Source organism: Lissotriton helveticus, chromosome 5_1 (assembly GCF_964261635.1).
Source record: "Lissotriton helveticus chromosome 5_1, aLisHel1.1, whole genome shotgun sequence".
Classification (NCBI taxonomy): domain Eukaryota; kingdom Metazoa; phylum Chordata; class Amphibia; order Caudata; family Salamandridae; genus Lissotriton; species Lissotriton helveticus.
In genome coordinates, this window is record NC_136065.1 from 527,442,396 (window position 1) to 527,586,574 (window position 144,179).

Here is a 144,179-nt window from a genome sequence, read left to right on the forward strand (position 1 = left end):
AAATGGATTGGAAGTTGGAGTTACAAAAGGCTGTTTGGGCGAATAAAGTGACCACTCTCGATGCCACGGTTTGTCTCCTTTTGTCATAATGAGAGGTAGGAAACCTAGATGTAAGTTCATCCCAGCTTGGCTTTTGGATGGTATGGTGGAATAGTGGTCAGCAGCTGCAGTTAAGACAGATTGGAAGCGGTGCATAACAACAGCAAGGTCTATTATGATAGAAGTCATGGTATGAAGGATGTGGAGGTGAAGGTGGGTAATTGGGTTTGAGTAAGGAAACCTGGTAAGATTCCTAAGGGTGAGAGTCAGTTTGGGGCACCACAGGAAGTTGTGGAGATGTTGTGCAATGTGGTGAAACTTAAGGATGGTCAATAGTATTGCCTTGGATTCTGGAAAAAAGTTGGTTGTTATACGTGGAGATGTTTTGCATGATAATGGAGTGAAGGACACTGAGTGGGTGGAAGATTTCTTTGATCGGAGTGCTGTTCAATCCATTTTGCCTTCTGACCTTTTTCAAGGTAAGGAGGTTGTTGAGGAGAGAGTGGTGGGGAGCCAAGGTACCTTGGAGGAGGTGCAATCCAGAATGAATCAAGAGGCGCAGCCCGGAATGGTTTACCCGGTTGTGGTGGATGAGTGTGTAGGTGATGCAGGATAAAGGAAAAGGGTTCTGCCGGGATGGTTGAAGGTATATGTAATTCTCATGTTTTCAGTTTTTTAGGTTCTGTTTATTTTTCTTAGTTGTTTTTTTTCCCTTTGCATTGTAAGGGGAGGGGAATTTGTTATGTATTTTACTTTGCTTTGTATTCGATGTGGAGCATGGTAGAGTGCGAGGCATGGAATGCTTTCATGTGTTTCAGACTGTGTGATGGTGAAATCTGCCATCGCTGAAGGGAGGGGGTTGCAGGATTTGCACATCTGTCGATCACTGGTGTACAGCTTGACCCCTGTACCGTATTGGTGCTGCTAGGGTATGATAAAGAGGTGCAATGCAGCATTAGATGGCTGGTTGCTATTGGCTTGCTACTAGCGAGGCGCCGGGTGGCCATGTGATGGGTTTGGGGACCGCTTCCGCAGCTGACGGAATGGCATACAGATAGACATGGTCTACTGCACCACACAGTCATACACTTACCGTGAGCTCCTTCCATCTCGCAGTTGACCCAGGGATATGTGGGATCCTTTCTGGATTTTTTTGACTGGGACCTAGGAGGAGGAAATGGAGAAGGTGGCTGAATAGGAATGATAGATGGGCCTGATTGTGTAGACACCCTTGGTATGGCATGCTTCCAGTCTCCCTTCTGAATAGAATGGCTTGAGTTGTCACTGCCCCTTCTCGCACAAATTATCTTGCTAAAGTGTAAATTGGCTCCTGGAGACAAAGTGGAGGAGGGCTGAGGCATAATGTAACAACTAACCTGGTTCTGTGACTCTGTGTAGATATGAGGTTATGATAGAAGGATTACCCACCTGACTGTCAATATAGCTTTTGTTGTCTGTCATAATAGTAATATATTACTGTAATTGTAGTAATACCAATATCTATATGTTATATTGCAATATATGCTTAATGACAAAATAATAAATACAGATTTTTTTAAATCATCTAATTGTTTTGCATTATTGCCTTGTTACATTATAAAACTAATTGTTTATAGTATCCCGGTTGTAACATTGTGAGCTGGTTGGTCAGTCAGAATGCTCCCTTTGAAGGCTATATCCAATGTAATAAACCCACTCGGGAGACATGAACATATTCATATTCAAAAGGTACACAAAAACTGTTTCATTTGATATTAGGGGTGACGATTGATCGCAGGCATAAAGTAAGAAAGAAAAACCATGCATAACTGACCATAATTTATACAAACATGTGGTCAGTGACCCACCATTAAAGTATGTTTTTATTCTTTAACTAGCAGCCCGTCCTGACGTTGTCTGGGAGCAACAGGCTTCCCCGACCCCCGCCCGACCCAACATTGTCCAGCAGCCCGGCCCCCGCCCGGCCCGTCCCCCACCTGCCCTGACCCCCGCCTGCCCTGACCCCCGCCTGCCCCGACCCCCACCTGCCCCGACATGGGTCCCCTCTGCCCGACATAGGTCCCCTTACCTCAGCCGCCGCTCCTCCCGCTTGTCCGCTGCTCGCACCACCGCTTGCCTGTCCGCTGCTCCTCACATCAGCGCTCCTCTCCTGCGCCATGTCCGCTGCTCCCTCACCTCAGCCGCCGCTCCTCCAGCCTGTCCGCTGCTCGCACCGCCGCTGGCCTGTCCGCTGCTCCTCACGTCACTGCTCCTCCCTCACGCCATGTCCGCCGCTCCTCGTCGCGCTCCTTGGCGCCGCTCCTCCCCGCGCTCCTGACATGAGCACGCACGTCGCGGCCGGCGCTACTTCGGAGGGACTACTTTTTTTTTTATGTCAATTTTTTAAATAACGTTTTTTTAAAACATTTATATAGCCTATAACCATCTACACACCCTGACGATTCCAACGGTGTATCGGGTGTGTGGATTGGCGCTGTGGTTCCCGAGTTTACCTGCCTCAAAGGCTGAAAGTTCTTCCTTTATCATAGTTGTTGGACTTGGCCCTTCTGGCAGGTTCACCCCTAGACTTTTTGCTTTTAATGGTGACCTGGTGATGGTGATTTTTGGGTTCTGCGCACTTTCACTGTGTCCCAGTGGAAAGTGCGTGCGCACTTTGAGTGCATGTGGTGAGGTAGGCCTGCCCTCCAATAGGAATGCATGGGGAATGTATGTGTCCCTGGTCCCTGATGCGTGGGGTGTACAGGCTTGAGTCTGGTATGTGCGGACTCGTGGGATTGAATGCTGCGAAATGATGTATGCGGCATGAATGTGTCTAGTGTGGAAGTGCCACTTCTAGACATGGCTGTACGTGTGCTGTGAAGGTGCTGGCGTGTGATTGGCTGGAGCTGGCTGGGATGCCAGGCTCCATGAGTCATGATGGGTCTGCCCGGTGGTGAGTGTGGAGATTAGCATTCTGATGGCTGGGGAGGGGTGAACCTGTGTCCTGAATGGGTCTGGGCTTTCCCCACACAATGCTGGCTCCGCCCCTATGGTGCATCTAATGACCCTAGCCCTGCCAGTGAATAGAGTGAGGGGATGGGCCATCAAGGGTGCTCCAAGATCAGCTGCGACTGGTCTCCCCCCACCCTGCACCTACAAACAAAGGATTTCATAGTATAAAAATGGGGCTGGGTCCCCACACAAACTGTTCTGTTCCTGGATCCTGCCTAAGGGGGCTGCTGCTGTTGCTGGGGCCAGGAGGACGGCCACTTGGATTGTCTCCCTGCCTGGAGACCCAGTGAGCTGGCTCTGGGCCCAGCCTTGCCCCCCTGCTTGCTTAAAGGAACTTCTGTGCTGGTCCCTGGACTTTTGGGACCTGGTAGCGCTTTTGTTTTCCTTGTGGTGCTTGAGAGCGCTTGATCCTGCCCTCCAGCGCTTGGGCGCGCTGTCTTTGTCCTTGGTGCTTGAGAGCGCCTCCCTGGTGCTTCGCCGGTGCCCACCCAGCGTTTGACCAGTTTTTGCCGATCTTAAAGTCTCCTGGCAGGTGCCCATCCTGCCAGGGACATTGCCGGCCTAATATCGAGTGCCCACCTCGATTTATTGTCATTTTAAAGGAGCCGGAGCCCACCGGCATTTGCCCCGTAAATATCGCAAAATCGTTCCTGCCGGTGCCTGACCAGGAAGTCATGCGGGCCAGGGGCGGGCCTCCGGGACGACCGGAACCGGAAGTAGGAGGGCGGAGCCTACCCCGCCTCCCACGGAAGAGCCGCGGCTGTTCTGAGCACCGGAGCAGGCAGGAGCCTACCCTGCGCCCCGGTGCACTCGCCCTGAGAAGGAAGGAGGAAGAGTCCTGCTGCCGGCGCCTTCCACGGGGCTCCCAGGAGTGAGGGAGAGCCCCGTGGTAACCGGCCTAGAGAAGCCCCGCAGCTGCCGGTGAGGAGGAGGACGCCGCCTTTGCGAAGAGCAGCACCAGAAGACAGCCGGTGAGTGACCGGGAGGGAGCACGCTGAGAGGCAGAACCCTCGAGGTCTCCGAGGCACTTTCCCCCCTTGAGTTCCCCAGAGGGAGGGGCCCCACCCACGCCGCAGTTGCTGCCAGAGCCTGTCGAGGCTCCACGATCCAAGGCGGCATTTGTTTGTTGGAGCCACGAGGCTCCGGGGGCAGTTTCCTTTCCCTGTTGAGTGGCCCCAGTTGGCAGAGGGCCGCTCCAGCATCTCCGGGAGCAGTTGTTTCTCTTGAGTCCCCAGAGGGGGGACTCCACAGAAGGCTCCAGGCGCTATTTGTTTCACGAGCCCCGAGAGGCTCAAAAGCGCCACAGTTGTTCAGGAGCCCAGAGAGGCTCAAGGGGCATTTATTGATTTCGAGTCCCCAGAGGGGGGACTCCAACGTTGGTGCCACATTTGCTCGAGCCCAGAGAGGCTCAGGGGGACAGTGTAATTGTTCAGAGCCTGCGAGGCTCTCACGTTGGCCCATTTTTGTCACACAGCTGCCCAGCACTTTGTGGGCAGCTGCCACGTTTAGGCCCCTGACTTTGGGACACAGGGCATCCTAGCCTTAGAGAGGCCAGTTGGCCTAGGGACAGTCACAGGTTGTGGCTAATGTGATTTTGGCGCAATTGTGTTCTTTGATACACCTCTGAATGTTTTTAGGCATCATGTGTTTTCCTTCCCTGCACCTCTGAATGTGTTGTTGATGCGTCATGTTCCTTGTTCCTTACACCTCTGAATGTATGTTATGCATCATGTGTTATGTGCTTATACCCCTACAGGTATTGTGATACTTAGGTGGTTGTTCTCCTAGTACAGGTGGTACTAGTGAGGTCCTGGTTACCAGTGGTTACTAGTTGTGTGCTAATTTTTTGCTACAGTGATTTTCTATGCTATGTTCTAAAAGTGTTACTTCTAAAAGTGCTGATTCCTGACAGTGGTCCAGGTGGCCCTGTCTTGTACATATCCCCTGCAAATTCTGCCCGTGCCTGTTGGCACATTGTAAAGTGTGTGTTTTTATCTAATGTGTTTTGGTGTAATACAAAGGCTATTTTTATATATAACCTTGTGTGGAGTTTCCTTTGTGGTGGGCGTTGGGTGTTGTTGCTGGGGTGCGTGCGCAAATACTTAACTCACATCGCCTCCAAGTTTAGCCTTGCTGCTCGTGCCACGTTACCTAGAGGGTGAGCAGGGGTTATCTTGGCGTGTAACTCCCTTGCCCTGACTTAGGAGTGGTGGTCTCTGACTGACTTTGGCGCAAGCCCTGGCCAGCCAAAGATCCAATTTCTAACAATAGTAGTATAGATCATTATAACAATCACATTGTGTAAGAAACTGGGGGCCCTGCTCACAAAGGTAAACCTACACCTGTCTAAGTTTGCCTTTGTGAATACCAAAAAGTATTAAACTTACACAAAAGTGTTAACTTACCTTTGTGAATAGGGCCCTGGGTTGATTGTTGAAGGGGAGATGATCCGCTTTTAAAGCAACAGTCAAAGTTCCTGTCATGGTGAACCAAACAAAGTAAATAAATTAACCATTTCTTAACACTTTGGTAACTTAGCACAAAAGCACTCAGGCTTAACTTAGAATCAATGTGTACAGTATTTAGGCAGCACATAAACAGTAATAAAGTAAAAACACAACACAAGAAAAATCCCACATCAATTTTAAAAAATAGAGTAAAGTTTAATACATTTTTGATACCAAACAGCAAAAATCCAATCCCTAGAACTGAAGTTATGAATTTATAACTTTAAGGTAAAACTAGCTCCCTGAAAAGATCAAAGCACCAAAGCAAACATCTAGTCGTGTGAGACCAGGCCAAAGTAAAATAATACGGCCAGCATCGATGGGGTGCGAATCGGACACAAAAAGTGGATTGGGCCCAATCAGTGCTTACCTTCAGACTTAGCCTACATTTTTAAGAAAATATTCTGAGACGGTAAAGTTCAGAGGGGAAAGGCTGCAGGCGTTGTAAGCCAATGCAAAAAGTCCTGGTGAAGATTTTTAAGTTTGGAGATGGTCACCTTTTTGGAAGTCAAAAATCTCCAGTGGGACGAGGCAGTAAGCTGTAGCCGGTGAGAGTTCCACAGGTCAGATACCCCTTTAGTGAAGGACTATTGAACAGGATTTGCTGCTACTGAGAACAAAGTAGTGGGAGCTGCCAAGCATTCAGGCCAACCGGCTATGAACCTTGATCAGACAGACAAGCAGGTTGGGCCAGGTCTTTCCTTAATTCTCAGAGCAGTTTTTTAGCAAAAATATTTCTGTTCCAATTTTGGGATTTTGGCTATCTGGGCACCTTTAGAACCACCACCAAGGGTCTGAGACTGGGGATTCACCACTTGGGAGGATGTGACTCACTCAGGCTGGGTCCAGGTGCAGGTTCAAGTTGGAGGGCACCTTTACTGTCCCTAAGGATCTGAACAGTAGGCCAGCAAACTAGCCCTTGGAGTCACTCTGCTAGTCCAGGGTGCAGGTGATGAAGCATGGCTCAAGCAGGAAGGCAGTTCTCTGAGTGTTAAAGAAAGGATCTAGACAGCAAAGCATTTTTTCCAGGTGAAATACAGCAGTCTTGTAGAGTACACAGCAGGCCACAGCAGAAGGCAGATCTCTGAGAGTCCTTCTGCATGTCCATAAAGTAAACGGAAGAGTGGGTCTTTTTATACATTTCTAGAGGCTTCCATTTGATTCTGTGAAATTTTCTGACCCTGTGCCCTGGCTCCAAGCTAGCTGCATGAATAATACATGCGCGACAATTCATTCTGTTAAGGCAGAGCACAGCCTTTTCAAATGTAATTAGGGCTATGCCCAGCTCCTCCCCCAATCCTGCCAGTTGATGGTCAATCTAGGCCCACCTAATCCCTCTATTGTGTGGCTGTCCGGGTGGAATAAACAAGGTCCAGCAGCTAACTAGACCCTGTGATGTGACCCAAGATAACCAGTTTAGGGCACAAAAATGCAAATTTTCTAAAAGTGGACTTTTCAAAATTGTAACTTAAAATTCAAATTTACCATTAAAGAGAATGTTTTATTATTTTTTTCTCAGACTCAAAACAAGAAATTCTTACCTGTTTCTAATCAAAAGTTAGCACTTATTAAATGCAATAATGCAACCCAATATTATCCTAGGGGAGAGGTAGGACTCACAGTCGTAAAAAACACATTTAAGAGTTTTTCACTAACAGGACATTTAAAACTTGAAAATACATGTCCAACCTTTTAATTACACTGCATCCTGGTCTACAGGGTGCATAGGGCCGGCATTAGGGGTGACATATGCAATAAAAGGAGAGTTTAAGGCTTTGTAAGGGGGTTATATTGCCAATTCGAATTTGCAGTTTAAAACTGCATGTAGGCTGCAATCGCAGGCATGAGATATATTTTAAGGGGCTGCTTAAGTGGGTGGCACAATAGGTGCCGCATGCCCACTATTCGTATGTAATTTACATGCTCTGGGTATATGACAAACCACTGTACAATGGACCTATCAGCAAATAAATATATCAATTAAATGTAAGCCAATTTTTCCAAGTTTAAAGGAAAGAACACACGCTCTTTAGCACTGGTTAACAGTTGTAAAGTGCACAGAGTCCAAAGACCAACAGAAAATAATTCAGCACAAAGAAAGGGTGAAGACAACAAGTTTGGGGGTTACCCTGCAGAGAGGGCCATATCCAGCACGTTTATTTGCCATTTCAAATTGACAAAATTCGTTCATTAGTACACTATTTTTACAGCACATTGAGAGAATATATAATATTAAAATGTAATCTCATATTTTAATCAGACCTATGAACTCTCTCATTCCGCATACAGACACACACACGAAAAAGTGGCCCCTAGGATGACGATAATCCAAAACAGTAAGGAATTACATGTCATCATGACTTAAACATAACGTTGGTCTTAACAAATTGGCCAACACTAAAATATGGTTCAAGCGTTTCAGTGGTTATATAATAAATCAACCACCTTCGCCAGAAATTAAAATTATACAATCCTGAAGTCGAAGACAATACCCTTATGCAGCCTGTCATCATTGCTCACATAAAAAAAGAAACAGCTGGCCTCCAGACATACTGTCGCTGTTATCATACACTCATGTCAGCTGTACCTTTTGGGAACCAACCACACTCTAATTATTTTCTGCCAGTTGTACACTAGGAACCTTCATGTTTTTTGCTGGTTGGTCCCACAAACAGTCCCCATCTATGCTCCCTATGAAGAGCACTTCGGCCCGGCGTCCTCTCTGTTCACTGCTGAGGGAAATATGAAAGGGTGCAAACTTACTGAAAAAAAAATGTATTGGTGTTTGTAGAAAATATTCTGGGTGTGCTCCTCTGCCCCAGAGTAAAGATGATAAACTGTTTTACATCGAAAATGCTTAAACGAATGTAGATGCTGAACTTCTATATGTGTTGCCCCCACACAAAAAAGAAAATCAGCAAAATGTTGTACATGTGTTCAATGACTGCGAATATGCAAATTCCGTGTTCTCGCTCCATTTTTAGCCAAAATAGTGCTTTTCTCCATCCTAAAGTCTCGAATACGCCGATTCTGGAAAGACTGAAGTGGAATTTTAAAGCCTAAATGCATCTAAGTTACACGTAGAGGGGGTTGCAAACACGTATGAAATGGGCTCAATGGGAATAGAAACAATATGTGAGGAGACATTCTCTTCGTCTAATTTTTAATACAAGGTTTCCTGTCTACTCTAGTTTCATTTCATACCAGGGGAGGAGTTCACAATAATAAAAACATCCTCGACTTTCTGAAACCTTCTGCGTTTGTGGGAAGTATGTTTGTGCCTCTATACTTCTTTGCGTGGTTTGCGTTTATGCAGCAAAGGAAAATATGCACTTTCCATTTGACAAGTTCTCCTACATGAAAGCCTTTGAAAAAGACGGAATCACAATGTACTAAAAAATAAATTGCACCATAAGAATGAGTGGTGTCAGATTTCACTTTCAACTATACTTTTTGCCTATTAGTTGAATTATTCATACTTTATTTCTAAATTTAAAAGAGATTGAAAGACAATGGATTGTGCAGAAACAGAGCTATTGTCATAGGGGATATTTTTGCATTGTAAGGGGTAATATTTGATATAATTCATTGAAAAATCCTCAAAAGCGCAAGAGGATATGTAAATCGCTTACGGTAAGGGTAATCTTTCACGAAATTAGGTGTATGCTTCAGGGCGCTTACCAGCCTTTAAAGTAGACTATTTGATCTAAGAAACGTAATAGCTAAGGCTTTCATGACAGCTACCAGCATTATCAACCACCGTGTAGATGAGTCAAAAATAGAGAGTTACAATACCAAAGAAAGCTGATGGTGTTTTTTTTATACACACACACATATATTTTTTTTTCTATCTATCTATCTATCTATCTATCTATCTATCTATCTATCTATCTATCTATCTATCTATCTATCTATCTATCTATCTATCTATCTATCTATCTATCTATCTATCTATCTATCTATCTACCTCACGCAAGGAAGAAACTGTGTTGAATCACAAGAAAGAACCAGCATTCCACAATGTTTGACCCACAAACAGCTTTCATCAGGTGGCTGACGTATTTTGACCTACTGTACTTTAACACAGATTGGCAGGTAGAAACCTGTCAGCCAGCTGATTTAAATTCTTTGCAGGTTAAATATCAAGCAGTTCTGGCTCTCTCTTGTTTTGGATTCAACACAGTTTCCTTGTGCCGTTGCCAGTAGGTAGTCATAGTTAGGACCATGTTTCCATAGGAAAACCGTTTGCCTATCACTTTGCCACCGTTTGACGACTCTTCATGAAACTTTCATAAAAATGTGTGCTGGGGATTCTTGCTGTGAGTGGAAAGTTTTGGGAGGATATATCAAGTAGGGTCTGGGGTGGTCACAAAAGTGTGTTTCCCAGGTTAATTCCCATAGGAGTTTTGTAAATGATTACAGCTGAACCGCTGGACGAAATTACGCCGAATTTGGCAGAAAGGTAGATTTGGTTCCTAGATCACGCTTTCTTCTTTTTAGGTGTAAATCCATTCAGTAGTTTACAAGAAATTTAGGGAAATCCAAATTTGTTTAGAACGTTCACAAGGCCTTTGTGAATAATAACAAGCTCATGCAGAGATCTTCAGAGCTCTGATTCGCTTCCAACACTTCAACCAAGAAGTGCTGGCAGCCATCTTGGTAATCGTATTTGGCCAAGTCCCAAAAAAAAGTTAAAAAAAAAAAAGGAGGCAGGGTTGGAAAGCCCTGACCACCAAGCCTTGATCTTGGGATTTTCAAAATTTGTGGAAAAAATTACAATAAAAAACAAGCTTGTTTTCAAAAGTGCCACCAGATGGCCCAGGACCTGGGGCCATTTTGTTAAATAAAACAAGGGAGGCACATGGGGCTCAATTCTTGAGGCTCTTTGAGCCCCTGTGACCACCACCTCCCCGGGGCTCAATAATGAATGTGAAGGAGGGCCGCATGGACCCCCCTCCACAGGTTCAAATAAGCTCCAGGGACCAACACCTCTCTGGGGCTTTAATTAATTAAAGGAGTGGGGCTGCATGGACACCCATTCTAGATTGTTCCAGGCCCTTGGGACCACCACCTCCCTGGGGAAAACTGAACAATAGTGTGGGAGACCGCATGGTCCCCCACGCCCTCGGGGACCACTATCCCCTGGGGCCAAAATAATATTTTAAGTGGAAGGGGGTCAAGCAGCCCTCCTCCCGTACAATATACAGCCCACGAACCACCACCTCTCTCTGGGGCCAGCCCTTGAACAACAAAGCATGGGGGGCACATGACCCCCTCCTAGATCAATATATGGCCAAGGAGACCGCTCCTACTATGTCCGAGGGTGCCCCCCCGGGACATAGCTGTTTGCTTTTGCTTGGCTGGATGTGACAACTCAGGCCAAGCAAGAGCAAATCTCTGGCTCCAGCAGTGGGGAGCTCTCAAAGTGCTCCGGCTTGCTTAAAGTGGAGGTAACATCGCTTTCCCTGTCCGTTATAATGCAGTCAGGGAAAGAGATAAAATGTTTGCTCTCACACACAGGGATCTGCATGTTTAGCAGCTCCTTGTGTGTAAGAGCAATGCCAGCTCCCTTGGGAGACAGGAAGACGGCTGGGAGAACAGGGGCCGTGAGGCTCTCCTCGCGGTCCTCAAGATGCACACTGGTTGCACTGTGTAGGCTCCAGGGCACCTAGGGAGTACTGACTGGACCCTGAGGCTTGTGATCCCCAGGGCTGAACATGGCCCAGGGAGGGGGTCCGTGCAGTCCCTCTCCCCCATTAACTTGTGGTTGAGCTCTGGGGGATGGGGTCCCCAGGGCCGTTCTTTGCTTGATGTTCATTTCACAAAAATTAAACCATACACATTTAAAGATACTATGTGCCCCCATTGAAGTTCCTCTTCTATAAAGGGCATATGATTATAACTCCTGGACTTGGTGAATGTAAAGCAAGTGCGTTTTCTTGGCAACTCCATATTAAACAACAATCTGAAATGCTTTGTGGAGGTAAATGCATCACTGATCTATTGGAGTGCAATATGTATGTGACTGTGACAAGTGGGTTCTTTTTTGGCCTGTCCTGGTGAGAGCAGAGCCCATGGTTCTCCCTTCAAATGACTACAAGTATGGAAATGCGCAAATCACTTCAAAGCCTTGCCCCATTGGCCCTGCCCATCTTATTAGTATGCAAAAGTCTTCCTGCCTTTTGCCAGGATGATGGACAGCTTCCCGAGCGACCCCCCAACGCATTTCCCAATGATTTTGGTGAGGAGTTCTTGATGCATAGTAATATGAGGACATCTCCACTAAACAGAGAAGCACTTACTTCATACAGTTAAGAGGAAAGATCCGTGTTTGGTGGAGAGTTACCTCCTTTTACTCTTGTCATCTTCCCTACAGGTAGATTCATGTTATTACAGATTTCTGGATAAAGACGCACGAGGAACAATCACATTGTCAAAAAGCACACAAGTCACAATAACATTTCCTTGTGCTCCATTACACAGCTGTAGTGCGGAATACATACTGAACATTTACCCAAGGAGGTAGCACTTAGTAAATAACCAAAACAAAGGTAGATATTTTGTACAAAAATGTGAACTCACTTTGGATGAAGGGGCGGGTGCAGTTGCGTTGCGTTCCAGTCACTTACACAGCTTGAGACATATCCACACAGGCCCTTAGACACTCACTCAAAGATTGTGGGACTCACACACCCATTGACAGGTCAACTCAGATACTGATATACCCACTCATAGACCTACTCAGACACTCTCACACACTCATAGCCCCACTCAGACACTCATGCACCCACTTACAGAGACACTCAGAAACTCTCACATCAACTCACAAACCCACTCATGCACCACTCTCAGAATCACTCAAGCATTTTCACAGACACTCACAGACCCATTAAGAGACTCATGCACCCACTCAGACACATAAACCCATTCACAGACCCACTCAGACACTGTGCACCCACTTATAGACCCACTCATTGTCTCGCACACCCACACACAGACCAAATCAGAGTCTCATGCACCCACTCATGGACCCACACAGACACTCATGCACTCACTCACAGACTGAGTCACACACACATGGAGGCACTTGCAAACCCACTCAGACACTCTCAAATCCACTCATAGACCCACTCAGACACTCATGTACCCTCTCTGAACCCGACTCAGACACCTATCCACATATTCACAAACCCACACAGACACCTACCCACCTACTCACAAACCCAGTGAGACACTTATGCAGCCTCTCTCAGGACCACTCAGAGAGTCACACACCCATTGAAATACTCACACAGTCACTCACACCCATTGAGACACTCATGCACTCACTCACGTAGTCACTCTCAAAGGTTAAAGGTTGCTGTTTGGAAATACAATGTACAAAACTTTGAAATTCACTTAAACAACCAAAGGTTACAGGGCTGTTATAGTTAGGAAATAGAATCTAAAAAAAGTAGAAATTTCCTGAAAAAACAAAGGTTGCACAAATGTTATAGTTAGGAAATAGCTAGAAATTCACTGAAAAAACAAACATTGCGGGGACGTTAGAGTTAGGCTGCGACTGCACTCGTACAAGCCCATAGAAATTATCCAACCATAGTTACGTGACCTAACTATAATTTATGGCCCCCAAATGTACTGCTTATGACCGCACATATTACATCACTCATGACATGGTCAGTGACATCACTGATGATATCTCAAATGGCATCACTGATGATGTCATCTACAGAACCACACATACACCAACTCAAACTCCTGTATAACCTCTTATATACCCATCACCACTCCCACACAGCCCCTCACATACCAATTCACAAAGTCATAGCAGTACTCACACAACCAATCACTCATCCATAGAGCCACTCACACATCCACCCACTCATGTAGCCACTCACACACCCACTAATTCACCTATACAGCCACTCATGCACCCACTAACTCACCAATATACCCATTCACACATCCAGTCATACAGCTATACAGCCACTTACACATCCACTCATACACCCTTTAAGCCATACACACTCAATCACCCATACAGAAACTCACACAGCTGCTTACCCACCCATGTAGCTACTTACACACTCATTCACTTACCCATACAGCCACTGACACAGCCACTCACCCATACAATGAACCCACTCACATACCCACAGAATGCCTTACGTACCAATTCACACATCCATACCACCACATACATACTAACTCACTCACATTTATGGCCAATCACATCAACATTCACGCTCTAATACAGTCACTCACCCCCACTCACCTACCTATACACACATTCAAACAGCTACTCACTCACCCATACAACCAGTCATATACCCACTCCCTCACTCACACAATCACTCACACAGCCACTCAGTCACCCATACAGCCACTCTCACACCCTTTCACATACCTATGCAGCCACTCTCACACCCTTTCACATACCTATGCAGCCACTCACACAGCCACTAATTCACCCATACATCCACTCACACACCCCCTCACTTTCCTATACAACACCTCACACACCAATTTGCATACCCATACAGCCACTCAGACATCGCCTCACACACTGATAAAGACCGTCACACAGCCACTCAGATGAGATGTGAAAGAATCAGTATGGCTAATTACTAGTGCAGAAAGAACAATTATTTAATTAATGCTGTAGCTTAGTATATATCTTTAAGTCTCAGAAACGTTTATGAAACACACTCACCTGATGATGTCATGAGTAATCCAAGGCAAAGTTTGTGAAGCAGTTCTAAGCAAAGCTGCAAAAACACTCCACAATGCTACGCTGAGTTACGTGAGCATGCAGAGTTGCTTGTTCCGCATGCTCGTGCATGCTCACGCATGCTCACAGGATGTTTTTATGTTCGGCAATGCACATTGCGTGTTGGGGGGAAATATCGCATGAACTTCACCACGTGGTCGCAGCCATCTTGTTTTCCTACTCTTTGCATTGTTCTGAGGCCTGTTTCTGATCCCTCTCTAATCTTTTCAATCCTTTGTTTTTTACACTGTTTTTCTTATCTTTTTTAATTCATTTTCTATCCCTCTCTATATTTTGTATTTTATTTCTACTTTTACTGCATTTTTTAACTTTTTTCTACTGTTTTATATTACTTGCCTTTTTACTCTCCTACTTCTTCTCCTAACTTTATTTTTTACTCCTACATTTTTTTCTGCCCCTACCCACCCAGAACCATGGCTAAGGGTACTGCCAACAACAGTAAGGGGAAGGGGAAGGTGTCTGCACCCAAAAGCTGCCTTCCTTGAGGCAGACGGCACCCAAAAGGGATGCATCCCCGGGCCTTTTTACTGAGGCGAAGATGGCCACCCTTGGTTTTTTTTGTTCAGCACCACCTCCCTTAGCATTGTCAGCAGGCCCAGCTCCAGTTACGCTACCTAGGAGCGTCATCTCTGGTAGTCAAGGGTATGCCGGGCAGTGTTTCACTGCACTGCGTTCCTGTGCACCCTTAACCAGCTGACCCACCGGTGGTAAGACATCTCAGACCGGGAGCCAGACCTCCTGGACCTGCTAGGTGTTGAGGTTGCTGGGCTTGGTGAGTAGATATGTATAGTAGCATTGTGTGTTCTGTTCTGTGTTACTCTTATTGCAACTTTTTCTCCCCAAATAGCAAGAATGCTGCTGATTACATGCAGGTAAGTTATGTTTAAAAATCTTCTGTGAATGTTATTCTCCTGGACACTAGACAAGTGCTAGCTGCTACTAATCTTACTTGTTTGCAGCTTTGTGCTCGCTTGGGCTGATTATGTAAGAGAGCTTAGAGAACTTAAGTCAGGTAATGCTAGAGAGACTTTAGTCCTTTCCTATGTCCTCCTGTTACTAAGATAGTGGTGGATTGATAGGCAGTTGCTTCAGTTCCTTAGTATTCGTTGGAATTTTTTTAGCGGTATCCTCCGTCACTTCACGTGCTGCTATTGACTCCAGTCTGTCGTATAACCTTTTGTAGTTTGTTAGTGAGTGAGTAATATAGCAACTAAGGCATCAGCAGCATATCAGCAGCCGCCAAACGACAATTTGGTAGTGCAAATCTATGCATGCATCCATCTATGCATTTTTGAGGACTAAAAGAAATGGAAATGCAGACTTAGTGAACAAATGGCCCATCTAAGGGCATTGATTTATTGATGATTTCGAATGAGATTGAAACTTAGAAGAAGCAAATTTATTTTTAGCAATTCATTTCCAATATCTTTAGAATAGGTGGACTAGGTCAGGTGGTACTTAGGTTTAGGATTCTGGAATCAGAATGGAACACTGGATTAGTTTATAAATATAACTAGACGGTCCGCGAATCCTGCGATACTGCTAGTCAATCAGATTAGATAAGTCAATTTTATTGTAATTGTTGTTTCCAAAAATGTTTTTTTTGCGCTTTTAAAAAACATTTTTTATTTGTTTCACACCAATCATCAATGTTTGTCTGCTAGTCAATCAGATTAGATAAGTCAACTTAATTGTAATTGTTGTTTCCAAAAATGTTTTTTTAGCGCTTTTAAAAAAAATATTTTATTTGTTTCACACCAATCATCAATGTTTGTCTCTTTATTTATTATATCTTACATGTTCAGCACCCAGGGGCAAGAAGACGGAGGTCTGAGGCGGGAGCTGGAGAAGATGCCTCCCAGGGCCAGGACCGCTCCTCTACCGAGGGCACTGCTGCTGGCCCCAGTAAGTCCTCTTGTTGATAATATTAATAATTATATTTCCCTAACTTTTACTGCACCTTATTTTTTCCAAACTATCATTTCCGTTTCCTAATTCTACTTTTTACCAAATCTTCTTTGATCTATCTGTTTCTAAATTCTTGTTATCCCTGCCTCTAACTGCCTCTACTCCGACTCTGTACTACTACTATTAGTCTGTCTATAGCTAAGCTTGTCAACAGGGGTGGGTAGGCCAGTAGCAGGGGTGGGTGGTGGTAAGTTATACCTATATTCCTTACTTATTGACAATAGTAACACACTCGCTGCAAGGGTGTACATTGTATTTTGAGAGAGACTAAGTTGTGGGAATAACATTTGAAGAAGAACACACCCTTTACTTAGCATTAGAGCAATAGCATTAGCAGCGGGAGTTAAGTAACTAATGGCCTCTTCTCTCTGACTTCAAGTCAGCTGGTAACATTATATGGAGAAGACTTAGAGTGAGACAACCTTGCTGGATGGGTTGAACGAAAAGGGAAAGGCAGATGGAAGGAGGAAAAACAGGTAAGATATACAATATGACTGGCAGAGAAGGATGCGTGGGATTCATAGGTGGCTGTTACGAATCAGATGCAGGGGTAGTTGAAGGATGGGTACAAGGTGAAAGAAAAGATGCATGCCAGGGTGGGTGAAACTGTATGGGGATAGGAAGAATCCTCCGGGTGTTTCATGGGTCAAACTCAAAGGCAAGCAAGGAAGGAATGTTGCATGGGTGGTGGTTTTAAAAAAATTACAAATGTAGTTGGTGAAACTAAGGATTCTTGAAAGATTAAGAAGAATCATAGACATGTTTACTTTGAATGGATGGATCCCTGGATGGATTCAATCATCATAGCATAAGTGAAGACTGTCACTGGACGAAGAGTTTTTGAAGAAAATGTAAAAGAAAAATGTAAAAGTAAAATAAACCTCCCAGAGTGGCAAAGCCAAGGAGAATATTAGAAGATTAGAATTGAAAAAATATTAGGCTAGAAGAGCAATGCAATGATTGATAAATGGAATCATCGCTGGGAAGAGAAACAACAGGACTGTTTTGTTTTTATGCACGGTTTTTGATTCAAGGTTGTATTTTCAGAATATTCCCTTAACTCACAGTAGTTTGCAAGCACAGCATATATATTGTGTATGTATGTTACCATGCACCTCCATCCGTCTCTGAGGCCCACTCCCTACCTATGTCGTTTATTCTCCCTACCTGTGGCCTATCAGCTGCATGTTTACAAAATCAATCAAACTCGCCTCATGTTTCGTCCCATATATAATCAATGATCATTTGGATCAGATATCATCTACCTTGTTGAAGTAGTCAGGGTGAAAGTGAAATTGAGCAGTTGCCCTTGATGTAACAGAGTATGGCCACATATAATAGAAAAAGAAGATGATTGTGTAATTGTAGGTTACGGCTTCCCCACCTGCAGACAGTGGTAAATAAAAAATAACGTGAGTCTGCGACCCAAGTATGTTTGTCTAGAGTGCATTCTGACTAAGCTGGCATGCCGGCTACAACAAGGTTAATTTAGCTAAACAAGAGAGAGAAGAAGACTGGTGTACTCCATAGTGCCTAGTAATAGCAATGCCTGAAACTCCCACAAATGTTAGAGGCCGAGGAAGTGGGAGGATACCACAAATGTTATGTACTGTGCTTGCTAGTGCTACTGTGCCACTATGTGTAGAATTAATTTTGTTTTACTATTTTGCTAGGAGTATTGGTTACAATAGTCTTTTTTTTCTTGATATAGCTACTCTTTCCCAACCAAAAAAAGCAAAACTAGACAGGAAGGAGTAGACAGCCATGTTCCGGCGCCAGAAGCTGGAGGTCATCTGCAAGGAATATCGGTGGCTAGTGGTTCTGGCAGATGAGGAGAAGAGGGCAACAGCTGAAGCCTCCTCCAATGCCTCGGTCCCCAGCCAGGCCCCCCACGTGGTTGGGAAAAAGTTGGGGTTCATATTTTTTTATTATTATGGACAATTGACTGGACATTGGTTAGACCCTTTCTTCATCTTTGGACATTGGTTGGGGTTAGGTAGAGAGGTGGGTCAGGTGTTGTGGGATTTTTTACATTAGTTTATTTTGTTAGGGAAATAAATTATATTTATACTTAAACTTTATATACGATGTAAATGTTTTGGGGGAGGTTACTCTATTACTTAACAGGTTTCCTTTGCAGCAGCCAGTTTTTGATTTAAAAAATCTGCTGATAGTGTAACACATGAACAGATAGATGCAGTACCCTCACTTTTAAGTGACTTGTCCTAGTAGTAGTGTCAGTCTCTCCTCCCAGTCTATAAAGTCTGCAACTGGACTCAGAAGGTTGTGTGTGTGTGTAAATTAATTAATTAATTTTCATATTATTAATTATGCCTCCCCCAAACTTCTTCTCTTACCTATGATTGATGTTTATTTACACATAGGCAAAACAATGGCTGCATGGTGATGATGGTTTGGTTTCCCAAGATGCCATAGTGATGGTGTTAGTAGCAATAGAAACTGGCTGAAGCATTTATAATAAAAGAAAATGAGACAGTCAGTCACCTGAGGGAGACTCAGGAAGGAGTAATAGAATGAAGTACAGTATACAAGAAGACTGCCAAAGAAGAAACCATGATTAGCAATGCTAAAGTAAAATAAAACATAATGGTGGCGGGGATAGCCTAGCATAAGTTACAAACTGTAGTTGACTCGGCCTATGAAGTGGACAAGCGTAAACTTTTGTGCTGTAAGAATGGTGAATCGATGCCAACAAAATTAATTATGATGGATTATGTTCTGGAAAACAAATTGACTTGCAAATACTGAGCATGGGTGGACAAGCAAAAAAAGATCCTCACCCTGCCTTGAGTGTGTGTTGCTTTCACCACAACCGCCCCTGCAAGTGTGTGATCCATTATTTGTTTAAATTAATTTAATTTAGTCACACCTCAATATAAATCACACAGCCCGGTGAAGAGGGTTATGGTTTCATGAATGGTTGAAAGGGGTATTTAAGGGAAAGGTTTGAGAAAGACAAACACTACACATGGACGACATACAATCTTGGCAAACAACCATCCTATTCATCTGTTAAGGGAGAAAAAGGAAATGCATGTATGATGATGACTTGATGGTTAATGATAAGAAGTACTAACTAGACTAGTAGACAGTACAGGGCAGCAGTATATTATTCATTATTATTCTGATGCAACTGCCTAGCCTGTCTGCCCTCAGAGAGACCCAAAATATGTTCTTTTATACTGGCTTTCTTTTAAAGCTAGCAAAGAAAATCAAAAAGTAGCTCTAGGGATCAATTATAAGCCAAGAGCAAATATAATAAACAACACACTGTCGTAATGATTGAATAGAAAAAATTAATCAAATGAATTAAAAGATGATGAATGATACTAAGTTACTGTATGTTTGGTCAAATTGGAGAGTTGCATCTCGGCATTTCTCTTGGTTCTCCCTTCCATGGATGCTCTGTCCATCAATCTTGGGTGCCACTGCCTGCCTGGTGGATGCAGATTGGTAAGGTAATTGTGAGTTGTTTTTCCCAGTATAGCAGCACAGGGTAAAGGCCGACCTGTCAGTGTAGATGGAAAACAAAAGGGATATTGAAAAATCAAGGAGAAAAAATGCACAAATTACGGAGGAGTGCAACAAGAACACTTTCAGTGGTGGCATGGCTAAATCACCATGTCTACTCTGTTTCCAGTATTAACCTACAACAACAACAGGGCAGAGCAGGCCCACTGTGCCCACCCAACCTCCACTTAACTTGGAGTTTGAGCCAGACCAAGCACACTTATACAGCAACATAGCATTTTCTAAATTATGTAACTAAATCAATGCATCGCTGTCAGTCATACCACACGACTCCACCACTACACAGGTCTGCTGTGGTGGTTGTCTTTTAGGCCACTTCATGAAATGCCCCGAGTTATTTCATCAATCATCTCCTACAGACTGACTGTGATGAATTTGGTATGGTCATCATCAGCATGGTGTCCAACTCAGTCTATAGTGTACCTAGTGAGTCCGGGTTCCATATTCAAAAATGCAATGTATCGGCCTGTAGTCAAAAGTACAATTTTGTTATTAAACAACAAGAAGGTAAACATTGACTTGAGTAACTTTAACTGTGTAAGTTAAATACTAGTACACTTCATGCACAACAACAACAACACAAACACCAATCACTCATAGTCAGCGTCCAATGCATGGCATGCCATCCATCATTCCCTGTTGTTCTTAAGGGGCAGTCCTTCTCAGCTCAGAAAGGAGGATAACTATAGTCATGTTCTTTGGAGGGACTTGACGAGGAAGGCACACATTTCTTGTATTATTCTGTATCCAATGTCTGGCTTGAGGGAAATGGTTTTAGGGTGGGGCAGGACTCGGAAGAGTGGACCTACTTCTTTAATAAATGCACACAGTTGTAACTCCATTACGGCAATAAAAAGAGTACGACGGTGGTGATGGATTTGTTGTGATTCGAACCAGAAAGACAGAGACACACTGTTGTGTGTCGATTTAGATTCAGTTTGAATTTTCGGATGTATGCCCTTATATAGGTACAATTCACATTACCAGCTGAGTATTTTAGCCTGTGTTATTTATATATGTATTTTATTAATATATAGTCATAGCTACAGACCATGCTATTTCAGTGCTACTCTTTAGAAACGAAGCACTCACGATTGACTACGTCAAACGGTTATCTATTGTGTTCCACAATACTGAGATTGTTCCGACTCCAAGGGAAACAAAGTTGTCATGTTCATGCGTTTGTCAGAAACTAATCCTTTCTTTTTCATTTGAGAAGTTTCTAGTGACCTCTGAGTTAGCTGGCACACACAAGTAATTAATTTTAATGTACTGTACAGATCTGTCAGTATATATTATACATTCAAACTGGTCTAGAGGTAGAATTTCAGTAGGCAGAGGACATTTGTGTTCATATTGCAGGAATGCTTGTGTTTTCAAGTAAGGATCACAAACATACTCAACACCAGTTGCAGCAAGAGAACTAACCCATTGTATCCATCTTGGATGTAAAGCTTTTGCATTCGGAATGCTAGCTTTTGTAACTGCCTCTAAGGTATATACAGGAGTTACGACCATAATGATTTTCCCCTGTGCTAGGGCTCTTTCTTGCAAGTAGGCAGTCGAACCGTGGACCAAACCATGGTTTGCCATGGCAAGTAAAGGCATATTTATACCTTGAAGGTGTTTAGAAATGCCAGTATTGAAGTAAGAGTTGGGCATAAGAACGTCGTGAATGAACCCCTTAGGAATCAGGTTCATGCAAAATAAATGAGTTCATGGAGAAATCAATATCAAAGAAAGGGGAAATCCTAAAGGCTTACGCGTCTGATTTTCCAAGAACTCGTTGTGACGTAGCTGAACGGATGTAGGTGGCCATGCCTGTAGTTGGTTAGCATGAGCAATGTCTAAATAAGGGCTGGATTTCTTTGCCTAAATAAGGGCAATGTGAATTGCACCTATATAAGAGCATACATCGGGAAATTCATACGGAATTTAAATCGACACACAACACCCACTCCACTTTAGTATGAAGGATGTTACTGAATTCTAAACATGTTAAACATATCTAAAATATAGTTTCGCATGATCTCCTAAAACATGTCCAAAAACATATTTATAAAAAATACATTTAAAGGTGTTGCTGTACGCATTAAAGCAATGCTTCATTCTAAGCATATGTAGACGTTTGAATGCTACATGAATACATCATAAACATAGATACATGATGAAATGACTCATAAATACAGAAGAAAAAAGGCCAAAACCATATAATTTCAGATTATATTATCATTTTGTTGAGGACAAGGTCATATATTGACTCTGGAAGTATTCAAAGAATTCTTGTTCTCTATGAATAGTTCTTCTATAAGCAGATTACTTAATCATAGGAAAAAGTTCCAAAGTCAGCCCCTTGTTTTTGGAAAAATGAAGGTCAAATTCAAAGTCTCTCAGAACACTTTGTGCCAAAATCAATAGTCAGTATTAGGGCTTGGAAGACTAACCGCATATAGATGAGAAGCATCGACTTCAGCATTGGTCGCATCAGCAATGTTTGCATCGGATGTTACCTGCGTGCCTGTTGTTTCCTCTTGTACCTCAGCAGTAGCAATTTGCGTCTGTGAGATCTCAATGAATGCTGTCATCAGGATTGGTAGCCGCTGGGGACAACACAGAGCATGGGCCATTACCGGGTCCAGCAGAGTATCGATATCCGTAGGACTGACTGATGGGAGTGTTAGACAGATGTCTAGCATGCATTCTTCACCGCAAAGCAGGCAGCATTGAACAGGTGAGATGCAATCTTGCCAGATTGGTCTGAATACCATAAATCATGTGGTAATAAATTCTCGTAGATGAGGTAAACCTAAAATTTGAACGATGCGCTCACAACACTTCATCTCTAATAGAGCTCTCTCTATAGTGCTTGGAGTGAGTTGGCTTACCATATCGTAGCAGTAGGAAAAAAAATAGGCTCCCTGCAACAAGTCAAAAAAGTAGTGGCAGTCCGCAGAACACAGAGTGCACGAAGTTGGTAAATATTCAGAGGACTGCTTAAAAAGGTGCTAACAGTCCTGAACACACAGTCGTATTTATATGTACAATACCGCTCATATCAGACATGTTTAAGATATATTCCAACATTTCTGCAAAATGTATAGGGCAATTTGTATTCAAAAGGGCATGTATCTCGACAGAAGTACTTGCAACTTGTAGATTATAGATTTCTTTGGCCGAGGTCAGTGGCACAGTTTGTTGTAAAATAATGGCTTTCATTCTGCTTAGAGTATCAATTTGTATAGAAGAGATGTTCATTGAAGGCATAACGGCGACTCACTGGCTGTCTTGATATGTGGAAACAATACTTGCATACAGCAAGTGACCCTGGATGAAACAGTCACTAAATATGGGATACCTGGCAACATGCCACAGCAGCTGTGCTCATTCAACATGAGGTCAATTCCATTCGAAAGTACTAAAAAAATTGGATTAATCACTGCAGCTGGTGAGTCTTGCAGGTGACAGGATACGTTTGTAGTGAAACTATCGCATACCCGTGTAAATGAATACCTTGACAAAGGAGAGAACCGCTTAGTGTATTTTCACAGTTAGAACCGCTAAGAAACACTTCATGCCCCCACTCCTACATCTGTGTGTGTATGGTAATTCCCAGGATGTCTTAATGTATTCTTTACCCAACCTTTCATATTTGCCTGCTAGTATAGGTTTTAGGCAATACTGAAAAAGGAAAATTGTAACAGGGAGAGTAATTTTACCATGTATGATCCACTCAGTAGCTGATTTTTATGCCACTGTGAATGCTAATTTTTCCAGTTTTTCAATACTAAGCACCCTATAGCCTGCTCCCCTTTGTGCAACTTTGATCTGCTTATCAGTGAGATTGAATTCTGAAAACCTTGACGTAGTGTTGATTAAACGCCCAGACACATAACCTGCATGCATGTTTTGTAGCGTCCAGCCTAATAGCATGATAGAACGTGATTGAGACTGACCATATTGCAACATGACCAAGTCTTGTTCCATGATGTCTATGGCAGAAGATACAATGCTGTCCAATGAATATATCCTGGACGACAGAGTTGTTAACCAATTGTCTACCACAGAGAGAAAATTCTCTAAATTAATACGATCAATTTCTTGTATTCGTTCTGCAGTCTCTGCTTGCTTAATCTTCCATACTTCATTATAAGCAGTGTACACACCGGCATATATGAAAAGTTTTTGATGGGGTTTTCTTGGTCCTAGCAACAATTACCCACGGTCTGCGCCATCTTTAAGAAAAGATAAGTGTTGTTTTACATGCTCAAGTGTAGATTTCTGTAGCCAATCAAGGCATAGTTTCCCTACACTGTATGCTGTTAGTACCCCAGGATGCTGTCTTTGAACATATCTTGGGTCTGGCATATTGATAGTGAAGCCCTGTGTTTTGTTCAGGAATCGATCTTGACAGTTGTTTGTCTCTGTGGGCCAGAGCAACAATTTTTTCCATTCTGGATCTGATCTGTTGTCGTGCAAAATATTATGTACGTCGTCCTCCCCCAGTGTAATGCTATTACTTGTAGGTATAGGTATGGTTAGTGTGTTCATGTCTTTGATCTTGGCTAACCCAAGGCAAGGAGTTTGTTGGACAGTGTCATTCAAAAACATAATTTGCTCAGGGATGATACAGGCTCTAATCAAATCTTCTACCCCCTGCACTTGTCAATCTTTCGTACCCCAGACAGTTTTTGTCTCAATGCTGTCTTTTCAAAAGTAGAAACCCTGTCTAGACAGTTGGGCAAGAAAGGATGCAGAATAAATCTGTTTTGTATTGGTTAACATATTTTCCGTTCCTGTCTTGTTCACACTTTTAATATGAAATGATTCAGCATTGTATACATTGAACCCTGAAAAATATATAAATTTTATTGCAAAACTTATTGAACTACCCTTTGGAGGTGTAGGACAATGTTCCAATAGGTTATACATATATAGATTTCTAGGCATTGCAGATTTGTTCAAGAAATGATGACCATAATGGTTATAACAATACATTTGTTCATAGTCTGATGAACCCTCTAAATAGTCATGATTTTTTAATACTGCCGACATTTCTAGACCAGACATCATGTTATTAACAGTCTTGAAGTCCCAATCATCAGAAAAGGTACTAGAAATAATAAAGTCACTTAATGAAATCTTAAATAAGTGTGGAATATTCAAAAGCTCAGACGGGCCAAAAATGTCATATTCAGTTCTGTCCCAAACTATACCATCCGGTGTAGGAGCGGTTGTGATGTTCACTGCTGACAAGTCTCCTCATTGATGATGGGATGATTTGTATGGCTGGAGAAGTAAGTTCACTTTTTTACTTGCTGTGTCCATTTGAATATATCTCCCATTTATCTGGTTATAACTCTGGTAATAACCAGAGTTATTACCAGAGCTTACCAAAGTAGAAAGAAGAATATTCCCAAAACAATCCATGGTGAAACCAGATAAGTCTTTTTCAGGTGATGAAAAAAGTCTGTTGCTTGTTCTTTGAAAGTTCTTTGTGCTGAAATAATTTCAGGTTCGCTGGGAACCTCAGAAAACGTATCAAAGTTAATGGAATAGCCAGAGGCAGTCTGTCAATGGTTTGAATTGCATCCGGAATTGTTGAAATTGCTGGAACCACTTGATCACTTGTTACTTCATTGTAGACATGTGTTTCAGGATGAACTGTTATTTGGGTTTCAAGAGGAAAAATATCCATAGCTTTATTGCATAGTCCTTCTTTTCTCACTGTAGAATATTCAAAGGTGATGAGTCTCTCAGTTTGAACCTCTTGGATTGTAGCAGCGGAGTGTGTCTGCTACATTGTCAGAGTCCACTTGGCCTACTGCTTAGTATCAGCCACATAGTGAGGTTTGATCAGGTTGATGGACACAAATCTTTTCTCCTTTTTAACAGCAGAGGGTCGGCAGTAAAACTGTGTTGATCCGTGGGTTGCTAGGACAGGTACTGGTTGTCTGTAAGAAGGCCCAAATTCCTTCTTGTCCCCGATTTTTTCTCTGACTAGATCACCAAGTTTTGGAATCCAGACAAGCCTTGCTGGGAAGTTGGCTGCCAGGCGTTTGTCTTCACTTGAAAGTTCATATGCTAGAAAAAGGATGCTAAGATGGGCAATTCTTGATTTATTTTAATTTAATTTATGACCCTCAGAGGCAAAGCCCAGTATAATGGTGTTCACCCTGTTCAAGTGCCTGTTCAGGTCATCGTCTGTAAGATAAATATCTTCAACATATGACAACGCCTCATCGTCATCATAAGTTTGTAGTAACTCTGTTACTCTTGCTGAGAATAACCCAGGACTATTTTTGAATCCTTGAGGGAGACGACAAAATTGACCATGGATACCCATTATTGTGAAAGCGGTCAAATACGGAATTTCGGGTGCAACATTTTGACAAAAGAAACCATTTGAAATGTCTAATGTGGTTTTATATTTTTTACGCACAATGGTATTCATTAATACTGTACTGTGTGCATTTTGCACCGCAAACGTTTTACATAAAGAGTTTAGGTGTCTGTAATCCAAAACTAGTCAATATATATTGTCTGGTTTAGAAACAGGAAACAAAGGATTTTTGTAATAATTTTTATATTGAAAAAGAACAGACATCAGCAAGAAATGGGTTAAGGATATCCACAATGTAAACAGGAGAGGAACCTCAAAGGGAGGGGGGTCGTGAGCAGCATTCCGGGGTGGTACACAAATCTCGCCCCAGTAGCGATTCCAAGGGCCCCAGACTAGCGACCATTTCCTGGTGCACCCCCTTGCAAGATACACTGTTTTTTACCTAAACATGCACCAATCTAAATTGCTTTCCCAAGCTTCCGGGGTAGGTGGTTGAATTGCCCCCCACAATTGAGCAATATTTCTTTTGGCTAGAATAAACCCTAAAGTGGCCCATTGCGTCTGAGAGGTGTTCAGGTCTGTGGGCTCCCATATGTTCAAGAGGCACCTCCTTGCCTCAGGGCAAAGGGAGACATGCAGTACTTTGCTGATTATGTCATGCACTTTGAGCCAATAAGTGTTAGTATGTGTACACTCCCAGATGATGTGTATGAATGTGCCAGTGAGACCACATTGCTGTTTGCATAAACCTGTGTCCGCCAAACCCATGCTCACCAGTCGAGGCCCTGTAATATAAATCCTGGGCAAGATCTTAAGCTGGACTAATCTCAAGCATGCTGGAAATGCCACCACTCTGGGGGATGACACCGCTGTCTGCCAATCTGCATCATCCAGTTCTGTCCCATCATGCACCCACCTGTCCCTCAATGCCCAGAGCGGGTCTGCCATGTGGTTAATTAGTTTTTTATAAATTAACGAGATTGTCTTTTCAGAGAGGGGGCCATCCAGAACTCTGTCCTCCAATGGAGAGGCCTCTGGGGGGTCAGTACCCCTGGGAAGTGAGGACTGAAGTGAGTGTCGAACCTGGTCATGACAAAAATATTCCGCATCTGCCAGCTCATATTCCTTCTGTAGTTCCCCAAAGGACTTACCCCCCTCCCCCACACATCCCTGATGGTAGAAATTCCAATAAGGTCACATCTGTCAAATCCCTTTGTCTTCCAGAGATTGCCAAGTTTCCGGGAAACCCAAAGTGGAGTGGCTAGGTGATTGGTGTTGGAACTAACATTGACTAGTTTTAGAAAAGTGGCTTTCTCTGAACAGTTGTATAGAATTGAACAGTGTAATCATTGAGGGTTTCATATATATATGTGGTTGATTGTTAATGTGAACTACGCTAGTGTGTGGTATAAGGTCATTTTTGCACATCATTTCATTTTTTTTTTTTGAGTAGCAAACATCAGACTAGGCAGGGGGCTGAATACATAAGGGATAAAAGGACAAACAGTTACATTTACATTTTACAAGAAACGAAAGTCCCTGGGTCCATGGAGGGAAGCCCGGAATTTAGATCAAGATCTCTGGAAGAATAGAAGGCAAAAAAATTAAGCCAGCAATTTGCCCATTAGGAACATTTTGGCATCCTTTTTGAAGCGAGCCAGAGATGGGATTCTTCTAATGGCGGGCAGGAGTGATTTCCATATTCTCAGTGCGGCCCCAAAGAAGGCCCGATTATAAGTTTTCTTTTTCCGAAAGCATGCATGTTGGAGCAAGAGGTCTCTGGTGGATCGGAAGTTTCTGGTTCCTCCGGATATCACGAGTTTCTGGGCAAGATATGCAGGGGAGTTTGAGTATAATGCCTTGTGTGTGATACATGCCAATTTGAGTTGGATTCTGGCCTGTAGAGGAAGTGAGTTCAGAGCTTTCAGATGTGGTGGAATATGGTTGAATTTCCTTGAGCCTGTTAGTAGTCTGGAGGCCGCATTGAGGCAGGCTTTTAAAGGTGCCAATGTGATCTTGGGTAGACCAGAGAGGGTTAGATTAGTCATATTTGAGTCTAGAAATGACTAGTGATAGGCTAAGGCTGTGATTTTGTCAGACCAGAACGTGGAGTATTCCTCAGAATTCCTCAGAATATATTAGTGACTTGGGGTTTTCCTTCGCTGTTTTTGCCAGTTTGTTTGATTGGTGTTTGACCAGTTCGAAGAGTTTTCGGGGTCTGTTCTTGGCGTTTCCCAGCTCAGACCTAAAGAATTTTTTTTTGCGTTAAGAATGCTCCAGTTGTAGACATTTCTGGCCTGGCTGAGAAGTTTTGAATGTGCGGCTGAGGGGTGTTGTCTCCAGATTCTTTTGGACTCTGGAGGGATTTCCTCTCACTGTTGAGGGACCCATTGAACTAGGGGTTTCTGTCTTTGATTTGGGTTCTTTTTAATTTTATAGGGGCAAGGTCATCAAGAATGTTATTTATAGTCACAGAGTAATGATCGTTAAGGTCACTGGCCATTGTGATATGGAGAGGGGAAGGTCAAACTTGCAATGAGCTGCCAATTCCCTGGGATCAAGGTTCTTGGTGTCTCTAATCCATCGTTTAGGGATCATCTGCTGCAGTGCCCTTGTCTTGTGGGTACCAGGTAATAGGAAGGTGATAGCGTGGTGGTCCGAACAGCCACAATGGTCTATAGCGACAAGCTTGACTGTAGATTCCTTAGTGATGATCCAGTCTAGTGTGGCACCTTTTAAGTGTGTCTGGCGTGAGCAGGCTTGGGTTAGGGCGTGGTCGGCCAGGAAATATTTCATGGCGTTGACATGAGGATCCTTGTGGTCATTCCAATTCAGGTTGAAGTCACCCAGGAAAATGTCTTTAGAGTTGGAGGAAACCTTGGCTGTGATGATTTCCATTAGGTGGTCGGTGAAGGCGTCATTTGTGCCTGGGGAGTGGTAAAAGATGTGCAGATTGCATAGTTGGGTGGTATTGCTGCATATAGAAAGTGTAAGGCATTCACAGGAGTCTGTGGTATCGGCCAGTAGTTCCGTGACGAGGACGTTAGAGCAGTGAATGCAGGCAATGCCTCCCCCTTTTTTACTAGATTGCCTGTCCAGCCTTGCAATGTTGTAGTTGGGAAGGTCTAGGAGGTTCAGGAATGGAGATGAGGATTTGTTGAGCCACAATTCAGTCAGGATTGCTAAGTCAAAGTTTAGGCTCAGTATGAGGTCTGCGATATCGGCGGCATGCTTAACTGCTGACTGGCAATTAATTAGGAGGCCAGACAGAGGGGGGTCGGAAGGAGTGTCGTGTGAAGGAGCGGACAGGGGTATTGGTGCTAGGTTGCTGGTAACCACACTTCTGTTTCGGAGGGTAGCTGATCTATTGGCTTTGTTTGCAATCGTGCAGATATCATGTCCGACATTCGCGTGCAGTGGACTGGGTGTTACTGGGGCAGAGTTGTGGGAAGGGAGGATGGCTAGAGTTTCCTCTTCAGTAAGGTTTAGCGGACTGGGAGTGACAAGGGTAGAGTTGTAGGAGAGGAATAGAGTGAGAATTTCTTCCTCAGAAAGGTGGCATGGTTCTTGCGAAGGCAAAGGTGTCTCATGGATAGCGGTAGTGGGTGAGTGGGGGGGTTCTGTAATAGGGAGGGGGGTGGTGTTCAATGAAGGCTTGAACTTAGAGAAGGAGCGTTCAGTTCATAATGCATAGTTTCTACACCTAAAAGAGTTGGGTGTGTGATGGCAGGAATGATGTCTTTTTTACTCCTGAGCTATTTTGTACTTACTGTCAGGCCTCTATTGTCGTAGTAATTTACAGACCAATAGATGGGAAAACAAAGTTTGAATGATGTCATCAATGTTTTCATCAGTGATGTCATTTGAGATGCTATCAGGGATGTCATAGAACATGTCATGAGTGATGTCATATCTGAGGGCATAAGCAGTGCATGGCGCGGAGCAAGTTATAGTTAGCACTGTTAAGTGTTAACAAGAGCTGGGGAATTTCTGTGTTTTTAGTTCAAAATGTTAAAGTTGTCTTTGACAAACTCACCTCACTATAAAGTAACTTTAACATTATTTTTACAGTGAATTTCTAAGGTTTAAAATAATAAACCCAGATCTTTTATCACACCTAACTATAATATTACTTTAACCTTTGTTTTTGTCAGTGGATTTCAACTTTTTTTTAAACACAAACCAATCTTTTTATCACACGTAACAATAACTTTACTTAACCTTTGGCCTTTTCAGTGAATTTCTAAGGGTTTTTTCAAACAAGAGTATATTTTTTTATCACACCTAATTATAACATTACTCTAAACTTATGTATAGTTTTTTAATGTAAATGAATTTTATTTTCAATGTATATATATATTGTAGGATGACCCAAGAATATATCCTATTTGTGTACCTCATTTTGAAATGGAATGGCTTTGTATTGTTACATAACTGGAAAGGGTGCACTGGATGCAAAATCTGTGCAATATGAGTATAATAGGCTGTAATTGGACAATATTTCAGTTGAAGTTGCCCAGCTCCTCAGTTTTTTGTTACTGTTACATTCAGATATCTTCCCAGCAACTTGATTAATAAATTAATGGCCAATTGTAAGGATTTTGTATTTGCAAAATGAGGTCATTGTGAATCAGAAAAAGAGAGTGATCATTTATTTCAATAATGTATGCTATTAGTTTTGACCATTTAATTAACTTCTCTACTAACATCCCTCTACAATATGATGAGCACACACAGTGTGTGTGGGAAGGGACTCTCCACTGACACACCATCCCTGGACAACAGGTGTTCATAGTAGGGTGTGTGGAGAGTCTGGCCTCTCTGCTGATACCTGTCTCTGCGTGACAGAAGTGTGTAGTAGGGTGTGGATAAGGATTGATATTTCTGCTCAGACCTCTGTTTTGGATAATGTGTGTGCATATTAGGGTGTGGAGATGGACAGTTCTCTCCTTTCAGACCTCTCTCTCAGATCATGGGTGTTCATAGTAGAGTGTGGGAAGGGACTGGCATCCCCTTCCTCTGTCTCAGATGACTGGTGTACATAGTATGGTATGGAGAGGGACTGGCCTCTCTTTTCAGACCCCATTTGCAGATTACAGGTCAGCATGGTACGTTGTGGGAAGGGAATGGCCTTTCCTTTCAGACCTCTCTCTCAGATAATTAGCGTGTGTAGTAGTTCGAGGGGCAGGACTGACCTCTTCTTTCAGACTCCTCTCTCAGGAGAGAGGTGTCAGTAGTAGTGTGTGGGGAGGAACTGGCCTCTCCTTTTCGACCCTTGCTCAGTTCGCAGGTGTGAGTAGTAGTGTGTGGGGAGGAAATTACCTCTCCTTTCAGACCTCACTCTCAGATGACTGGTGTGCATAATAGTTTGGTGGGAGGGATTGACCTCTCCTTTCAGACCTTTCTTTCAGGTGACTGGTTTGCATGGTAGTGTGCGTGGATGGACTCACCTCTCCTTTCAGACCTCTATCTCAGATTACAGGTATGCATAGTAGGGAGTGGGCAGGGACTTACGTCTCCTTTCAGATCCCTCTGTCAGATGATGGGTGTGCATAGAAGGAGGGACTGACCTGTCCTTTCGCACCTCTCCCTCACATGATGTCTATGCATAGTAGGGTGTGGAAAGGGACTGCCTCTACTTTCAGACCCCTCTCTCAGATAACTGATGTGCATAGTAGGGTGCATGGAGGTACTGGCCTCTCCTTTCAAACCCTGCTCCCAGATGACCGGGGTGCATAGAAGGGTGTGTGGTTGGGCTGACTTCTCTGTTGAGTCTCCTCTCTTGAATCATGGGTATACATAGTAGGGTGTGGGTAGGGACTGGCCTGTCTGCTGAGACCTCTCTCATGGATGATGGGCGTGTGCAGTACGGTGTGGAGAGAGACTAGCCTCTCTGCTGACACCTCTTTGTTGGTAAATGGCTTTGCATAGTAGGGTGTGAGGGGCAGTGGTGTGATGAATCTTGAGGGGTCCCCCTGCATAATAGGGTCTGTGTGGGCTAATGTTATGCTACTGCTCAAGCCACCTGCAGTCACACTGGCACCTTGTTAAGTGAACTGCTCTGCTTTCAAGGTTATGCCCATCCTTCTTCACTAGACCACCCTAGAGGTCAGGGGATACCGCACCACTGGGGCTGCAGTGGCTATTGTTCACTGGTGGGGAGGGTCTGGTCTTCCTGCTGAGACCTCTTACTCAAATGACAGGTGTGTGTAGTAGGGTGTCTAGAGGGACTAGGGTCTCTGCTGACACACCTCTCTTGGATGATGGGTGTGCATAGTAGGGTATATGCAGGTACTGTCATCTTCGCTGAGACCTCTCTCCTGGGTGACAGAAGTACATAGTAGGATGGGTGGAGGGACTAACCTCTCTGCTGACACCCCTCTTTTGAATAACATTTGTGCATAGTAGGGTGTGGGGAGGAACTAGCCTCTCTGCTAAAACTTTTCCCTCAGATAACAGGTGTGCAAATTAGGGTGTATGGAGGGACGGGCCTCTCTGCAGCAACCCCTCTCTTGGACGATGTGTGTGCATTGTAGGATGTGGGAAGAGCCTTAACTGTACTCATAATTCTTCCTCAGCTGATGGGCGTAAACAGTAGACTCTGATAAACACCATCTCTACTAAGAATCCTTTGTACAGTAGCAGGTGTGCATACCGGAGCGTATTTAAAAATCACCGACTTCCGTCCTATTTTTCACAATCCTGCAACAGTCTTGCAAGATTGCAGCATAAAAAAAAAAAGAATTAACCTTCTACTCATCAACGTACTTATGTCTTACACACTTCCTCTCAATACCAAAGGCCACGATAAGCATTTCTACCAATAGAATCTATTGAGAAATTAACAACTCCATTTTACTATTCGCGATCTTAAAAGATTATAATTTTTTTTTTTTAAAACAATCTACATTTATTTTCATCACAGCAGTTTTGCCTTTGATACCTCCTCCCAAATCTAGGGGGACTGAATGCATTTCTCCTGCCCCTATATGTAGATATTTTACTTCATTTCCAGAACACCTGCAATTTTTCACATTACACAGTAATGGCGGCCATTTCATTTCTAAAACTCCGACAGCCAGCCAATCAGAGTGCTAACTGTCACAAGACTTGTGAGAGCCTTCATGCTCCTGTGAGAGTGTTAAGGCTCACTGGAAAAGCCGGCCTTTCAACCAATCAGAGGGCTCTATTTTTTATTTGAGCTCTCGTGGGATGCTCGCAAGACTCTTGCGTGCCCAACTGTCCAAATATCTATATTTTTTCCCCTTACTATCTCAAAAACAGCTGAATGGATTTACACCAAATATCAACAACCATTTGCAATGCAATCAGTCTCGCCTTTCACCATGCAGCACATTAATGTACATTACTGCAAAGTAACCTAGTTATGGACTGTGTGGCAGTGATCATGGGACTGGCAGTAGATTTGTCAACAGACAATTGAACATGGTATTTGAGCTCTTAGAAGGTGTTTGAAGAGAAATGCATTAAATTAATAATACGTTTTAATTAAATGTGTAAAAATATAGAGCCTACAAAAAAGTCTGTGTAAGTTTGTGAAAATAAAAATGCATATTTTCAAGTTACTAGCGCCATCCGAGTCTCAGCCCACAGTTCCCAAGCATGGGCTCAACGGAAAAGCATATACCAATACTGGCATACACAGGCAATGGCTTTAAAAAGATTATGCACATCTAAAGGACACAAATCAAACAAAGCAAAGTATTTTACTAAATGCAACACACAAGCAGCTGTTATCACCACAACACCAACCATGCGGCAACATGTGATGTGTGACAGATCCACCACTCCGGACTTTGTAGCCAACATTGCTGCACGTTGCATTCAGGGAACATTGAGTACAGGCGCAACATCCTAGCATGCAATGTGCCGTTACTAAAATCCTAAAAGTATTGTATTGTAATTGCAGGTATATAGCGCTTACTACCCCTGAACGAGGCGTTGAAGCGCTTTTTCTGCGAGTAGCACACTGCTCCATAAACCATAGAGGATTAGTGTTGAATTAGTATATTGAAACATGCAAGTAAATTTTAAGTGGTGGATCGGTTAGTCAGTTATTTGGATTCGGAAGGATAGCAGAAGGATAGAAGAGGAAGAAAAAGGTTTGTATGTTTATAGCGCTTGTTACCCCTGATGGGGTGTTAAAGCATGCTATTCCGGAAACCCATAAAGGATTAGTGGTGAATTAGTATGGTAAAATATGAAAGTAATTTGAGTGGTGGCTTTTGGTCAGTTATTTGGAGTGAGAGGGATAGTGGAGGGATAGAAGGGGAAGAAAGGTTTGCATTCATTTAGCACTTGTTACCCCTGATGGGTGTTGAAGCGCTTTTCTGGCGAGTAGCACACTACTCCGGAACCCACATAGGATTAGTGTTGAAAATTGGTATAGTGAAATATGAACTAATTTGATTGGTGGATAGGTTATTTAGTTATTTAGATAGAGAGGGTAGGTGGGGATAGAAGACTGAAAGAGGTTTTTATTGTTAGCAGGCTCTTCCAGAACCCATAAAGATTAGTGTTGAATTAATATGGTGAAACATGGAAGTCATTTGAGTGGTGGATATGTTAGTCAGTTTTTCGGATTGAGAACGGTTGGGGAGGGTTAGAAAAGAGAAAAAGGTTTCTATTTATATAGCGCTTGTAACCCTGATGGGGTGTTTAAACGCTTTATTGGCGAGGAGTCGCATGCTACTCTGGAACCCATAAAGGATTAGTGCTGAATTAGTGGAATATGGAATTTGAGAAGTGAACATGTTAGTCTGTATTTTGATTGGAAAGGATAGTGGAGGGATAGAAGAGTGAAGGATTTGGATTTTTTTTATTATTATTATTTGTTTTAGGTCATAGCAGTAGGAGGAGGCTTTTGGATGAGTAACAGGGGTTTTGGAGGGGCAGTATCATGGGGAAGAGTTTAGAAATGTTTGTTTTGGGGGATCAGTATAGTAAAAGAGGTATCAGATGATGCAAGGAGGGGCAGAGTAGGAGAGAGTCTAGAAAGGGTTATTTTGGGGATCATAGTAGTGGTATGGGGTTTGGGATAAATGAGAGAGTAGATGTAGAGGATATATTGATAGATGTATAGGGTGAGAGATAGGGTAGTGCATTGGAAAGAGTAGTAGAAAGAAGTTTGAGATTATAAAAAAGGGGATTGTGGGTGGGCGGAGAGCCACAAGAAGGTAGGGTCAGGGTGGACGCAATCAGAAAAAACACTGTACAAGAACATGACAGCCATGAGCTGAGCGGTCGGTTGCCAAGGCCGGTAGCACTCCTGCTCTGCCTTCATACAGTATGCAGAAATCTGTACGCAGGGCTTTAGTTAGCTTTTCAATAGCTTTCCTATAGCTTTTTTTATAAAGTTATAAGTTCCATATCTTTGAAAATGTTACTTGGGATGTGTGTAGAAACTTCGACAGGCCTCCAACGCTGTTTTTCGCTGCCCTGGAATTGAGATGGGGCCGGGGGATTGCCTCTCGCGGTCTTCTTCAAGGCGGTCTTTTCTGAAGTGTATCCGGGAGATTTACAGGCAGATACAGCACAGGGAGAGCGGCCGCTGCGTCCACTGCCACTGCGTCCACGCTGGAGAGGAAAGCTGAAGCCGAGGGGACGAGGAGGGCTACAGGAGAAGAATCCACCGCAGAGAGGAGCGGATTGAGCCAGACGGTGTCAAAGCAGTTGACAGAGAACGGCGAGGATCGGGAAGACTGTGAGGTATTGGGGTCCCGGGAAAACAGGGATGAGGGTAACAGGGAGATCCTTAAATCTGGTAAGCCCTCTCCACCTTATTGTCTGAGACAAACAAGCCGGAAGGGGGACTGCCTAGCTATTAATCTAGTGCAGCCTAATATAAATACACAGGAGAACAAGTTTAAAGAAAAGGGTAGAATTCCTAAAACCCCTAAAAACAAGTTAGTAAAAAAAGGCAGGAAACGTGGGGCAGCACGAGAGCCTGAGGTACAGGATACTAGAGTAGGGAAACCCTGCAAAGACACCAACAAGGCACCCTTAGATTATAAGGAAGCATCAGTTAAAAGGCTAGAGGGCAGTATTGAATAGAGCTCTACTCCCTATCGGGAATACAAAGGAAAGGGTGCTAAAACTACTAGAAAGAGGAGCTCCCCTGAGAACGCTAAAGTGAGTTACCCCCTCGTTGAGATTGTATTTTAAAGTCTTTCCACGAGTTTTAGATGTGGTAAAGCAGGGAGAAGTTCTCAGGGAAAACTCTGGGCAGGCAGGGTCAGTAAGACAGCCTCCCTTTCACTTGGTCATGGATTCAGGAAAATCCCTCGCCCTTGCCCTCACTCACCTCCAGCTTTACCCCTGTGCTCACACTGGTTGCATCCCCAAACCCCAACAAATTAGCTTAGCAACCAGCCAAGCAATCCAATCCGCCAAAATATTCTGAAATCTTAGAAGCTCCAGAGGATAGCGCAGCTATGAGCTCAGGGGCGCCAGTGAAGCACACTGGGGGAGTTAATTCTGTGGTAGAGGATACAGGAGATGTTGGTAGCGAGAATCAGAAAGATAAGAACAACATGGAAATGGGGGGAATCCCGGAGGAAGAATCCCCTTTGGGGGGCTTGTTAGAGATGCTATTTCTCACAATGGCATCTGACATCAAAAAAGGGTTTGCAATCTCAGAGTCAAACAAAGGTGAGATTAGACTTTTCTGTGAATCACTTGAGAAAAAACTTGACTTTCTAAGCTCAAGGACGGAGGTTTTAGAGAATTCTGTGGAAGAGCTTAAAGAAGATCTGGGAGCATTCAAAGCGGATACCTCTACACTCAAAAAGGATGAGGTTGCTCTCCACGACAGATTAGAATCATTGAAGAATAATTCTAGACGTAATAACTTGCGCCTCTTAAATGTACCCGAAGGTAAAGAGGGTGAGGATCTTAAATCTTTCATTGTGTCCCTCATCAAAGATGCAGTTTAGATCGAGGAATAGGAAGAAGATCTGAAGAGGGACATACAAAGAATACAATGAGACCCCTTCAGGAGACACCCCAGCTTAACAAAACAGAGGAAAATATTAATTAATTTCTTGACCTTTTCCTTAAAAGAGAGATGCTAACAGCTGCCCTTAAACAGAAATCACTGAAACCAAGAGACTTTGCCTTTGAGATCAGGTGGGATCTCTCACATGTTACTTTGGATCGACAATGGGAGTTGGGGAAAAACATGGAGGACTTCAAGAAATTAGGGGCTGTTGTCCAACTTAAATTCCCAGCGCAACTGAAAATCATGTTTAACAACAAAATGTATAATGTGAGAATGGTGCAGGAAGCGGCTGAGCTCCTGGAAATCTAAAATATTTTTTTTCTTCTTCCTTTAAAAAAAAATAAAATAAAAAATAAAAACATAAGATTTTTCATACCAACAAGAGTTTGGGACACAGAAACCCGGTTGTGATAAGAAACTTTATAAGTTTTTATACATAGCATATACTAGGATACACTAAGCTCTACTAGGAAAAAATATGCTGACTAAGGCCTTAAATGGGACAAATCTATATACACAGCACTAGCAATAGTAAAAGGCAAGAGTGGGGCAGAGTAGGGCCTACCGGCAGGCAGAATCTACACCTGTCCAGGTAAATGGGGGTAGGGTTCTCCAGGAAGGAGTGGGAGGGGACCAAGGGTGGGGTAGGGGTAGCACGGATAGGGGAGCAGAGGGGTAAATAAGAGAAATAAAAGGAAAATCTCATTTGTCTTCCGACTTAGTTGCTTTTTATTCGCCATTGGTTTTTGTTTGGTGTCGATATTCTGTAGGTTGGTGTAGTGTCAATGTTCAGCTTTTTAATCCTCCATGAGAACGTTACAATGTTTATCTTGGAACGTCAATGGCCTCCGAGTTAAAAATGGGAGGGAATTTTTTTTTTAAATATCTGAAAGATTCACCAGCACAAAGAATCATCTTGCAAGAAACACATCTCCTGAGAGAAGAAATTAGTGTGATTTGTAGGAAGCTCAGGTGGGTGGAACATTGTGTTTGCTCCTGTCAAACTGCCAATGTTAGGGGTGTTGCTATTTTAATAAAAAACAAGCGAATGATGGCCTCCTGAATGTTATGTATTATATCAAAATGGGGAGAAGGAAGAGTCTGTGATCTATTCAGCTTCCTTAATCTTAATATCAAAAAATCATCGGGGAAAGGGATCCCTTGTCCTGAGTAACCAGGGTTTGTTTACTATTCGTTTAAGATAAAAAAACCCTCATTCACGTACCAAGGCTCGAATGGCGGTGTATCTTGGTTCTCCGCCTTATTATTAGCAATGTGACAGCATCATCATCGGGTTGGATCGTATGCTTCCTCCACCCGGAGGTGAACCACTGGTTAGTACAATAGTGATTAGTGATGAAAATGTACGTGAGAAGTACTTAATAAAAGGCTTGAATGACCAGACAAGACAAACTTTTATTAGGTCTGGAAAACAGGCTTGGTTAAAATGTGGGCGTGTGTAGGAAGTTAAGTTATGAGGCTTCCGCACTGTATAATGTCCATAAAAAGGTTTCAGCCACAAACTGCCCTGAGGGGGTCAAGTTGGCTTTCTTCAGGACCTAGAATCAATAGTGAAAAAAATATAAGGTTAACCCTCTATTTTGGAGTAAATCTCGGGGTTATTGCCCCTGATTATGAGAAGGTCTGTAAGTACCTGTAGGTAGCAAAAAGGGGGGGACAGGACAAACAATACAAACATATACAGATAGCGTCAATTGCGCGATATCATGTTTGGATTCTGTTTTCGTGCTTCAGTCACAGAAAAAATATAAAGAAACTAAAAAATGGCAATTCTTTGTTACAAATGACAAAATTTACTCGTTCCCATTAGGCAAAGGTTCTCTCATTGTTCATAAGCTATATGTTCATATTCTGATGGCCTAGCATAAAGGTTGTATGGTAGCCAGCCTCTGTTCAATAAGCGTTGCACAAAATCTGTGTGTGTGGAATAAAAATTGAGAATATGCCTCCTGTTTATAGTGCCTAGTCAGAGCCTTTGTAGTGAAATATGGTTTCCTTAGTGTATGGAATATCTGCATTGCCTGTTCATTATGAGTTAAAATCCTTTTCGTGCATGTTTCGCGGATAGTATTGCTGCTGGATATCGAGGATTAAAGTCTGCCCCGAGTTACGGTTTGTTGACCGTCGCGGGCGCTATGTATCTTCTAAAGAGGTGGCTTTGGTAGCTGGCATAATGTCGCCTGTTAGTGAGAGGGAGGTGTGCCATATTTATATAATTTGCAAACTACAACGATGGCCACTAAGTTAAATGTTTACCCCACCGGTGGTGCTTTACATTAGGAGTGGTGATGGACGGAGCATCTGAATCAATCAACTACTCACACCCAGTCAAAAGATCTGGGTTTAATCCATCACCGTTCTTAAGCCCACTCTGCCACCCCAGTTCAGACATGGCTATATGCAAATCAGTCTGACCCTGTGCCTCATGGGAACAGTCCAGCCCGAACTGCCAAGACATGCCTTCCCTGGACCGGAAACAAGCTTCCGAGGACCAGTTTCTGGCATTCCAGCCATCTTCAGCCCGGCTTGCATGAATCCAGTGGCAAAGTGAGCAAGGGACTCACGTCTGAGCATACCCACCACACTTATGGTGGCCAAAAGCGGTACAAAAGGGGGTGGTGATGGACAGAGCATCTGAATCAATCAAATACTCACACCCAGTCAAAGGATCTGGGTTTAATCCATCACCGTTCTTTAGCCCACTCTGCCACCCCAGTTCAGACATGGCTATATGCAAATCAGTCTGACCCTGTGCCTCATGGGAACAGTCCAGCCCGAACTGCCAAGCCATGCCTTCCCTGGACCGGAAACAAGCTTCCGAGGACCAGTTTCTGGCATTCCAGCCGTCTTCAGCACGGCTTGCATGAATCCAGTGGCAAAGTGAGCAAGGGACTCACGTCTGAGCATACCCTGCCACACTTATGGCGGCCAAAAGCGGTACAAAAGGGGGTGGTGATGGACAGAGCATCTGAATCAATCAAATACTCACACCCAGTCAAAAGATCTGGGTTTGATTACATTAGGAGTGGCATGGTGTATATTAAAGGTTGCCAACTCATGATCCATATAATAGTCTTGGATTTAAAAAAACATACAGTTTCTCCCCGCTATCGGCCCTCAGACGCATACCTTATTCGTGTTCATTTAAAACCTCCTCGGGAGTGCTGAGAAGGCGGTGCCTAATGGAAAATGACATACACACATTCGCGTTATATTTGGCATTGCTAATACGTTACGGCTTTGTGGAGACTTGTCTTGGCAGCGTTAGTTCTACCTCTTGCGCAGGTGATACACGACTTGTGCTTGCTCTGCCTCCCAGGACCCGGAAATAGGGGATGGATTGTTTCCTGTCTCTTTATGGAAAAGTGAATGATAAGGGAAAAAAGACTATGTCTATCGCTGCAAATAAAAATGAACCCGTTTTTTATAAAAGGGCAGAAGGTATAATTTTTTATATATTGCCAGCCATCCGCTGTGATTTCATGGTAAATTTAACGAGTATCCAATATTTTTAAGACGGTGTTGATTTGTGTAGATTTGAACAGCTGGCTCAGGCACAATTTCTAAGGGTATCACCAGGGGTCTAAATAGGTGTGAGGATTACTGGCTGGTCACTCAACACAGTGGAAAGTAACATGGTTATTAGGATGAAGATCTTTTCTTCCTCCGCATGGATAAAGTTGACATTAGCTTTCAGTATTGATGGGCTATGTTCTTTAGAAAGTTTCCCAAAGTCTGGGAACAATGGGGTCTCATAATTGTGAGGTTTATGAACTCCTTGGGTTTTAGCAGCGTCTGAGGACAATGGAGTCTCAGCATTGTGACGTTTTTGAATTCCTTGTGGTTCTTGGCAGTGCCTGCTCAGCGATTCAGGCTGAGCCACGGAATGTTATCATTGAGCCCACTGACATTTGTGTGTAAGCGGTGCACCCATCTTTGTTCCTTCTCAAATAGGACTTTCTCTGCGTTGTAGTTCTTTGTGGGTAGAGTTTCCAGGATGACCCATCTCAAGTCATTGACTGTATGTTTACTCTCTATGTAATGTTTACTCATTTTTGTTGTATTTCGTTGGCACGTGATGTTACTCCTGTGTTCTACCATTCTCAACAGTCTTCGGTTTTCAGTAACCAGTAGAGAGCGCGACCACCCTCTCATTGACAACGAGAGGTCAGCTACAGGAAGGATGTTGGTTTGCTATTGGTAGGCGGGTGACAAAGAGGAGGGGTGCTGTCCTAAAGGCCTGCTTCTATTAATTGAGTAACAGTGGCGACCTCCTTATCTGGGGTTAGAGGCAAATGAGGAAAACAAAAAAACTAAGTTCTGACTTCATTCAACTCCAAGCTCAAAAAATATGCCAAAAAACAAGATACAAATGCTTGCGCTGAGTTACACTGTGAAAAGGACACAATGGGGGAGGGAAAGGAAAACACAGAAACCAAGAACTAAAGAAAATGATACAACAAATGCAGGGTACCACCTTGAGACTTTAAGGATCTCATGTTAAGCAATGGATAAGCTGCCATGCAAGAAGCAAGCCCTCAGAACCACCATCAACATACCATAGCCAATTTATACAAACTTGTTTTCACATAGGCACGAAATTGAAAAATAATTTGATTCATCTGCCCCCAGATTCTAACAACATCATGAAATCTACCTCCCCAATTATATTATGTCGTTTCTAAATTGGTGTGACATGTCCAGCCGGACAGAGGTCTGATATTTACTTTTTAGTAATAGCAACAATTTCATCAACAATTTACAAGGTGGGGCACAAGTCTGTACCCTACTTTAGCAAACACGAAAAGTACAGTTGGACAGCGTGAAACACAAAGGGCGGACTGACACTGCATGAATTTATCAGCAATTTTGCTTTAACTTGAAGCGATTGGTTGTATTGCCAGATATTGGCTTGACGCTTCACATTGGACCCCGATTCTGGCAAATGAGGCTTGTATCGTTTAGGCATTTATTAAATGTCCTGATGATGATCCCCATAACAATGTAGTGAGATCGAAACGCCATCGACTTTAATTGTGCACCTTATACATTTATGAACCTTGTGTCAATTAATATGTAAAGGTGTATGATTTTTTCTGTTCTACTATTGAAATTGTGAAAATGACAGAACCGTAAGCTTTTGCCTAAAAGCCCTTTGTGTTTCACGCTCTTGAACTGTACTTTTTGTGTTTGCTAAAGTAGGGTACAGGCTTGTGCCCCACCTTGTAAATTGTTGATGAAATTGTTGCTATTACTAAAAAGTAAATAGCAGACCTCTGTCTGGCTGGACATTTCACACCAATATAGAAACTACTGTGTCTATATTTATTGAATTTTATTCCTTTGCTTGTAAGGGGCCACTGTTGTTTAAAAATAATCTATTCCCAAGGTCCCTTGCTGACTTGATTGAGTGCCCTTGTTATTTTCAAATATATGTTAATTAATTAATAATCACAGCATGAACTCTCACTCTAGCTACACATATTTAATGTTTAGCACAACACCCCTGTAGCAAGAGGCCCATCAGAACTCAACTCGTGTCAGTCAAATTGTTATATCTAAGGTTTTTACCTTACATCTTCCCTGTTTCTCTGCCTCTGCTGTTCAGCAGTGAGTGGAATGTTACTGTGATTGTGATGTCATTGAATGTTTGGTATGCTGTGAGTCGACTGTCAGTTGGATCCCTGGGCTGAGCAGCAGAGAGGATGCTCCTAGTGAGGCTTTGATTACAAATATACTGGAAAACCTATCTAACCATCTAAGAAGAATAAACTTTTCATCTGTAACCTATCCAAGTCTTCTGGAATTCCTTACCGGGATGTGACATAAATTTGGCGATGAGGTGGAATTAAAACTACGCGTGAGGACTTTCTTCAAGCTTTTTAAAGGTACTTTTATTCATGATTTTACTCAAAAGAACCTACTTAAGGATTTTACGCCCTCCCGCCCCACCAGTGTCCATATTTCACCGGACAGCCCATGGACAAGGCGTAGATTTCCTGTTACCTGCTTCTTTCTGCCTAAGTCCTACTGCTTGCTTCAAACAAGATATATGCTTCCTGCTACCTGCTTCTTTCTATCTAAATCCTGATGCCATTGACAGAGTATTGGTTTCCTGATTTCTACAACCTACTGCGGTTTCCTCATACCTGACTCCTTCTACCTTTAACATATACTGCCATTTACTGGACTTGTGTTTTACTGCCTATGTCAGCTCGTATGCTTTCAGCTCACACATAGTCCCTGCTACCTTTACCAAGGCGTATTTTTACTGCTTCTGATTACAACCTCTACTGGTCAGGAATCAAATCTTTAACAGTATATGCAGTAAATACTGGTGCGTTTTTACAGCATTTCAGCAACTTTCATGTTTTATTTTGTGCAACATTGCTGAGAACGGAATTTTGCTGGGCTGTGTTACTGTAAGCTTTGCCTTTTACATTTCTTAGCTGCGCCATAAATTTTGATTAAACCGTTGTCTACTTACAAAGTCCGTTGGTGGCAGTGCAAGCTCTGTCCTCTCATCACGCTGCGCCCTGCTGCTTCCATGATGTGCTGCCAAGACGTGCCTGCAGCCACCCAGCATTGCGTCCCCTACGTGACTCCATCTTGTGTTTGGCATGTGCGCAGTAGTTATGCGCAGTCTCCAGTTTGCCAACTACGTGCTTTGAATGTGATTAGCGCGCTCTTCTTCAAGTACCAGCAACGTCATGATTCAGCGCGCTCTTCTTCAAGTAACCAGCAACGCCATGATCAGACTAAGTTTCCCAACCTTTTAATTCCAATTGGTATGAGTGTTTTCCGTTACAGCAGACAGACTTTGGAGTTCACTACTTCTACTCCTACAAGCCTAAATTTTATTAAATTTACAAAAGTCACTCTTCAGTCCATCTTCGGTAGCTTAAGAAGTGAACATAACCAGCAGCTTTACTCTAAGTTTGTGAGTATCTCCTGCGCGGTGACGCGCACATCTTCTTAAAAAAACCTACGACCTTCAGTTTGGTCTTTGGAGGTACCTCACGGGGCAATTTTTTACATTGTCTACATTCCTCTTGCCCTCGAACTAGAGACGCTTTGCTGTTTTCTTTTCTTTCTGCATCGTGGTCTTCACTCTGCATTAAGTAATCCAGAGTTCTTCTTGCTATTTCATGTGCAGGCTACCACTTCCGACCACGTTTCTTTGAATAATTCATTTGGTCCTGCTTCTTATCCATGGACTGATTCTTTGGTTCATCCAGCTTCCTAATGACCACGGTGACTACTTTCTTTGTTTTAATTCATTATTTTGAAACTTACTTCAACTCCTCATTTATTTCTGTATCTAATACTGTGTTACTTATTTTACTGCCATATTGCCTGAATACCTACTGATTTTTTCTATGTCACCATGCTTATTGTTACTTATTTTTCTGTTTTAGTTTATTTTGAATGTACCTTTACTCATATTTCTTTACATGCTACTGCATTAGTTATGTATTTTTGCTTGCCATGCATGTTTTCTTATGTTTTGTTGTCTGTATTTTGATGTGGAGTATTTCTCCTTTTACTCGGTTCCTTACATGATTTTTACAGTGCCCTTATTATATTGTGCGCAGGTTCTGTATGTGGTCTAACTTGAGCTGTGAATGGATTTTCTTTGCTGTGTAGTTCAGTTCACACATATCGCACTTTTCCTGGAGCAATTTTTTTTCTTGTACCTCTGATGTTTTCATGATGATACTTACAGTGCATTTTCCATTTAGTGCGCAGGTTTTCATACATGGTCTAACTTGAGGCGTGACTGAATTTCTTTGCAGTGTAGTTCAGTTTACCCAGATCGTATTTTCCTGCAGTTTCTTATGTGGTCTAATTTGAGGCATGACTGAACTTCTTTACCCAGATCGCATTTTCCTGGAGCAATTTTTGTTCCTCTGATTCTTTACATGAGTACTTGATATTTACTGTTTAATTGTCATATTGTACACAGGTTTACTTATGTGGTCTAATCTAAGGTGTTACTGAATTTTCCTTGCTGTCTAGTTCAGTTTCCCAGATCGCACTTTCCCTGCAATTTTTTCACTTGTGGTCTAATTTTTAGGTGTGACTGTACTCTTATCTTCGGTGTGCTACAGTTTACGCAGATTGCAGACCTTTTCTACATGTCTTCCTTTTTGGTTGATGCGTTAGGTGTACGTCACCTGTTTACTTTCTTTACTTTCATTTCTTCCTTGTTTCCTTCTTCATGTTGCTGTGTTCAGTGGTTCCATACTTCTCGCTAGCCTGGCCAGTTGGTGTAGTTGCGGTGGTCACACTCGTGCACTACTTCTTGTTAGTCTTCGTGGTATTATTACCTCTTGCTTATGTAATTTTCTCAGTTTGCTTTTCCGTTCTTTTCCTTTTTTCCTTCCTTTTGATACTTCTTACTTCAATTTTTTCTCTGCTAAGGAAGGAGATGTGTGTCTTTTCGACTTTTTGGTATTACTTTCATGATGTATTATTTGTTATTCTGTTCTCATTATGTGCATTTGCAATCTTTCTACTGCAATTTGTATTGATTATACTGTGATGTTATTGCAATGTTGCTATTTACATTTGCTTTCTACTGCAATTTTTAATGATTGTACTGTGATGTTATTGCAATGTTGCTATTTACATTTGCTTTCTCTTTGTTCATTTTATAAAGAGAGAAGGTGTGTTATATCTAAGGTTTTTACCTTACATCTTCCCTGTTTCTCTGCCTCTGCTGTTCAGCCAGTGTGAGTGGAATGTTACTGTGAATGTGATGTCATTGGAATGTTTGGTATGCTGTGAGTGGACTGTCAGTAGGATCCCTGGGCTGAGCAGCAGAGAGGATGCTCCTGGTGAGGCTTTGATTACATATATACTGGAAAACCTATCTAATCATCTAAGAAGAATAAACTTATCATCTGTAACCTTTCCAAGTCTTCTGGAATTCCTTACCAGGATGTAACACAAATGACAGCTGACACTGGTAAGGTTGGGGAGGAAGGGGGCTCAAGACCCCATAAACCAAACAGAGGAAACCCTCTACACACTCAACATTCAAATAGCTCAGGATTGAAGTTCACAAGAGCGCCTCAACCCTCATATTGTGCATCTCTATGAGAATGACACACTCCCTCCAAACCACTCACCCACATCTATCTGGTTCAGGAAAGGAAAGGCCCTCTCGAGAACCTTAGCTTGTTGACTCAACTGCAGGCCAACATCTGCACCACAAGAGAAAGTAGCTGGCAAACCGAGAGCTCTACCAATGCCACATTTCATATCCTGAGACAGAGGGGTTCGATGGGACACCACCAGAGGAAGAAGGGTTAGGCAGTGACCTACAGGGTACTGGCAATCCTGCTTAGCAATCTGCAATGATGATCCATGGCACAAAACGTGGTTCACAAAAAATGAGGAGCTAAACACACAGCATTACTGCTTTTAGAGGGAACAAGGCTCATGCACGAGCTCCATAACTAGACTGAAGGACAGTAGGGTATGCCACAAGCTGAATAACCAGACATAGCCAGGCTCACAAATGACAGTACCCTGACCCAGGGTGCAAAACCTTATTCACAGCGACCTGGTGCCAGCTGAATTACCAAGCTCATAAAACAGGGTCACTGCCCATGATGCATTACCAGGCAAAGAAGTGGGCTCCCAGTCTTGCTGCATATTCAGGCTCAGTAAAAGCAGGGCCCTGGTCAAATGTGCATAACATGGGGTCACATATAACCAGTCCTTAATCCATTCTGTGTTACCAAAAATGTATATATTAGTGTTTGGCCTATCCATGTCACATGCTAGTGCTTAGCTGCATAGAACACAGATTCAATCCATGCTACATACACAGGATGTGGGGCACTGATCTGTGTCAGACTCCTGAGCTCACACTCATAAGGGGTCACTGGTCTATGCTTCACACGATGGCTTCACCCACAGAGCTGGCCTGTGCTACGTACTAACATTCAGGGAAACAAAAGGACAATAAACAATGCCACATTTTTTGTTCAGGGTCACAGATACAGCCCTCATACTAGGGACTAGTGAAGTTACAGCAAGCCAGCATGACAATACGAAAGTTTAATGTTTGCTTTCATACACATTTCTTGTAATATAAAATCAGTATTTGGGCCACCGCCCTGACGAGTCCCAACAACACTACTAGCACGGACGCTGGGTATATACCAATATTTAAATGGCACAGCACATATAATGTATCTATAACATCCCAAAGGTACTGGCCACAGGAAAATCTGCTCTGACCAGTGAGGCCTCTACTTTGGGTTACACAGAGCAAGAGACCGTAGGAGTTAGTGATAAAAAAGGGGCAAGTAAAATACTTTTATAGCAAGCTGCGGGCTATGGAGTCTAGTATCTGCGGTGAGCGCCCCCCTTTGTCTCCTGCACGTAATACCATGGGTGGTGGGGCGTCAGGTTAGGAGTGGATCCCCCATGACTCCTCTACCTCTGTGCAGAGGGTGTGGGGTGTATGTGACATAGCTGTAAATATGAATAAAGTGGTGATTTTTGCCTGGGATTCTTAGTGACATTGTAGACAACACTGGCTTCTGGATCTTTCATTCTACACGTCATAAATGACAAGTTATAATTAACTTATGGCTGCTGAGTTTTATGAATGAGATGTGCAGCAGCCAGAGGGTGAGGGAATCCCCTCTGTGAATAAATCACATCTGCTTTGAGAGAAGCAACCTCTGCCATGCCTAAAAGGAGAAAAGACACAATATCTTTGTAGGAACCAATCTTCCTCCACCCCAAAGCCGCTAGAGCTCATGTTCTGAGGACACTAGTGTCCCTACTACAGAAACTGTGAAACTACAAGTCCCAGCATGCAGAATGTTGCTGGCTAAAGCGCACAAATGTTCCACACAAGCCTTTGGAGGCACTTTATATCTCTTCCTTTGTTTCCAGTGTGCTCAAGCGGCCTCTGCCACGGTTGCTCCCTTTTCCCTGAAGCCCTCAGAGGAAGCACCCTCAAACAGACCCTTCCTGCCCGAAGGAAGACTGTTCTATCAACCGCAAGGGTCTCCAGCGCCTGGAGACTCGTACTGGTGAGTAGTGGCGCTTTACAAGACATGTTATTCATTGACTTCACCATCTGTGTGCCGCTGCATACTTGCAGTGCAGTGCTGGCTGCTGCAGCGCCAGGAAGCAGCTGCTTCTGTTGAAAGTGCTACAGAAAACAAATCACCCATAAAGAAACAGCACCTCCGGCTCAGAGTTCAAACAGTCCTTAGATAAGCACTGGGTTCATACCTCAGTAAGCTGCAGAGTTCAAACAATTGTCCCTTAGGACTTCAGATAACACAACCACCATTCTCAGCAACACAAGCTGTGACCCACTGAGCTAGCTACATGCTATACAAGTCCCTGAACTGCGTGTTATTAGTGTGCTTTGCAGCGCTCACACTACCCCTCCAGCATTGTCCGTCCAGCAGTGCCTTGTGCTGAATTTCGGAAGAGATCTAGAACTATTATGAAAGCGAATGTAAACTTCTGAAGTCACATCACATACACATGGCAGAGACACCTCATCATCACAAAACCACTGGGGAGGGTGGCAAGAAGGCATTGGACTGCGGGAGGGGGGCACGGGAAGAAAGTAGTCTGTGCTATGAAGGGGCCAGTAGCCATCGAAAGATACAAATTACTGACATGGCTGTCATGGGGAGGGACTAACAAGCTTGAAAACAAACGGAAGGCAGCATTTATAACCTAAGCCAATGAAGAAGATGGGCCAGAGAGTGGGCAGAGCATCCACAAAATGTTCACACTATAGTGTATACTGCATGCCTCACTAAGTGATGGCAGTGCATTCGCGCTGCTACGCTAGGCGCGACCTAAAAAGCAAAGTCTGCTGACTAAGATCTAGATTCTTGCCAAATTCTGTGTAATTTCATTCAGCAGTTTTTGCTGTAGCCTTGTCTAAAGAAGTCTATTGAAAATGCATGGGGATTTCGTGTTTTGTGACTCCTGTTTTTCTCACCCCCACTTGACAGATCACCCCACTGCAGTTGCCACTATGTAGTCAGGTTTGCTCTTCCATACGCAGAGCAGTTTTTGGTTTGTTAATAAAATTGGCCCATTTGATGAATTTCTCCAGAACAATTAAAAAAAAAAATTAATCCACCTCAGCTCCTTCCTGGAAATCTTCGGGGTGATCCATCAAGCGAGGGTGGGTGAGGAAAAAGGGGGAAACCAAAATGCTAAATCCCCTTGGAATTTCCATAGACACCTTAAGACAAGGCAACTGTATATCTGGATGGTTCAGTCTGTGAGAGGATCAGGAGACTCTTTTGGTAGTGTCAACTTAAAAATCAAGCATTCTGTTTCGCCCAGTTAACTTAATTTCCCTGGGACATCTCACTCCTGTGTGAGTCAACCTTCTGCGGGAGCGAGTAAATGATTGACGGTTAGCAATGTGAGAAAACATTTGCAGAATTTAGGGACCTAGACCCTTGACCTGATATTAAAAAAGAAAAACAGTATAAGGGAGCAGGGTAGGCATTCCCTGAACCCCTAGGCCCCATGGGAAGCACCCAAAGGGACCGACCTGGGGCCAAAAAGAAAAGAAATAACAAAAAAATATCAGTGATCCTTTGGTACTCCTGTCTAATCGAAAAACCAAAACAAAACGGAGGGCGGACTATGTTTAATATGTTTGCCCCAGGGGAGTCTACACCACAACCTGTATTCATGAAGGGTATGGGGGCTGCGTGGCGCCCTCCATGAGCATCTAGAGGCCACAGGGAGCTTGCCACCATTAAATAGAGAGGGGGCCATGTGACACCTCTTCCCGAGCCTCCAAGCTTGGGAAGAGGAGAAGCCCCGGCCTGGGCTAAACTTTAAGAAAAAGGGGAAGGGAGCTAAGTGGCCCCTTCCCCAAGCCTGAAAAGACCTCAGTTATCCCACCCTAGAGTCAAAATGTAAAGACATTGGGTGGGGGGGATGCAAGGCCCTTTCCCAAGCCATGAAAGTCCCTAGGGATCCCAATCCCCCGGGCTGGCTCAGTAGGTATGTCCCAGGGAGCCCACCCGCAGGACATAGAGGTCTCCTTGCCAGCAGTGGTGCGGGTAAGAAAACTTGGGCTTGCTCTCACTTGGCAGGAGCATTTTTGAATTTCACGCCAAGTAGGATCAAACATCGAGTCTATTCCAAGCAGACGGGAGCTTTAAAAAAGCTCATGCCTGCTGGTATTGGACTTTTGATCTGTTTCCCCGCCCGCACTAAAGCAATTTATTTAATTAAAAGGGACCACAGAGCCCCCTCTCTGAGCCATTAATCGCCCCAGGGACCTTATCCCCCAGGGCTGGTTAAGTAGCTATGTCCCAGCGAGTCCTCCTGGGACATAGAGGTTTCCCTGCCCACAGGGAAATCTGAGTGTGCTCTCAGTTGGCAGGAGCATTGTGAAATTTCCTACCAAAAATGAGCAAACACCAGGTCGGCTACCAGTAGGCAGGAGGTTTGAAAATGCTGCTATGGCTGAGAGGGGACTTTTGATATGTTTAGTCTAAAGCGAGATTTGGTGGTATGGGTGATAGGATATAGGCGCCAATAGGTGGTTTCACTCAATATTTGTAGGATAAGGTTCAAAGGGGTGACGGTGCTGAAGGGTTAGGGAGAACCACCCGCCTCCCTGGGTTTTTGTGGCAAAAGCAACAAGACACAATAATTGGTACACCCCATCACATGTAAATCAATCGAAACGATAGTTTTAGATGTTATTCACAAATAAAACACTAAAGCATTCAGTCAATTTTCTCCTCCTTTAATCAGTCTTCAAGTTTTCAGTAAGTAAAACGTTCCCAAGCCAATACGTGTTTCGTCGCCTCAGTAAGTTTGTACATGCGACTTTGTTCACAGCTGAACGGTTTTACTGTATCGCAGTCTGATAACAAAGCACAAAAAACATATGTCTGTATCATTCTCAATTCTAGAAATCTGCATGACCACACAGACTGCTGTAACTCGTACATGTGCCCTTAAAACAGCCCATTTATACATACTTTCAATGCGGCGATAATTCAGGCTACATTACTCCTGAGGCGTGGAGTGAACGCCAAATTATCAAATATACTCAGCTGGGCAATTATGGTTTAATTTGGTTGCTCTGTATATCTAAAAGGTGAAAACAAAACAAAACAAAACCGACATGGCTCATAAGCGAGGTCTCACTCAAAATACCCCCTATTCAATGGCATAACACCACAAAACCGCGCCCCAACGCGGCATGACCAAAGCTTAACTCTGCAGTTCTTACTTGAGAAAAAGAGCTGCCGTTCTGCGTAGGAGAAAATCGGCTGAAAGCTTTAGTGTTTTAAGTGTGAATAACATCTAACACTTTTTATATGTTTCCCTGCCTGCTCTGACAGGAAACAGATCTAAATATTGCTCCCGCCTGGTAGGAGCAGTATTAGGAGGTGCTTTCTGCGGGCAGGAACAATGCCAGCTTCCGCAAAAAAACCGATGTATTTAGGCCCAGCTCTCAGTACTGGGGTGAATGTATGACATTGTTCTTGTTGGACTTGGCCATTTTTGCAGGGTCATCCCTGAACTTTTTGCCTTCCTCTTGTACTTTGTCTGTTCTTTTTTTGTTGGTTTTATGACTCTGGGCACTTCACCACTGCTGCTGATCAGTGCTAAAGTGCATATGTTCTCCCTATTATAAATTAAGGTATGAATTTGTGATTCCATGATTGGCTGGTTTAGTTTACCTGTCACACCCTAGTACAGTGCACCAGGGGTGCCTAGGGCTTGTAAACCAAATGCTGCTGGTGAGTTTGCAGCACTGGTGGTGCCACCCACAGAAGCAGTCTGTAAAAATGTGTCTAAGGCCTGCCATTGCATAGCCTGTGTGCAGTCTGGTACTGCCATGTTGACTGAGCACGTGCACCCACTTGCTAGTCCCTAAACCTTCCCTTTTCTTCATATCAGACACCCCTATGGTAGGTCCGAGGGAAGGGTGCATTGTAAGTATTAGGTAGGACAAGCCCTGGTGTGTGTGGCATGTCCTAATAGTGGATTACAGCCATTTTTGTTTTTCACTATTGCAAGGCTATCTGTTCTCAATAGGCCAGAATGGGCAGTTAGATTATTACATCTTATAATCCTAATTGACTCAGGGAACATGGTAGAAATTCGAGTTAGTATGCCTGAGCTCAGAATGATAAAATACAAAGTAGGTATTTTCTTGTCTAACTATCCAAGCCTGTCTCTGCTAGGTTGTGTATTCCTTGTCTGCAGTTTGAGTGACAGGGGCTGGGGATGCCGGGAGACAGGGTGAGTCAGTTCAGTGGTGAATAGAGAGATCTGCATCTATATTGAATAGGGGAGTTGCACCTGGGACCTGAATAATCTGTTCCTTCACTCCACAATGCTGGCTCTACCCCCTGTGGTCCATCTGATGTCTCTGTCCTGCACTGTGAAAGGAGAGAAGGAGTCATGCCAACAGAGTGCTCAAGGGCTTTGCCTTCCCTCTACAATGCTGGCTCCACCTCCTGTGGGGTGCCTGATGTTTCTGTCCTGTACAGTGAAAGGAAAGAAGGAGTCATGTAAACAGAGTGCTCCAGGACTGCCCTCAGAGGACAAATGATTTTGGGTTATAAGTATTGGGACCCTGATCCCAAGAATTTAGATCACTTTGGACAAACAAGAAGAAACCTTTTCTGAGGAGCGGAACCTGAAGAAACTGAGGAGAGACTATCCCTAAGCTGAAGTGCTGCTTGAGGGATTGGCCTGCAGTGGTTGCCTGACTGCCAAAGAAAGGAGAAAGGAATTTGTGTGCACTTTATTCAATTTGTAAATGATCTCCAAGGGTTTGAGAGAAGAGCTTGGCCTCCTACTGAAGTCTCAGGGACAACGGACTTCAACCCCCAGCTCCCTAGGAGTTTGTTAGAAGTGTCTGCTGCTGTTTTGGACCTTCTGAGGGACTGCGTGTTACAAGGAACTGGAAGCGCGACTCACGGAGACGTGTGTCGCCATCCCAGCTGCTTCCGTCACATCTCTGAACAAGGGTGTCGCCGCTGTAGCTGACGCATTGCACCGCATCACAAGAAAAGTCTCACAACATCGAAGAAGCATGTCGCTGTCGCAGCCTCTGCCGTCTCATTTCTGAACAAGGATGTCGCCGCTGTAGCTGACGCATTGCACCGCAGGATCACCTCACATCCACGGAGAAGCGTGCCACCGCCGGAGTCGCTGTTGTCGCATCTCTGAACAAGGGTGTTGCTGTTGCAGCTCTTGCATAAAGGGAAGCATCTTGCATCGAGGGAGAAGAGAGTCGCCGTCAAAGCCGCTGTCGACGCATCTCTGAACAAGAGTGTCGCCGCAGCAGCTGACGCATTGAGTCGAGACATCTCACAACATCAGAGAAGCTCGCCGCATCAAGAAGACAATGTCTTTATTTCTTTATTTCTTTGCACTAAAATTTCTACGCATCACCATCTTTGCAACACTTTTGTTGCCCTGCGTGTAACATCTAAATGTACATTGACTCGCATTGTGTCGCATTTTAGGATCTAAAGAGAACTAAGCTAAAACTACCATTTTAAGTACAGTATTGTGGATTTTTGTTATTTGTGGCCTTGTGGTAAATCTATATAAAGAATTCTTATTTTTGATATAAAACTTGTGTTGTGTCCCTCTGTAATGTTGTCACTGGATCACTGTATGTGTTCACAAATGCTTTACATACTGCCTCTGAGATAAGCCTGTCTGCTCGTGCCAAGCTACCAAAGGTGTGAGCAGGGGTTATTTTAGGAGTGTACCATTACCCTGACTTGAGGCAAGGGTCCCTATGTGTCACAAGTACCTACCTGTGCCAACTAGAGACCCCCAAATCCAACAGTTCTGCATTCTGTCCATCAATTGTTCTTTTTGCATTTGTCACCCCGAGTGGGACGGGTATGCCCAGACGTGGATCCTGTGTTCTCTATGCCACTGGAGTCAAGCTATCCTGGCTGATGAGGGCTGAAAGCCCTAAACCAGTCCTAGGATGCTACTTTCCAGCCCAGGGTGGGCCTGGCCTGGCAGTTCAGGCTGGACTGTTCCCAATGGGTGCAGGGTCAAGAGTGATTTGCATATGGCTGGGTCCAAACTGAAATTGGATGGTGAGCAAAAAAGCGATGGATTTTGGCCCAGATCTCTGTACTGGGGTGAATGAATGACATTGTTCTGCATTCTGTCTATCAATTGTTATTTTTGCATTTGTCACCCCGAGTGAGACGGGTATGCCTAGATGTGGGTCTCGTTCTCACCATGCCACTGGAGTCAAGCTATCCTGGCTGATGAAGGCTGTAAGCCGAAACCGGTCCTAGGATGCTTGTTTCCAGTCCAGGGAGGACCTGGCCAAGAAGTTCAGGCTCGACTGTTCCTATCGGGTGCAGGTTCAAGAATGATTTCCATATGGCTGGGTCTAAACTGGAATGGCATGGTGAGCAAAAAACAATGGATTTAGGCCCAGATCTCTGTACTGGGGTGAATGTATGGCATTGTTCTGCATTCTGTCCATTGTTCTTTTTGCCGCTCCTGCTGTAGGCAGGGACTCAGCTGCGACCGCAGGTTCATTGTGGCTCCCTCTGCAGCCCCCATTGAGAGTACGGTGGGAACCCAGGGTAGACACCCACCCTTTAGAAATGCAGACCTCAGGGATGGGATCCCTGGGGCTGATAAGGGCTTGAGGACGGGCACGGCACTGCCCCTCCTCCTAAAAAATGCATGGCACTAAGGGGATTAGGGCCCCAAGACATAAAGAAGCTTAAATAAGTGAGCACAGGGAATGGAGTCCACAAGGCTGATAATGGCTCGGGTAGGTGGGCTGTGCAGTCCTACTTGCCTTTATTTTTAGAAATTGCCCCAGGGGACAGGGTCCCTAGGGCTTAAAGATGCTCAGGAAGGGTGGCCATAAGGCCCCCTCTGTTTTTGTAGATATATGTGTGGCCCTGGGTAATGGAGTTTTAAAGGCCTAAAGAGGCTTGGCAGGGGTCAGCAATGCTCCCCTTCCCTTTATTTAAATAACTGGACCTGACGGATGGGGTTCTTGGGGCTGATAGCTGCTTCACTTCATTTTTGGAAAAGGCCTTGGGTTCCCCAGGACCTAACAAGGCTCCAGAGGGAGGCCACACGCCCCCTCGTGTTCATTTAAAAAGCAAAAGACCCCGGGTGATGGGGTCCCCAGGACCTTACAGGGATCGGGGGTGCCGCCCCCTCTACTTTTAACATAGATGTATAGCTCCGGAGGATGGGGTCCCCAGGTCTAGAGAGGCTCAAGGAGGGGAGTCACACAGGCCCCCCGGCTTTAAAAAAGGCCCCGGTTTATGGGGTCCCCAGGACCAGGTCCTATGGCAAACCCCCTGGTGTGCACTGCTAAAAGCCATGTGCAGTAGGGGTTGGCTGCCTTTTGGGGGAATGGCCACAGGGCCTGGCCACAGGCCAGGCCTTGTGGCTAACCCCTACCATACACAATTGAAGGCACTATGAAGTGTGAGGTTGGCTGCCTTTATGAGAGTTGCTATAGGGCCTGTCTGCAGGCCAGGCTTTGTGGCCAACCCCATTCTGAACACCGCTGGAGGCTGTGCGCAGCGTGGGATTGGCTGCATGTGGGCAGCTGGCTACAGTGATGTCATCAATGGAGTCATTTGAGATGTCCTCAATGAAGTCATAAATGATGTCATAGAACATGGCATGAGTGATGTAATATGTGAGGTTGTAAGCAGTGCATGAGGTGCTCTGTCCCCCGCCGCTTTTAGTCACATTGTGGCCCTGGGGTGTGCTAGCCGGGGCCTTTTAGGGGTGAGGATGGGTCCTCAACATCCTCCTCCATATAATTTTATTTTTTGGCCTCAGGGAGGGCTCTCCAGGGCCTCATGAGGCAAGGGGGAGGGCCCGTTGCCCCTCTTCCCATTTAATAAAGATTCAGGCACAGGGACAGGCTTCGCAGGGCCTTTTGAGTCTTAGGGAGGGGGGCCAAGAGGACCTCCTCCCTATTTTATAAACTTTCGACCCAAGGGTGAGTTTCCAGGCCTTATGAGGCTTGGGGAAGAGGGCCATGCAGACTCCTTCCACATTTAATGAAGTTTTGGTCTTGGGGTTGGCTCTCCGGGGGCCTTAAGAGGCTCGAGGAGGGGGACCATGCAGCCTCCTCTCAACCATAAACACAGCCCTGATGGGCTCCCTAGGGCATAATGTAAATAAATACAGCCCAGCCCCAATTATTTTTTCTCAATTTCATGAGAATCTAATTTTTGCTAAATTTTTTGTCCCAGTGGGTTTCTTCTGGTTACCACCCATGCGGCCATGGGGTTCAGGGTGCCCCTACTCTACCCCATATATATCTTTATTTTTAGAACTTCAGGACAGGGGAAAAAGTCCCAGAATTGTGTAATGACTGCCTGAAACATTATTCTCATCTTGCTACAATCCAATCAGAGCGCTCGCTGTTCATGGAGTCTGACTCCTATAGGAGCAATATGGCCCAAGGGAAATAAAGCTAGCTGGGCCAATCAGAAGGCTCGATTTCTATACTTGCACTACCGCAAGGGTCTTTGAGTCTCTTGCGAGCCCACTTGCCCCAAAATATCTCAATTTGTTTACCCTAATGTCTCAAAAACTGCTGCACGGATTTATATCTAATCACAAACAGCACCATCTACAAACCTAGATCTAGCTTCCTACTTTATTGTTGAAATCTTTTCAGCAGTTTTTGCTGCTGCTTTTCTTTGGGACTCTCCTTTTTCCTTTTCCTCCGCTTGGTGAATCACCTCCTAACTTTCCGGTTAAGAGCTTAGGTGGACAAACATCTTTTTGGGAAGGTTTTGCGAGATACATATAACGGGGCCAAAGTTACTAGCAAATCAAGAAAATCTCTTTCTATGGAAAAGCAGAGCTAACAATAACTGCCTAGTGGCAACTGCCACTATAAATTTAGGAACAGAGTAGAGCCCATCAATATCACAGATCTTATACCAACTATAAAATTCATATTATGAAAAAATACATTAGCAAAGGAGGCACATTTTGAAAAAATGCTGGATAAAAATGCAAATGAATTCGGCCATTAATGGCATAGTATATACAATAATATATGATAACCCTAATGAGCATATGCTCACACAGAAAAAGGTTACAGGGAAGTTATAATTAGGAAATTACATTTAAAACCATAAAAAATTCACTAAAAAGGCCAAAGGTTACAGGGACTTTATAGTTAGGAAATAGCATTAAAAAAACATTGCAATTCTCAGAAAAAAAAAGTTACAGGAATGTTATATTTAGGCTCAGATATCACCCATACAAAAAACAGTACAATTGAGCAGTTATAGTTACCTGAGCTAACTATAATTTACACACCACAATGCACTGCTTATGGCCTCACAAATTACATCACTCATGACATGGTAAGTGAAGTCACTGATGACATCTCAAATGACATCACTGATGTCATTTGAGAAGTATTCTCTTTTGGTACACGTCAGCTTGCCGCCTCCAGTAGGAGCTGGCATTGCCCCTGCAGGTAGGTAGCATCCAGAAAGGCTGCTCCCTGTGTGGAGGCGAAATCCTTTCATCTGTTTTCCTGCCCGCATGACAACAGATAAAAAGTCCACCCTCAGTGAGCAGGAGCAGTTTTCCTGTTCCCGCCGACTGGGAGCGGACTTACCGTTTGCTCTTGCTTGGCAGGAGTTGGCAATGCTCCTGCCAAATGAGAGCAAATGGCCATGTCAAGGGTGAGGGCACCCTGAGACATAGGTAGGTGGCCTTGGGGGTTGGCGGTACCCAGGGCCATTAATGCTCCCTACTTTGTTCTTGTAGGGACTCCCCAGGGAGGTGGTAGTCCCTGGGGCTAAATATGGCCCTGGAGAGTGGCAATGTGCTGCCCCCCTTTATTTTGATTTCTGGTGTCAGGGAAGTGGTGGTCCCCGGGGCCCTGAAGGGCCAATGAGGGGGGTTTACACTGCCCCCACCAATTAACTAATAAAGTCCGGGGAGATGGTGGTTCCTGGGACTTTGAAAAGCCACAGGAGGGGGCCACACGGCTTCCCTACAATTTATAATTAAAGCCCTGGGTAGGTGCTAGACCTCATTGATATTAAGAACCGGCAGGAGAGGGGCCATACATTCCTTTTCCAATTAATAATTGAAGCCACAGGGAGGTGGTCTTGCTGGGCTCTTAAGAGCCTCCAGTAGGGGGTCCGTGTGCACACACTCCTATTTTCAAGAATGCCCCTGGAACTGGCCCACCAGGGGGCTAAAGTGTAAACAAGCATGCAAGATTGTGCTTGTAAATAAAAACATATTGCTGTGAATTCACAAATATTCATGATTTCATTGCAAATGTTTTTTAAAAAATACTTTTTTGCCCAGGTGGGAACCCCAGCACCAGCTATAGAGAGATAGGGTATTCCTAACATGCATTCTGTTCTTAATTTTTATGTTGTTTTTATGGAACTCAGCTGAGACTGAGTCCCAAAATGGCTACCAACACTTCTTGGTAGGAGTGTTGGCAGCCAATTGGATCTCAGCACGAGATTGTCAATATTTGCGGCAGCGTCACAACCCTACATATACAAATTGGGATTTTCTCAAAAATATCCAAAACTGCTGAAAGGATTTACACCAAATAAGACAAAGGGCTCTTTCTGGACCAAGAGTTACCTCTTGCGAAATTTGGTATATTTCCATCCAGCGGTTCGGGCTGTAGTTGTTCCTTAAATCTCTTTCAAAACGCACATTTTTTACCCCACTTTTTCTCCCCCCCTTGATGGACCCCCTTGATTGCCACCCCAGTTCAGGCCTGGCTGGGTCTGAATTGAAGTGGCAGGGTGTGCTAAAGATCGATGATGGATTAAGCCTAGATCTGTTACTGGGGGTGAGTGTCTGAAAAGTCTCAGTGCTCCATCCATCATCTCTTTGTGTTTGCTTTGTTCACCCTAAGTTTGCAGGGTATGCCCAGACGTGGGTCTCTTGCTCACTTTGCCACTGGATTCAAGCTACCCTGTCTGATGAGGGGTGTTACCCCAAAACCAGTCCCAGGATGCTTGTTTCCGATCAAGGGAAGACCTGGCTTGACTGTTCGGGCTGGACTGTTCCCATGAGGAACAGGGTCAAGACTGATTTGCATGTGACTAGGTCTGAACTGAGGTGCCAAAGTGAGCTAAAGAATGATGAAGGACTAAACCCAGATCTGTGACTGGAGGTGAGTGTCTGAAACGTTTCACAATAAGACTTTTTATTTTTGAAAATGTTATGTATATTCATCAACAGGTGCCGAAGATATAGGCAAGACAAAGAATGCTTTTCCTATAGGAAACTAGGCCCTAACTGTAACTACCTACTAGCGACCTCCAGTAGGTAATATATATATAACTAAACCATAGAAATTCAAGTTATACTTTTACTTATCTTAAGACACTATAACGTGCTCTAAGGTAACTATAACTCGCTCTCTTGCCATACACTGCTACTTACCCACATATTAAATCATTATGACATCTACTAGGACGTCATTCATAATATAACTGTAACATTTGCACTAAAATTAGTGATGATAAAACTGTGCATGGAAGGGCACGAATTATTATTACCTTAGAGCAAGAGTTATAGTGTCTGAGATAACTATAACTATAACTGTTGAATCTGTTTTGTGTGGATAAATCTAACCCTTACAATAAGATCTCTCTGACCTTGTATTCAATTAATTTATAAGGTTTAAAAAAAAATATTTTCTAACTATGTCCCTGTAACCTTTATATTTTTCAGTGTATATATATCTATATATACATATATAGTCACTGAACAAAAACAAAGGTTCACAGCGACTTTATAGTTAGAGAATGGAATAAAAAAACTTAAAAATTCACTAAAAAAACATAGGTTACAGAAACATTGTAGCTAGGCTCAGGCTTCACTCATACAAAATCAGACAAATTCAGCAGTTATAGTTAGCTGAGCTAACTATAACTCATGCCCCCATAATGGAATGCTTAGGACCTCACATATTACATCACTCATGACATAGCCAGTGAAATCACTGAAGACATAGCTGATGACATCTCAAGTGACATCACTGATGACATTATCCACTGACTATGAATGTTTTGAAAAAATGTTATGAGTGTTAAATATATATACCAAGGTGTACTGATGAATCAGTGGGTGTATGAGTGTCTGTATGGATGATTCAGAGGGTGCGTGACTGACAGCATTTGTGAGTGATTAAGTGTCTCAGTGAATGTATGGGTCAGTGACTATGTTGTGTGAATGACTGTATCAGTCTGTCTAAGTGGCTGCATGGGTTGGTGAGTGAGCTTGTGAGTGGCTGTATGGTTGATTGATTGATTCTCTGAGAACCTGAATGGGTGTATGAGTGTCTGTGTTGGTGGGTGAGGGGGTAAGTGACTGTCTGCATTGATGGGTGAGTGGGTGAGTCAGTGGCTGAATGGGTTAGTGAGTGTACCTGTGAATGGCTGTATGCATGACTGAGTGTGTGTGTATAGCTGTGTTGCTGAATGAATGGATATGGTTGTGGTATGTGGGTGAGTAACAGCATATGTTAAAGGCAATATAAGTGAGTATTGGAGTATATGAGTGACTACATGAGTGAGTACTTGTGAGAGTGGCTGTACAGGTGAGTGTGAGCTTGTTTCAGTGATTGAATAGGTATGTAGGTATATGTTAGCATCTGTATGAATAAGTGAGTGGGTGTGTGTATATCTGTACAGGTGAGTAAGTGGCAATGTGATTGTCTCTATGGGTGAATGAGTAGGTGTGTGAGTTGTTCTATGGGTGACTGACAGTGTGTGAGTGGCTGTATGGGTGTATGAGCCGATATATCAGTGACTGTATTAGTGAGTGAGTTGGTGTATGAGTGGCTGTATGGGTGACTGAGTGGATATGTGTGAAGACCTATGAATCAGTGAATAGGTTTGTTAGCACTTGTATGAGTGTGTCAATGGTTTTGAGAATGGTATTGTGGAAGTTGGAGTGGGTGTATAAAAGGTTATATTGGGATGTGAGTAGGTGCGTCAGAAATTCTATGGATGATGTCATCAGTGATGAAATTTAAGATGTCATGAGTGATGTCACTGGCCATGTCATGAGTGATGTAAGATCATAAGCAGTGCACAGCGAGGCACGAGTTATAGTTAACTCACCTATCTGAGCATAACTATAACGTCTCTGTGACCTTTGTTTTTTCAGGGAATTTGCAGTTTTTTTTTAAGTGCATTTCCTAACTATAATGTCACTGTAACCTTTGTTTTTTCCATTGAATTTCTAATGTTTTTTACATGCTAATTACTAACTATAATGCCCCGGTAACCTTAGTTTTTGTCAGTGAATTTCAGTTTTTTTAACCAGTAGTTACGTTTGCAGAGAGGTTGAGAATGAGGGCTGGGCCTGACCAGCTCTCAGAAATCATGCAGTGTAGGACTTACAGGAGTTACCAGGAGGATCTCTTGGCCTCCAAGGTCTCTCAGGAGTAAAATGGACTTCATCCCACAACCAGTAGTGCACCACGAGCTGCGTTTGCAGAGTGGTAGAGAAAGGGGGTGAGGCCTCCGAAAAAAAAACACCTAGCAGTCCTTCTGTGTTGGCCCTTAAGGACCCTCAACATAGAAGGGGGCTTATCTCCAGTAGGTCCCTTCCACCACTCTGCAAATGTGCCTCCTGGCACACTGGAAGTAGGGGGGTCAAGTCCCCTTGGCTATTGAGGGTCCTTGGGGGGCAACTACCCCTCCTGTTGCCTTCAGCAAGTACCACGCAGCACGTTTGCTAAGAGGTTTTCGGTGGCCATGCCTCCTTTCTCCACCACTCTGCAAAAACACCTCCTGGCACACTACTAGTTGGGGAATTATGTCCCCTTGGCTCTTGAGGGACCTTGGGGCCCAACTAAACCTCCTGTTTCCTCCAGTAAGACCCACAGGTAGATTGTTGAGAGGTTTTAAAAGGCCACATCCCCTTTCTCCACCACTCTGCAGATGAGCCTCCTGGCACACTACTCATTGGCGAAAGAAGTCCACTTTAGTCCTGAGGCCTTCAGGAGGCAAGGGAACCGCATCCTCCCACCAGCAGTGCTCTGAGAGGCAAGTTTGCAGAGTGGTGGGTGAAGGGGGCGTGGTCTCTGATCACTTCTCAGCAATCCCACTGTGTGGAGCTTACTGGAGGTAACAGGAAGTCTTGTTGGCTCTTATGGACCCTCAGCAGCGTAGGGGACTTCATCCCCCTACCAGGAGCGAGCCAGAAGGTGCATTTGCAAAGTATGGAGAAAGGGGGAGGGGCCTCCAGTGAGTTGCCAGATTTTCTTTTTTTTTAGTTATAGGGGCCACACAGCCCCCCATCCCTGGACCATTTTGGGCCCATCCCCCCGAAGCCTGACCTTTTTTAATTTTTTTATAAAAAATGGGAGGGGGGTCGCGTGGAATGCTACCTGACTGATTGTGGCCCTGGGACCCCATCCTCCTGGGCCTGGCCTTTATTTTTTTTTTAACAATTCAAAGGGTGGGGAGCCACGTGGGCCCCCTCCTGGGCCATTTTCAACCCAAGGAGCTTTATCCTCCAGAGCTTGCCACTTTTTTTCTGTGTTTTCATTCTGCGGGAACGCGTCCTGACTGGGATAACGTTCGGGAGCTCCAAATGAACATATGGCAAAGAGCCCCACACTGGATTGTAACGAAATAAGGAGAAGTTACGGATATGTATGTCTACCCCTTGAGAAACTGCATTTCACACCTCCAGAAAGGTTTGAGATTTGTGGAGTATTAGGAAAGATTTAAGATAGATGCCTTGTCGACCATAAAGTCTCCGAGAAATTTTTAACGATTACAAAAAGGAGTCAAACGGTTTCAACTACACTACCAGGCACTAAAATGTTTTGAAACTGCAGGAAAGAACTATTTCATCCTGAAGTAGGTGGCTCTTATTATTGGGATTCCACGGAAGCGAGTTGATGCAATATTTTACACTAAATCTAAAAGGCAATGAGTGATACAGTTGATATCAAGGAATTTTGGATACTCTGTCCTCCGGATTATGACCAAGACAAAAGTATTTAGTCTACTGTATTCTCGTGGTTTTTATATGTATATGTGTTTGTGTATCTTTTAAAAATAGTATTTTCCAGCTGTGTTTCTAAAGAGATGTGTGATTTTTCACTGAATTTTTCTTAATGCTGACTTAATTTCTTGACTATGCACCTTGAGGATTATTTTTTTTTTACTATATGCAAATTCGTTTTTTGTTATAGTTTGTTTTTAAATAATTCTTACAATTTAGTAAAAAAACGTTGTATTCAGTACACACATTGTGCCTTTTTATAAATAAAAAAAGAAGTGTACAGTCATGGGATCCTTCCTTGATTTCGCCCGGGAAATATATGGTATATTGTGAGTAGAATGGAATTGGGTGTGAGATCTAATGAGACATATCTAAAGGGAGCTTTTTATATGGCTTGATAGTCTACTTTACATAAGGAACAGGTACATGCGTAGACAGTTAAGGCATACATTCGGAGATCCTGATTCTCGTAATTCTCTTGAGACCAAATCCAAGATGCAGACCTCAGGCTGAGGGGATCTTGTGCTAATTATGCACGCGTTTTATACTGTTAAAACCAACAAGAATAGGTTCTATTTGCAGGCTCACTGTCACTATCTGATTCTTCCGCAACAGCATTTTGAGCACTATTATGCTTTTACCATACTTGCTACACCATCCAGAACCCATAATTCAGCTTTTTACGTAATTTGCGGATTAAAAATAAATGGTTAGTGAATCCAAGTTACGGAAAAAAGTGAAAGACTTGGTGCTGCGAGGCGGTAGACGTCTTGGAAAAGATAAGTAGCCACTTTTCGGCTGATATACTGGCACTAATGAGATCACATCTTTCCCCAGACACTATTAATATATGTTAAAATGAGAAAACTGCGAAATAATTCTAACAAGGAACGCGCAATATGCTGCATATTTTGCCTTTTTTCTTCCTAAATGTATTCAACTCTGCAGCATAATTGTGTCCCCCGCTGTCCCATAATTCGTAACCATCGCCTAAAAAACAGAGTGCGAAATTAAATATCACTGTATATTATTTTCAGAAGATTTTTATGTTCAAGAACGAGTGTGTGTTCTATTTATTACACATCAGCCATGCTGCCATTAGAACTCGCTGGGGAACTGTACTTGCCACGTTGGGGTGGGGGGGGGGGGGAGGCTAGGGGGGAGGCTTTTCACAGTAGAAGAGTTTATCACCTTTACTATTACCCACCAACCCATCCGACAGTATGTCCATAAATCAGCTTCTACATCATCCTGCCTTTACTCTCTGTTTCAGGCGCGCAGGTCACCTCTAGTTCAGTTAATGAATTCTGTTTATTAGGTTTACTGCTTTGATTATGACTCCGTGAACCACAACTGATGATAATGATTATTTTGTTCTGGCCCCTGTATAAACACAAGAAGTGCTTGCACATAACGAAATTGGGAAAAAGCAGAACCTACGTTTCTTGAATTTCAAACCACAGGTCGGAATGAGTACCGTCTGCCTTCATCTACCACATAAATCAGCCTGGTAAATGTAAATTTATTTTTGAACCATGTAAGGCACTCTTTTCCTCTTATCCTGCTGGGGAGCTAAAATAAATATTATTGAATTGCTATTAGCAAAAGTGGACACAGTAGTTTTTAGTGTTTTCTCCATAAAAGTCTCACATACGTGTGCATGCAGAAGCTTGTTAAGGTGATAAGTCATACGCATTTATTATGCTATTTACCATGACATCAATAACTGAATCCATCTGCATTTTTTCTACCATACTTTCCACAGTGCACTTCATTTGCTTATATATTTTTTTAATATGAATTGTATAGTTGGTATATGATCTGTCAGATTGATGGACTCTGCTCTAAGCGTAAATTAATCACACATACTTTCCTTTCCCTTCTCTTTCTAAAACAATTGGGAAATGCGTTTACAAATGTTTTTGAAAACTAATGTAAGGCATTATATAGAGTTTGACGGACAGTGTACTTCGTCAGAAATGTGACCAACAACCTGTCCTCCTAATTGCAAGTGCCATAGGATCCAATTCACTTAATTTGGCTGTTTAGTGCATCATTGAGTTTGAAATGTATGGGGATTTATATGGTGCTAACCTATGTACAAAGCCATAATGCATTGTACAATGGGGGGGTAATTGAGAAGAGTACAGAAGAGTGAGGTGTGAGGTGTGAGAGCTAGTAGTAATGGTGCACATTTTTTTTTTAGTCTGCCCGTTATTTAAAAAAAAAATTAGGGCCTGATTATAATGACGGGGTGACCGCCACCGACAGGCTGTAGGTGGCGGTCCCCCGCCATCGGAGACATGTTTCCAACCTGCCAAATTACAATGGCTGGCGGGTGATGGCGGTCTACCGCCAAGCATTTGACTGGCTCCTTAAGCCTGGCAGTGCTGTGGAAGGGCTTGTGGTCTCTAACATGTGGCGGTGCCTGCCAGGCATCGCCGTAGGGATTACAATGCTCTTTCGTCCGGCCTTTTCATGGTCGGTTAAGGTTGGCGAAAAGGGACTTTGGGGGCCCAAAGGGGCCCCACTACCTCCTGGCTCCTTAACTTTGGGTGTTGTGGGCACCTCTGGTGCCCCCCAATATATCCCGGTACAAAAGGGGGTGGTGATATATGTCCCTGCACCAGGGGTAGGCACCACATGGTGCCTTCCACGTAGTGCAGGGAAATGTTTGGTGTGTCTCTTTTGGTTTGCAGCGGGTGCTGCAGAGCGTAGCACCCGCCACAATACAAAAGATGGCCAATGCGACTGCCATGGTGGTGGTTGCATCGTAATTTGCCCTGTGGGACCACTGCCTTGTAGTCGGGTGGTCCCACATACGATATGATGGTGGACAGACTGAAGTCCGTCCGTCATCATAATGACCCCCAATATTTTTACAGCTTTTAAACCCATTGCAATAAGAAACCCTTAATAAATGTGACACAGTGGTCATTTTAGTACAGTAAATGGCATTTCAGTAAGTACACAATCATTTTTAGAGAGGTGAGTAGAGAAATTGCACAATGTTGTATTAACAGGACTTTATTCTATTAGTGCATGCCTCGCCCTAGTGGCAGTCCCCTGCTCAAGTAGACAGTAGAAATTGTCGGGCCTCTTCCGGGCGCCTGATTCAAAATATGGGTCTTCTTGGCCCATAGTTCATACATGTTCTGGGGTGATTCTCTGGATCTCTGGTCCGAGTTCCCATTTTGGGTAAGTATGATTTCAATAGATGCCACATTTCTCTGGGCCTTGAGACTGGAGCAACAACTCTGCATACATGTTCAGTTGTTCATTACAATATAAGAAGTCAGGGAGTCAGTGTTTAAACGTATGGGCTTTTCCCCACCTTCTTGCTACCAGCCTCTTTCCCAGTAGTAGACCTATGGCCACAAATTTCGTGTGTGGTGACTCTATATCTTTGGCATAGCCCAACAAAGCCGCATGGGGTTCTAATCTTATTCCTTGGTTCACCATGGTGGATAGTATTGGGGTATTCTGTCAAAATATCGAATTGGAAATGTCGACTTACACTAATATTGAGTTTTAAATACAGTGACACAGAAATATCAACAGTAAGAATATTGTGGTCATGAATATTGGCTTTATTGTAAGAAATATCGCTTTGAAAATATAAAAGCCACTAATATCGTTTGCAAAAATATAGGTGTTTAAAATATCGATTTTTGAATCAGTGTTATGTATTTTAGTATATATTTTAAATGTATGTGATGTATTTTTTTGTATAAGGATTGTTTTTTTTAATGTATGTGTTAAAGTTTTAGTAGTTATACATTTTATTTTAATTAAATTCTGCGTTTTTTTGTTCCATAGTGGGTTGTGAGTTTACAGGGGAATAGGGTGGGACGTAATTACACTATAATACATATATGATTTTTTTTAAATTATTAATATTTATTTAATTGAGATTTTATAATGTTAACTATGTTTTTATTTTTTGGGGGTAATTTTAGGTGGAGGTTTTGGGGGTCATAGGGATAAAGGGTGGGAAGTCATTTCTTTGTAATTAATTAATAATTAGTTCTTAATTAATTAAGTGACAATTAATTATGATAATTGTGTAAAATTAATTTTAGGTGCAGGTTTTGGTGTTAAGAGGGGTAAAGTGTGGAAAGTAACTTGTTTTTAATTAATTAATCATTAGCTGTTAATTAATATTAATTAATTAATTGACAATTACATATGGAAATTGTGTAATTAATTGTAATTGTGGGTTGTGGGGTTTTTAGGGGTACAGGGTAGGAAGTAATTTATTTTTAATTAATAAATAATTAGTTGATAATTAACAATCATTTATTAATTGATAATTAATTGAGGTAGTTGTTTAATTATTTTTTTGTGTTTGGGTTTTGGGTTTATAGGGGTGAAGGGTGGGGAGTAAATTAATTGTATTTACTTTATAATTAGTTGGTATATACTATTAGTTATTGCATTTTTTAAATTTTTACCCCTCCGCTATCCATCACTTTTCCTACTTTTGCACTCACGGGAATGGGAATAGTAATTTTTTCCCCTTCGCTATCCAAAACTTTCCCTACTGTTACACTCATTGGAGTAGGAATAGTAATTTTTACCCCTACGCTATCCAACCCATTTCCTACTGTTGCACTGACTGGAGTCGTAAATTTAAGTTTAAAGATTTTTAAATAGTTTAATATTTTTAATTTATAATAGAATGTTTTTAATAGATTTTATGGTATTGATATATGTATATATATATATATATATATATATTACCTACTCGCGGTCGCCAGTAGGTAGTTATAGTTAGGACCTAGTTTCCATAGGAAATCCGCAACATTCTATTGGGAATAACTTTGGCGCCGGTGAATGAATCTTCGTTAATTTCTCAAAGAAAATGGCCCGCTCCTTCCCTGAAAGTTTTGTGGTGATTTGTCAAGTGGGGGCTGAGAAAAAAGGGGGATCCCAAAACGTGTTTTCCCCATGTTATTTTCCATAGGACGATTAGACACGGCTACAGGCCGAACGGCTGAACGGAATTACAAGAAATTTGGCAAAATGTTAGAGTATGATTTGCAGATCGCCCTTTTGTTTAAATGGTGTAAATCCCTCCAGTAGTTGTTGAGAAAATCAAATTTGAAAAAATTGATAAATCTATAAGTGCGCACCGTGTGCGCACCCGTGTGCGCTAGCGGAATTCTGATTTGCTGTTATCCGTCTGTCAACATTCAAATCGGTGGAAACCAGGAAGTGTTGGCCGCCATTTTGTCAGTGCGAGGCAGCAAAGAGGGCAAAATAAAAGTGAAGAACATGAAAAGGGGGCAGGGTAGAGAGTCCCTGACCCCCTAGGCTTTCTCAGGGGGTCCCTGTAGGACCCCAAAGGCCCCAAATTATTATTATTATTTTTTTGAAATTGCGAGGTGAGCGCATGGTGCTCGCACCTCCCGAGGCAAAACAGAGTGAAAATTAAAAGTGGAGAACGTGAAAAGGGGGTAGGGTAGAGTCTCCCTGACCCTTTAGACCTTCTCAGGGGGTCCCTAAAGGACCACGAAGGGCAAAAAACATTTCTTTTTTAAATTGCGAGGTGTGCACACGGTGCTCGCACCCTTTAGCCACCATTTTGTGTATGAGACAGAAGACAGTGAAAAACAGAAGTCGAGAATGTGAAAAGAGGCAGGGTAGAGTCTCCCTGACCCCCTAGGCCTTTTCAGGGGGTCCCTAAGGGACTAAAAGTCGCAAGGTGTGCGCACGGTGGGTGCACGTCGACAAAAAAACCCCCAAAAAATACAGTTAAATAAAAAGTTTGAGTGTTTAGATGTTGGGTGGCTCTAAAAAGAGCCATTGTGTTCATTGAGTGTTTTTTGTACCTACAAGTAAGTACCAATGCAGAGTCTAAAAGGAAGACTCTGTTCCCATCATCTGTGAAATGTACACCATCTCTCCTATAGATGCCTTGCATGTTGTAACGCAAGTTGTTGTGGTATATAGAACCCATACCATAGTCTCTGAGGAAAGCAGAAACAGACTTTTTCACATGTTTTCTTGCTTTCTCAATCTGCAGACAATATTGGTTGGGCCAGTTCCATTTTTGCCTTTGGCATATATTAGAATATACCAAGGCAGTTTGCGGAAAAAGTGACATCAATTGCCCAAAGGTGTCCTTCAAAAGCATTTCCAGACCTACCCCAGTCAAAGTGCCTAGGTCATTTCCACCACAGTGCACAATTATGAGGTCAGGGCGTGGGAGATGCAAAAAGGATTTTACCAATGGCATCAATTGGTGACATCTCAATCCTCTCTGGCCAATCCACATAATATCCACATTTGGTAAATCAAGGTTGAGAAAGCATTTTTTTTCTGCATACCTTTCACTCCAGAAAATATAGCTATGTCCTACAATCCATACTCTAAGCATCTTGAAGGCAGATTTGGTTGTACTCAGATGGGCTCTGGAGATGAAATGGCAGTTTGAAAAATAGGTGTTTAGAAAAAAATTTGGTTGAGATTCAGTGCACTTGAAAAACATGAAATGATTGGTGGTTTCTGATAATTTAACATTGAAAATGAGGAAGCATACTACTGGTTTTTAAAAGGAATAATACTATTGGTTTAGAAAAAGTAGTTGAAAAGAACATTGCACAGAATAAGCTGGAATATTGAGAAGTCAAACACACTTGCTGCTTTGGTTTGCAAGATTGAGAGATGAACTTTTCACCTTTTGAGTTCAGTTAGGTGTTGTATGGAGAGTTACCATGGTAACAGGCAGAGAGAGCAGCGGGGGAAGGTTGATAGTGTTGAAATGTACAACCAATCAAAATGGGAGTTTGGTTTTGAATTTGTGTGGGAAGAAATTTAATTGGTTATGTACATGGATATGTGTAAACAACAAGAGGGAATCAGGGCCATTTTGTGGTTGCAGTGTCTGAGGTACATTTCAGAGATTCTGCTTAAGAAAATCTGGTGTGTGATTGACACTGTTCTAAATCTTCAAAAGCATTTTTAAAGGTGAGTTATTAATTTGTAAGGGGATATATGTTGTGCACTGGTAAAATGTTTGGTTTTAAACTTATTGTCCAGGATCACACTGAGTGCCTGTGTAAATTAAAGAATTATATTTGCACCGTTTTCTATAATCTCCCCTGTCTCTCCTCACAGTCTACCTCTCTCTGCTTATACTGTCTTCTTTCTTCTGATATTGTGTGTCATGTTTGGATGTAATGCTGGCAAAAAAGTAATGCTGCAAATTGGAAATGTATTTTGAAAATGACTCAGGTTTCTGCACTGTATTGTAGTGCTGAAATAGATAGGCTGTGTTCTGTTTCTTAAACTTTTTCGTGTGGTAAATGTGTTTTGGTAAAATGTTTGGATTTACATTTTTTGTCCAGGATCACACTGAGTGTCTGTGTAAATTAAAGAATTATATTTGCACCTTTTTCTATAATCTCCCCTGTCTCTCCTCACAGTCTAACTCTCTCTGCTTACACTGTCTTCTTTCTTCTGATATTGTGTCTCATGTTTGGATGTAATGCTGGCAAAAAAGTAATGCTGCAAATTGGAAATGTATTTTGAAAATGACTTAGGTTTCTGCACTGTATTGTAGTGCTGAAATAGATAGGCTGTGTTCTGTCACTTAAACTTTTTCGTGTGGTAAATGTGTTTTGGTAAAATGTTTGGTTTTAAACTTATTGTCCAGGATCACACTGAGTGCCTGTGTAAATTAAAGAATTATATTTGCACCGTTTTCTATAATCTCCCCTGTCTCTCCTCACAGTCTACCTCTCTCTGCTTATACTGTCTTCTTTCTTCTGATATTGTGTGTCTCGTTTGGATGTAATGCTGGCAAAAAAGTAATGCTGCAAATTGGAAATGTATTTTGAAAATGACTCAGGTTTCTGCACTGTATTGTAGTGCTGAAATAGATAGGCTGTGTTCTGTTTCTTAAACTTTTTCGTGTGGTAAATGTGTTTTGGTAAAATGTTTGGATTTACATTTTTTGTCCAGGATCACACTGAGTGTCTGTGTAAATTAAAGAATTATATTTGCACCTTTTTCTATAATCTCCCCTGTCTCTCCTCACAGTCTACCTCTCTCTGCTTAAACTGTCTTCTTTCTTCTGATATTGTGTCTCATGTTTGGATGTAATGCTGGTAAAAAAGTAATGCTGTAAATTGGAAATGTATTTTGAATATGACTCACGTTTCTGCACTGTAATGTAGTCTCTTAAACGTTTTAGTGTAGTAAATATGTTTTGGTAAAATGTATGGTTTTAAAATTTTCGTCCAGGATCACATTGAGTGCCTGTGTAAATTAAAGAATTATATTTGCACCTTTTTCTATAATCTCTCCTCACAGTCTACCTCTCTCTGCTTATACTGTCTTCTTTCTTCTGATATTGTGTCTCATGTTTGGATGTAATGCTGGCAAAAAAGTAATGCTGCAAATTGGAAATGTATTTTGAAAATGACTCAGGTTTCTGCACTGTATTGTAGTGCTGAAATAGATAGGTTGTGTTCTGTCTCTTAAACTTTTTCGTGGGGTAAATGTGTTTTGGTAAAATGTTTGGTTTTAAACTTTTTGTCCAGGATCACACTGAGTGCCTGTGTAAATTAAAGAATTATATTTGCACCTTTTTCTATAATATCCCCTGTCTCTCCTCACAGTCTAACTCTCTCTGCTTATACTGTCTTCTTTCTTCTGATATTGTGTCTCATGTTTGGATGTAATGCTGGCAAAAAAGTAATGCTGAAAATTGGAAATGTATTTTGAAAATGACTCAGGTTTCTGCACTGTATTGTAGTGCTGAAATAGATAGGCTGTGTTCTGTCACTTGAACTTTTTTGTGTGGTAAATGTATTTTGGTAAAATGTTTGGTTTTAAACTTATTGTCCAGGATCACACTGAGTGCCTGTGTAAATTAAAGAATTATATTTGCACCGTTTTCTATAATCTCCCCTGTCTCTCCTCACAGTCTACCTCTCTCTGCTTATACTGTCTTCTTTCTTCTGATATTGTGTGTCATGTTTGGATGTAATGCTGGCAAAAAAGTAATGCTGCAAATTGGAAATGTATTTTGAAAATGACTCAGGTTTCTGCACTGTATTGTAGTGCTGAAATAGATAGGCTGTGTTCTGTTTCTTAAACTTTTTCGTGTGGTAAATGTGTTTTGGTAAAATGTTTGGATTTACATTTTTTGTCCAGGATCACACTGAGTGTCTGTGTAAATTAAAGAATTATATTTGCACCTTTTTCTATAATCTCCCCTGTCTCTCCTCACAGTCTACCTCTCTCTGCTTAAACTGTCTTCTTTCTTCTGATATTGTGTCTCATGTTTGGATGTAATGCTGGTAAAAAAGTAATGCTGTAAATTGGAAATGTATTTTGAATATGACTCACGTTTCTGCACTGTAATGTAGTCTCTTAAACGTTTTAGTGTAGTAAATATGTTTTGGTAAAATGTATGGTTTTAAAATTTTCGTCCAGGATCACATTGAGTGCCTGTGTAAATTAAAGAATTATATTTGCACCTTTTTCTATAATCTCTCCTCACAGTCTACCTCTCTCTGCTTATACTGTCTTCTTTCTTCTGATATTGTGTCTCATGTTTGGATGTAATGCTGGCAAAAAAGTAATGCTGCAAATTGGAAATGTATTTTGAAAATGACTCAGGTTTCTGCACTGTATTGTAGTGCTGAAATAGATAGGTTGTGTTCTGTCTCTTAAACTTTTTCGTGGGGTAAATGTGTTTTGGTAAAATGTTTGGTTTTAAACTTTTTGTCCAGGATCACACTGAGTGCCTGTGTAAATTAAAGAATTATATTTGCACCTTTTTCTATAATATCCCCTGTCTCTCCTCACAGTCTAACTCTCTCTGCTTATACTGTCTTCTTTCTTCTGATATTGTGTCTCATGTTTGGATGTAATGCTGGCAAAAAAGTAATGCTGAAAATTGGAAATGTATTTTGAAAATGACTCAGGTTTCTGCACTGTATTGTAGTGCTGAAATAGATAGGCTGTGTTCTGTCACTTGAACTTTTTTGTGTGGTAAATGTATTTTGGTAAAATGTTTGGTTTTAAACTTATTGTCCAGGATCACACTGAGTGCCTGTGTAAATTAAAGAATTATATTTGCACCGTTTTCTATAATCTCCCCTGTCTCTCCTCACAGTCTACCTCTCTCTGCTTATACTGTCTTCTTTCTTCTGATATTGTGTGTCATGTTTGGATGTAATGCTGGCAAAAAAGTAATGCTGCAAATTGGAAATGTATTTTGAAAATGACTCAGGTTTCTGCACTGTATTGTAGTGCTGAAATAGATAGGCTGTGTTCTGTTTCTTAAACTTTTTCGTGTGGTAAATGTGTTTTGGTAAAATGTTTGGTTTTACATTTTTTGTCCAGGATCACACTGAGTGTCTGTGTAAATTAAAGAATTATATTTGCACCTTTTTCTATAATCTCCCCTGTCTCTCCTCACAGTCTACCTCTCTCTGCTTAAACTGTCTTCTTTCTTCTGATATTGTGTCTCATGTTTGGATGTAATGCTGGTAAAAAAGTAATGCTGCAAATTGGAAATGTATTTTGAAAATGATTCAGGTTTCTGCACTGTATTGTAGTGCTGAAATAGATAGGCTGTGTTCTGTCTCTTAAATGTTTTCGTGTGGTAAATGTGTTTTGGTAAAATGTTTGGTTTTAAACTTATTGTCCAGGATCACACTGAGTGCTTTTGTAAATTAAAGAATTATATTTGCACCTTTTTCTATAATCTCCCCTGTCTCTCCTCACAGTCTACCTCTATCTGCTTATACTGTTTTCTTTTTTCTGATAGTGTGTGTCATGTTTGGATGTAATGCTGGCAAAAAAGTAATGCTGCAAATTGAAAATGTATTTTGAAAATGACTCAGGTTTCTGCACTGTATTGTAGTGCTGAAATAGATAGGCTGTGTTCTGTCTCTTAAACTTTTTCGTGTGGTAAATGTGTTTTGATAAAATGTTTGGTTTTAAACTTTTTGTCCAGGATCACACTGAGTGTCTGTGTAAATTAAAGAATTATATTTGCACCTTTTTCTATAATCTCCCCTGTCTGTTTTGATCTTGTGTCTCATGTTTTGGTTAAATGCTGGTATAGAGATAGTGCTGTAAATTGGAGATGTATTTTCTGTCTGCACTATCCCTCTCTCGCTGGGTGCATCTTCTGCCTGCACCCTCTCATGTACATCTGCAGAGGCTTATTATGATATAGCTGCTGGTATGTATTACACAGCGGGCAGAGAGTAAACTGGTACAATCAGAGGATAGATGGTGCAGGGTTGCAGGCAGAGCGACAGATGGTGCAGTCAGAGAAAAGATGGTACAGAGAGAGGGTGAAATAGTTCAAGCAGAGACACAGATAGTGCAAGCAGACACAGACATGGTACGAGACTACAGGCAGAGAAGGAAAAGATTTAACATGGTAGCGCTGTGTAATACACACCAGCAGCCATATCTTAATAGGCCTCTGCAGATGCACATGAGAGGGTGCAGGCAGTGGGAGAGGGTTGATGCAGACAGAAAATGAGATAATGCAGGCAGAGACTAAACTGGTACAATTAGAGGATAGATGGTGCAGGGCTGCAGGCATAGCGACAGATAGTGCAGTCAGTGAAATGATGGTGCAGAGAGAGGGTGAAATGGTTGAAGCAGAGACACAGATAGTGCAAACAGACACAGACATGGTGCGAGACTACAGGCAGAGAAGGGAAAGATTTAACATGGTAGCGCTGTGTAATACACACCAGCAGTCATATATTAACAGGCCTCTGCAGATGCACATGAGAGGGTGCAGGCAGTGGGAGAGGGTTGTTGCAGAGAGAAGATGAGATAATGCAGGCAGAGACTTACCTGGTACAATTAGAGGATAGATGGTGCAGGGCTGCAGGCAGAGGGACAGATGGTGCAGTCAGAGAAAAGATGGTGCAGAGAGAGGGTGAAATAGTTCAAGAAGAGACACAGAGGTGATGTAGTTGTAGAAAGTCCTATGCAGTATCTGTTTCAGGCCACTTAATTTTCAAATTGTGTTTATGCTGTGCAATTTAGATGCTTGGTGTGCTGTTGAAATGCAAAAGCAACTGTGTCTGTAGCATGTAGTAATCATTTCAGTGAATTTCATTTGTACATTCTCAGTCCCATCTTGACTCACTACACTGCTTTAAGTTCACTTCATTGTCCTAAACCCTGAAACTCCATTCCTAGAAAAATATTCTAAACTCTTGCAACACAACTGCAGTGTTGTAAACCCTGAAGGAATATTCCCAGCAAGACTCAATTTCATTGTAGTAATCATTTTACTGAATAGAAAGGAATAGTGTTATGTGTCTAAGATCACAGTGTGAGTCAGTTTTCATTTCAGAGGAATGTGGCAGAATAATTTGCGTAGGAAATACATGTACTTATGAAATTGATAAAGGTGTTTTTTATTATCTATTAGTGAAAATGATATAATTAAGTGTTTATATTTTTTGCAAGGTGCAGCAAAATTATCATATTGCTCAAATGGATCAGGATCAGGAGAACTTTGCTGCAAAATTTGACAACTCACATGAAGTAATAGAGGACTTAAATGGACCTTTCGGAGAGGATATTAATGAAGAAAATTCAGATTTCTTTGATGAAAATTTGGATATTGAATTAGAAATACCATACCAACTCCTTCTGTAACATTTAGTAATCAATTCAGTGAAATTCAAGGCCTATTTCTATCTTTTTTCATTTAGAATGCAAGTGAGTGTGTTTTTAAATATTGTGTCAGAATCGCTAGCTCTATGTATGTGTTTTAAGACATGGAAATACATGTACTCATGGAGTGAGTTAGACTTTAGGCCATGCAGTGCTTTTTACTCGTAGTTCGGTAGTTCGGACTGGACTGTTCCCATGAGGCACAGGGTCAGAGCTGATTTGCATATAGTCAGTGTCTAACCCAGGGTGGTGTGGAGTGCAAAAAAACAATGGATTTAGGCCCAGATCCTTGTACTGGGGTGAATGTATGACATTGTTCTACATTCTGTCCATCAACTGTGTTTTTTGCAATTTTCACCCCGAGTGTGCTGGGGATGCTCAGACGTGAGTCCCAGGCTCTCCACACCACTGGAGTCAAGCTATCCAGGCTGATGAAGGCTGATAGCCAGAAACCGGTCCTTGGATGCTTGATTCCGGTCTGGGAAAGGCATGGCTTGGTAGTTCGGACTGGACTGTTCCCATGAGGTACAGGGTCAGAGCTGATTTGCATATAGCCAGTGTCTAACCCAGGGTGGTGTGGAGTGCAAAAAAAACAATGGATTTAGGCCCAGATCTTTGTACTGGGGTGAGTGTATGACATTGTTCTACATTCTGTCCATCAACTGTGTTTTTTGCAATTTTCACCCCAAGTGTGCTGGGGATGCTCTGACGTGAGTCCCAGGCTCTCCACACCACTGGAGTCAAGCTATCCAGGCTGATGAAGGCTGATAGCCAGAAACCGGTCCTTGGATGCTTGATTCCGGTCTGGGAAAGACATGGCTTGGTAGTTCGGACTGGACTGTTCCCATGAGGCACAGGGTCAGAGCTGATTTGCATATAGCCAGTGTCTAACCCAGGGTGGTGTGGAATGCAAAAAAACAATGGATTTAGGCCCAGATCCTTGTACTGGGGTGAATGTATGACATTGTTCTACATTCTGTCCATCAACTGTGTTTTTTGCAATTTTCACCCCGAGTGTGCTGGGGATGCTCAGACGTGAGTCCCAGGCTCTCCACACCACTGGAGTCAAGCTATCCAGGCTGATGAAGGCTGATAGCCAGAAACCGGTCCTTGGATGGTTGATTCCGGTCTGGGAAAGACATGGCTTGGTAGTTCGGACTGGACTGTTCCCATGAGGCACAGGGTCAGAGCTGATTTGCATATAGCCAGTGTCTAACCCAGGGTGGTGTGGAGTGCAAAAAAACAATGGATTTAGGCCCAGATCCTTGTACTGGGGTGAATGTATGACATTGTTCTACATTCTGTCCATCAACTGTGTTTTTTGCAATTTTCACCCCGAGTGTGCTGGGGATGCTCAGACGTGAGTCCCAGGCTCTCCACACCAATGGAGTCAAGCTATCCAGGCTGATGAAGGCTGATAGCCAGAAACCGGTCCTTGGATGGTTGATTCCGGTCTGGGAAAGACATGGCTTGGTAGTTCGGACTGGACTGTTCCCATGAGGCACAGGGTCAGAGCTGATTTGCATATAGCCAGTGTCTAACCCAGGGTGGTGTGGAGTGCAAAAAAACAATGGATTTAGGCCAAGATCCTTGTACTGGGGTGAATGTATGACATTGTTCTACATTCTGTCCATCAACTGTGTTTTTTGCAATTTTCACCCCGAGTGTGCTGGGGATGCTCAGACGTGAGTCCCAGGCTCTCCACACCACTGGAGTCAAGCTATCCAGGCTGATGAAGGCTGATAGCCAGAAACCGGTCCTTGGATGCTTGATTCCGGTCTGGGAAAGACATGGCTTGGTAGTTCGGACTGGACTGTTCCCATGAGGCACAGGGTCAGAGCTGATTTGCATATAGCCAGTGTCTAACCCAGGGTGGTGTGGAGTGCAAAAAAACAATGGATTTAGGCCCAGATCCTTGTACTGGGGTGAATGTATGACATTGTTCTACATTCTGTCCATCAACTGTGATTTTTGCAATTTTCACCCCAAGTGTGCTGGGGATGCTCAGACGTGAGTCCCAGGCTCTCCACACCACTGGAGTCAAGCTATCCAGGCTGATGAAGGCTGATAGCCAGAAACCGGTCCTTGGATGCTTGATTCCGGTCTGGGAAAGGCATGGCTTGGTAGTTCGGACTGGACTGTTCCCATGAGGCACGGGTCAGAGCTGATTTGCATATAGCCAGTGTCTAACCCAGGGTGGTGTGGAGTGCAAAAAAACAATGGATTTAGGCCCAGATCCTTGTACTGGGGTGAATGTATGACATTGTTCTACATTCTGTCCATCAACTGTGTTTTTTGCAATTTTCACCCCGAGTGTGCTGGGGATGCTCAGACGTGAGTCCCAGGCTCTCCACACCACTGGAGTCAAGCTATCCAGGCTGATGAAGGCTGATAGCCAGAAACCGGTCCTTGGATGCTTGATTCCGGTCTGGGAAAGACATGGCTTGGTAGTTCGGACTGGACTGTTCCCATGAGGCACAGGGTCAGAGCTGATTTGCATATAGCCAGTGTCTAACCCAGGGTGGTGTGGAATGCAAAAAAACAATGGATTTAGGCCCAGATCCTTGTACTGGGGTGAATGTATGACATTGTTCTACATTCTGTCCATCAACTGTGTTTTTTGCAATTGTCACCCCGAGTGTGCTGGGGATGCTCAGACGTGAGTCCCAGGCTCTCCACACCACTGGAGTTAAGCTATCCAGGCTGATGAAGGCTGATAGCCAGAAACCGGTCCTTGGATGGTTGATTCCGGTCTGGGAAAGACATGGCTTGGTAGTTCGGACTGGACTGTTCCCATGAGGCACAGGGTCAGAGCTGATTTGCATATAGCCAGTGTCTAACCCAGGGTGGTGTGGAGTGCAAAAAAACAATGGATTTAGGCCCAGATCCTTGTACTGGGGTGAATGTATGACATTGTTCTACATTCTGTCCATCAACTGTGTTTTTTTGCAATTTTCACCCCGAGTGTGCTGGGGATGCTCAGACGTGAGTCCCAGGCTCTCCACACCACTGGAGTCAAGCTATCCAGGCTGATGAAGGCTGATAGCCAGAAACCGGTCCTTGGATGCTTGATTCCGGTCTGGGAAAGACATGGCTTGGTAGTTCGGACTGGACTGTTCCCATGAGGCACAGGGTCAGAGCTGATTTGCATATAGCCAGTGTCTAACCCAGGGTGGTGTGGAGTGCAAAAAAACAATGGATTTAGGCCCAGATCCTTGTACTGGGGTGAATGTATGACATTGTTCTACATTCTGTCCATCAACTGTGTTTTTTGCAATTTTCACCCCAAGTGTGCTGGGGATGCTCAGACGTGAGTCCCAGGCTCTCCACACCACTGGAGTCAAGCTATCCAGGCTGATGAAGGCTGATAGCCAGAAACCGGTCCTTGGATGCTTGATTCTGGTCTGGGAAAGACATGGCTTGGTAGTTCGGACTGGACTGTTCCCCTGAGGCACAGGGTCAGAGCTGATTTGCATATAGCCAGTGTCTAATCCAGGGTGGTGTGGAGTGCAAAAAAACAATGGATTTAGGCCCAGATCCTTGTACTGGGGTGAATGTATGACATTGTTCTACATTCTGTCCATCAACTGTATTTTGTGCTTTTTACTCGTAGCACTTGCTTGATACCATACACTGCGTACACACAACTGTATTGCTCTATAGTCAGAAATATCAATCCCACATGACTCCCTACACTGTCTAAACACCGCTGCACTGTTCTGAACCCTCAAACACCATTCTCAGCAAAATCCCCTATAATGTTGAAACAGCACTGCACTGCCATAAAGTCAGAAACAGCACTCACTGCAGGATTTCCTACTCTGTTCAGATGCTGTTGATGTACCTTAAACTTACTTATGCAGTGAACCAGTGTTTTCGTCATATAGTTGTTCTAATTGCTATGTAGTATCTTAGTAGTGTTCTATAACATGTTTTTTTTCTTCACAATAGATTTTTATTATCTACAGAAAGAAAAACCAACATGCCTACAAAGGATGCCAAAAGAAGAAAATATAAACAGGCTTTCTTTTCCAAGAAAACACAATTAAAAGATGTATCTAAACAACATTGTACAGAGAAAAAGAAGAATGCTCCTGGTAAGACAACAAAGGATTTTATAAGGAAATTAACCGTGAGAAAAAAAATGTGGACAATGTGGAAAAGATAAAAAAATTATCTGTAAGAACAAAGAAAAAGGAGTTAAAAAAGAAAAATGTTGGAAAAGTGTGTGGCGATCAAATTCTCTATAATAATTTGTTGAAATTCGCAAGAGAATGTTTTATAACAGAGTTGTATTAAATTTATTGAAAAGTGGAAAGACTTCTAAAAGGAAAACAGCTTTTTATAAGCAAAAAAAAGAATAGAAAGTATTGTTGATCAGGCGTTTGAATTAAAAAAGTAATTGTTTATTTTAGTAATCAATAAACTTCGTACACTAGACAAGGCAATTAATCTTTTGAAAGTGAAAAGTAAGTGGAAAAGACTTATTAATAGAACTCATATTTGTAATGTTTTTTTCTGGAGAATGGAAGCATAGTTCAAGTTCTGAGCCATTTTTTAATGAAGAGACTTACTTTCAGACTAATGATTTGTTGCATGCAGTTGACACCAGTGGTCGAGCATTTGAGGTGAAGGACGGTTGTCCGATTGAAAAATGGAAAATTGTCCCAAGAAATGCAGAAGAGGTGTTAGCTGATGAAGTTTTAGGGAGACGTCCTAAGGCTCCAGTGTACACTTGGAATTGTAGTAGTATTTGTAGTGTACGACAGGATTCAATTTGATTTTTTCCGCAATTTCTTAGGTAAGTATACTAAGAAAAGTATTAAACAGAAGATTAAGATGTTGCAAGAATTAGACCCCCGCCGTGTGAGAGAAAAAACGGGTTTGCAAGGTCATTCTCTGGCTTGCATTTCTAAAAAATTATGCCAGAGTGTTTTCACCATTTTAGGATGTTAGCAGTGCATCATAGTGAAGTGAGGAAATTAGTGAGAAGGATGTATTATGCAAAAAGTCCAGCACTTAAGCTAAAACAGTTAAACAGTGCTCTTTTACATGGATCTGTATTAGATGTAAAGAACATTTGTGAAGAAATTGAGGTTAGTTACTTTTGTGAAAAAGAGGATGGTGCAGAAACTGATACAGTAATAGAAGAAAATGTGGAAGAAAATGTACAAAATTTTTGTACAGAAAATTTTGACCAAGAAATTACAAGGTTTAAGGTCATTTCAGGAGAAATGCCCAATTTTACTTGTGTTTGTTGTAGAAGAATTCATTATAAAAATCAGATCAGGTTATTTGATCTATATTTAAAAAGTGAAAAGGAGAATAATAATGAGTGGAAGGAATTTGCAACTTATTTGTTGGTAGAGATTTGTTTTGATTTGGGTTATGATCAACGTATTTGTAAATATTGTTATAATAAATTAAATGAAAACAAAATGCCAGCTAGAGCTGTACATAATAATCTTGAGTTGGTAAATATTCCTTCTGAACTGATGGATTTAAATACTTATGAGTCTATTCTGATTCAATGTGTGCATCCATTTCAGGCTATTGTTCGTATGAAGCCTAAGACAGGGAAATTGCCTCCTTCTGATTTACAGAGCGGATTAAAGGGAAGAGTTGTATATTTGCATCTAGATTTAAAGAAAAATATTGAAGCAATTGGTGTTGAAAATGTGGAAGAGGAACATCTAGTTATTCTAGTTAATGGTGTTCCTACAAAGAGTAAGAAAATCTGGCAAGAATTAGTGGATGTTAAGAAAGTCAAAAAGGCAACGTTGTATTTGGTAAAAAAACAATCAATACTACAAAAATGTATATGTAGGAGAAGAGGAAATAACTGTAGAAGAAGACAGTGATTTGTCAGCTGGACAAATTGAAAAAGTGGATGTGTCCAGAAGTGAACAAATTTATGAACATTATAGTGTTCATCCACTGCATTCCAAAGAAGTAATGGGGAATGCTATTAAGTTATTCCAAATGAAAGAAGCAAAAGGAAGTCCCATTAGTTTATGGGAAGAAAGCTTGGAAGCTCGTTGTTTTCCTCAGTTATTTCCAACAGGTCATGGTGGACGATATGATGACAGACCTGTGCAGATACCAGCATCTGAATACCGGACATCAAGATAATATGCAGAAGATCCAAGGTTTCGTCAATGTATTCCATATTTGTTCCATCTTCTGTTTGAGAGTGACTTGTCTAGACTTTCTTATGCAGTAAACCACATACTAAAAAGTGGAGTACATCTGCAGAATGTTTCGGCAAAGGACTTTATGAATAAAGTCCAACAGAAAGACACTGTTTTGGAATCTCAGCTAATTAATCTCATGGCATGTCAGCAAGGTACTAACGAATATTGGTACCGTCGTCATGGGGAATTGAAATTTATGCTAAGAAACTTAGGAACTCCTACATGGTTCCTTACTCTAAGCTGTGCTGAGTATGCTTGGGAAGATTTACTTTAATTTCTTCGAGAGGCAAATGCAAACATAGAAAATATAGAATACAAAACACCTGGAGAATTGTGCTCTTTGGATCCAGTTAATGTATCCAGGTATTTCAATCATAGATTTGGAGCTATGATGTCTTTTATCACAAACAAAAAAAATCCTCCTCTTGGAGAGGTTCTGGATTTCTTTTGGAGAAAGAAGTATCAAGCAAGAGGTGCTCCTCACATACATATGCTGCTATGGATCAAAGATGCCCCCAAATTTGGAACAGATTCGGATGACATAGTGATGAGTTTTATTGAACAGTATTCTACATGTGCTGTTCCTAAAAACCCAGAACAAAAGAATTTAAAACATCAAGTCTTGCGGTTTCAAACCCATCGTTGTGGAAAATACTGTAGTCGAAAGTACAAATCAAAGGACAAGTTCTACACAAAATGTCGTTTTGGATTTCCACGACCAGTATCATCAAAAGGAAGAGTGAACAATTTTATGGCATCTTTGCGACATACTGTGACACAAAAATCACCGAAAAATACCTATAACTTAAGAAGAAATGAAGAGTCAAAGTACATAAATGACTATAACCCAGTCATTTTGTCCCTGTGGAATGCAAACATGGATATTCAATATGTTGCGGACAACTCCATTGCTGTGGCTCGATATGTAACTCCTTACATTATGAAATCTGAAAAGACAGAACTAAAGGAAATGTGGGAAGAAATTTCGCATGAAAAGAGCCTAAGCAAGAAAATTGTACAGCTACAGTTTGAAGATGTTGTCTCATCGAGAAATCGGAGCATATGAATGTTCAGATCGCTTATCATCTGCAAGTCTATATGCCAAATCTAGAACAATCATTTGGGTGAGTTTAGGTCTTGCAAGAACACGAAACCGAGTTTTGAAATCTGTACAAAAAATTGAGTATTTAGCAGAGAGAGAACCAAACAGTACAGATATTTTGAAAACAATATGTTGGATACATACTATCCAAATAGAAGTAATCATCTTGAGAACGTTTGTCTCTATGAAATACTGCAAAGCTATACTTTTAAGAAGAACATTACAGAAGATATCAATAAAGGAGTATATGCTGTGATTGGATCTGAAGGATGTCTGGTGAAACAAAGAAAAGGACATTTGATTAATCATCAAAAACTGAGTTGCGAAACTCCTGACAAAAGAGAATGTTACTATTTAGCTCTTTTGCAACTCTTTAAGCTATGGCGTACAGAACAGGAACTACTTGGAGATTTTCTCAGTTATGAAGATTCATTGACCGCATCCAAAAAAACTATAGAATGTCCTTTTTTTACTAATTATCTCCAAATGTTGAACGAGGAAATACAGCAAGTAGCTACAATTGCAGCAGAGATTGCTAGAAACAGTTCTCAAGTTCTGCTTCGTTGAGTCAGGATCCACTAGGAGTACCAATTATCCAAAATGAAGCAGCCACTGCCATGGATGAGGTGGAAAGAGCAATGGAACAAGCTCAGGAGGATGTAATAAACTTAGAAGAATTGGAAAAACAACTAAATGTTGAACAAAAACAAAAATACGATGAAGTGACAGAACAGATTGAGCATGGTTTATGTCATGAGAAAAAAGAGTGCTCATGTACGTCATTTAAACCTGTACGACTGTATGTGAGTGGAGAAGCAGGAACTGGAAAAAGTTTACTAATTAAAGCAATTACAACTTATCTACAGAAAAGAACTGAATTGTCACTCTCTTGTGTTGTTACCGCTCCAACTGGGTTGGCAGCACATAACATTAAAGGGATTACTTTACATCATTTATTGATGCTGCCAGTAGAGCACGAAAATAAATTAGAATACCACAAGCTATCTGGAGAAGCTTGTTGTGAAATTTCCAGAGTCCTGAAAAAAATGGAACTTCTCATTATTGATGAGGTAAGCATGGTATCAAATGTAATGCTTGCCTTTGTGCATTTAAGAATGCAACAAATTCTTAAAACAAAGTATGATGTGTTATTTGGAGGCAAACACATCATCGTTTTTGGAGATCTACTACAGCTAACTCCTGTGAAAGGACAACCAGTGTTTAAAACCGTTACACATGAAGATACCAGAAAGTGCCTGGGAAGCATTGGAAATGTTAATATATGGTTATATTTCAAATATACAGAACTCACTCAAAACATGCGACAGGCAAAGGATGCTGATTATAAAAGTATTCTTGAAGATATAAGAATTGGAAAAGTGAGTGAACATGGCAAAGAAGCTTTACAGGCACGATTACTTTCAAATTTGTTTCCAAAGGAAAATGTTGGTGCAGAGAATATATATAGAAATATTGCAGAAAATAAATCAGTGAAATGCTTAATGCCAACTCTGCAAGAATGTGCAATCTTCAATTAAAAAATGTTGAAGTTAGAAAATCAAGAAATTATAACATTTGAAGCTATTGATAGAATAGAGCATGAAGGAGCTACTATTATTTTGTCAGAAAAGTTGAAATCAAAATTGGATTCTTTAAACAAATCAATATCTAAAACGGCTGGTTTAGAAAAGAATCTATATGTATGTTTAAATTGTCGGATAATTTTACGACGTAATTTAGATGTGGAAAGAGGTTTAGTAAATGGAGCAATGGGTCATGTTGTTGACTTTGTGAATTACCTAAATAGAGATGATATTGAAATTATTAAAGTCAAATTTGATGAAATTGAAGAAGTATAACAATTGTGTCATTGTTCAACTTGATTTTTGCTTGTAAAAGATTTATATGTCCGCCGAAAACAGTTTCCTGTTTGCTTGGTATATGCAGTGAAAAGGTTTAAGTGTAGATAGTGCTTTGGTGAATATTGGAAGCACTGTGTTCAAGGAGGGTATGGCATATGTTGCTTTATCTCGAGTCAGAATTTAATCTGGATTATATTTGATTGATTTTGATGAGACAAAGATTAGTGCAGATCTAAATTGTGTGAAAGAGTATAATAGGTTAAGAAGAGAATATGCTCCAAATTTACCTCAATATCTTTTATTTGAAAAGGTTGTGGTAGGTCGGGGGTAGGTCGAAAAATTTGAGAAAAATTGTAGTGAGGTTGTAGAGAAAAGAAAAAAAATAGATGGTCCAGTAATTGCAAGCAAAGGGGAAAAAGGATAGTATTGAAGAGGTTGTTGGATTTCAGTTTGAAAACAGTTCTGGTGTCAACTGCTATGCTAATGTAGTGGTTAATGTTTTTTCTTCAAACTTTACAGCAACAGATTGTTGAAAATCAGGATCAAAGATGTTGTTGTTTGTTGAATTATGTCTTTGAGAAATGTAGCAGTGATAAAATAAAAATAGAAAGTGTTTCTGATATTCGAAATGTTTTAGACATATGTTCTGGAGTAAATCAATTTTCGCAGAATATTCAGCAAGATTGTCAGGAATTTCTTATGTATATGCTTGTTGTATTGCAAGATGAAGGTATAGATATTGAAAATATATTTGGTGTTTCTTATAAATGGAAACATGACTGGGATAATTGTTCGTTTTCAAGTAGTACTGAAATAGACACTGAAAGATTTATATATTTGACATTACCAGACTGCAAATCAGTGACTTTTAATAATCTAGTTAGAGAAGCAAATCAAAACATGGTCTGTACCCAATGTAACTGAGAAACGTTATCAACATTATTTATACAAAGATATGGACAGTATATAATTTTAATGCTCCAAATTCGACATCCCCAGAGTAGAAAGAGAAACCAAACTCTGGAATCCTTGCATTTTGGCTGCCATCTTAGACTGGTCTCTCCCTCTCTCTCTACCTCTGTCGGCCATTCTGGACTAGTCTTTTTCACCACTTGAACTCACCCTTGGGAAACACTCATTAGGCTAATTTTAACTAGCGAATATCTGCCACTTTGCAGTAACATACCTCCAATCACTCTTAATGCACCGATAGTTAGCCCATATAGCATCCTAAGAAATATTACTATTAATTAGAAAGACTACTATTAATTAGCGTGTGAATGCCTTTTATTGTAGTACTATACTTCTATTTGTTTATAATGCACCGATCGTTAGCTCATATAGCACCCTAAGAAATGGCCTATGTTAGATTATTATCAACTAGTGAATGTATGCCTTTTATTGCAGTATTATACCTCTATTTGTTTTTAATGCACAGATCATTAGATCATATTGCACCCTATGCATGACTTATCTGATTGTACTGATTGCTTCTTTTGATTTATTTGTTTGACGATGTTTTATCTCTGAACTATGATCCCTCATGTACTCCTTCCATGTAAAGCGCTCTGATATCCGCAAGGATCTTGTCCGCGCTATATAAAACTTTCAAAATAAATAAATAAAATAAAATAAATAAACGATGCAGACCTGATGGAAAAAAATTGACAACTTTAATTAAAAAGTTTGTGGCTTCTCAAATATCAATTTCAGGAAGAACTTTTGTAACTGTAGCAATTATTTTCCATGATGGTTCTTCTACAACATCAGGACATTATACAGCTTACCTAAAATGTGCAAAAGGCTGGACTCATTGTAATGACACTCAATTGACTTTTAAATAACGTTTGCCTTTTGACTTACCAAATTCTTACCTAGTGTTTTTACAACCCAAATTTTAGGGAAAACAATTGGCCTAGGAAGATTAGTGCTATAAAAAAGGTTAATCTGCTGTTGAGAATTACTTTGTAAGTGAGGGTGATCAAGATAAAAAAAAAACTTGTACTTGTCATAGAGGTAGTGTAAGTGTATCACATAGAGAGTGATATGAGTATTTCAGGAAATGTTGATCATGAGTGAGGCAGAGCTGTTTTAGATTTGTTGTACTGGTTGGCGATGTTGGTGACATTTTTTATTCCCTTGTAGAGGTTTCTTTTAATGGTATACAGCTCCTTGGTAAGATAAAGGATGAGCAGAGTATGATCGGCTTACCAGATGATGTTGATGTTCTGATCACATTCTATTTGTTTAAGGTTGTATGTTCATGATAAATAGCATCGAGTGGAGGTATAACCATTGTTAGATGGTCCAAAAGATGTGGGTGCTTTTCTTTCATAAGGTCGGGAAATGGACGCTTAAGAGAACTATTAAGTAACTTCCAAACTAAGGATTTCGCAGATACTATTTGGCCATAAGGAATAGTATCACAAACAAATGACTATTTCGGGTAAATGTTATTAGTATATGTTTAGACATTACTTTATTTAGAGTGTATAAGAAAGAAGTAGTAATGTTTTGTAACTTTATGATTGTTCTTCACATTCCTTACTTACGTAAGAAATTCCTGTTTGAAAAAGACATTTAAGAAATGTTTTTTTCTAATTGTTGCATTGTTAATGAAAATGTTGAATGGGTTTTTTAAACACAATCTTTTTTGATTGTGTTGTTTTTGCCCGCTGTCATATGATGAGTTGTATTGAACTCACTGTTTTTAGTGAAATTCAATATATTCTGAGAACAGCAAAATAAAACATATAATATATTGTACACATTTTTTTGTATTTTGTATTGTGAAATATATATTATAACTCAATTGTTTATTCTCTTCCACAGATATTATATTTATAAGGTAAGTACGACAAACAAAAAATACGTTTTCATCACTTTCTTACTTCTCTTTCTTTCTATCCTTTCTTCACTCTCTCTCTTACTCCTTTACCTTTCCTCATCTTACTCCCCTTCATTCACCTTTACACTCCTTCTCTCACCATCAGTACTCTTCCTTCACCCTCACTAATCTTGTCCAACTCCCTCTTTCCCCTTTCTGTCCCTCACTTGTCTTTTCTATCTTCCTCCATCACTACCCTTGTCTTGCTGCATTAATCAGTCTCTTCTCACTGCCGCCTTACTCTCTTTCCATCACATCATTCCTCAGTGACCTTCACTCACTTCAATTCTTTCACTTCGTCACTCCCTTTCGGTCACTCCCCTTTCTTACATCCGTCTCTAAGTCTGTTCCTCTGTGTCAGTCAGTATAACTGATTTACTCCCTTACAGTCCGACACTCTCCATCTGTTTCTCGCTTTTACTATCTCCCTCTCTCTCCAACAGTCTTCCTTTTCTTTTCTCTCTTTCCATAAATCCTTCTCTCTCACTTACTTCTTTTTTCTTTCTCCTAATATGTTTCCTTTTCCTTCACTTCTCTTCCCACACCCTTATATCCCTTCACTCACTGTCCCTGCCCTTCATTCAATCTAAGTCCTCTTCCCCCACTTTATGTTCTCCTCACTGTGCATCAGTCCTAGTCCCTTTCTCTTGCTTCTATTTTCTCACTCGCCCTCACTCTCTTTCACTTACTCCATCCGACAATATCCTTCCCTTATTCCCCTTTCACTCAGTCTAACCACTTCACTCCCTGTTAGTTATTCATTCTCCCTCTCTTTCTCTCTTGCTCTCTCTCCTTCACCCTTCCTTTCTTTCCCTTTCAGTTTCCTTCACTCTTACTTTCTTTTGTATTGTGAAATATATATTATAACTAAATTTTTTATTGTCTTCCACAGATACTATATATTTTTTTTGAAGTTTTAAAATCTTGTCATTATTTATAAGGTAAGTTTGACAAACAAAAATACCTTTTCATTACTCTATTATTTCTCTTTCTCTCATTCCCTTTATTCACTCTCTTGCTTACTCACCTTCCTTTTCTTCATGGTACTCCCCTTCCCTCATTCTCCTTACTCCCCTTCATTCACCTTTACACTCCTTCTCTCACCATCAGTACTCTTCCTTCATCCTCACTCACCTTGTCCAACTCCCTCTTCCCCTCTCTATCCCTCACTTCTCTTTCCTATCTTCCTCCATCACTACTCTTGTGTTAATGTATCGCGCAGTCTCTTCTCACTCTCCCCTTACTCTCTTTCTTTCACATCATCCCTCACTCTCTTTCACTCACTCCACTTGTCTCACTCCCCCTCACTCTTTTTCCCTCACTCCATCTGTCAGTCCCCTTCCCTTACTCCCCTTTCCGCATTCACTTTTGCTAACTCCCATTCCTTTAGTCCCACACTCCCCTTCACTCCATTTCTCTCTCCCTCTCTCCCTCAGTCTAACCACCTCACTCCCTGTCAGTCACTTGCTCTCCCTCTCTTCCACTCTCACTCTCTCTCTCTGTCTTTCCCTCACCCTTTCTGGTTTTTCTCTTTCTGTTTCCTTCACTCCTACTTTATCCCTCACTTCTCTTTCCTATCTTCCTCCATCACTACCCTTGTGCTGCTGTATCGCGCAGTCTCTTCTCAATCTCCCCTTACTCTCTTTCTTTCACATCATCCCTCACTCTCTTTCACTCACTCCACTTGTCTCACTCCCCCTCACTCTTTTTCCCTCACTCCATCTGTCAGTCCCCTTCCCTTACTCCCCTTTCCGCATTCACTTTTGCTAACTCCCATTCCTTTAGTCCCACACTCCCCTTCACTCCATTTCTCTCTCCCTCTCTCCCTCAGTCTAACTACCTCACTCCCTGTCAGTCACTTGCTCTCCCTCTCTTCCACTCTCATTCTCTCTCTCTGTTTTTCCCTCACCCTTTCTGGTTTTTCTCTTTCTGTTTCCTTCACTCCTACTTTATCCCTCAGTCCCCTTTCCTCTCTCTTAATCTCCTTCCTTCTCTCTCATTCCCCTTTCGTCACTCTTATACACATTCTCTCACTGTTAGTGCCTTTCACTCACCCTCAGTACTTTTCCCTCACTCCCCTTCCATCACTCTCCTTCCTTCACTCCTCTTTTCTCACTCCCTCACTCAATCTCATTTACTCTCCTTCGTTTATCCCTTTCCTCACTTTTTTTCTTCCATGTTTCTTACCCTGTCTCCCTTTCTTTCACTCATTCTAACTGCCTCACTCCTTCTCAGTTGCTTGCTCTGCCTTTCTCTCATTATGTCTGTCACTGCCCTTCATTCACCGTCACTCCCCTTCCCCCACTCCACTTTTTTCTGTCTGTAATTCTCACCCTTTCACTCCCCCTCGCTCTCCTTCTCCTTCTCTCACTCCCATTTTCTAACTCCCTCCATCCCCTCACTCCACTTCTCTCTTCCTCACTCCACATCTCTCACTTTCTCTTACCCCCCTTTTCTCAAACTCATACCCCTTCTCTCCCATTCCTTTAGTCTCTCACTCATCTTCTGAACATTTTTCTCTACCTCTCTCCCTGTGTCTCACTCAGTCTAACCGTTTCACTCCCTGTCAGTCACTCGTTCTACCTCTTTTTCTCTCTACTGTCTTCGTCTCTCTCTCTCACTCATTCTTCCTCTCTTTCATTTTCTGTTTCCTTCACTCCTCCTTTATCTCTCAGTCCCATTTCCTCTCGTTAAATCTCTTTCTTTTTCTGTCATTTCACTTTCGTCACCCTCAAACCCTTTCTCTCACTGTTACTGCCTTTCACTATTCTTCACTCCCTCACTCCCCTTACGTCACTCTCTTTCCTTCACTACTTTTTCATGACTCCCTCACTCCATATCACTTACTCCTTTTCGTTCACTCCTTCTCTCTCTTTTTTTCTGTATACTTCTCTTCCTTTCTCCCTCTGTCTCATTTATTCTAACTGAGATGTCATCAGTGATGTCATGAGTGATGTCACTGACCATGTCATGAGTGATGTAATATGTGACGTCATCAGCAGTGCATTGCGGGCGCGCGAGGTATAGTTAGCTGAACTAACTATAACGCTTTGCTATATGGTTGTTGTAAATAATTTGGAAAATTGGTTTCCAGTATAGAGATGAATTCTTTAGTGATGTATCTAATCAATAGGTGGCCTTTCAAAGGGCAAAACCGCCATTATTATACTCTCATTTTAAGAGAGTAATTTGCACTTTTCATGCACTAGCACTTTGTTATATTAGGCGAGTAGTAAACTATGATTATTACTATATTGTCAAACCAGGAACTCTTGAAAAGATGGTTATAATGAATATTCTAGTATTTTATTGTATTTACGAGGAAACTCTGATTACATTATATGCTTTCAGTCTATATGCACTTTAATTCTGCACTTGATTTCAGTACAGAGTTAAAATTAGGAGATATTTCATCTATTATTGTGCTAACAAGATGAGAATGAAATCTATGCACTTGCACTTTCTTCTCAACTTCATTATTGCATAACAATGTGTTTTTAGCTATTCTACTGTGTATATATATTTGTTTATTTCCTCATATATATGTGACTTGAATTCATTTATGATCCTTGCAATTGGAGCACTATGCTCAAATTAACTTGATATCGTGATTCAACATTTCAAATGTTTAACCTTTTCATGTCATTTTTGTAAGCTACTGTGCCTTTATATTCACTTTCGCCTTTTCATCCATTTTTTAAGGTTGTTAGGGCTTTTAAATCTCTTTAAAAGTAACACCTACTCCTGACGCGTCATGTGATCAAGCTCCGCCCGCGGAGCGAAACGTGTCATGGAGAGCACTTGCTATGTCAATGCCGCTATTAAATCTACACTGCGACACGATTAACGGTGTGATGGCGATTATTGAATCTTGTTTCTAAAGCATCTTTCTGGAGAAGTGGTCTGCTCCTGTAGTGTCCGCATACATAGCGGTCAGGACTTTTTTAATATATATATATATATATATATATATATATATATATATATATATATATAGTGAGCCCATCAGCTGAAGGGTGGAGTGGACTATGCACCAATTGCAGTGTGGCAAGGTACATTTAAATGCACAGCATCAGAAATCCCCTGACACATCACGACGCTGACGAAGGCCTGACAAGGCAGAAATGCATTCGCCAAACCAATTGAAATAAAGATGTTGCCTCTGTTCCCCGATGTCTTTTAGTCTGGGAGGAGTAGCTTTGGAATTGTTTATGCGTTTACCAGAAACGTGTGACAGAGGTCCCCGCTTCGCAAGCTGGCCTGAATGTCTCTGGCTCTTGCTACAGCATTTTGTTTCCTTCAAGTTATTGAAAGATCCAGGCCGGCCTTCAGTATGGGTGAAATTGCGGCGGTACAGCAAGGTTATTAACCTCAGGCTGGGCGGGATGCACTGCTATATCTGCCCCCACTTATTGGAATCCTGTGCACAAGGCTGAAGCGGTCAAAGGGGACCAGAGGCGGCATCCAAAGTTTCAATCACCAGTGGACCCGGAACTCTGTGCGGAGTATCCTGCCTTCCGCTGAGAATTCGGACTACTCTGAGCACGACTCCATGCACCACTTACCTGGGAGCTGTCAGGTGCATCCTGGGAAATGCAGTCCTTAAGTAATCTAGGGCCTGTGAAAGTATAGTGAGCCCATCAGCTGAGGGGTGGAGCGGCCTATACACCAATCGCAGTGTGGCAAGGTACATTTAAATGCACAGCATCAGAAATCCCCTGATACATCACAGAGCTGATGAAGTCCTGACAAGGCAGAAATGCATTCGCCAAACCAATTGAAATAAAGATGTTGCCTCTGTTCCCCGATGTGGCCTGTGCTCTTTTCGTCTGGGAGGAGTAGCTTGGGAATATATATATAGAATACAAGCTCCTCCTCGGATTTCACAGCGTTTCAGGCAGCAACGCACGCCAGCAAACGAGGGAGACGGACCACAGGAATCAGCAAAGGTAATTTATTGTTGCAACCACACAGAGAACAGCTACGCGTTTCAGGCTAACTTACCCTTGTTCACACTGCAGATATATATTCACTGAAAAACCATAGGTTTCACACATGTTATAGTTAGCTGGACATTTCACTCATACAAAACCATTGAAATTCCCCCGTTATAGTTAATTCAGGTAACTATAACTCGTGCACCCGCAATGCACTCCTGATGACGTCACATATTACATCACTCATTACATGGTTATAGTTAGCTGAATTAACTATAACGGGGAAATTTCAATGGTTTTGTATGAGTGAAAAGTCCAGCTAACTATAACATGTGTGAAACCTATGGTTTTTTCAGTGAATTTCTAAGGTTTTTTAAATGCTAATTTTTAACTATAACATGACTGAAACATATGGTTTTTTCAGTGAATTTCTAAGGTTTTTTAAATGCTAATTTTTAACTATAACGTGGCTGAAACCTATGGTTTTTCATTGAATTTCAAAGGTTTTGTAAATGATAATTTTTAAATGTATTAATTGTTATATTTTTTATCCTGATTTACTACATTATTTTCAACTATTTATTTTTAAATATTTTATTTTTTAAATTACATTACACATTTTTAAATCAATTGAAAAAAAATGTTTTTAAAAATATTGAAATTGTAATATTTTTTTATTGAATGTTTTTTTAATTTATATATATTTTATATAGCAGGCAATGATATCCTATGGAAGGAAATTCAAGTTACTGGTAAGTACAGTTAAATGTACTTTTCAGTAATAGTAGTAAGCTAGATAGGGGAATTAATTGCTCTTCAATCCTGAGGTCCCCTGTGAGCCAAATAGCCCACCAGGTACCTCCAGTATGCGCCAGGCAGCTGTGTTGCAGAGAGTCGTTCAAAGGGCACGCCCCCTTTTTACAACACTCTGCAACACAGCTCCGTGGTGCTTACTGGAGATACCTGTTGGACTAGTTGCCCCCTAGGGGACCTCTGAATTGAACAGGAATTAATTCCCCAACTTAAAACATGCCTCAGGGCATGTTTGCACTCACATCACCTCAAGCCCCACCCCCTACCTTCACCACTGTGCTAACGTGCCCTGTAAAGTGTTCTAAGTTGGGGGATTAAGTCCCCTTGCATACTGGGGGTCCTTGGGGGCCAACTAGCCCACCGGGAACCTCCAGTATGCGCCAGGATGCTGCGTTGCAGAGACGTGTAATGATGCCATGCCCCTTTTTATACCTCTCTGCAACGCAGCCCCCGGGCGCGTTTGCAATGGGGGAACTAATTCCCCTTACATACTGGGGGTCCCTGGGGGCCAACTAGCCCACCAGGAATCTCCAGTATGCGCCAGGGGGCTCCATTGCAGACAAGTGTAATGAAGCCACCCTCCTTTTTACACCTCTCTGCAACGCAGCCCCCTGGCACGTTTGCAGAGGGGGAACTAATTCCCCTTGCATACAGTGGGTCCATGGGGGCCAACTAGCCCACCTGAAACTACAGTATGCGCCAGGGGGCTGCGTTGCTTTGCCCCGGGGGGTGGTGGTCCCCAGGGCAGTGTGGGGGGGATTGGGGCTTCCCCACACTTCTTTTTCACTATGCCCCCGGGATTTGGTCCCCCTGGGGGGTAATTTGAAAAAAAGCAGACCGGGTTTTTGAAAAAAGAAATTAGGGCCTTGGGGGTCCTTGTGGGACCACCCGAGCAGGCCTAGGGGGTCAAGCTGTTTCTACCCTGCCCCCTTTTTGCATTCTACACGTTTGTTTTTCTGCTTTCTTGTGCCTTGTTCTACCGAGCACAAGATGGCTGCCAACACTTCCTGGTTTGGAGTGTTCACAGCCAATAAGTATGCAGCTCGTACTCGGAAAGGTACACGTACGGTACTCGTACGGTACTCGTACTCCACAATTTTTGTCCAAAAAATTGGGGGGGCCTTGAGGGTTCTTGTGGGACCCCCTGAGCAGGCCTAGGGGGTCAGGGTGTTTCTATCCTGCCCCCTTTTTGCGTTCTACACATTTCTTTTTTTGCTTTCTTGTGCCTTACAGTAAGCTCCCCTAGATATACTTATGAATTTACTTATGATTTTCTCAGAAACTACTGAACGGATTTACACCATTCAACAAAAAGTTTCATCTGCGAACCGAACTCTACCTTTTTGCCAAATTTGGTATAATTCCGTTCAGCCGATCAGGCTGTAGCCCTGCCCAAAGGTCCTATGGAAAATTGCGTGGGGAAAACACATTTTGGGACCCCCTTTTTTCTCAGCCTCTAATTCATGAATCACCCCCAAACTTTTAGGGAAGGAGCAGAGCGGAGCAGGCCATTTTCTTGGAGAAATTTGCGAAGATTCGGCCACCGGCGCTAAAGTTATTCCAAATAGAATGTTGTGGATTTCCTATGGAAACTAGGTTTTAACTATAACTACCTAGGTAATATATATATATATATATATATATATATATATATATATATATATATATATATATATATATCTCAACAAGATGCCTTTTTTGTAGCAGCCACACTCAAGAAGGTAAGTTCATAGCGCAGAAAATGAAAGTCCAAATGCCCTACGCGTTTCGTGCACCTTCTGCACTTTCTCATGGGCTGGATAGAACAGAAGCGGCCAGCACGAAGCCCAATTACAACACTCGTGACTCCTCCCCAGTGGGCGTGACAACAAACTGCCTTCTGGTCTTGGTAGTACTGGGCTATTATAATTCAAGGGAATATGTTCATCTGTGACCGCTTTACCTCATCAAAGCCCCAGTGGGTTGGTAGCGCTGACCTGAAATGGGGGCTGCACATAATATCTGCCACAAGCGTCACTTCTCGCTCCATATATCCTGTTTAGATAAACACATGATTGGACCGTTGTACACCACGGCGGGGCTGCTTACACGACCAGACAAGCCGCACTAAGAATCCATCAACAAGATGCTCTTTTTGAATCAGCCACACTCAAGAAGGTAAGTTCATAGTGCTTTCATTCATGGCAGTTACAAGCGCTCATCAAAGCAGAGATTCCAGAAAATGAAAGTCCACATGCCCTACGTGTTTCGGGTGCCTTCCACACATCCTCATGGGCTGGATACAACAGAAGCGGCAGCACGGAGCCCAATTAAATCACTCATGACTCCCCCCCAGTGATAAAAGAAGTAAACATTTATAATTTAATAATTGTTTTATTTATTTATTTTTTAAAATGTTATTGTTTTATGCAAGGATATACAGAAATGGTCAATCACATTTCAGCTCAAAAGGATTTTTTTTTTTTTTTAAATAACGAGATAAATGAAAAGCAAAAAGACAAAAATAAAAAAAACTACAACAGCATATCACTTCTATTATAAGCAGCATCAAACAGTGTATAAATCCATTCAGTTATAAACTCTCAAATTTTTTCGCCCAGAGCTCTTCTTTTGACCCCCTTGAGTTTATACATAGCAGATTCGATATTATACCCTCCAACTAAAAAAAGAAGGGGGTCTAAATGAATCCATTCCCTGGTGATACATGCTCGAGCTACCGCCATACAAATAAAAAGAAAGCAGGTTAACGGTTTAGGTCTTGACACACCTGCCTCTAAACCAACTTGGTTTCTCTATTTACAGCAGCACAGCAGGGTATTCCTCCTTCGTCGTGGCAAGAATCAACAATTACGGTTTTTGTAAAAAAAGGATAAACCTCCTCTTCTTCCATCTTCCTTCCATCCTATCTCATTAATAAATGCAGATAGCAATTTTTTTTCTAAAATTTTGGCTTCTCGACTCTCTGCAGTCATCACTCCATTAGTTTCTAGATTCCAACATGGTTTTATCCCCGCACGCGATACGACCGACCATATTCGGTGACTTATCACTTTCCTAGACTGGGCCCAGGCAACCCGATCGGATATTGGAATAATTTTGTTAGATGCTGAAAAAGCTTTTGATAGGGTTGCCTGGGCTTACTTGTGGGGTATTTTTGGTAGAAAGGGATTTGGTGAGGGCTTTATAATTGCACTTAAGACTATGTATGTTACCCCCAAAGCACGCATTTGAATCAACTCACAGGTATCCTCTATTTTTTCAATTACCAGGGATACCCGACAGGGGTGCCCCTGTTCTCCTTTACTTTTTGCACTTTATATTGACCCTCTACTTAATTATTTTAATTTGGAAGAGAGGATTAAACCAATTTGTGTGGCCAATGTAAATTATCGGGCATTAGCTTATGCTGATGATATTGTTGTCGTTACAACAGATGTCCAGAATGCGGTTCCAGCCATTAATGATCTGGCGTCAGAGTTCGGCATCTTTTCCGGGTACAGTTTAAACTTGTTAAAAACCCAGATTTTATGTACAGGGCATAACATGCCGACTAATTTCCCAACTGTTTCTGAGGTTATGTATCTCGGGATCAAAATCCCTCTACCTGTATCTGGCATTCCGGATCTAAATAGGAATCCAGTGCTTGCTAAGATTAATTCTACATTGCAACAGCTAGATCATCTACATCTATCATTGCATGGTAGGGCCAATGTTCTAAAAATGCTGGTTTTACCTAAGGTCTTATACCTTTTTCGCTCTATACCTTTGGAATTTTCCCCTATTTGTATTAGAAATTTAGAAAGTGCAACATCCAGATTTTTATGGGGGTATAGACGACATCGAAAGGCCCTCAAAAAAATTATTCTTAGCAAAGACTGTGGAGGATGGAATGTTCTGTATTTTTTGTTTTATTACTTTGCGGCAACTTTACAATTTATTAGTCCGTTGATAATTGGGGAGCGAGCTTGAATACCTGCCTGTAGCTCTCCCTCTATATATGAGCTGACTTTAGGAGAAGGAGCAAAATCCCATTTTCTTAAGATCACAGAACCCAGTTACTACAAGAAGACGACATTTAAGACTTTGAAAGCAGCTTTTGCGGTTTGGCAAAGAATTCGGAAACATTTGGGGTTAACCAAACTGAATGCATACACACCTTTTGAGGCATCTGGTTTATTACCATCTGCAATCTTTTGTGATTTAGCGGCGATTAGATGGAATTCGAAAGGTGTCCGCTATTTGGGCGACTTGTTTTGTGGAAGCCAGTTGGCCTCTTTTCAAGAATTACAGAGCAAGTACTCTTTAAGTAAAAACGATTTTATTAAGTTTCTTCAAATCCGCAGTTTTTTTCAAAAATTATCACTCGTCTCAGCAACTAAAATGAATAAGATTCCCCTTTTGGATTTTTTGCAAAAAAAAACACCAATAGGCACTTTTTATTCTTGCTTGATGCAGGAATTTGGGGATGACTTAATTGAATGTCAGGGGAGGTGGGCCGGCAAATTGGGGATACCTGATACTAAGGTTTTTGATTCAGTTAAACTTGCCTCCGAATGTTTATTAACTGGGATGATGAAATCTCAACATTTTATGTGTTTACTTGATCTTTATTATACCACTAGTAAAGTCACGAAATGGAGTACTACAACCGGGACAAAGTGTAATCGCTGTGGTTTGTACGCTGCAGATGCTGAACATATGTTTTTTGGCTGCCCTAAATTGGGAGAGTTCTTTAAACAAATCGAGAATTTTCTGGGTGCTGTGGTAAAGTCTAATATTAAAGTAACGGCTGAGATGGTAATAATTGTTTTAAAGTAAATATAGATATATATTAAATATTATATATGTGTGTTTAACTTTTTAAAATTAGGTTTATTTGTTATATTTGGTAAAATATATATAAAATCTAATTTATTTTTAATGAACTTTATTATATACTATAAAATATGATATTTTGTACAAGCATATTTTTGACATCAAGGAGGAGTTGTGCAGAGCAGAACTGCACAGAGTTGTGTGTGCGGAGGCGGTGAAGCACAGGGCCGGGCAGGAAAGAACAGGAAAGCAGGAGCATAAGCCCCAGAGTACGAGCCCTGAGCATTAGAGCCCCCGGACCCCCGGAACCCTGAGCCTGAGTGACGGCTGAAGGGGCTGAAGGGGAAAGTATAGCAGCCGGTGAGGAGCGAGACTCTCCAGCGTGACCCTGCGCAGCACGCCTCATTAACGATCTGCGAGCTGGAAAGGAGCCAATGTCCTGAGGTGAGGCAAGCCGTGAGTGCGGTTTACGAGCCGTGAGGGCTGGAGAATCACCGGTATGAAATCACCGGTGTCACGAGGTGAGCAGTGCAAGCAAGCCTCCAATGCATTTAGTGTTAGTTGTCCCTCTAGTGCCACCACTACACAATCTCATCAAGTCATCTTTAATCATCTTATGTGACTTAAGCGTGACCTAAGTGAACTGAAGAGAAAGTAATTTGACGGCTTAAAAACTGCAGAGCTGTAAGCAAAGTCAAGTCAAGTCGAAGCTGGACTGAAAAGAATAGACTGAGGGGTGCTCTCTGCAAAAAGCTTGGTCTCACCTGGGATTGCCTAGTTCCTTTCTGCTTTTGCCGTGGATCTTTGGAGGTGCTTTGGGGGCTCTGATGGGGCGCGAGGACGTGCTACGCTTCTCTCCGTTGGTTTCCCCCGCTGCCGCTGCCTTCTGCATCTGTGCACGGCCGCCGAGGGGGCAGACCACAACTCCCAGGGCTCATTGCGGCTGACACCGCCGATGGCTGATCTCGCGCCAGGAGGCGCACTATAGGACGCCACAGTTCCTGCGTCGCGGGACGTGTGCGGACAGGCACCGGGCTAAGCCCGGGCAAAGGGCGGGCCGTCTGTGGCTGTCCGGGGCCGGGAGAGGCCGGGCAGGGACCCATTATTGACATTGTCATCTAAGGACAGTAAGAGTTAAATTAATATCGGACTGCAGCGTTGGCTGTTGGGGGCTAATACATTAATTGTTTGAAATTAGTAAAAGGAATTTGGGGGACAGGGTGGTGGGGACCCTTGATGCTTTTTTAATAAGAGCTGAATTGGTTTTAATTCACGAAATTGAGGCAACCGCGCGTAGACTTTCTCTTGAACCGATTTTTCTAAGGGGGGGGGTCCTTGCCTAATGCCCAGTTGCCACCTATTCAGCCCAACTCTGATACTGTTCCTACAAATGACCGGCCACTATGTTTGTCGCCTACTAGCCCTAACTTGGTCTCTTCACAGTCCCAGAGTAGTGTTGGGAGCCCAGCTTTGGTAACAACGAGAGGGAAGAAGGCCCTTGCTCGTACTGGCATGTAACCCCCAAGCAAAAAAAGGAAGGGACGTGGTTTAAACAAACAAAAGGCCCTGCCAGGTACTAACAAATCAAGTGGGGCTGTTGTATTTGGTAACCCAAGTAGTAACATTGTAGACATTACCTCCACTGCTAACACTACTCCTCTGTCGAACCAATCTGACTTTAGCTCCCTATTAAGGGAACAATTAACAGCCTTCATCGACCCTTTAATGGAAAGATTAGATTCCATCGACATTAGGCTTAAAAAGATTGAATACGCTCTGTCATGTTCTCCCCAAGAGATTCCTGTACAGTCAATAATCCCGACTAATAATGTCAAACCACAGCGATGGGTTGCATTCTTCGAATCACAATTCCAACTGGTCCCAGAGAGGTTAGGGGTTGTCCCACAAATCCAAATCGACGTCCCTCTGCTGTTCAACACAAAAGAGGTAGAGACAGTTCTTAAGTCTATCCCAAGTGGTAAGGCACCTGGGCCCGACTGCATTCCAGCCGATTTATTCAAACAGGATTTTGATTTATGGGTACCCTATATTACTAACTTAATCAATTCGATAGCTGGTGGAGCCCCGATTCCTGCATCATGGTCCGGCGCAAAATCATTCCTATCTATAAGATGGGTGATCATTCCGCTCCGGCCAAATATAGGCCCATCAGCTTAATTGACGCTATTCAAAAGATAACAGCACGTGTAATATTGGGTAGGATCCAGGGCTTGATGTCTGAAAATGACATTTTATCTCCTTTACAGGCGGGGTTCCGGTGTCATATGGGGACTTTGGACCAGGCCTTTAGATTTGTCCTACTATATTGGAAGGAGGTCCTATTGGGTAGGGGAATGATCATTGCTGCCTTTGTGGATTTAAAATCCGCCTTCGACCTCGTGCCAAGAGCAACCTTATCGGAGGTCCTATTGAGATTGGGGATGCCTAAAGAGCTAGTTTCCCTCGTGGTTAGACTCCATGAATCAACGTATGCTCAGGTTCATTGGGGGAAACCGGGCGAGGTTACCGAGAACTTTGAGGTAGGAAAGGGCGTCCGGCAAGGGTGTGTGCTGGCACCAACCCTTTTTTCTCTATTTATCAACGGGGTGGTGCAGTATTTTGTTGACCAACCAACGGACGCGCCTATGCTAGCCGGCCAAAAGGTGCCCCTGCTCATGTTCGCGGATGACACGCTGATGCTATCCAAGACGAGACAGGGGTTGCAGTTAGCACTGTCTCATTTTGAGGAGTTTTGCCGCCAACATGAGCTTGTGGTCAACGTAGGGAAGACTAAGTTCATGGTACTCAATGGGTCCAAGCCTGTTAAAGCACGTGTCTTTATGGGTGGGAAACCTCTCGAGCAGACAAAAGTCTTCACCTATTTGGGTGTCACTTTTGGTGATAAGTTGAGTTGGGATCCCCAAGTTAAGATTCTCGCACTGAAACACTCTCAATTAGCGGGAGCATGGACCAAGGAATACAGGCTATCACTAACTAAGCCTATAGCTCCTGTGGTCAAAATTTATATGACTAAAATCATTCCTGCTACCTTATAAGGTGCTGAAATCTGGGGGTTTTGTAACCTGACCCAATTGTCCACAGCCCAGAATAAATTCATGAGATCGGTTGTGGGTCTGCCCCAATCCTCCCCCCGTATTCCACTGTTGTTTGACTTAGGCTGTCATAGTATTGAGGATATTGCCCGTTATAGGCCGTTGGCCTTCTGGAGGCCTCTCTGGATTACTCCAGAGCTCCATCTCTTTGCTAGGGCCTTGTCTGAAGTAAGGGGACTGGATCCCCTGCATAGGATCCCATGGCTGATTGGCATAAAGTCTCTCCTTATTGATATGGGGATGAGGGAACTTTGGGAGAGTTCTGGATTGGTGGAATTTCCTTCAAAAGAATCCTATCAAGCAGCATATTGGGAGTTAATTAAAATACAGAAGTTCTCCTCTGTCACTAGCCCTACTCTGTCTAGAGTTTTTTTAGATCTTAAAGATGAACCCTCATGGAAAGCTATTGGGACCTTATATCCAAGCCATTAGACCGCAAGCTTTACCACCAATTCAGAGTTGGGTCATTGCCACTCCGGAAGTTTACATGTAAGTGGCAACCAGAAATTGGTGACAAGTGCCGATTTTGCCCGGATCATACTGAAGATATTGACCATCTCCTATTTGTTTGTCCGGTCTATCACAAACCCCGTAGCTTGTGGCTAAAACCAGTATGTCGGTCCTTAGGAACTAGCTCTGCGATGGCCGCTAAGAGGCTGTTGAAATCTGGCTTCAATGAGATCGCAGTAATAGGAGTAGCTAAGTTCCTGAGTTGGGCATGGGTATTACGGACGAATAATGGGGGGGCCCTAATAGCCAAGTTACTTACCCTTGGGTTATTGAATGAATTATGTGGAATTATGTATTTTTTATGGGTTTTTATGATGTGTTCAAAGTCTTGTGCATGGGATATATTTAATCTTGTATTAGGAACTGTTTTAATATGTAAATATAGGTATTTCGTTTTTTAAAACCTTACTGAGAAACCTGAAAGCCAGTCTTAGGTCTTGGTATGGTATATATATGGTTGTATCTAATTTTAATTCACTGACTGTTCTGTCTTTTAAGATAAATAATCACAATAAAGACTTTTTTAATTGAATTAGCATCAATATTTTTTCCTGATATTTTTGTACTTACCATTATAAATATAGGATATCGATATTTTTGACATTGTTATTTAAAACTCGATATTGTGGTATGGGCATATTTTAGGTGTTAATAGTCTGTCAGTGAACCCTTTTAATATTTTTTGTAAGCATGGGCGCAAAATCCGTTCCGCTCGCGGATTTTTCGGATTTTCGGTAAATCCGCAATCCGCGAACTCTCGCGGATGTGGCGAAAATACGCAAATCCGCGCGCGGCGGATTTTTTGCTTGTGTTCGCACTGCTCGCGAGCCGCGGCGCGGGCAGCAACAATCTCGCACTCGCGAAATTACAAAGATTACAATTGGGGAGGGGTGAAGGAAGTGACCCAGTCTCCAACTTCCTCTTCCTGTCCAGCAAGCTCCTCCCATTGCTTAGTCCATTTCCTGGCCACTTTGAATTCGATCTTGACTGGGAAGGATTACTTTTTGTGGATGCTGCTGGAGATTTGGCTTTGAGGCCTTTTGGATTACTTTTTGATTAGAAATTTGATTTACAAGTAAGTTGATAAGTTGATGTTGTTTGTGGTGATTTTTGTGTGTGTTTTTCGACTTTTTGGGGTGGGTTTGGGGGCTGGCTATGTGTGGGAGGCCATTTTGAGGCATGGTCCTGCAGGTCCTGGCCATGTGGATGGGGTCAATCGGCCATTTTGAAGTCAGGCAGTGTGTTTTGTGCCCTATGCCCACCCAGTCTGCTCTGATTGCTTTCATTATGCCCAGGGGGCCTCGAACTCCCACGGATTACCCGAAAATCGGATTTTTAAAAAATGTTTTGCCTGTGTTCGCACTGCTTGCGTCCCGCGCAGCAACAATCTCGCACTCGCGAAATTGTAAAAATTACAATTCTGCACATGAATTGAAAACTACCAGGCTTAGTTATGGGTGCATGCATGATACAACTGTTTTCTTTAATTTTAACATTATTCTGGCCAGGGCATGGATGGCATTGGATTGTTGTGATTTTTGTGTGTTTTACAACTTTTTGGGGTGGTGTTGGGGGCTTGCTATGTGGGTGGGGGCCAGTTTATTGCCTGGTCCCGTGTGGGTGGGGGTCTAGGGGCCATTTTTAAGCCAGTTTGTGTGCTTTGTGCCATAGGCCTGCACCCAGTGTGCTGTGATTTTATCATGCCCAGGGGGCCCAGAATCCGTCTGTTCGCGGATTTTGCTTGTTATTCGCCACTTTCGCGTCGTGAAGAAACAATCTCGCACTCGCGAAATTGCAAAAATTGCAATTTCGCACCAGAAAACCACCAGCAGGCAGCATAAACCTTCTGAAACTTGATGGATGGCATTGGATTGTGGTGATTTGATTGGTGTTGTGTTTTTTGACTTTTTGGAGTAGGGGTTGGGGGCTGGCTATGTTGGTGGGGGCCATTTTGAGGCATGGTCCTGGCCATGTGGATGGGGGTCAAGTGGCCATTTTGAAGGCAGGCAGTGAGCTTTGTGCCATAGGCCTGCACCCATTTTGCCTTGCTTTCACCCATTGTGCCCAGGGGGAGTCAGTGGTACATGAAACTATAACCCTCTGTGTGTGTGTGCTATCTTGGATCAATGTTAAATTCCTGTTTCCCAAAAATTTAGCAATTCTTAATTTTGAAATTTCCATATTGTGTGGTGTGCACGTGTGTATTCATAAATGCCTACTTGCAAACTATTTATTGAAGCGCTACATATGCAACATATATTTACTGATGTTCCTCTGTCTTCGTTTGCTTTTAGGTGCACAAAGTCAATAACTCCGCATCATCGTTGAGCATCAGTGCCAGGAAGAAGTCCTGCTGCGGCCTGCTGTTCCGACATCTGAAGAAGATGGCTCCAAAAAGAGGTGCCCGTAGCTCCTCTTGCAAGAAAGATGTCTCTACTAAGGAGAAGAAGAAGCAAGTGGCACCACTTACCAAGGAGACTGGTGGCTCGACCACTAAGTTTTTGTGGAAAAAACAAAAGTCCACCATGAGTGCTGCACAGGTAGCCTGTTTAGTGGTTGAATCACCAACGACCAGTGATGTTGGCTCATCGCAAGAAAGTAGCAGCACACCATCAACACAGGTTGTAACTCATCTCACAAGTACTATTCAACAACCAAAGCCGCAACAACAACTGCATGGGCTACTAGTACAAGCACAAGTACATGCGCAAGGAGCTATCCGAGAAGGAGCTGTCTGAGAAGGAGCTGTCCGAGAAGGAGCTGTCCGAGAAGGAGCTGTCCGAGAAGGAGAAGGTCGAGAAGGAGCTGGTCGAGAAGGAGAAGGTCGAGAAGGAGCTGGTCGAGAAGGAGAAGGTCGAGAAGGTCGAGAAGGAGAAGGTCGAGAAAGAGAAGGCCGAGAAGGAGAAGGCCGAGAAGGAGAAGGTGGAGAAGGAGAAGGCCGAGAAGGAGAAGGCCGAGAAGGAGAGGTCCATGGAGAGTTGCAAGTAGAGGTCAGTGAAGAGGCCCATGTAGCGGCACATGGAGCGGTGCAAGTGCCCACAATGGTTCTTCTTCCAGGAGTAGGGGCACAGGAGGAAATTGACTTTGGAGCCGGGGTATCATGTCAGGAAGACGAAGGCACTCCTCCTGATGATTCATTTTCTCCCAGCTCCCCAGCAAGGAAACGATCAAGGAGTGTGTGTAGAAGTTCCTCTTCAAGCCCCGCTCCATCAGATGATCTGGATCTAGATTGGCAACCATCTCCGACGTCTGAGAGGGAGGCACACCACTCGCTGCGAAAGGTATCGAAAGTTAAAAGGAAGGGCCCCGTAAAGCTCATACTTATGGATCCGAACGCCGGACTTGATGAAGTGGTTCATTCTGATGTTGATGAACAGGATGACAGCAATGACCTAGTCATCACACACGTCATTCCAGCCACACCGGCCATGCAGCAGACAGACATTTATACCCTATCCCGACGTCATGCTGAGCGTGACCCTGGCGACGTGGCACTGGTAGCACCACCAACGCAGTCAAGTAGTACAACAAGTTCAACAAAACCTACAGCTCCCATATTTTCTCCCCAGAGGGGGACTCCATCCAGCTCGACTCCCTCAAGTAGGGTTGCTGCAATAATTGCACAACCCAGTAGATGTCTGCAAGGCTCATCCACCCCTGCTTCATCTGGCATTGGCAGTATCATCTTGTGCGGCAAAACCAGAAGTTTCCAGTCCCCAGTTTGGAACTTTTTTAGTGTCCATGCAAAGTATGATAACATAGCCGTTTGTTGCATTTGTAAGACTAGAGTTAGCCGTGGTAAGACTGGTACCAACTATGGAACCGGAGGCCAGATAGGTCATCTTCAAAGAAGGCACGCTGTCGTATGGTTTGCGCACCTAGCAAACATCAAGGGAAAGCAATCCCAAAGGGCAAGTGGCCAAAATATACCCATACTAGGTGTTTCATCTGAAGATGACGGGGAGGTAGAAGAAGCGTCAGACATTTGTCCGGTTGCACCCAGTACCCCTGGCAGCACCACACCCTCCGGAACACATAGGAGGCACACTGAGAGTCTGGGAGACACACCAATGCGGAAAATGTCAACACTGAGCACTAGTGGGTCGAAGAAGGCATCAGCATCATCCAATAAATTTGTCCAGCGCACCATTTCAGCCATGTTCTCCTCAGATGCGCAATTTCAACGCAACCACCCAATTGTACACCTGTATAACACTAAGCTGGCTAAAATGCTAGCGGTGGACCTTCTCCCTTTTTCGTTTGTCGAAAATGTGGGTTTTCTTGAACTCGTGGCAACACTGGCCCCTAAATGGAAGGTTCCTAGCCGGTTCTATTTTGCCAGGGTTGCTGTTCCAGCATTACATAAAGAGGTGCTTGAGTTGGTTGGGGCAGCTTTCCAGAAGAGTGCTGTTCACACTATACACCTGACAACAGACATGTGGACCAGTTGCCAAGCCCTTGATTACATGTGCATCACTGCACACTGGGTCTCTTTTTCAGGGGTTGCAAAACAGATAAATGCAGGTGGTGACTTGGCCGAGATTTTTAAGGGTGCTCGTAAACATGCAACATTAGCCATGTTTGGCATGGAGAAAAGTCATACTGCAGCCAACATTTTGGATGACTTTAACAAAAAGGTCTCGCAATGGCTGCCCCCAAGAAATTGCAAGGTTGGTTATGTTTCTACTGATAATGGCAGCAATGTAGTTAAGGCCATGGAGAACGGTTACTATTTCAGAGTGCCGTGTTTGGCGCACTGTATGAACCTTGTCATGCAAAAGTTCTTGAAAAAAGAACTTGCAGTCGACAAAATACTGACCATCTGCAGAAGAATATGCACACATTTCAACCATTCTTTTAAGGCCCGGAAGGAGCTGAGGCGCCAGCAAAATGTACGTAGAATGCCAGTGAAAGCACTTATCCAGGAGGTGGCAACACGTTGGAACTCAACCTTCTACATGCTTGAGCGTCTGCATGAGCTGTTTCCAGTAGTCAATGAGTATTTCTACAACCTGGGTGGTGATACGACAGAAATGATGCTAGCAGTGGAGCAATGGCAGCTAGTTAAAAGCCTGACAGACATGCTTCGTCCTTTTGAAGTCTTCACACATGACGTCAGCAGGGAGGACTGTTCTTTGAGCAAAGCTATCCCATTGTGGCTGAAGCTCGAGCACCAAGTCAAGGTGGTGTCTTCAGAATTAAAAGATGCTGGAAAGAATGAAGCATATGAGTTGGCGCAGAGATTATTACAACGCCTAGTTAGCAATAAACGGCTTGTAAATATCAAGAAACAACAGCACTACATTTGTGCTACTATTCTGGATCCACGTTACAAAAAGCCATTGTTTGTCAAAGTAATAATTCCTTTTGAAACATCAGATGTTACAGAGTACAAAGGTTGGCTAGTTCAGTCAGCCATTCGTTTTGAAAGAGAGCGGAAGGAAACTGTAGAAGACAGTACTACTAGTGAATCAGCAGGCCATCAGGCGTCCCAAAAAACACTTCTGCATCTGTGCCTGTGGCAGAAGTGAGTGACTTTTCCTCTGAGCCGTTAACCACACCAGCAACCGTATCATCTGCACCAGGCCCAGGCAATATGTCTGAAGCGGATTGGCTAAGTGAGCTAGGGTTTCCTTGTCCCAGAAAGGACACAGAAGTGCAAAGTACAGGAATCCGGGAGGACATTCTTTCAATGGTGCAGGCTATCTGGATGACTCAACAGCGGTCAATATTACTGAGGACCCATTGGCGTATTGGCATGGGAAAAGAAACATATGGCGAGAGCTCACCAACCTGGCTATCAATTACTTGTCTTGCCCACTCGCAAGCGTGTCTTCAGAATGTGTTTTTAGTTCTGCTGGTGGCATTGTGACTTGCAAAAGGTCCCGCCTCTTGCCCGCAAATGTGGAGCGGCTCACCATGATAAAGATGAACCAGCACTTCATACCACCAGATTACAAAGTACGAGAATGCACGCAGGAAGAAGAGGACACCGACCTACCTGAGGAAAGTTCTCCTCAGTTACCAGAAGTACTACCGACTCAATTTGCAGAGTTTGAGGACGAGCTCTGCTTCCCTGACAGCGAGTTCTGAAAATGAGTCAATGATTCATTAACTTTAACATTAGTCCTTATTCACTTTTATTCCTGTGTGTCTGTCTTTCTTTTTTTAGCAAGTGCTTCATCACATTCACAACAAAACTGTAATCAACCAATCAAACAACAAGCCCATCAGCAGAACTGTCTTGATTTTGATGCAGCAGCATTCCTCAGGTTCACAACAGTTAGTTGACAAGAACTCAGTCCTGGTCGTCTATCCTCCTCCTCCAGACTCACCCTATCCATTTCCCGTAATGCTGATGCCTGGAATCTGCACAATGAAGAAACTTACGTTGACGAGTCCCCTAAAGAGGGACTGTCTGGAAGTAGTGAGTCCTCATTTAAATACATTTTGCTAAGTGTGACTTTTTTGCGTTTGGGTTTACGGGTCTTGGCTGGGCCATTGCTGGCAAGGTCTATTAAGGGATGAAATTGGTTAGGCATTTACTTTGGAAAACATTTGGCCTATTACACATGAAAGTTTAGGTGTTATTATTGCTCGCTTGCCTGTCTTAGGGGTGCTGTCTGTGGGGCTTCTAGGATTTTGGGGTCTGTGAGCACCGCTGCCATATTTCTAATGTTGATTGCTTTTGTTTTGCAGAAAATCCACGCCGGGAAACTCCAGTTGGGGCCCTGCTGCAGAACGCTTTAGGACACTGTGAATTCCAAGTGGAGCCAGCCCTCAAACACAAATTACAGGTAAGATAAGCGTTTGGATGGGAGGTAGTATAATGGAGTATTAGGAGAGGCGAGAGAGTGACAGTGGTACTAGTAGTAAAGTCCTAGGACTCTTCAATTAACAAACTCTGTGACAGGCATTTACTTTGGAAAACATTTGGCCAATTACACATGAACCAACACGATGACAGTGTTCAGTAAAACGAACTTACTGCAAAACCACCACCCACCAGGCTCAAAAGTAGTAAAAAAAAAGATATGCTCAGATAAAGTTTGAAAAAGTATATTTTTATATCCCTAACAAAATAATCTCCCACAAGACCCTCCCTAACCCCAACAAATAAATAGTCCATCGAAAGTCCCCAAAAAACCCAACTCCCAATTCCCACCCCCCAAAAGTCACTAAAAAAAGGGCAAGGGACACTCTAGGGATGCATGGTGTTGTTAACTTTGGCCTCCAGGGCATCATGCCTTAGGGCCAGGGCATCGTATTGCTCCCGGAGGGTGGCGTGATCTAAACGGAGGCCCTCCACCAAATTTTGGTACTCTTTCCATTTCCGGACCTCCGCCTCCAGGTCCGACACTCTGCGGATTGCTCGGCGCAAGCGAGCCTTTACAGTACTGTGAGGTGCAGCCTTTGCTGCTCGGCGGTGGCGTCTGCCAGCACGGCTCCGTTTGGCTGGAGCACTGCGCTGACCGGCAGAACGTGGGGTCACTGAGGAGGATGCAGATGTTATATTGGAAGTACTGGACTGCGTGTCGTCCCCCTCCAGTTCCACCAGCCGCCGATATTGGGCAACAGTTGCATCCAGCCTCCGTAGCCGGGCCAGTACAGCCAGCATACTCCTTGTTGGTTTTGTTTTAGTATGACCAACTATATGAAGAAAGAAAGACATAATCTGTAACCAATGCTCTTTAAGAATATGATTAACACAAAATGATTCAGCAGGAAGTTTTGTCACAGTACAACTAGCAACTAGCCAGCGCAGTACAAAAGAAACTATTCAGGCCAATATCATGGGCGTCCGCAGGGATGGGCAAGAGAGGGCGCGATTGCCCCCCCCTGGATCGCAGGTCCATCCAGTGCTGGCCCAGTGACAAATTACAATATGGTAATTACAGCAGGCTGGGACCGACAGACAGATAGAGGCAGAGACATAGAGAGAGGAAGACAGAAGGAGAGAGAGAGAGAGGGAGGGAGCCAGAGGGTGACAGAGGGAGGATGAGGGAGGGAGACAGAGAGAGAGGGAGGGGGCGAGAGAAAGAAAGATGTGTGTAATGTGTATGCCAGGTCTGGTGGCTCAGTGGACGAAGGCATCCGCTGCAGGGGCATGATTTCAATTTCATGGTCATATTTTTTTTGTTGCTCTAGATACCTGACCGCCACCCCCCACCCCCCCCTTGCGTGGGAACGCACCCTTTGTGTCTAGCATTACGCAGTTCTGTAAAGTACACTCATACATTACTCAGCCCAATTAAATGAACACAAAATAGAAAACAAATAAACAGTGGCACCGCCACAGAGAAGGAGAACAGTGCACCTGAAATGCACAGAAGATTTTGAAATATTAATTTACCTCTCCTATCAATGTAATCAGCAGCATTATTGCTCTTTGTAAAAAAGTTAAAGCAAACATTTGCAATATAACACAGTCACACAGAGCAGGAGAAAAAACAGAGTAGTGAGTGATGAAAAAATTGCTACTACTACTCACCAAGCCCGGGGACCTCCACTCCCAGCAGGTCTAGCAGGTCGCGCTCCCGGTCCAGGATATAGGTCCAGCGGTGGGTCACTTGATTGTAGGTGCGCTGGACCCCCGTGATGTCAAAAAGGGCCCGGCACACCTGTCCCCACCGCTTCCGTCGCTCCTGGCTGTTGGTATAACCAGCAGCGATCCTGCCGCCTGCCGCGATGGTCCTGGGGAGACGGCGCTGCACATAAAAAACGAGTGAGCCCACCTCCTCAGGGCTGAAGATCTCCCTGGGCACCACCATTTCCGCCCTCAAACGGCCACACGGGAGCCGGGCACGGGCTGCGGTGCCCGTCTTGGGCAGCTTGACAGCTGTCTTCACAATGTTCTGGGCAGGTGAAAAAGACAAAATGAAAAAGAATAAGAGTAGGGAAGAAGGAAATCAAAGTTTAAAAAAGTAGTTGAAAAGTAAACAAAAGTAGCCTAAAACACAAAAATATAGATCTAGAAAACTAGAGGGATAGAAAAAAAGTTAAATAGATCAAAAAAATATTAAAACAAGCAAAGGATGGCAGAGATATACAGAGGATAGAAACACCATGCCCAGACACATAGGAATGAATGAAAAACAAGATGGCGGCCCGAACACGTGTGTGTAAGTAAGTTCGCACGCGATTTCTCTCGCGAACTCGTGCGAACTTGCATTCGCAAGGCGCTCATTGCGCGAGATTACACATAGCGGGCGGAAACAGAAATACGTCACGCAAACAAAATGGCGGCGCCCATACTCAACCTTGGGGTAACTCGCACGAGTTCGCGGCTTCCACGGTCGATTTCGCACGACGCCGCGCCTCGCGAATAGGGCGAAATTACCGAAAAACGAGTTTTGCAAAAGCAAAACCAACGAGCAGGTGCAAAAGTTCGAGCTCATCATTTGTAACCATTTCCCTGTAGTGCTTCCTGAAGGGGCCCTCCAGAATCCGGTTGCCTACTTGCAACTATTGTGTGACCCTGCTCTGACAGACACAGAATAGTTACAAGTATGCCGTTGCATCCTGTTATTGCAACAAAAAGGAAAGGGAGCAGACAAGCAGGTGCCAGCCTTCATTAATGTCAGTTGGGGCAGGGCAGGTGTTGTTGTTTGCAAAACTTAAAGCACTTAGCAGGTGTGCTTGGCTTTGCCACAATAATGTACACTCACTGGTCAATCAGAGGGTGCTGTGATGACACCGAGGGTGGCATGGGTGTGCCAGCCAGAGGGTGGCATGGGTGAACCAGAGTGCCAGTGTTGACAGAGGATGGCAGTGCTTTGCTTTGCCCCAATAATGTACACTGGTGAACCAGAGGGTGCTGTGATGACACAGAGGGTGACATGGGTGAGCCAGAGGGTGGCATGGGTGACCAAAGAGAGTGCCAGTGGTGACAGAGGGTGGCAGTGATGAAGAAAGCCTTGCAAACAGGCTGGGCATGTAGAAACAACAAGTTCGCAAAACTGGCGACCCGACAAGTAAGTTCGCAATTTGCGAAATTGTACAAAACCCTCGCGAACTTGCAGAAACCCGTGCGAACACACACCCCCCAAAAAAATACGCTAATCCGCGAGAATTCGCGGATTTTGCGTATTGTCGCAATCCGCAAATACACAAATCCGCAAATTCGCGGATTGCGAATCCGCAAAATCCGCCCATGCTTAATTTTTTGCACCAATGAGAAATTGAACGGAGAGATGAACGTCTGCTATTAAATTCCTACCTTTTGTTGAAGAAAACATATTGGTTTAGCCTAAGGACTATTTCCTGCAAAAACAAAGTAGTGTGCAGATCACAGAGGGAACTGACAATGTGGTCCTTTACAAACATGTGTGGGATAAGCTTTCAAATTAATCCCTTATCACCGAAGTTTCTAATATCGATCACATAAGTAGATTCTCATAAAGAGCATAAGGCTCATGAGTGAACTCGTACTAGGCCATGTGAATAACAACAATGTACATAGTTTCAGCGGAGCTAGCTGCATTTTCGAAAATCACGGTTTCACTATCAAGGTACATCTCACCTCACCTCAGATGCAGGCGTATCCAGTGAGCACAGTTAGTATGAGTAGGAACTTGACTACAACAACTTTCTATAGTCAACACTTCACATTTAGTTTAAGAATGCCCAGCCCCTTTAGTTCGAATTGCAAAACTAGCCCTGATTGTTTCATCATAACGCGACAGGATCTGGTAAATCCTACTGTCAAAGTCAAAGTCAAAAGTTTATTATGTTTTGGCTCTCAATGAGGGCCACATAAAATTAGACACACCATTAAACAGTGAAAATAATAAAAATAACAACATACAACAAGAAGAAAACACAACAGTTATCAGTAAGAAAAGCAATCATCAACATCACCCTGTCTTCATTAATAAATATTTAAGAAACCTTTAAAAAATTTAAAAATTCTAAAACAGAAAAGTTCATTTGGAGGGCAGTAAAGTGCATGTATGAACAATTTAACATTTACAATTCCCAATTGTAAACAAATAGGTTTTAACCATTTATGGCGCAAAGAGCGTAATACAGGACATATAAACAAGACGTGGTTACGATCTTGTACAGCGTTATTACAAAAATTACATAATGGGGATCCCCCATACCACTTTGCTAGGAGTGAATTAAGAGGGAGCAGATCATGTCGTAAGAGGTACCATAGTCTACGAACTCCATGGGGAATATTCCAGATTAGATATTGTTGGGTCTGCTTGGGGATATATGTTTTTAGGAGGAATTCCCTATCCTCTAATCTGGGTTGGGCAAGAGTGTCCAACTTATAACATAATTCCCAAGATGCACTTTTTAATTTAGCTTTTAGTTCTAGAGGAGAGAGTAAAAATAAGGAACTCTCATCCAACTCTAACAGGGCTGCTGCTTTCCTAAAGTTTTTTACTAAAGAAGAGAAATCATTAAAATTGCCCAATAGTTCCTTTTTAATGAGTTCTCTTAGGGTACCAGGTTTACCTCTAGCCAGACAGGCTACCCATCTTACAAGTGCGACCAGCCCCTGTGTCCAACAACTTCGAAGTCCGAATTCCAACCTACATGAAGAAGTAGAACAAGCATTATTCAAGGATGAAATTTTCCGCAGTACCTTTCCTTCCGTTTTTTGAAGAAATCCCCAATGTTTCAACTCTACTAATTCGATTCCATATAGTAGAGTAGCTGGGACTTTAGCTCTAAAAACCTCCAAAAAGAGTGAGAAATGTCTCTTCCCAGTGGCATTATATAACGAACATAACCCCATACCATGGGCCAACGCTTTACGAGAGTTATGTTCGATGTGGGGCTTCTCACTAAGATTCGCTGATATTATTTTCCCTAAAAAGGTATAAGTTTTAACCACATCGAGTTTTTGTCCTCCAATAAACCACTTATAACTTCCTGACCTACATTTTCTCTTACCAAAAATACACATGATTTTACTTTTTGATGTGTTAATTTTCATATGATGTGCTACAGCAAATTGGTTCAGTGCAGGCAGACGATTAGATAAACCCTTCGGGGTCAAATCTAAAACAAGAATATCGTCTGCGTACATTAAAATAGATATAGCAGACCCTCCAATTATCGGAGCGAATCCCTCACATGCAGAAATAGAGGATGGTAGGTCGGCCATATATAGAGAAAACAATATGGGCGCCAATATACACCCTTGTTTAAGCCCATTCTGGGAGGGGATGGGAGAGGTAAGACCCCTTTCTCCTCCTTGTAGCACCATACACCATGTGTTCGTATGCAGGGACCTAACCAATTCGAGTAGGTATCCTGGCATCCCCAACGCGGCCAGCTTTCTCCACAGCGTTGGACGGTCCACTTTGTCAAACGCCGTGGAGAAGTCAATAAATGCGGCGTATACGCCACCACCACGGACACATACATATTTGTCAGTAATCACCTGCAATAATGTCAAGTTACCTAACGTTCCATGCTCTTCACGGAAACCTGTTTGTTCCTTTGGTAAAATCATGTTAGTTTCTGCCCATTCCACAATTAACAATAAAAGGCATTTAGCGAAAATTTTCCCTATTGCATCTAATAAAGCTATTAGACGATAGTTAGAAGGCATCGCACGATCACCCTTTTTAAATATCGGAATTAATATACTTCCCCTCCAAGAATCGGGGACAGTTCTTGATAAAAAGCAAGCCTGAAATAATGGAAGAAGAATCCTACTCCAAGAAGTGATATCCTGCTTAATTATTGACATGGGGAGTTCATCTGGGCCCATAGCTCCGGTAGATCGCATACTCATTATCACGGAGGCTATGGTTTTTTCAGTAGGGAGTATTATTTTTTGTTCACTATTAGGACCAGTATTACATATACCCTCCATAATACCATTCGGAGCATATAATGTAGTCACAAATAGAGTCCAAACGTTTTCAGCAATAGATATTGGACTAGGAGTTACTATGGAACCACAGCCTTTTCTTATTATGGACCAAAATTCTCTAGATTTATTGTAGGTTAAAGCCTCTCTTAATCTGATCCAAAGAGAGTCTTCTTTTTCTCTTTTTAGCTTAGCTCTCAATCTCACTCTCCTACGTTTTAATAATGCTAACTGGCGCTCATTTTCCGCAGATCTGTTAAGATATTGTTTCCTGATAAAGTCATTTATCTCCCTATTCAATAAGAGTAAAGAACTAGGAGAAAAATGAAATCTTTTGGGATTTCCCTTTTTCTTGGCCAATCCGGTAACTTTTTTAATGAATTTTTCGAGTTGTAAAAATTCAATACCCTCCCACTGATCAAGTTCTAGTAAGGTTTGGGCAAGGAGGTTTTGTACATCTTTCATAATTGTAGGGCCCCAAAAACATCTACCTGACTTTCGATCAATGGAAAGATCTCTATTCTTTAGGGAACAGGAATTAGCTTCAGAGGGGATTAATGAGATAGTTAGATTAATTAGTTTATGATCGCTCAAAGGAGAGTGAGAGATCACCATATCTTTAATAAAGGAGAACGTATCATAGTCCGTAATGGCGTAGTCCAAAATAGACTCACCCCTGAATGATCCATGGGTATAATTAGCAGGAGTATCTGAGGGCATTCTACCATTAATAATGAGGCCTTCTACCAGGCTAAGTTCCTCCAAGAGGATCTTACCTCTTTTATTAGTTTTTATTCTGGTAGGCCAAAGCACTTGGGGAATATTATATGCTTCTTCTTTAAATTTATTTCTGAACATGTCTAAAGTAAAGTTGGATAGTTTGCTGTTTAAATCACCAACCAACAGTATATAGGGGGGGTGTTCAACCTCCAGTAGATGTTTAACATAGGAGAACATTCGCTTTAGTACTGAATTAAAAATTTCCTCAGGAGGAATGTATGCATTTAAAATAACAAATGAGGACCGGGAACCCACTACATCTAGGTTACAAATAGTTATAGAGTGAAAAAGATTGCTAGAGTCTGAGTAATGCGTAAATTGCCATTGTAACGAGGTGGATAAAAGACAAGCAATTCCACCTTTTGCATGGCCTTTTTTAGAAGGTTTTGCAGGAGCCTCCAAGACAAAGTAATCTTTCCCTAGATAGGGGAGATTTATACACCATGTCTCCTGGAGACATATTACATCTGCATTTAAAGAGGATAAAAAGTCAAATTTCTCGGGGCAGTTATACAGACCAGCTACATTCCAAGAGACAATTTTTAAATTATTGTTAAAGATGTTGAAAAAGTCGTGGGTTACTCGCAGTATTGGTAGATAAAACCCCGGGTAACCAATTCCACCTCTGATTGTCTTCTGTTAAAGGAATATCTGTGTTATCAGGTAATGGGAGAACCTGAGATACCATTCGTTTACCTCTAGAGACCCAGATTTTTAGATCTTTATTACAGGTTAGATTTTCATCCTGTGCAAAAACTGGCTTTGTAATACTATCTCTAGAGAAAATACGTAAAGCATTATTATAGCAAGGTAACACGTCAATTCCTCTACATTGGAAAAATTCTGCCTGTTGAAGAACAAGATTAGTAATTATTTTTGAATAGAATGTTACCCTTGTTCGTTGCCCAATAACCGATCTTATTGGTAAAACTAAATCAATGTCATTTGATAAAATTAGTTTTAGACTATCGATCTCTTTAAAGCAATTAAGCAGCCAAGACCTATTCATTTTTACATCCTGATCAAACAATGGAAAAAAGTCCAATATCAATGTGTCCACAAATGTCATATCGCTTTTTACGGGCTGAATCTTTAAACCTCTAGCTATATCTGGCTGGGGGCGAAAAATAGGTGCCGTTGGATTTAATACTTTTGCCACTAACGGGGAATTTCCCGTCACTTCAACCGTCAATGCTAGAGGTTCAGGCGCATTTAACATGGGACATGGGATTACCTCGTTTGTATAACCCACAGCGGAGGTATCCTCCAATACATTATTAGCTAAATCCTCCACTGCCTCTTTAATAGAGAAATTCAGCAGTGAATTATCCCTATTGCCCGATTCATCTTGTACTTCAGATATTATATGTTTTTGAAAAATAATTTGCCTTGGCCTTTTTTTCTTATATTTGCGTAGCAACTTTCTATTTTTCCCTTTTAGTTTTGTTTTTGTGATTTTAGTCCCTAATTGCAAGCCTTCTGGGCCCTTTTTTTCATGAGTAAAGATGGGGAAAAGTTCTTTTTCAACCGTTTGTACTATCTCTACCACACTATCTTCCTTGACATTAGGTTTTAAATCGTTACTCAGTTCAAGAGAAGATAAAATAGGGCTTTTAAGAGGCTTATGAATGTCTGCCTTTACAGACATTCTCAAAGGGGTATTAGCCTCCAAATGATTAATACAGTCTACCACATTTTGGGCAACAGGTTCAGTAGGAGGAATTGTTACATTCGCAGCTTTTTTAGCCAACATTTCTTTCAATATCTCAGTCACAGAAGACAAAATACAGTCAGAATTCACAGCAAATTTGCCAAGTAGAAGCAGTATAGAGGACAAGATTTGTTCGAGAGCTATCAAGGACTCAGAAATTGGTTTCTCATTGTTTGGATAGCTAGATGGGACAAAAGAGCAAATCCCCGATAGATTAAATTGAGGAGAGTTCAACTCACTATGTGTAGATAAATTATCTTTAGATTTAATTGAAGGAGTGCTGCTATATAACAGCATACCTGAAGGAGTTGCTCTAATCGGAGTTTTATTGTCCCCAACCAGGGTCAAGAGATTCTTGTCCATATACCGGCCACAAAGATCAAAATCAATACTAGTAGAAATAGAAACATCAGCCACGTCTTTCACCGCCTTTTCACTTTCATTGATATTACTATGATGATGAGTTAGGATTTTTACTTCATTTATTTGAGGCTGAGGAGACGTAATTATTTCAGTCAATAAATCAGTGTTACAATCCATTTCCACACTAGATTGCGATTGCGGTTGTGGTAATGAGTCAACATCTAAGAATGTTCGGTCTTTTGAGGGTATATTCACAGATTTTTCCCAAATATGTTCCAACTGCATCTGGCCTTTCAATAATGCACTCGTTGCAGAGTTTTTCCGCAGTAGAATGGGTTCAGATGTTGAACATACTTTTTCCCCTAAAACTTTCCCAGAGCGTAGTTTCTTTGTTGTCATAATGCTAGTGAGTACACTAGACCTTAAACAGGCTAGATAGTCCCGGATAGAAACACAAACCAATTAAAAATATAAATAGAGATCCACCAGGAGAAGCAAATAATTGCACAATAGCGAATAACGAAATACAGTCAGAAAAATCAATCCGCGTGTTTTCTTTCAAATATGTATTGCAGTGAACACCGACAAGAATTTATGCAGGAAGGTAAAAAAAATACCAGGGCCCAGCCCGGCCTACCTCGGCCACTGAGGGCCACAGAGGGCCCGCCCTTTGCCCGGGCTTAGCCCGGCGTCGCCCGCGCGCGTCCCGCGATGCGCGTTCCTACTGTTCAATTATCGCCAGGTGAGGGGGGCGTGTCAGGGCGGTGCTCCAGGGCCAGATGCTTTGTGGTTCCTGAAGTCTGTTGTAGATCACAGTCCGCCGAGCAGCAGATAGGTGCGAGTGTTTCCCGCGCAGCGGGAAACGCGAGCAGTGATGCTTCAAAGCGCTGCACAAAAGTATAGGGTACAGCACAGTTCAGTAGCGCCTCCAAGAGAAATGCGTTAATGATAGTTGCTTCCAGCAGCAAGGGCGCAGCCTCCACGCACAACAAAACGGAGCTCAGAGGAACAGCGTTTCCAGCGGCATTCACCTTGTTCCAGCGCGCCTACTGCTCAATTATCGCCAGGTGAGGGGGGCGTGTCAAGGCGGTGCTCCAGGGCCAGATGCTTTGTGGTTCCTGAAGTCTGTTGTAGATCACAGTCCGCCGAGCAGCAGATAGGTGCGAGTGTTTCCCGCGCAGCGGGAAACGCGCGCAGTGATGCTTCAAAGCGCTGCACAAAAGTATAGGGTACAGCACAGTTCAGTAGCGCCTCCAAGAGAAATGCGTTAATGATAGTTGCTTCCAGCAGCAAGGGCGCAGCCTCCACGCACAACAAAACGGAGCTCAGAGGAACAGCGTTTCCAGCGGCAATCCTACTGAGTGGTAATTTTTGTGATGTGACGATTTAGCACAGCTGTCTCAGTCCAAAAATATTCCCAATACGAACCATTAACTGTGCAAAAATAGTGCCTATTTTACAGCCTGAAAATGATTCACTAGGCCCGTGTGTTGTTTTTTTATGCAATGTCCTTGTGTATACATACAAGCTCTGCAAAAATTAAGATTGTAGGTAAGAATTCTGCAAACATTAACACCATTCCTAGAATACTTCACAAAAGCCAACTTTGGTGAGAAAAATCCAGCATATATTTTCCTGTGTGGGTGATTTAATTCAATGCCGGAAAACATTCTCACAAAGTGTCTAAATTCATGCTCCTCCTTTCTGGTGAGCTATGTCACTTCGTGTGTGCCCCACTGTTGCCATGGATGCCCTGTGATTCAATGCTAAATTCTTTGTTTTCCTTTTCAGATCATGTTACTTCTTTTTTTTAAAAGCAAAGGCCCCCCCTGCATATGGGTAGGTTGTCAAGAGCAGAGACAATTCAATACATCTTTAAAACATGTCTTGAGCAAGAAAATATGTAATTAGATTGTGGGCATATAGCAATAAACCAGAGACCTAATCCATCAATACATTAGTCATATAAGCAATACAGAAAATACCAAACACTCAGTTACATTATAGCCAAAGTAGCAAAAATATGTATTTAATATACATTAAGGGTAAATTAAAAAATATAATTATAAGACTTGTCACTCACCTCTTTACATTCCTATTTGATGACAAGTTTGACAGATACTCATTTCTATAATATAAAGTATTGCATCATGATATTGATACAATTTAGTATTGCTAACAACTCAACATGGCGTTAACAATAAGACATAGTATTCCATATGTACAATGATGTTGATTTATGTGTAGTTATTTCCCGTACGGCAAAGTGATGGAGGATTCACAGGTGTTTTACAAGGTTCAAAGGTGTTACTACGCGTGTTTCGGCAAAATGCCTTCATCAGGGTGCCGTCGAAAAGATATCTAGATATAAATGCAGATATTGCCAAAAATGGCTCAGTTGCAACTTAGAGCCACACACTAAGGGGCCGATTAGGATGGCGGTTTTTCCGCATCCTCCGGGCCGGCGGAAGTGTCCGCCGGCCTGGAGGATGCGGAAAAACCGCGGCGGAGACTCCAAAGACCCACCGCCAAATTAGGATGGCTGGTGGGTCTGATAATCTGTCCGCCGCTTTTCCGCCGCGGTCGGAAGGCGACCGCGGCGGAAAAGCACTAACATGTCTGGCGGTGTCTATCAGACACCGCCAGGCATATTAGGATGTCTGAAAATATATGCTTTTCCGCGGCGGCTTTACCGCCGTGGAAAAGCATACGGACCTTCACTTCGGGGGCCCGTTGCGGGCCCCCTGGGTGAAGGTGGGGTGGGGGGTGCACATGGGGGGTACCTATGGTACCCCCCTGCATTTGCGTGCACAATGCAGCAGGCACCGCGCGGTGCCTGCCGCTTTGTGCACGCAAATGCTGTGCATGGATTTTTTACATTGCGGCGGATGCAGCTTGAAGCTGCACCCGCCGCAATGTTAGAGATAGAGGATGTGACCGCCACCCTGGCGGTCACATCCTAATTTGATCGGAGGGAACGCCGCAGCCCATGCGGACGTTCCCTCCTCCTCAGGGGTCGCGGACGGACTCAAGTCCGTCCGCGATCCTAATCGACCCCTAAGTCAAGCCGGGGGAAGAGTACATGAATACCCACGCATAATGAATGGTAGCATGTGCCAGCAGGCACGGGAGATCAAGTGCCTAAGTAGCTCAATATATCATGAGTTGGCGTGATTAAAACATGCAGCAAATTAACGGAGGTTCAGATCATTAAGTATGAATAAGTAAGACCTCAACAAGAGACCGTTGTTTAATAAGATGAAACACAAAGGTCAGATAGGACCAAGAGTTTAAATGGTCAGCATTCCGACTGTGCCGTGGACGATTGCGTCAGGTGGGTCAACGGAATGGCAGAAATATTTTTGCTACTTTGGTTATAATATAACTGAGTGTTTTATATTTTCTGTATTGTTTATATGACTAATGTTTTGATGGATTAGGTCTCTAGTTTATTGCTTTATGCCCACAATCTAATTATATATTTTCTTGCTCCAAACATGTTTTAAAGATTTAGTTTTTTAACTCTGCCACTGTTTCACTTTATCCAGGATCCATGACCACAATGCAGCCTTCTTTGCAGGAGGAGTCTTGGCTAAGACTAAAAGATGAACCTGCATTGCAATCCCCTTACCCATCAATATGTCAACCACCTCATATGTAAATTTCATCATGTTTTTTCTGGTGCTTTCCAAGCTTTTACTAGCCTCCTATAGATCTTTGCCGTTCTCAGCTATAGTGTTGTGCTGTTTCTCTTGGGAATTGGCATTTTGCGCGGTTTGTACAGCTCTACTTACAAAGGGTCACCTGTATGGCGCTTGACAACACTAATGGTTGGGTCACTATGAGCTGCACCAGTGCTGCATAGTGCATCATTGAAGAGTGACTCTTCATAAATATGACGAAAAGGAGGATATGCATGTTTCTGCGACACATAGCAAAACCTGATCTGCACTATACAGTATGATTATTAGTAAGTCAGTTCCACAGCCCTAATGTCCACCACTTACTTGAAGCTTAACCCCACCAAGACACATAAGCATGGGGAGATTTGGGGGCATATTATCAAGACAGGCGATAAAATTATCGCCGTTTTAGTGGCAGAAAACTGCAGCTAAAAAGGCGATAATGGGCTTGATAATATGCACGATGGAATACCAATTGAAGCCCATGTTCAATGTGAAGGACATCGAACATGGGCTTCAATTGGAATTCCACAGAGCATATTATCAAGCCCATTATCGCCGTTTTAGCGGCAGTTTTCTGCCACTAAAGCGGCGATAATTTTATCGCCTGTCTTGATAATATGCCCCTAAGTGATTTTGCACAGAACCACAGGATGTTGAGGGTCTTTCAGAGACTCGAACCTTGTTACTCAGCTTCGAGGTCTAGCCGTAAGGCTACATTCTCTCCACATTTGTCTACATCCTCTCTTCAATTTAATGGTGTCTAGAGGGCATATTAGCAAGAACCTGGTTAAAATTATCGCCATTTTGGCGGCAGGAAACTGCCGCTAAAACGGCGATAATGGGCTTGCTAATATGCGTCATAGAATTCCAACAGAAGCCCAGGTTAGATGTCCTGCACATCTAACCTGGGCTTCTATTAGAATTCTAAAACGCATAATAGCAAGCCCATTATCGCTGTTTTAGTAGCAGTTTCCTGACGCCAAAACTGCGATAATTTTAACAAGGTTCTTGCTAATATGCCCCAAAGTTCTTCTAACCTCTTCTCCACAGTTTCTCAAATCCCATCTGAGCTCAAATCCCTTATGAACGCCACAGACAGCTCACCAGAAATTTCATCTCTGTCAGGTTCAGTAGAGAACTACATTTAACAACCGCAAATGTGCAAATCAGAAATTCATTAGCCCCGTTATTTATGACATAAGAATAAGACCTGTTTAAATTTGATGCACCGATTCCTATTTTGCAAAGCTAAAAAGACAACATTTTTCAGTATATTGACATTTAAAAACATGTTCGATATTGATATCATTCTGTAAAACGATAATGACAGCACTCTACATTAATCTTCAAAGGGCAGAGATCCCATTATGAAGGGATACATATTTTATGACTAGTGAATAATACAGATTTGCATTGCCTTAAAATGCCATATGCTTCGCATTCGTTTCAAGGTGAGAAAATCATTATGCAATTGTAACGAGGAACCCTGATAGCACAGGAGGACACTGTGAATGCAGGTGTCACAGTTTCCAATTTAGAGTGATGAATGCGCCATTAACATTAATTTTCCATTCGTATTGATAATGTGTCCGTTTATTTGACATTGTATATAGCAGGTGACAACGACCTTGGAAAATCTAGTCACACTGAACTTTAATGGCCCCTCGACAGGTGTCTTCTATCTGTGTTTTACACATCCCTGTTGATAAACGTTGCAGCCTTCAAAGCTGGAAATCTCATATTAAAAAAAGGTATAGGTTAGACACGTTTTCATACTTTCTAGTTCTGGCGTAAGGGCTTGTGACTGGTGGTGGCGGTGTGTGTGTGTGTGTGGGTGGGTGTGTGTGTGTTGTAGAGAGCCACTCGGGCTCTCCCATACATTGTAACACTTGCACGCACGCACGCATGCATACCCCGGGGCGGGCTCGCGCCGGGGTATAAATAAATAAAGCGGAAGACCGCTCGGAGTCTCTCCGGCTAACTGTTGACCGTGGTCCGTGTACATTCATTGAGCACCAAGCGACACTGTGTTAGGCCCCGACCTAACACTCCACATTGGCGACGAGGCCGGCCTACCTGTGCGTGTGCCTGGCTGCCTCGATCCGTGGCTCCGCAGAGAACCTTCCTCCTGCTGCGGTGCTCACCCGCGTGCCCTGCACTTCTGCGCTGGTCCCGCTCCGAGACCCGCCCACGCGTCTCCCGGCCGGGAGCGCCTTCAGCTGGCGGGACTCGTCACGAGCTGGGAGCTGCCCTGCTGCCGTCGGAGGTGCGGGTGAGTCTGCCCCCCTCCCGCCCGCGCAGCCCCTCCTTGTGCGCTCGCCCCCATTTTCAGCGCGGTCCCGGCAGCGGTGAAGGAGCGCTCGATCTGCTGACGGACACGGCGGCGCGCCTGCTGCTCCGCTGCACCACGTGGCCAGAGACGGCCCAACGTCTGAGGACACCGCCGTGAGACGCCGCCCTCATGCAGCGCTGCGCTGGTGCATGCTCAGAGTCTCCAGAGCCTGCGGCCTAATCGCGCTGGGGGTGAGAAGGAATCAAGCATTGGCAAAGGTAATTCGCCCACAAGCCTGCTCCACAGCATCTATCAGGGACCCTGCACAGGCAATACGTCTTCGCCTACAGTGTTCAGCCAAGGTGTAGGAAGGTAGATCCCTGACTATGGTTGCCCCCAACTTTTTGCCTGGTGTTTTGCTGGTTTTCTGACTTAGTTGACCTGGGACCCTGCTATTCAGGGCCCCAGGACTACTGCTCTCTCTGTAAAATGGATTCCATGTACCTTAGGTACATATCTAAATTGGATACTGAGTCACCTTATTAGTCCCTGTACAGTGTACCTTAGGTACCCAGGGCATAGGTGTACCCAGGGCCTACCAGGGGCTGCAGCATGTATTATGCCACCCCTGGCTGGCCATCCAAATCTGACACAACTGGCTGCTTGACAGCTGGGGCAAGGTGGTGTAATCACCCTTTGCTTTAGATATAGTATACCTATATCTAACCCTAAAATGGACACACAGATCTCCTATCAGTCACTCCTATGGCAGGCCTTAACAATCCTGAAGGCAGAGTGCTTGGAATCGTGTGAGATGGTGCTCTGGCATGAGCTGAGCCTGTCTGCGGCTTTCGGGATCTATCCCTTAGCCGTTTCCATGATATCGCATACCATATACTCTTAAGTGCATTATAATCCTCGCGGTTATATGCCAACTCTGGTATCGCTTTATCAAAACATGTCGAGTAAGGTGTCAAACGAATTGGAATACTAACCCCTCGCCAATTCTGGCGACGGGGTTAGCATTCCACCCTTCTAGAGGGACACGACATGTATGTAACCCCTAACCCCGGTTAAAGTCCAACAGAGCCTCAGCTCCACAAAATGGATGCTGCCACCGAGACACAAGTCTGCCCTCCTGCTGCTGGGAGTCCTCCCAGAGCAGGAGGTAAGGACAAAGGGTTTCCTGCCAGGGGCGGTGCCAGCACCGTCCCAGACAGGATTTTGTGTATCCTAGGTAGGCAGGGCTTCAGAGGAAGGTGACTGCAAGTGGCACCCCGGTGCTCACTATGCATAGGCCGGCTTGAACCAGTTCCAGGGACACTCCAGACCCTGAGCTGGGGAAAAGCCCGCCAAGGAAGTGGGTGTAACCACCCCCCTCCTGGTCCCACCCATAGGGCAGGACTTAGTCGCGTGCCAGCCCCCTTTTCCCAGATAAAGGAAGGAGCAGGCCCCCTTCCAAATTAGATCATCTTTGAATCCTGAAACTACTTTCCACGAAAGGAACTCAAGACTTCTTCCTGAGATTTCTCCCTTGTGACTAAGGAGTAGTCACCCTGCATCCGCAGGCACCATCAAGAACACTGCGGTCTGCTGCACATCCTTCCTCCGGAATCCGACTGCCCAGCTCGACGAGAACCGGCTTCCCTGGCACCTCTGACCTCTACCCACCTCTACAGCCAAGCTGAGAACCGTGGGTGCGACGAGACCTCGAGGGACCGGCCATCTTCAAGACTGCACGACTTCTGCACAGCAAGCCCGCCGAGTAATTTCCTGGTGAGTGCTTTGGGGTCCGAGAAGCCCCGACCCTGAGCAGCTCCAGCACCGAAGTGCAGCCTCCCAGCATCTCCACGATCTGCGTGGGGCCCTTCTGCTTTTTGCTGCTCACCGCGTTGTTTGGCTACTAGCCCGCTGGCTTGTGGCCTTCTGAACGACGCCCAACGACATCACTGCTGCTGGTCTGGTTGCTCCAGACTGGCCCTTGCTCCCTTCCCGAAGAGGAGCACCCCGGACCCTCCTGGTCCCCTCAAGACGCCATTTTGAGTCCACCGCGTGGGCTTGAATTAGCCAAGGCTTGTTGCCCAATCCTGGGTAACTTCGACGCCGACAGCTTCATCCATCGTGGGACAGCTCGCCTCTCCATCCTGGTCGCCGACAACGCCTCCTGGTCCGTGAGATCTGCAGAGCCAGCGTCGCCCACTCACCTAGTCGAGGTGACTGCCATCCGGTGCCCTCCTGGTGCCCACTGACTACTGGCTAGTAGTCACGAACTTGGTCCCCTCTGCTTTCAGGTGTCATCCATCTTCCAGATCCAGGCTTGGATCAACTCGAACTATCTTCACTGGTCGCCTGCCAGCATCTTTTCTTCCAGGCTCCTGGTCCGGCAACGAGGATTCCCGACGTCTTTTGAGACCTATGCAGCTGCAGCCCCTGGGCTAGGTAACTTCGGCATTTCGGTGCCCCAGCATAGCCTCACTATCGAAGGGTCAGGATCCACTGTCGTTTTATTCCTACCAGGTCGGGTTCGCCCGTAAACACTAACTTTAACTTTACTAGCTTCCATAGACTTTGTCCCGCATCCCGCGTGAGAGTGCACACTCTGCACCCGAGTCCCCTAGGTCTCCTAGAAGTAATCTAACGATTCCCTAGTCAAGTCCTAGCGATTCCAAAGCCTATTAGTACTGTACTTACCTGCTAGTAATTTCGCATTCCACTTTTAAAGTATATGGTTTTTCGTGCCCCTCGGGCATTTGTGTATACCGTGCTAACTTAAGTATTTTCGTAAGAGTTTTGTTGTGTGCCTAGCACCCTGTCCTCATAAAGAGTACAGGGTTGTTGTGATTCTAATAAATACACTGTTTATTTTCATAACACTTGTGTGGTGTCCTTTCACTGGGTGTTCAAGGGGTAATGTGATGGTAAAACAGCTGGCTTAACACGCCCTCTAGAGTCTTAGCCTTAGACTGCTCGTATCCATGCTACTAGGATAGCTGGTCTATAAGGTTGACTTACAACCAATCATCAATAAGGGTTGTTTGGACTGATATATAGTGATCACTAGAATAGTGAACACTGCACATCAGGCCAACTTCTCACACAAGGCTTCCCCTGCAAACAAGCACAAGCACCATCAAGTCATGCAAACAAGCATAGGCAACAGCAACTCGATTGCAAGGACTCATCCCTCGCGCTTCCTCGCGCCTGGCTTATGCCACGTGCTTCCGGTCCCCTGGATCACGTTCCCTCCACAGTCAACACCCTGCAAGAGACTCAAGGGGCAGAAGGTATACCCCACGTGCCTCCAACCATCAGTCGGTGCACGTACCCGGACTGACTCCTCCGGTGCTCAAGCATCACCCTACCTGCTGGTGGGAAACCCCCTCGCTGAGCCATGTCGGTGGTAGCGCCAGGAACCAATCAAGATTGGGCGGGTCAAAACCCACCTGTAGCGGCCTCGCAAGCTCCAGCAGCACAGGTGTTGACTCCACCGGGACCAAACCAAGCCGGTGCCAATGCGCCGATGCCACCCACCCACCTCCACTCGAGAGCAGCGCCAATTCCCCCATTCAGCGAGGCGGCAGACCCTGCGACGGCGGCGCCGAGATGGAAGGCGTGGGTCGGGAGGTTAAACCTCTACTTCAAGGGCACCAGGGAGACGGACTGGACAGTGAAAAGGTCACTCCTCATCTTGTATGGTGGACCGGAAATATATGATCTATTCGAGACGCTGCCCAACACCGGGCAGGACCACGACTATGATGCCGCAGTCGCAGCCCTAAACACACACTTTGATCCACAACTCAATACTGACTTTGAGAAGTTTAAGTTCAAAAGAGCATGGCAAACGGAGTCGGAGTCGGTAGACATGTACTACGCCCGGCTATGCCGGCTCGCCAGCACCTGCCCGTTCGCCAACCCACGGGAGGAAATACGTGACCAGATCATAGTGGGCTGCAGGTCAAAACTACTCAGGAAACTCATCCTCCGCCAACCGGGCATTTCGCTGGATGAGATACTAGTCCTGGCCAGATCACACGAACTGTCCGACGCAAGGGCGGAAGAGATGGAAGCTGCGCTACGCACTCCGATCATATCGCCGACAGCCTCCAGGATGACACCCATCAAGGAGGAGAGAGTCGACGCAATCCAGAAACGACCCATAGCTGCCCGATCAAGAAACACACCGCCTCGAGGCAACGCATGTGGTTACTGCGGTGAAGAACATCCGGCAACCGCAACATGTAGTGCAAAAGGAAAGACATGTCTCAAGTGTGGGCGGCTCAACCACTTCGCCGCAGTTTGCCGTGGAGGAAAATTCAAACCAGCTGGCCAGAGACCCAGGACACTGACACAACGGGTCAGACAGCTATCGATGGACCAAGAGGTGCCCCCACCAGATCACCAAGTCCAAGACAGAAGACCGCTGTACGAAGATGAGGAAGACGATGAGATATATGTCATCTCATACGTCAGCAGGGCCTCCACCAAAAGAAGACCTCCGCCCGTGTGCTCGATAGACGTCGAGGGCACGAAGATGACAGCACTCATAGACACGGGGGCGTCAGTGAATGTCATGGACTCCGACCAATATGAGAAAATGTCCCCCAAACCTCCACTTGCACCTTCCACCGCGAGGATCTACACATACGGTGGCACAGAGCCGCTACCACTAAGGGGAGTCATTCAAACGACGGTCGTCAACGGCGACTACTCCACAGAAACGCGCTTCCACATCACGGAAGGGAAGAAAGGCACCCTCCTGAGCTGCCACACCGCGGAAGACCTTGGCCTCGTGTTCTTTGCCAACCAAGTACACCAAGCACATGCGGACGTCCTGTTGAGAGACTTCCCCGAGCTGTTCCAAGGCCTTGGAAAACTGAAGGGACGCAAGTTCAAGTTGCACATCGACGAGTCCGTACGACCAGTAGCCCTCAGGCACCGGCGGGTGCCATTCAACTTGAGGCCGCAGGTCGAAGAAGAACTCCAGAAACTGGAGGACCTGGGCGTAATAGAGAAAGTGTCGGGCCTGACACCCTGGGTTTCCCCATTGGTGGTGGTGCCCAAGCCGAAACAACCTGGAGCAATCAGGCTGTGCGTGGACATGAGATTGCCCCCACCATGGATGACATAGTGGCAGACCTCAACGGAGCAAAGTGGTTTTCGGAACTGGACCTCAACTCAGGATACCACCAGCTTGAGTTAGACCCAACCAGCAGATACATAACCACATTCTCCACCCATGTGGGACTCAGGCGCTACAAACGACTAAGTTTCGGTGTCTCTTCCGCCGTGGAGGTGTTTCAGAACGCCATTCGGGAAGTGCTCTCCGGGCTGAGCGGAGTGATCAACCTCAGCGACGACATCCTAGTATATTCGTCAACCTTGGAAGAACACCATGAACATCTGCGAGCGACCCTCCGAAGGCTAGCAGACAGCGGTTTGACCCTTCACAGATCAAAGTGCTCGTTCTATCAGGAATCGATAGACTTCTTTGGCTACACGTTCACGAGGGAAGGACTGAAAGTTGACCCCAAAAAGGCGGAGGTGATCAAGGCAGCAAGCACTCCCAGGAACCCCACCGAAGTGCGCAGTTTCTTGGGAATGGCCACCTATTGCGGCCGGTTCATCCCTAACCTGGCCGATCTTGCAGAGCCCCTCAGAGCCCTCACCCGTGCAGACCGACAGTGGGAGTGGACGGTGGCAGCCCATAACGCGTTCCAGAGCATTAAGACCAACCTCCTGGACACGACCGTGATGGCCTACTTTCAGCCCCGACGCAAGACGGAACTGATCATCGATGCCAGCCCAGTGGGCCTGGGGGCGGTGCTCCTACAGGAACATGGACCCGAAGTGTGGAAGCCAGTCGCGTATGCCAGCAAAGCACTGTCGGATACCGAGACCCGGTATGCCCAGATCGAAAGAGAGGCCCTGGCGATCAAATGGGCGTGCCAGCATTTTCACTTGTACCTGTGTGGGCAAGAATTCACCGTAGTTACAGACCACAAACCTCTGCTGCCACTATTCACGGGATCTTCCCGGCTAGCGCCACCTCGGATTGAGCGATGGGCAGTCCAGCTGCAGGGCTACAATTTTAAAATATTGTTCCGGCCAGGGGCCCACAATCCGGCTGACTATCTCTCCCGACACCCTGATGCTATCAGCCAACATCCACCGCGAGAGGAAGGCCTGGAAGCTGATGCTTTTGTCCACATGATCTCGACGGCAGCGTGCCCAGAACACATGACATTGAAAGAAGTTGGTGAAGCTACTGCTCGAGATGAGACACTAACGAGAGTCCGTCACGCATTGGAAGGAAACAGGTGGGCCCACTTCCTAGACGGAGCGCCGAATCTGCGGCTGGAAGTCAGCCATGCCCGCCAGCAGTTGTGGCAGATCCGGAGCGAACTGAGCGTAGGAGACGAAGGAGTCATCCTCCGAGGGCATTTCCTCGTCATACCCGAAAGCCTCCAACAGAAGGCCCTGGAGTTGGCACACGTGGGACACCAGGGCATGGCCAAAACCAAGGCCCGTCTCAGGAGCAAAGTGTGGTTCCCTGCAATAGACAGCCTAGTAGACGCAATGGTGCGATCCTGCCATGCTTGCACCATCACAGGCCTGGATCCTGCTCCCGCACCCGTGATTACCGAAGATGCTCCACCGACGCCATGGACACATCTCAGCATAGACTTTGGGAGTTTCCCAGATGGTCGACACACCTTAGTCGTGGTTGACTCTTTCTCCAAATTTCCGGTAGTGGAGATCATCCCCTCGACTGCATTTCCGCAAGTGAAGAAAGCGCTGAACCGTGTGTTTGCCACCCTAGGGCTCCCCGAGGAAATTAAATCTGACAACGGGCCCCCATTTCAAGGAAGAGACTTTCAGTGCTATCTAGAGAGCCTTCGGATCAGACACAGGAAGATCACACCCCTGTGGCCCCAAGCCAACTGGGCAGTTGAGAGACTGATGAGAACGCTCAACAGAGCCCTGAGGATTGCGGTGGACAATGGTGACGATCCGGAACTAGCTCTAGATCAATTCCTGGGAGCCTATAGGCAGACACCCCACAGCACCACAAAGTGTGCTCCTGCCCACGTGCTGTTCAAGAGGGCACCCCGTGACAGCATTCCGACCGACAGCACCTGGACGCCTGGAAACAGGGATGGAGAAGCCATCCAAGCCCGAAGACAACTCACCAACCAGAAAGCGAGCGAGTCTCGTCACGCCAAGGAGCCGACACTGAAGGAAGGGGATACCGTAGTAGTGCGAGATCATCACCCGGGGTGGAAGTATCGGACGCCCTATGAGCCTGACACCTGGGTAGTGGAGAAGGTCCAAGGGACTATGATCACCGCCCGGAGAAATGGACAGTCAGTGACCCGCAATGCATCGTGCTTTAAGAAGGCTCTGGGACCGCCGGATAGTCACCAAGAGGCGGAGTGCCCTGAGGCAGAAAATGCTGGCACGTGGGACCTGGAAGGCACGATGCTAAGATCACCAAGCGGTAGACAAACAGGAGAAAGTCAAACGTCTCAAGCGACGCCTCAAAACATCGTGGCGAGTGGCCATCGCCAAGGGGATACCCTCCGTGGAGAGAATGCCGCGGCGACCCCAGTCAGGGTTGCAACATCCCCCGGTGCCCGCTGTCAACAATACAATCTGCGTGCAAATCCGAGGCCTAGCCAGAGGCTGAGAGACTATGTCTGGACCTCTCCATGAGCAAAGAAAACTCCCGAGCCTGCTGCCAGAACTGATCTAAATTAAAGGAGGGATGTAGAGAGCCACTCGGGCTCTCCCATACATTGTAACACTTGCACGCACGCACGCATGCATACCCCGGGGTGGGCTCTCGCCGGGGGATAAATAAATAAAGCGGAAGACCGCTCGGAGTCTTTCCGGCTAACTGTTGACCTTGGTCCGTGTACATTCTTTGAGCACCAAGCGACACCGTGTTAGGCCCCGACCTAACACTCCACATGTGTGTGCCTGCGTGCGTGTGTGTTTTGTGGAAAAACACTTGCATGTGTGAATGTCTTCAATTAAGCAATACTTGGTAGGCAAGTCTATCTACTACCAGTATTAACAAAACCAAACGAGCCCATTCTCCATTTGTAAATTACTACGTAAAAGAAGACACCATAATACATTTTAAAAAATGTGTTGATTTCTAAATGATTTTTCTGAAAGTATTTTTTTTCTGTATGGTGGTAAGGAGGTGCAGACCTGCCACTCAGATATTCTTAATCAAACTGCGTAACCCCTTACTCTCGGCAGGTCACAGAAAGATCTGGAGCATGAGGAAAGAAAGATGTTTAAAAAACTGCGAATACCTCTAAACTGACCTGTATCACTTCAATTGCTGGCCACTAAGGCTCAAGCATGAAACATGTCCCCACAAATTTTACTCAAATGGAATGTTTTATAAAACTATATTTATTATATGTAGACATATTTTTTTTTTACTCTTGGAGGAAACGCCGACATGCTGAACGAAGGCGTCTGAGAAGTGTCGACAGTAGAAGATATCCAGCTATGAGCTGAGGATGGCCAAGTAACCGCTTTGTACGTTAAAGTTTGATGCTTAGCTGCAATATTGAATGAAGGAGAAAGAACAGGAGTACAACCTGTCTTCCGGAATAGAAACGCTTGTGCACTTGCATAGTTGGTGACATGCACATGTTTTTGAACTGTTTTATGTATTATATTCTCTGGTTCGGTATGGATGAGGCATGAGCAGTGTATGAATGTAAGTTTGATGATTGAGTGTGGGTTATTGTAATTTTCTATCTTTATACATGTTGGAATTATCTCTTTTCCTTGTGTATGATTATTCGTTCATATTGAAATTGTTCTGTCTGTTTTACCAAATCATGCTATAGTAATCGAGATATCAAGCCGTCATTGAAAATTAAGTACAAGAATTGTATTGAGAAAGTGTCATAACAGGACCACTTTGTATGTGTGTCTGTTTTCAAGCTTTGTGTTAACTTAAAATAATGTATTTTTTTAAAAAGAGAAAAAAAATCTACAAATCATAAAATTGTTTTTTAAAACATTCCAGTTGAGTAAAATTTATGGGGACATGTTTCTTTTTTTTTCTTTTTTTTTAATTATTTTTATTGCAGACACACAGAAGGCTAACCGTGATCAATCTACATTCCAGTCTTATCACCAGTAATAGTGCATCTCATATTCGATAGCGCAACACACGGCCATTTAGCCCACATCCCGGAGGTCGGGCGGCAAATTTCGTTAGGGTGCTGGAAATACAAACGGATAAACAAATGTGAGCCTCCAACGGGCCTCTTGAGTATCTGCATTTTCTTGTTTACCCCTTCCCACCCCCCAATAAACCAACCAAACAGTACGTGAAAGAAATTTACAGAAATAATGCAGTCACTTAGATAGCGGCAGGTACACTTCCAGTTCCTCCCCCCGTCCCCCACCCCCCCCAGTGCCAAGAGAGTCTGCCACCGTTCGAAGCCTCAAATGTCCAGTGTCCCATGGCTGCCTTCGGGTTCATCTCGGCTCCTCCCGACCGTATTAGCAACGCAAGTGTTCTCTGTGTGGTGACCTACGCTTACCATCTATATCCGTCACAGTCCGCCATCCAGCCCGTGATAATGGTGCCACTTGGACCAAACTCTCCGGAATTTCTTGGGGCAACCTCTGGCATTATAAGTAACTCTCTCGGCTGCCATATAGAGATCTAGCCCCCTCCTCCACTCCTCCATTCCCGGAGATTCTGGAGCCCCCCAGTATTTTGTGATGTCCCTTTTTGCCACAACCAGTGCAAGAACCAGGAATGTAAGAAGTGGGCGAGGCAGGTCTACCTCATTGGTAATGCCTAACAGTGCCAGCTTGGGCTCGCATTGGATTGGAACCCCCAGGACCTCCTCCAGTTCCCAAAACACCTGCGTCCAGTATTCTTGTATCGTGCCGCATGCCCAGATGGTATGATAAAAATCCCCATCACATTGGTGGCATCTAAGGCACAGTGAGTCGCCTACTCTTCCCATTTTACTGAGCCGTACCCTGTCGTAGTAAGTCCTATGGAGAACATTGAATTGTACGAGTCTTAGTCTTGATTTGATTGCCACTTCCCGGGGATGCATCAACACTATCTCCCAATCTAGGTCTTCCATCTCCCCCACCTCTGCCTCCCACGTACCTCTGAGTTTTGCTGGGTCCCCTAACATGTTATTAGTTAAGGTTTTATAGGTTAAGGAGACCGCCTTCCCCGTTATCTGCTCCTGGAGGAGCCGCCCCTCTAGCGGTGTGTATTCTGGGATATCTGTGAGTGGGACATTTTGGGCTCGCCATGCATGTCGTAATTGGATGTATTTGAACTGCTGTGTAGTATGTAAGCCAAACTCCTTTTGAAGCGCCGGAAAAGATTTCAGCTCCCCTTTGGCTATCACGTCTCCTATAGTGGAGATGCCGATATCGTCCCATCTTTGGAAACCTCGCAGTTTGTAGAGTTCTGTCAACCACCGGCAGTACCACAGCGGTGTCTGTCGTGTAGGCTTCTTTTCCCAGCCCATGCGTCTTGTGGCCTTAGTCCACGCCGTGAGTGTGAGCGACGTTGCCGGTAGGAGCGATGCCCTTCCAGCACCCCCATAGAGATAGCATAGTAGGTTCTTGGACGACATTTTAATACTCTCTAAAGCATAAGTCGGGTGGTTCGCCGGGGCATGAAGCCAATCATTGAATGGTGTCAGATGTTCCGCCCAATAGTAGGCCTCCAGGTTCGGTAGCGATATCCCCCCCACTATACTGGTGTCTCTGGAGCGTGGACAGAGCCACTCTAGCATGTTTGCCTAACCAAAGAAAAGATCTCAAGTCAGCATGTATCTTGGCGATGACCGCAGCTGGTAAGGGATAATATTCGTTTTTGTAAGGCATAGAGAAATTTGGGTGGAGTGACCATTTTGTACATGGCCGCTCGGCCTAAGAGAGTGAGTGGGAGCTGTCTCCAGCGCGCCATATCCTCTTCTGCGTTTAATATGATCCTTTCCAGGTTTCTCTGGAACGAGAGGGTCTCACTCAGGGTTATATAGATCCCAAGGTATTGGAAGCCTTCGGTCGTCGTCAGTAGGTTCTCTGGTAGCCTCCCCCACCTGTCACGTCCCCCAGGGTCATAGAGAATGGACTTGTGCCAGTTTATTTTATGTCCCGCCTGCCCGCCGTATTGCTCCAATTCCCGAAATAACTCCGGAACGGTGGTCTCTGGTCTCGTAATGTATAGCAGGACATCATCCGCGTAGAGCGAGATCTTTTCTTCTGTCGGGTCCGTGTCACTGCTTGTAAAGCCCGAGATGTCCTTGTTTAGCCGGATCCTGGCTGCGAGTACTTCGATAGTGAGTGTAAAGAGGAGGTGAGACAGAGGGCAGCCCTGTCGGGTACCCCTCTGGATCTGGAACTCACGTGACATTGTCCCATTCACCCTCACCCTGCCTCTCGGGGAGGTATAGAGTAGTCGGACCCATTTTACGAAGTTTGGTCCAAAGCCGAACTTGTGGAGCGCTGCATAGAGAAATGGCCAGTGTACCGCGTCAAACACCTTCTCAGCGTCTAAGGAGATAAACCAGTGGGGTACACTCCATCCTCGCACCTCCTGTAGCCAGTTGTGAGTTCTTCTAAGGTTCAGTTTAGTCGCCCTATCAGGTAGAAAACCCGATTGGTCTAAATGTATAAGACCTGGAATGACCGCTTGTAAGCGAGCCGCCAAGATGGTTGCCAGCAGTTTAACTTCTGTATTAATTAATGATATGGGGCGGTAGGAGGCGCAATTGTCACGTGGCTTGCCCTCCTTATAGATTGGTACAATCGTCGCCATAGCGAGATCTGAAGGGAGCTCCCCCTCCTGATAGACACTATCAAAGAGGCCTTTAAGATGGCGTGTCAGAAGATCCGCCGAGCGCTTTATGGGGACATGTTTCATGCATGAGCCTTAGTGGCCAGCAATTGAAGTAATACAGGTCAGTTTACAGGTATTTGCATTTTTTTGTTGTTTTCCCCTCCTCTAGGACCGAACATACATTATTCAGGGGGTACCTTCCCTCTTATCAGAAAGACAGATGTTAGCCATACGACTCCATCCTCCAGGGCCAATATAAAAAGACAGTGCAACAAGAACTTATTTCCATGAGTCTGAAACATATCAACTCAGTATTCTCTTATTAGTGCGTCCTTAGTACAGGTCCCTGATGGTTGCACCGGTGGACCGTCAGAATTAGATGGTGGCCAAGGTCCAAGTGAGGGCTGGCTGGGTTATATACTGAGCAGCAATTGCTAATCTGCTTTCTGGCTGCTATGTACGAGAGTAAATCAGGACTGTCACCATACTGACAACGCTAAGGAGGCAAGGCAATGAGGATGCCACTCAGCTCTGAATTCTGGAACCAACAGCATGGTTCCACACCTGTGGCCTGGCTCCTGCACAGTTGTGGGTCCAAGAGGTATTCAAGAGGCTGGACAGATGCTTCAGTTTATATTGCCACGTTTAGGTGTGTGGGCTATGACTTAATTGCAATTAGATTCCATTCATCCTCATAGTTCAGGTGTTTGGCCTTGCAGACTGGTTTAGTGATTCCCTTAGAGATGTACGTCTATAGGCCAGCCTCACAGAGGGCATTGCTGTATCCATTGATTATGTGTGTATGACCAGGTACAACTTCCGGATGGATGCTTTGATGGGACCTTGTGTAATTCCTCTACACATCATTGGTAACAAAGAACCATCAAATGAAGAAGAGGGAGATTGGTTTGTCCTGGGTGGTTATTATACATATCCCTTATTGGAGTTGTAATTTCTATAAAAATAAATGTTCATAAGCTAAAGATAACTATGATGCTAGGTGAACCAACAGTATCCCCAAAGCTTTCACCATACACACATATTCTGGTGATTGCGATCAATACTGCAAAATGTTTTCAAACATCTGAACCACCTACAAAAATAAACACAAAGAAGCCCTAATCTGTTCCACAAATCTATGCCTATTTCACAAGATGAGCACAGTAGACTGCTACCCTAAGTATAACTATCCACCCAAAAACTATGATATACTTTTGTCAATCATGGCTTGTACAAACATGGTCGATGGGGGCTTCATCCTAGACAACGTTGCGTATAGGACCAATTGAGGCTGTCCCATTTCATGACACACCAAAAGGCTAGACCTGAGGCGAGCCAGTTTGAAGTGTGAGTGGGTGCTCCTGGATCAGGGGCTTCACAAACCATTACCACTAAAGACAGGGGACACTTCCAGGCACAAAGGAAAAAGTAGCTAGGATATCATAGCTCCACAAGTTGGGGATTTCTGTCTTATACAAAACAACACAGAATGTATGGCCATTTACTGAAATATGTAGTGGGTGGGTGGATAATGGTGATCACCAAAAGGCTACCTCAGTAGTTTAGTCCAAACCTTGAAGTCATAAATGCATTTATAGACATTAGTAACACAGGTTTTTGAAGTAAAGGGAAATTGTGCACAGCATAAAAGGGCACATTTAATTTAAGATAGTAGAGTCAGGTTTATTAGGAATAAGATGGTTTAGTGAGAAAAAACAGATTTGTAGATTTCTGTTCCAAATCATGGTCCAATATTAAGTGGTTTATAGGGCACAAAAATCGAGAAACACTGCTTTTTGAAAAAAAAAACACCTCTCTACTTATAAACCTACTCACCATCTCAGTTGGACAAATGGAAGCAATGATTCAATTTGAAGTCACACATTTCGAATCTCTTCAAGCACAAACTAGGGCTTTCACACAGGCAGCTACATAATTGTGGCTGAACTAACGCATCTCTGAATTTACAAACACTATCACAATGTAGGCATCTTCGTGTAAAGAAGAAAGGGACTAACATTGCGAGAGAAAATGACCTCAGGGATGATCCTTTATTTAGGTCAGTAGACAGTAAGAATAAAAAAGTAGACAGAAACATTCTAGCCTGGGATCAGACCAACGTGTTTCAGCCACCCACCTATACCCTGTACTAAATCTGGGCTTTTCATCAGAACCGAGGGTCTTAACTCTATTGCCTAATGTGACAAGGCAATGAATGTCCATAGTCAGTGCACTATCGAGTGATGAGTGAACAAAATGATAAAGGAAACTGCTACACAGCCAAAAGCAGGTCTAATATAACAGGAAGGTTACTGTCTCTCTCATTGTGGAAACCATATGTATAAGGATTTGCCACCACCGCCAAGAGTCAGTTACCTGTTTTGCATCTTTGGGGGCATTGCGGGCAAACAGCCGCCACCACCGAGAGTCACCGGGGGCAATTTTCAGCGCAGAACGACGACGGAGGGGTGGAGAACTACACCTCGCAGCGTCCCCTGTGCTGCTCATGCCGCTGACGGCACCACACAGCGCCAGGAGACGCTCAAAAGGATGCTCGGGCTCCCGTGGTGCGGGACGCGCGTGGGCGAAGCCAGGGCCAAGGGCGGGCCCGTCCGCGCCCATCATAGGCCGGAAGAGGCTGGGCTGGGCCATCCCTCTAAGAAGCTGGACTCAGTATTCTGTACAAGTTTCGTGGTATTGTATAATTTACTGATTGTTGTCTTGTACACTACTGGTTAAAGTATGAATAAGAACAATACTTCTAAAGGCAGGTCGGTGGCAGGGACCTTAGATGATTTTCTATTAACGACAGAATCCGTCCTTATCCACGAAATTCAGCTCAATGAGCGAAGACTGTCCCTTGAACCCCCCCCTCCCTCCCAGTAGACTCTCTCTGACCTCTACGATATTGGCATCGAATGTGACAGCCAATGACGAGACCCCCTCTTTAATTACTGGTTCTCCAGGTCAGGTTGGACTAGATTCCCTCATGAGCACTGTTTTAGTATCATCATCCGGGCATAACACTGCGAGTCCGCATGTAATAAATAGAGGACAAAAGGCGAAATGTAAACAAAATCAAACATATAATGAGGAACTCCCCGCAACTCCTCCTAAAGGGAAGGGTAAAAATAATACAAAACAATGCAAAGCTGTTGCCAATTCTCCAGGAAGAAAAGGGAAAATGGTTACAAACTCAGGCGAACCTAAGGGGCAAGTAGTTAGCAACTCTGAGCAAAATAATTCAGGTAAACCTGAAGAGGATGAGAACTTTTGGGGCAGAATGGAGACATTGATGTCGACTCTTTTAGAGCCTATGCACTTAAAAATTACTACTATTGAAGCCCGTGCAGCTAAAATGGAGGAGATGATGCATAACATCTGTCAATCTGCCCAGACGGCTCCTACCAATACACTAGCACACCCACCCCCCTGTAAAATGACAGAAAATCCCAAGAGATTGATCTCTGATCCTGCTAATCCTGGACAATCAAAGAGCAGGGAGGTTAATACTACATTAGAATATAATCACCCTGCCCCTATAAACGGAACCAGTGAAACAAACCCAGGAGGGTCAAACAGGGGAGGTAACGATGCAAGTGACAATGGCAGAAACCAACTAGGCCAAAGGGATAATTCATACAACCCTTTACTAATTCTAAACTTACCACCAGAAGCCACTCCATATACAGTTGTCTTGGCTAATGTCCCAGTTTTACCTCCTAATGTTTTCGAACACTGGTCAACGTTTAGGAACAAATCTCTTCATTTCCTAACAACTAGGACATGAATTAAAAACTCTCTGTTCTCTGATTTCAAAATGGCCAGAAGGATTAGCTGGGTTGGTACATCCTCCAAATATTTAAATGGAGATTGTGTTGTTTTAACGTTTAGGGCCCCGCATTTGGTACGTAACATCATTGAGAGGGGTTTTAACGGGCCTGTTAATGCTCATGACATTAATATTCTACCTTTAGGTTTCTTTTATCACCCCTTGGAACCTGTAATGTATCCAGGCCCTCAGTGTCTAGCCGAAAATTATCTGGGAGCTAGACAATCAAGATATTGTATACCGATATCAAACCACTTTGAGGTTTTGAGTGGCTTGGAAAATAACGACTGACTGCAGTTCAAGACATATGTAAAGTTACCTAGTGAAACAGGTCAGCATAAAAACACTCTCAATCAGTGAGATCTAGTGAGTGAGAGGGTGGAGGGGCCCAGGATCCTTGGGATTGAGTGTACAAATAATGAGCAGGTTGTTCCTGAAGCCGCCTCTCAGATAGTGCAAAGTAATGGGTCTTCATTGGAAGGTGTTAATACTCCTGTTTCTGCCCCATTTTTTATTGAATCCTCATTATGCCACATTGTCTCCTGGAACCTTGCAGGAATTAAATCAAAAATTATAAATCCACTATGGTCGGACTTTTTCAACATCAAGAGTTGCTTTGTTTCCAGGAAACTTGGACCAAGGAAGTGGTCCATTTAAATGAGTATAGGACGTTTCATACCCCGGCTGTTGAGGGCGTGAGTGGGAGAGCAAAGGGGGGGCTGAGTGTATATATCTCCAACAATTTGAATTTAAAACTGGTTACAGAGCTTGTCAAAGATGTCTATTACCAACTTCTTGTGCTTGATTTGGACTCTGCTTCTTCTATTGCCTTGGTCAATTTTTATAATAATATCCGTTTGGGCGCTATATGGAATGTTACTAATAATATGTCTAAAGCATTGTCCTGCCTTGTTAAAAGTAGGAGGAAAGATATGACGATTCTTTTGGCAGGTGATTTTAACTGCACATTATGTAGAAATGCTGGAGATACCCGATGCGGAGCATTGTGGGAAGAGGGTACGTGTCCCTCTCATTTCAGTCATACTGCCTTGGGTGAACAACTAATTGAATTACTTAATAGTTTTGATCTAGGTTTTGTAAACGAATTATGCGCACAGCCGTCCCCCTCCCTCCAACATTTAATGGCAGCGGTTGTCGCTCTACTATTGATTATGTTCTTGCTACTAGTAATCATGCTTATAGAATCCATTCTTTCAAAGTTTCTGATAACCCACTTAGTGATCATTTTCCTCTTTGCCTGGCCATCATACTGCCAACGATGAATCCAAAGTGTGCTCCTGCCCAAGTGCTGTTCAAGAAGGCACCCCGTGACAGCATTCCGATCGACAGCACCTGGACGCCTGGAAACAGGGATGGAGAAGCCATCCAAGCCCAAAGACAACTCACCAACCAGAAAGTGAGCGAGTCTCGTCACGCCAAGGAGCCGACACTGAAGGAAGGGGATACCGTAGTAGTGCGAGATCGTCACCCGGGGTGGAAGTATCGGACGCCCTATGAGCCTGACACCTGGGTAGTGGTCCAAGGGACTATGATCACCGCCCGGAGAAATGACAGTCAGTGACCCGCAATGTATCGTGCTTTAAGAAGGCTCTGGGACCTGCGGATAGTCACCAAGAGGCGGAGTGCCCTGAGGCAGAAAATGATGGCACGTGGGACCTGGAAGGCACGATGCTAAGATCACCAAGCGGTAGACAAACGGGAGAAAGTCAAACGTCTTAAGCGACGCCTCAAAACATCGTGGCGAGTGGCCATCGCCAAGGGGATACCCTCCGTGGAGAGAATGCCGCGGCGACCCCAGTCAGGGTTGCAACATCCCCCGGTGCCCGCAGTCAACAAGACAATCTGCGTGCAAATCCGAGGCCTAGCCAGAGGCTGAGAGACTTTGTCTGGACGTCTCCGTGAGCAAAGAAAACTCCCGAGCCTGCTGCCAGAACTGATCTAAATTAAAGGAGGGATGTAGAGAGCCACTCGGGCTCTCCCATACATTGTAACACTTGCACGCACGCACGCATGCATACCCCGGGGCGGGCTCTCGCCGGGGTATAAATAAATAAAGCGGAAGACCGCTCGGAGTCTTTCCGGCTAACTGTTGACCGTGGTCCGTGTACATTCTTTGAGCACCAAGCGACACCGTGTTAGGCCCCGACCTAACACTCCACATGTGTGTGCCTACATGCGTGTGTGTTTTGTGGAAAAACACTTGCATGTGTGAATGTCTTCAATTAAGCAAACCTTGGTAGGCAAGTCTATCTACTACCAGTATTAACAAAACCACACAAGCCCATTCTCCATTTGTAAATTACTACGTAAAAGAAGACACCATAATAAATTTTAAAAAATGTGTTGATTTCTAAATGATTTTTCTGAAAGTATTTTTTTCTGTATGGTGGTAAGGAGGTGCAGACCTGCCACTCAGATATTCTTAATCAAACTGCGTAACCCCTTACTCTCGGCATGTCACAGAAAGATCTGGAGCATGAGGAAAGAAAGATGTTTAAAAAACTGCGAATACCTCTAAACTGACCTGTATCACTTCAATTGCTGGCCACTAAGGCTCAAGCATGAAACATGTCCCCACAAATTTTACTCAAACAGAATGTTTTATAAAACCATATTTATTATATGTAGACATTTTTTTTTTTACTCTTGGAGGAAACGCCGACATGCTGAACGAAGGCATCTGAGAAGTGTCGACAGTAGAAGATATCCAGCTATGAGCTGAGTATGGCCAAGTAACCGCTTTGTACGTTAAATTTTGATGCTTAGCTGCAATATTGAATGAAGGAGAAAGAACAGGAGTACTGCCTGTCTTCCGGAATAGAAACGCTTGTGCACTTGCATAGTTGGTGACATGCACATGTTTTTGAACTGTTTTATGTATTATATTCTCTGGTACGGTATGGATGAGGCATGAGCAGTGTATGAATGTAAGTTTGATGATTGAGTGTGGGTTATTGTAATTTTCTATCTTTATACTTAGGTTGACATGTTGGAATTATCTCTTTTCCTTGTGTATGATTATTCGTTCATATTGAAATTGTTCTGTCTGTTTTACCAAATCATGCTATAGCAATCGAGATATCAAGCCGTCAATGAAAATTAAGTACATGAATTGTATTGAGAAAGTGACATAACAGGACCACTTTGTATGTGTGTCTGTTTCAAGCTTTGTGTTAACTTAAAATAATGTATTTTTTTAAAAAGAGAAAAAAAAATCTACAAATCACAAAATTGTTTTTTAAAACATTCCAGTTGAGTAAAATTTATGGGGACATGTTTCTTTTTTTTCTTCTTTTTTTAAAATTATTTTTATTGCAGACACACAGAAGGCTAACCGTGATCAATCTACATTCCAGTCTTATCACCAGTAATAGTGCATCTCATATTCGATAGCGCAACACACGGCCATTTAGCCCACATCCCGGAGGTCGGGCGGCAAATTTCGTTAGGGTGCTGGAAATACAAACGGATAAACAAATGTGAGCCTCCAACGGGCCTCTTGAGTATCTGCATTTTCTTGTTTACCCCTTCCCACCCCCAAATAAACCAACCAAACAGTACGTGAAAGAAATTTACAGAAATAATGCAGTCACTTAGATAGCGGCAGGTACACTTCCAGTTCCTCCCCCCCGTCCCCCAGTGCCAAGAGAGTCTGCCACCGTTCGAAGCCTCAAATGTCCAGTGTCCCATGGCTGCCTTCGTGTTCATCTCGGCTCCTCCCGACCGTATTAGCAACGCAAGTGTTCTCTGTGTGGTGACCTACGCTTACCATCTATATCCCTCACAGTCCGCCATCCAGCCCGTGATAATGGCGCCACTTGGACCAAACTCTCTGGAATTTCTTGGGGCAACCCCTGGCATTATAAGTAACTCTCTCGGCTGACATATAGAGATCTAGCCCCCTCCTCCACTCCTCCATTCCTGGAGATTCTGGAGCCCCCCAGTATTTTGCGATGTCCCTTTTTGCCACAACCAGTGCAAGAACCAGGAATGTAAGAAGTGGGCGAGGCAGGTCTACCTCATTGGTAATGCCTAACAGTGCCAGCTTGGGCTCGCATTGGATTGGAACCCCCAGGACCTCCTCCAGTTCCTGAAACACCTGCGTCCAGTATTCTTGTATCGTGCCGCATGCCCAGATGGTATGATAAAAATCCCCATCACATTGGTGGCATCTAAGGCACCGTGAGTCGCCTACTCTTCCCATTTTACTGAGCCGTACCCTGTTGTAGTAAGTCCTATGGAGTTCATTGAATTGTACGAGTCTCAGTCTTGATTTGATTGCCACTTCCCGGGGATGCATCAACACTATCTCCCAATCTAGGTCTTCCATCTCCCCCACCTCTGCCTCCCACGTACCTCTGAGTTTTGCTAGGTCCCCTAACATGTTATTAGTTAAGGTTTTATAGGTTAAGGAGACCGCCTTCCCCGTTATATGCTCCTGGAGGAGCCGCCCCTCTAGCGGTGTGTGTTCTGGGATATCTGTGAGTGGGACATTTTGGGCTCGCCATGCATGTCGTAATTGGATGTATTTGAACTGCTGTGTAGTATGTAAGCCAAACTCCTTTTGAAGCGCCGGAAAAGATTTCAGCTCCCCTTTGGCCATCACGTCTCCTATAGTGGAGATGTCGAT